Source organism: Oncorhynchus kisutch, linkage group LG5, assembly GCF_002021735.2.
Source record: "Oncorhynchus kisutch isolate 150728-3 linkage group LG5, Okis_V2, whole genome shotgun sequence".
NCBI lineage: Eukaryota > Metazoa > Chordata > Actinopteri > Salmoniformes > Salmonidae > Oncorhynchus > Oncorhynchus kisutch.
Genome location: NC_034178.2, coordinates 6,803,568 through 6,932,385, shown reverse-complemented (window position 1 = coordinate 6,932,385; position 128,818 = coordinate 6,803,568). Strand labels below are relative to the sequence as shown.

General features: G+C 44.0%; 8 protein-coding genes and 1 pseudogene across 10 annotated transcripts; 4 read left to right on the top strand and 5 right to left on the bottom strand.

Moving 5' to 3' along the window:
• Window positions 1–1,237: 1,237 nt before the first annotated feature.
• LOC109890585 (kelch-like protein 41b) lies at window positions 1,238–4,822 on the top strand. Its single transcript, XM_031824322.1, has 6 exons — window positions 1,238–2,532; window positions 2,748–2,905; window positions 3,032–3,139; window positions 3,586–3,771; window positions 3,954–4,100; window positions 4,491–4,822. The coding sequence occupies exons 1-6, from the start codon at window positions 1,423–1,425 to the stop codon at window positions 4,600–4,602; spliced, it is 1,821 nt and encodes a 606-aa protein (XP_031680182.1). The 5' UTR covers window positions 1,238–1,422; the 3' UTR covers window positions 4,603–4,822.
• Window positions 4,823–8,866: 4,044 nt separating this feature from the next.
• Window positions 8,867–11,532, bottom strand: LOC109890405 (uncharacterized; annotated as a pseudogene).
• A 5,788-nt stretch (window positions 11,533–17,320) lies between these two features.
• LOC109890096 (kelch-like protein 41b) lies at window positions 17,321–18,661 on the top strand. The gene is made up of 3 exons (XM_020482045.2): window positions 17,321–17,515; window positions 17,698–17,844; window positions 18,235–18,661. Exons 1-3 carry the CDS (start codon window positions 17,346–17,348, stop codon window positions 18,344–18,346), a joined length of 429 nt encoding a protein of 142 aa, XP_020337634.1. The 5' UTR covers window positions 17,321–17,345; the 3' UTR covers window positions 18,347–18,661.
• A 2,355-nt stretch (window positions 18,662–21,016) lies between these two features.
• LOC109890095 (2-oxoglutarate receptor 1-like) lies at window positions 21,017–24,625 on the top strand. Of its 2 annotated transcripts, none has more exons than XM_020482043.2 (2): window positions 21,017–21,182; window positions 23,298–24,625. In XM_020482043.2, exon 2 carries the CDS (start codon window positions 23,324–23,326, stop codon window positions 24,362–24,364), a length of 1,041 nt encoding a protein of 346 aa, XP_020337632.1. In that variant the 5' UTR covers window positions 21,017–21,182; window positions 23,298–23,323; the 3' UTR covers window positions 24,365–24,625. The 2 variants fall into 2 exon arrangements, with proteins under 2 accessions (XP_020337632.1, XP_031680179.1); XM_031824319.1 differs by lacking the exon at window positions 21,017–21,182 and adding an exon at window positions 21,245–21,825 and having other exon boundaries at window positions 23,298–24,619.
• A 7,858-nt stretch (window positions 24,626–32,483) lies between these two features.
• Window positions 32,484–59,631, bottom strand: LOC109890404 (heparan-sulfate 6-O-sulfotransferase 3-B). Its single transcript, XM_031824318.1, has 2 exons — window positions 58,514–59,631; window positions 32,484–35,461 (listed from the first exon to the last, which is right to left on the bottom strand). Exons 1-2 carry the CDS (start codon window positions 59,080–59,082, stop codon window positions 34,690–34,692), a joined length of 1,341 nt encoding a protein of 446 aa, XP_031680178.1. The 5' UTR covers window positions 59,083–59,631; the 3' UTR covers window positions 32,484–34,689.
• A 19,414-nt stretch (window positions 59,632–79,045) lies between these two features.
• Window positions 79,046–95,458, top strand: LOC109890402 (zinc finger protein Dzip1-like). Of its 2 annotated transcripts, XM_031824316.1 has the most exons (18): window positions 79,046–79,320; window positions 80,712–81,314; window positions 83,838–83,922; window positions 84,448–84,584; window positions 84,687–84,833; window positions 84,958–85,083; window positions 85,170–85,232; window positions 85,397–85,525; window positions 85,824–85,872; window positions 86,312–86,362; window positions 86,608–86,667; window positions 87,050–87,207; window positions 87,431–87,635; window positions 93,516–93,651; window positions 93,873–94,258; window positions 94,442–94,569; window positions 94,715–94,877; window positions 94,968–95,458. In XM_031824316.1, the coding sequence occupies exons 2-18, from the start codon at window positions 80,856–80,858 to the stop codon at window positions 95,015–95,017; spliced, it is 2,532 nt and encodes an 843-aa protein (XP_031680176.1). In that variant the 5' UTR covers window positions 79,046–79,320; window positions 80,712–80,855; the 3' UTR covers window positions 95,018–95,458. The 2 variants fall into 2 exon arrangements, with proteins under 2 accessions (XP_031680176.1, XP_031680177.1); XM_031824317.1 differs by lacking the exon at window positions 86,608–86,667 and having other exon boundaries at window positions 79,047–79,320.
• LOC109890583 (claudin-10-like) lies at window positions 94,360–98,737 on the bottom strand. The gene is made up of 5 exons (XM_020482519.2): window positions 97,732–98,737; window positions 96,547–96,708; window positions 96,171–96,252; window positions 95,968–96,075; window positions 94,360–95,853 (listed from the first exon to the last, which is right to left on the bottom strand). The coding sequence occupies exons 1-5, from the start codon at window positions 97,961–97,963 to the stop codon at window positions 95,673–95,675; spliced, it is 765 nt and encodes a 254-aa protein (XP_020338108.1). The 5' UTR covers window positions 97,964–98,737; the 3' UTR covers window positions 94,360–95,672.
• A 249-nt stretch (window positions 98,738–98,986) lies between these two features.
• Window positions 98,987–103,121, bottom strand: LOC109890093 (claudin-10-like). The gene is made up of 5 exons (XM_020482042.2): window positions 102,388–103,121; window positions 101,923–102,084; window positions 101,770–101,851; window positions 101,539–101,649; window positions 98,987–100,975 (listed from the first exon to the last, which is right to left on the bottom strand). Exons 1-5 carry the CDS (start codon window positions 102,617–102,619, stop codon window positions 100,582–100,584), a joined length of 981 nt encoding a protein of 326 aa, XP_020337631.1. The 5' UTR covers window positions 102,620–103,121; the 3' UTR covers window positions 98,987–100,581.
• A 1,758-nt stretch (window positions 103,122–104,879) lies between these two features.
• LOC109890092 (claudin-10-like) lies at window positions 104,880–107,892 on the bottom strand. The gene is made up of 5 exons (XM_031823873.1): window positions 107,407–107,892; window positions 106,669–106,830; window positions 106,506–106,587; window positions 106,276–106,374; window positions 104,880–105,740 (listed from the first exon to the last, which is right to left on the bottom strand). Exons 1-5 carry the CDS (start codon window positions 107,624–107,626, stop codon window positions 105,584–105,586), a joined length of 720 nt encoding a protein of 239 aa, XP_031679733.1. The 5' UTR covers window positions 107,627–107,892; the 3' UTR covers window positions 104,880–105,583.
• Between the last annotated feature and the right edge of the window lie 20,926 nt (window positions 107,893–128,818).

The following is a 128,818-nucleotide window of genomic DNA, read 5'->3' as shown; positions in this document are numbered from 1 at the left end:
GAATCCGTCAGTGGTTCTCAATTCTCTCATCAGGGACCCCCAGCCGTTCCAGTGGTAGCTCACTTGATAACGCCTATAGAACTGTAGCAATATAATATGTGCAGATGTTGCAAATTCAATCAAGTTTGACAGAGATCACACTTACATGGTCAGAAGAAATGGTCATAGTTAAAATGACAATCTATTTGATTGAGAGCCTGTAATGAGATGTCAACCATTTCTGGAACTTGTCCTAGTAATATGGATGGTGTCTGTCTACAAATGTATCATGCTCCGAGAAAATTACTTTTCATAGAGAGTAAATAAACGTCTGTGAGTTCAACTGAACCACTTAATATTTTCATCAATACTAACAAGATGAATGTACTTTGAAAGTATTCTCTAAATCCCACTTTCTATGGACTTAGGAACCTCTTCCTGTAGCCACAGCAATCCATAGGGATCCATTTCTAATATTGGCGAGGTGACACTAGTCTGTGCACTACACTATATTTATATTACGTGTGAGACACTCCACTCCTGTCCAAATGGTCTATATTTAGTGTCCACACTGCCACCCAACTCCAAACACTTTGACTTATAATTAAGCTAAGTTTACCTGCTATATATTTTATCTGTAGTCACCTGAGTTTTACAGAGATTAAAGCCTACTCTGATAGTACAGTGTAATTCAGGACAAAGTGGCTATTTTCAGGGCTTGAAGTTGAAGGCCTCGCCCCCTGTCAGCAGTCCTAGAACAATGAAGGGGAAAATGAGGAGTGTTGATAGGTGGAGAGGCCAGCTGCTGCAGCTCAACCATCCTCAACTTTTCTCAACCTTCCTCAGTAGAATCCAAGCCTTGTCAGTCTTAGGGCTAAATTCATGCAAAATGACAGTACAATGTATTTTGTACAGTAGCATAGGGACATATCCAAGAATCCACTTTAAAAAGTTTAATTGAGAGGCATTACTGTATGGCTGTTTGGAAATGAAGGAATGAAAGAACATGTAACATCCTTTGAAATTATTTAAAGCTACTGAGATACAGGGTGGAGCCAGTGGTCAAAACAACCAATATTGGGTTATTAACCATTAGCATTGACAGCATTATCCCTCTTTAGCCACTACTAAACCAATGACAGTGTTGAGGCTGAATCATGGTAGTGGACTATAGCCCGGAACACCCCAGTTGCTTCTTTCAGTCTGTGACAGCTGTATGAGTCGGTCTCCGCATTCAGATTTGGCAGTGCTGAGATTCCTACCGACTGAGGCAGGCAGGCAGGCAGCTATATTTAGAGGGGAAAGGATTAAATTGCAGTAGGCAGTGGGGGATTCAGGCTGGGAACCTTTTCTCTGCTCAGCCTTTTCTAGCCTGGACTGGGTGCCAAGAGGACCTGTGGCCACCATTTCTTCCCCTCTGCAAGCCACCGATTTCCCAACACCATGGACCCCAAAGCCATGAAGGAGGAGCTGCGCCTCTTCCAGAGCACCTTGCTCCAGGATGGCCTCAAGGAGCTGCTGAACGAAAACAAGTTTGTGGACTGCACTCTGAAAGTGGGCGATCGGAGCTTCCCCTGCCATAAACTCATCATGGCTGCCTGCAGCCCATACTTCAGAGAGATCTTCTTCTCCAAGGACAGCAAGGAGGTGGAGGCCTACAAGGAGGTGGTTCTGGACGATGTCAATCCCGCCATCTTGGACATGATCATCACGTATCTGTACTCGGCCGAGATTGACCTCACCGACGAAAATGTGCAGGACATATTTGCCGTAGCCAATCGTTTCCAGATTCCTTCAGTCTTCACCGTGTGTGTTAACTATCTTCAGAAGAAGCTCTCCGTGGCCAACTGTCTGGCAATCTTCAGGATGGGTCTGGTCCTCAACGTGCCCAGGTTGGCGGTGTCCGCCCGTGACTACATCGCAGACCGCTTCGATATCCTCTCTAAAGACGAGGAGTTCCTCCAGCTGGCCGCTCATGAACTGTTCGCTGTCATCGGTGGCGACTCGCTCAATGTGGAGAAGGAGGAGATGGTGTTTGAAGCCCTCATGAAATGGGTCCGTAACGACAAAGACAAACGTGTCCAGGTACTGGGTGACGCCTTTGAGTGCATCCGCTTCCGCCTCATGCCCGAGAAATACTTCCACGACAAAGTGGAGACAGACGAGATCATCAAGGCCGACCCGGAACTTCTGAAGAAGGTCCAGATTATCAAAGACGCATTCCAGGGGAAGCTCCCAGAGAAGAAGGACAAGGTAGCTGGGGATAAGGGGGCGGATGGCGAGGGTGGCGAGGCAGAGGACGTTTTCCCAGGTTTCCTGAACGATAACCGTCGCCACGGCATGTACGTCCGCGACCTGATCCTGATGATCAATGACACGGCAGCGGTAGCGTACGACGTCAACGAGAACGAGTGTTTCCTGGCGGCCATGTCGGAACAGATCCCCCGGAACCACGTCAGCCTGGCGTCACAGAAGAACCAGCTCTACCTCATCGGAGGACTGTTTGTGGACGAGGAGGACAAGGACGCTCCCCTACAGTGCTACTTCTATCAGGTAACCAATTATTGTTCATTTAGAGTTTGGCTCACTTCTTTCGATGGTTTCAAATCTTCTATTGGTAATATTTGCCTTTCAGAATCTACGTTAGCTCCCTAAGTTACATCGACAAAGTCTGTTTGATGTTAGAATAAACTGTTTTTATTCAGAACACTTATTCGTAATAGATGAGTGCAGTCATTCATTCATTCATTCAACCCTGTGTATTTCAGTTGGACACTCTTGCAGCTGACTGGGTAGCTCTGCCCCCCATGCCTTCCCCTAGAGCTCTTTTCAACATGGGAGAGTGTGAGAACCTGCTGTTCGCTATTGCTGGAAAAGACCTCCAAAGCAACGAGTGTTTGGACTCTGTGATGTGCTATGATGTCCAGTGAGTGGAATAGCATTCATATGACTCATTCACTCAGTACAGTAGAAAGATATAGGACTTCTCAGCGCTTCTCTCTACCATTTGAAGTGTTTTTTGACCCTCCTGTTTTGTAATGGCTTTCCCCAGGAAGATGAAGTGGAGTGAGACCAAAAAGCTTCCCCTGAAGATCCACGGCCATTCTGTGGTCTCCCATAAGGGCCTGGTGTACTGCATTGGAGGAAAGACTGATGACAAGTATGTATGTATGTATGTGTGTATGTGTGTGTGTGTGTGGTCTTGTTCTTCTATCCTCGTTGGGACCTGAATTCCACATGAGGATAGTAAAACAAGGAAAATTCATGGGAAAAGTCAAAGGCTATTTTAAGCTTAGGGAATATGTTTAGGGTTTGGGATACAATTAGGGTTAGGTTAGGGAAAATAGGATTTTGAATGAAAATCAATTTTAGGTCGCGACGATGATAGAAAATCAAGTGTGTGTGTGTGTTGACTCCATTCCAGCCATTACTATGAGTCGTCCTCCCCTCAACAGCCTCCACTGCATGTGAGCACGTATTGTAATACATGTTGACTGATTTATTAAATCCAAACCGTAACTGCAAATCCATCACAGTCTTTCTATACTGTTGCCAGAAGGACATTTCCTGAGATCTGACAACCCTGTCTATCATTCTCCCGCGCAGCAAAGCCCTGAACAAGATGTTTGTATACAACCACAAGCAGTCAGAGTGGAGGGAGCTGGCTGCCATGAAGACAGCCAGAGCCATGTTCGGAGCTGTCGTTTACAACGGAAAGATTGTGGTGGCCGGTGGAGTCAACGAGGAAGGCCTCACTGCTGCATCTGAAGTCTACGACTTTGGAACAAACAAGTATGTAGCAATTTCTTTGGTAATAAATCAGTTTAAGAACTTGTTACACCTTTTAATATCATTCACCATAACAATACCATTTGCTGTTTCTGGATGGTAAACGTTATTAGTCATCTTGAGTCAGGATGGCCTTAATTATAAAGAGTCCCCCTGATGCTATCCCTAATGACCTTCTTTCACAGATGGGAGACGTTCACAGACTTTCCCCAGGAGAGGAGCTCAGTGAACCTGCTGAGCAGTGAGGGGGCCCTGTACGCTGTGGGGGGCTTCACCATCATCCAGAATGACAACAAGGAGGTGGTCCCCGCAGAGGTCACAGATGTTTGGCAGTAAGTCCCCTCTTTTAACGTTATTATGTCATCAACCAGGATTTGAACCAAGGTCTTCTTCATAAATACAACAGGACTGTGTTAGCCCATTATGCTAAAGCCTAGGCAGTAACTCTGTGAGCTAACACAAGTTCACCTTGTTCAGCCCTGTTTGATGTGGGTTTGTTATTTTAGATGGCTTGCATTTCCATTCCTGTGGACAAAGAAGTAGAACATATTCATCTTAGTTCAATTATAATAATTTGTTATATAAATGTATGATAATAAATAAAAGTAAAAATAAATGAAAAAATAAATGAGAGCGCCCTACTTGGTCAGTGGTACTGTACAAACAATCAACGACGTCTTGGTTTGTTCCTCATCACTGTATCTTCCTTTTCCCTGTGTTAGGTACGAGGAGGACAAGAAGGAATGGAGCGGGATGCTGAGGGAGATGCGTTACGCCGCTGGCTCCTCCTGCGTATCCATGCGCCTCAATGCTGCCAAGATGCCCAAACTCTAGACCCTTGCTGCCCCGTCATATTTCCCCATGATGCCCTCTGTCTGCCTGGATTACCACCATCTTCTCTGGGTTGTCGTTCCATTTCAGTAATAGAGGGGGTGTCACCGTCACATGACAACACAAATGTGGACTCTTATTGGTTAATTGTGTCAATTTGTCTATTTATGATCTCTGGTGATTTTCTGTGCAATAAAAACAACATCTACTTTGCGTCAGTGAAGACCGCATCAGTATATAAGTTTCCCTCACTATAGAGTAACCCACAATGTGTATTTAGCTAGCTTTTTTGTAAAATAAACATTTGTTCAAAAACTACTGTTATGGTTGATTTGAATTTGGAGTAAGTTAAGTTTAGTTTCAACATCTGTCTGTCCATAGCACACATGTTTTACTAGAACTAGATTCAGGTCGAGATATGGTAAATAAGGGAATTAAATATAGGTGTGAGCCGTTTGGTATAGTAAAAACTAACGGGGTAAACACCAACTCATTGGCCGGTTTAAACAACTGTCCTGCATTATGCATACACAATGTACACCACAGTATGTGTCATACCAACACTGTAGATCCCAGTAGATTTCCACAGTAGATTTGACATGCACTAGGTTAATCTCCGCAACCAAAAGTACCCTATTGTCTTAGCTTAATAGAAAATGTCGCAAGTAAAAGTGAAAGTCACCCAGTAAAATACTCATTGAGAAAAAGTCTAAAAGTATTTGGTTTTAAATATACTTCCATATCAAAAGTGTAAATCATTTCAAATTCCTTATATTATGCAAACCAGATGGTACAATCCTCTTTCTTATTTATTTACAGATAGCCAGTGGCACTCCAAATCATTTACAAACAATGCATTTCTGTTTCGTGAGTCCGCCAGATCAGAGGCAGTAGAGATGACCAGGGATGTTCTCTTGATAAGTGCGTGAATTGGACCATTTTCCTGTCATGCTAAGCATTCAAAATGTAATGAGTAATTTGGGGTGTCAGGGAAAATATATGCAGTAAAAAGTATATAATTTTATTTTGGAATGCAGTGAAGTAAAAGTTGTCAACAATATAAAAAGTAAAGTACAGATAACCCCAAAAACGACTTAAGAAAAAATACTTTAAAGTACTACTCAAGTACTTTACACCCATGGTAACCGAGAAATGGAAATCTCTATGTTACGTAGTCTGTCCTAGAGATTAAATGTAGGTGAATATTAGACCACAACTCTAGAAACAAATTCCACATTCACCACAAAGAATATTAGGAGCATATGTTGTACTATTGTAAATGTGGGCATTTTCACTAGATCGTAACTTCCTCTAGATACCCTTTACATTCATGATTTGAACTTGCACTGTAACATTACTAAATACTTATAACCACCACAGCTTTTGACTGTTTTCACCGGCATCCATTTCTAGTTCACAAATGTCTGTCATCAACATGTATCAAGCATATCAACCTGCAGGTTGATGCCAAATGCAGGACATGTGACACTAAACCACTAGCACTGAGGGGGAATAATGTCGCTCAATGTACTCCAAGTTATTCCTCCCTTTATTTAACTGCTGCACAGGAATGATGTACTGTACCCATAGTGAAGAGGAAGTAGTACTGTACTTCCCGTATATTTTCAATAGTTTCATGTCAATTACAGCTGAAATGGGATGTGAATTATTTTTTCAGAAGGGATCTATGCAGAAGTCAATGAGGTAAGGCCCAACAAAGGCACAGTGCGTGACATGCTTGTGTTTTCCCGTAGTGGGGCCCGGACAGTGCTGTAGGAGGTTAATGTAGCTGAAAGGAGGGACTAGAGGTGGCTGATGTATAAGAGAGAGGAGGAGGAGGAAAGTCTCAGACAGGATATCGATGACTGAGGGAACAGCACTGACTGACTGATTGTAAGTTGCCATATCACTGTGTCTCTAGCCTTGTTTATACCTGGTGCTAACATGCGTCTTCTTTTCTGATCTTATCCATATTCTGAATGTGCCCACATTGTTAACGTTGCATCTACACACGGTATGTGTCTCATATCCTTCCACTGTGTCTGCATTGTGACCAGATTCGATGGTGCCTCCCAGTATGCAGATTATTTGACAATAAGATGTATTTATTTATTTTAAGACATGGTGTTACCTGTCAATGATTTTAGAGACCAGTATAGTGATCATTTAAATTATTTGACCATCCAGATCGGTTTATACTCGAATGATAATATCCAAATACACTGGGTCCCTGACTACCTCCGGACAGATCACAATGCGTATTTCAATTGTCCACACCTGTCTAAAAATGTGGGCACAATCCAAATGTGGACAAGACCAGGACAAAGGACGCATGTTAGAACTAGGTATAAATGGGGCTTATGACTCAATGTGTATAGTACAAAGAAATTCTAAGGAGGACTTTTTTTATTCTAGTCTGGCATTGATCATACTTACTAGGTGGCTGCACATGTTACAGTATTTTCTGAAAGAAAGAATACATGAAGTGCAGAGTAAAAAAGTAAGGAACAAGATGAGAAGGAATAATCAGACCTGAGGTGTAAACTTTGCACTGGCATGGTGTGGATTTTTTGTTTGTGTAGGCTGCCAGACAAACCTGAGACTGTCTCACACCTTTTGTGATAATGGGAGCAGAGGGAAGTAGAAAGGGTACTTTTCCATGAGTATTTTTATGTTAGTAGAATAATTTTTGAATTTGAAATTGTTAGAGGCTAGTGTTGAAAAATTGAGGGTAAGTGACTGTATTAGAAATAGTAGTAGTAGTAGTAGTAGTATCAGTATCAGTAGTAGAGGCAGTAGTAGTATCATTAGCAGTAGCAGTAGTAATAGCAGTAGTAGAGGCAGTAGTAGTATCATTAGCAGTAGCAGTAGTAATAGCAGTAGTAGAGGCAGCAGTAGTATCAGTAGCATTAGTAATAGCAGTAGAGGCAGTAGTAGTATCAGTAGCAATAGCAGTAGTAGCAGTAGCGGCAGAAGTAGTAGCAGCAGTAGTACTAGCAGTAGAATTAGTAGCAGTAGCAGTAGAATTAGTAGCAGCAGTAGTAGTAGCAACAACAGCAGTAGCATTAGCAGTAGCAGTAGCATTAGTAGCAGTAGCAGCAGCAGTAGTAGTAGCAGCATTAGTAGTAGTAGCAGCAGCATTAGTAGTAGTAGCAGCAGTAGCAGCAGCAGCAGTAGCATAAATAGTAATAGTAGTTGTAGCATTAGTAGTAGCCGTAGCAGCATTAGTAGTAGTAGTAGTAGCAGAAGTAGCAGTAGCAGCAGTAACATTAGTAGTAGTAGCAGTAGCAGGAATAGTAATAGTAATAGCAGGAATAGTAATAGCAGTAGCAGTAGCAGCAGGAATAGCAGTAGTTGCAGGAATAGTAATAGTAATAGCAGGAGCAGTAGCAGCAGCAGCATTAGCAGCAGGAATAGTAATAGCAGTAGCAGTAATAGTAATAGTAATAGCAGTAGCAGCAGCAGTAGCAGGAATAGTAATAATAGCAGAATAATAATAATTCAAGGAATATTACTCAGAAATGTGAGGACTACGGATCGTATCCATTTAATAGTAATCAGATGTATTACAGTTACACAATAGGAGTTTAATTAGAAAATGGTACATACCAGAAATCTTCACGATAAAAATACAAAATAAGTCTTAACGGCATAGAAAATTCACTACTATGACATACAAATGTACATCAGGAGATCGGTTTACCAATGACTCCATGATCAACATTTAAACCCATCTTTTACTCTCCCAAGAGTGGCAAATCCCAGTATATCCCATCATCTAATTACCGTCACTTTGCATTGCCCAAAACAATAACAACAATAGGTATGAAACTCAACACCCATTCTCTAATCTAATCACCACAGCTCAACACTGTATGATAAGAGCACACCCCTGTGTCGCTCCTTTAACTATCTGCCGTCCGACCAACAGAGTTGGTAGCACTTATAGTACAATAACATGTATCATAATTCATAGCTCTTTGTGAACTCTTGAAACAATGCAAACATGATAATGTAATTCATACAGTAACATTAATTTCATAGATTCAAGTTTAATTGGTCTTTACCTCTCCTGGCTTCAGTGACCCTAGGACTTCTGTGGGAATGTCTCTTCATTGAGATTGCCACAGATAAGGTGTTTTTGACCCGTGCGGTAGTCCACAGATGGTCTGTCATTCAAACAATGCCATAAATCGTGATTGAGTCTTCACACTGGGCTCCGGGCCAGCAAGTCGCTAGACGCTTCATCACTGACCTTCATCATCGTTCACATTATTTTACTCTCTCTATTTTCGACTACAATAATCCCCTGTTTGGCACCTCTGGGTTGGGAAAGAACCAGAGGTGCCATAGCGAAAGAAGTTGAAGTGGTCTTTCGAAGAGAGGTGTTCCAATGTCTGCAATAGCAACACTGTACTAAAGTTATAGTTACCACAAGCTGGCTTGCCAAGACGCACGGGCGGTACACCCAGTCCCACCACGTGTATGCGTATATGGCTGAGGCAAGGGAGGCACTGGTCAGGATAGTTGCGGTCTTCTTGGCCAGGTTGACTATGACCTGGGAGTGAGGAAGATGGTAGCTGGAATCCTGCAGAAGCTCCTGAACCATGGCCATAGACTCCATCAGAGACCTGGTGCTCATCTCATAGGTATCCTCCCACCAGGGTGAAATATCAGTGTTCATGGGTACCCTGCCTAGAATATTCAGCTCTCCTATTGTGAAATCTTCAGTCACTTCCAAGCAGAACGTGTGGTTAGCTGGACACGTCAATAAATAATTACAGTAATCTCGCTTATCACACGCCACTGGGTATGAGACACTAGGATAGCGTGCAATGATCATACGCTCATCAGTACAGTATCGTTAAAAGTTATAGATTGCAATGTATGTCAGAAGGTGAGTGTAGCTGGTGCATGAAGTCAGGCGCAGGATAGCAAAATGAGTGAGCAACGTACTTTACTCAAAAAATAAGGCACAAGGTAAAACAAATACATTTGACCAATAACCAACGGTAAATATTACGCACGGGTGAACACAGCACCCTTCGAAAAACCAGCCATCATGAACCGAACAGAACATAGAAATAATCATGCACGACAAACATGGGGGAAACAGGGTTAAATACATGAACATGGAATTGGATAATGAAAACCAGATGTGTAGAAAATAAAGACAAAACCAATGGAAAATGAAAGATGGATCAGCAATGGCTAGAAGACCGGTGACGTCGACCGCCGAATGCCGCCTGAACAAAGAGAGGGCCCGACCTCGGCGGAAGTCGTGACAATGTATTACAGGTGCAAATTACATAACTTGAAGTCTCAGGACAACAAGACCAAGTTGTTACCAACGTATTGGTACCATTCACAAAAGAATAGCCAGCAAAGTGATCACATTTTATGATTTGGTCTTTAATGACCACCCACAAAGGGTGGAGCTCGAGTTGGAAATGTTTGGTCCGGAAAAATAAAAGGGAAAGTTAAATGAAAACAAATACAGCCAAAATATCCTCTACAATTGTACATCACAGCAGCTAACAGTTCTGCATATAGAATATTCTGAATATTGTCTGACTTGAACCATTTCTCTAGTTCAAGTGAAACAATAAGGTTATTCAGCGCATGGCGTGGTGCCTTACCCAGGCAGAGATCCAATATCTCCTGCCGTGCAGCTTTGAACAAGTCCTGTGTGTAAGTTCTATAAGTTATGTGTTCCACAGTGTGGGTTTTGACAAAAACCATGCGACTAAGCGTCAATAATGTCTCAGCTTCTGACTTGATGGCCTTGATGATACTATCAACACCAAGCGTCAGGTGCTGAAAACCAGTAACTACTTGATTTGAAATCCATGCCGTATATTGTCATTGTTTAGCCAGCTGATATGTCTTAGACATGGAGATTCCAGCCCAAAGAGGCCAGTCAAAGCTGTGATTAAGTCTACCCTTGTAACCTGAAATCAAATCCTCAATACGTGTCTTCAACCATGTGTGTTCTACCATTACTGCTACAATGAACCTGGAATACTGCCAGAATATTAGATATGTTGTAGAACACATGAACCGTAACTAGACTAGTATCATGCAAGAGGGTTGTGTTAATGTTTCTTTTAACAGGACCAACTTTAAGGACTGGATATGGTTATGGACACTGTGTTGGATTGTGGTAACCGCATGTAGCACAGGAGGTTGGTGGCACCTTAATTGGGGAGGACGGGCACTTGGTAATGGCTGGAGCGGAATGAGTGGAAAGGTCTCAACATCAAACATGGTTTCCATGTGTTTTGTGCCATTCCATTAGCTCCGTTCCAGACATCATGAGTCGTCCTCCCCTCAGCAGCCTCCACTGACATGTAGTAAAGTTAAAACAATACTTGGTTGACCATGAACAACTCTTTACATTTGTCCAGGCTGTGACATTAGCAGCACACGAACCAACACAGTACATACCCTCCCTGCAGTTTTGTCCAGACGAATGGCCTGGGTCTGCAGAGGTCACCTATAGGAAAAGACTGATTATACAATAACAATGTGCTGATGTGTCCTGTTATGACGTGCATCATGCTTGCACCTATATGTGGCAGGAAGCAGATTCGTCATGTGGTAATACTTCTTGGGATTCATTGTTATAAACAGAATAAAGTGTGTTCAGTATGCCTATGGGTGAATTTGGTTTATTCAATAACTGGAAACAGATTGTTATTTTGTGTTGGAAACAAATGCCAAGATTAAACTTATCTATGTGAATGAACAGAAAGTCGTTGTCTATGCAGGCGGGAAGATGGCTGGATCCTATGTTACAGCAGATCTGTGTGGCACAATTTGGTCCTGAGATAACCACAGAGGGCCATGTATCTATCTGTTCCTGTTACTCCTATGGATAAAGTGGAATCTGGTTGTTTGTGTATGGCCCACTATGCTTCCATACCAGAGCATGGTTAAGTTCTACTCACTGTCCGAACTAAATGTAGGTTGGTCCCATCACTCTCCTGGCCTCTGTTGTCCAGGGGACAACTACCACAAGCCTGTTCAGACAGAAATAGAAAAAAAACACAGATTTGAAGCAGTTTGGAACCCCGCAGAGAAGATTGATCTGGTTAGCCAACACACGTGCTGTCGTGTGCACAGATGTGTTCCTTGTGGGGATGCAACCTTGCAGGTTGAAGGGGGACGATATAGTCGATCTGCAAAGACTCCCAGGTACCCCTCGGTGGGTCTGACCTGGCGAGCCTTGTATGACCAGGCCACCCCTGGTTAACAGAAGCACACACCAAGCACGTCTTATTTTTTTATTTTTTTTATTTCACCTTTATTTAACCAGGTAGGCTAGTTGAGAACAAGTTCTCATTTGCAACTGCGACCTGGCCAAGATAAAGCATAGCAGTGTGAGCATACAACAAAGAGTTACACATGGAGTAAACAATTAACAAGTCAATAACACAGTAGAAAACGAAGGGGGGGTCTATATACAATGTGTGCAAAAGGCATGAGGAGGTAGGCAAATAATTACAATTTTGCAGATTAACACTGGAGTGATAAAAGATCAGATGGTCATGTACAGGTAGAGATATTGGTGTGCAGAAGAGCAGAAAAGTAAATAAATAAAAACAGTATGGGGATGAGGTAGGTGAAAAGGGTGGGCTATTTACCAATAGACTATGTACAGCTGCAGCGATCGGTTAGCTGCTCAGATAGCTGATGTTTGAAGTTGGTGAGGGAGATAAAAGTCTCCAACTTCAGCGATTTTTGCAATTCGTTCCAGTCACAGGCAGCAGAGTACTGGAACGAAAGGCGGCCAAATGAGGTGTTGGCTTTAGGGATGATCAGTGAGATACACCTGCTGGAGCGCGTGCTACGGATGGGTGTTGCCATCGTGACCAGTGAGCTGAGATAAGGCGGAGCTTTACCTAGCATAGACTTGTAGATGACCTGGAGCCAGTGGGTCTGGCGACGAATATGTAGCGAGGGCCAGCCGACTAGAGCATACAAGTCGCAGTGGTGGGTAGTATAAGGTGCTTTAGTGACAAAACGGATGGCACTGTGATAGACTGCATCCAGTTTGCTGAGTAGAGTGTTGGAAGCCATTTTGTAGATGACATCGCCGAAGTCGAGGATCGGTAGGATAGTCAGTTTTACTAGGGTAAGCTTGGCGGCTTGAGTGAAGGAGGCTTTGTTGTGGAATAGAAAGCCGACTCTTGATTTGATTTTCGATTGGAGATGTTTGATATGAGTCTGGAAGGAGAGTTTGCAGTCTAGCCAGACACCTAGGTACTTATAGACGTCCACATATTCTAGGTCGGAACCATCCAGGGTGGTGATGCTAGTCGGGCATGCAGGTGCAGGCAGCGACCGGTTGAAAAGCATGCATTTGGTTTTACTAGCGTTTAAGAGCAGTTGGAGGCCACGGAAGGAGTGTTGTATGGCATTGAAGCTTGTTTGGAGGTTAGATAGCACAGTGTCCAAAGACGGGCCGAAAGTATATAGAATGGTGTCGTCTGCGTAGAGGTGGATCAGGGAATCGCCCGCAGCAAGAGCAACATCATTGATATACACAGAGAAAAGAGTCGGCCCGAGAATTGAACCCTGTGGCACCCCCATAGAGACTGCCAGAGGACCGGACAGCATGCCCTCCGATTTGACACACTGAACTCTGTCTGCAAAGTAATTGGTGAACCAGGCAAGGCAGTCATCCGAAAAACCGAGGCTACTGAGTCTGCCGATAAGAATATGGTGATTGACAGAGTCGAAAGCCTTGGCAAGGTCGATGAAGACGGCTGCACAGTACTGTCTTTTATCGATGGCGGTTATGATGTCGTTTAGTACCTTGAGTGTGGCTGAGGTGCACCCATGACCGGCTCGGAAACCAGATTGCACAGCGGAGAAGGTACGGTGGGATTCGAGATGGTCAGTGACCTGTTTGTTGACTTGGCTTTCGAAGACCTTAGATAGGCAGGGCAGGATGGATATAGGTCTGTAACAGTTTGGGTCCAGGGTGTCTCCCCCTTTGAAGAGGGGGATGACTGCGGCAGCTTTCCAATCCTTGGGGATCTCAGACGAGATGAAAGAGAGGTTGAACAGGCTGGTAATAGGGGTTGCGACAATGGTGGCAGATAGTTTCAGAAATAGAGGGTCCAGATTGTCAAGCCCAGCTGATTTGTACGGGTCCAGGTTTTGCAGCTCTTTCAGAACATCTGCTATCTGGATTTGGGTAAAGGAGAACCTGGAGAGGCTTGGGCGAGGAGCTGCGGGGGGGGCGGAGCTGTTGGCCGAGGTTGAAGTAGCCAGGCGGAAGGCATGGCCAGCCGTTGAGAAATGCTTATTGAAGTTTTCGATAATCATGGATTTATCAGTGGTGACCGTGTTACCTAGCCTCAGTGCAGTGGGCAGCTGGGAGGAGGTGCTCTTGTTCTCCATGGACTTCACAATGTCCCAGAACTTTTTGGAGTTGGAGCTACAGGATGCAAACTTCTGCCTGAAGAAGCTGGCCTTAGCTTTCCTGACTGACTGCGTGTATTGGTTCCGGACTTCCCTGAACAGTTGCATATCACGGGGACTACATTAGCGGTCCACATTAGCAACCAAACCCGGCCACCAATAGAACTGCTTCACGAGTTGAGCTGTTTTAGAGGAAACAGGAGAATGCAGGATCGGACCAAGATGCAGCGTGGTAAGTGCTCATGGCGATTTATTAAAAACGACCTTAACACTGAAATACAAAACAATGAACAATGTGATGAAAACGAAAAACTGAAACAGTACCGTGTGGTGACAAACACTCACACGGAAACAAACACCCACAAACCAACAGTGAAACCCAGGCTACCCAAGTACCCAGAGACAACAAAAACCAACATAGAAAAACATACATAGACTGCCCACCCCAACTCACGCACTGACCATACCAAATAAAGACAAAAGGAAATAAAGGTCAGAACGTGACAGTACCCCCCCCACCTAAAGGTGCGGACTCCGGCCGCAAAACCTGAACCTATAGGGGAGGGCCTGGGTGGGTGTCTGTCCTTGGTGGCGGCTCTGGCGCGGGACGTGGACTCCACCATAGTTTTAGTGCGCCTCTTAGCCCGCCTCCGTGGCCTCTTTAGAGCGGCGACCCTCGCCGCCGACCTTGGACTGGGGACCCACGCCACGGGTCCCGAATGGACGAGAGACTCAGTCACTGCCGGACGGACGAGAGACTCTAGCAGCTCAGGACAGACTGGAGACTCTAGCAGCTCAGGACAGGAGGTAGGCTCTGGCAGCGCTGGACAGGCAGGAGCACCTGTAGGCAGAAGACGGAGAGACAGCCTGGTGCAGGGGGCTGCCACCGGAGGGCTGGTGCGTGGAGGTGGCACTGGATAGACCGTACCGTGCAGGCGCACTGGAGCTCTTGAGCACTGAGCCTGCCCAACCTTACCTGGTTGAATGCTCCCGGTAGCCAGGCCAGTGCGTCGTGGTGGAATAGCCCGCACTGGGCTTTGCTGGTGAACCGGGGACACCATGCGTAAGGCTGGTGCCATGTATGCCGGCCCGAGGAGACGCACTGGAGACCAGATGCATAAAGCCGGCTTCATGGCACCTGGCTCGATGCCCGCTCTAGCCCGGAGATAAGAGGAGCTGGAATGTACCGCACTGGGTTATGCACACGCACTGGGGAGACTGTGAGCTCCACCACATAACACCGTGCCTGCCCGGTCCCTCTATGTGGTAAACCTCATATTGTCCCCGGCCAATATGACTTTATATGTACTGTATAGTCTAATTGATATTGCCATATCACTTTATTATAAATAAATGTTTAACAATCCAATATCCATCTCAGAGCTCAGTGGGTATTTAATGCATTGTTCTGGCATGACTTGAGAGAAACAAGAACATGATATTTGTCCCAGGACCAGAAACATGTCAATATGATTCAGACACCAAATGTTTTCACTTCTATACCCAGTGTTGGCACTCTTTCAGGTATGTGTTTCTCACGTACTTAGCGCAAGCAAAAATGAAATTAGAGTCTAGGAACAAGGAACAGGTTGGCTAGGGACGAAAAGGAGTGGCTGGGCAGAAAGATTTCCTGCTGTTAAGTGACGTCTGTTTTACATCTTACATTATGGAGAATCAGAGAACCACTTCCTAAAAAGGACACTGATTTTATTTATTTGTTATTTTACCAGGTAAGTTGACTGAGAACACATTCTCATTTGCAGCAACGACCTGGGGAATGGTTACAGGGGAGAGGATGGGGAAGAATGAGCCAATTGTAAACTGGGGATTATTAGGTGACCGTGATGGTTTGAGGGCCAGATAGGGAATTTAGCCAGGACACCAGGGTTAACACCTCTACTCTTACAATAAGTGCCATGGGATCTTTAATGACCTCATAGAGACAGGACACCCGTTTAACGTCCCATCCGAAAGACGGCACCCTATTTTTGGGATATTTTTTGAGACCAGAGGAAAGAGTGCCTCCTACTGGCCCTCCAACACCACTTCCAGCAGCATCTGGTCTCCCATCCAGGAACTGACCAGGACCAACCCTGCTTTGCTTCAGAAGCAAGCCAGCAGTGGTATGCAGGGTGGTATGCTGATAATCAACTTTATGATCCTGTTTTTCCTCTGAAGGCTATTTACTACAGTATAATACATTATTAATGCAATTTGATTTCAACTAATTTCAACATTTGATAGTTTTAAATAGCTAACAAACTAGTGTCAGATTAGTGGTGCTTAAATGTTAATTTGAGGCTGTACTACTTGAATCTCACATCAAAGGGTGGTAATATCCACTGTCCACCCTACCTTGTGGGAGCCCAGACCTCACTTCAGATTCAAAGCTGAAAGCAAGTATCTAACGCAAAGAAACCCTTGAGTGAACTCTCTGACAGTCAAAAAAGACCTCTGTATAGTATCTTGCTACCATAACACAGTGAGAACAATATAGAGGAGTGATAGGCTAGGATAGAAACTTGAATATTAATATAAATGAGTAGGCCTTTGCGTGTATCAAGTTTCTCCTGTCTCTAGCTGCCATTGATTGTTGGCTTTTTTTTTTGCTTTTTTCAATCTCTTCCTCTACCGTTCCAGTAAACATTGTTGGTTGAAAAGCTTCTTATTTAGGGAAGATAAGATTTTGAATGGAAATACATTTTAGGTCCCATCGACAATAGAAAATCAAGTGTGTGTGTGTGTGTGTGTGTGTGTGTGTGTGTGTGTGTGTGTGTGTGTGTGTGTGTGTGCGTGCGTGCGTGCGTCATGCTAAAGATATGGTGTGAGCTGCAGCTGTTTGTAGTCTATCATTCTAAGACCTGAGCATGTCAGACCATAGAGCTAGTGTAGAAGTCATTATTTTCATTATGGAACTACACATGTTTAAGTAAACAGTTATTCAAGCGTGACTGTAGTGAAAATCATGTTTTCTATGGGTTACATGTGAGCAGTGGAGGCTGCTGAAGGGAGGATGGCTCATAATGATGGCTGGAATGGAGTCAATGCAATGGTATCAAACACATGGAAAGCATGTCTTTGATGTGTTTGATACCATTCCATTGACTCCATTCCAGCCATTACTATGAGTCGTCCTCCCCTCAACAGCCTCCACTGCATGTGAGCCCGTATTGTAATACATGTTGACTGATTTATTAAATCCAAACCGTAACTGCAAATCCATCACAGTCTTTCTATACTGTTGCCAGAAGGACATTTCCTGAGATCTAACAACCCTGCCTATCATTCTCCCGCGCAGCAAAGCCCTGAACAAGATGTTTGTATACAACCACAAGCAGTCAGAGTGGAGGGAGCTGGCTGCCATGAAGACAGCCAGAGCCATGTTCGGAGCTGTCGTTTACAACGGAAAGATTGTGGTGGCCGGTGGAGTCAATGAGGAAGGACTCACTGCTGCATCTGAAGTCTACGACTTTGGAACAAACAAGTATGTAGCATTTTCTTTGGTGATAAATCAGTTTAAGAACTTGTTACACCTTTTAATATCATTCACCATAACAATACCATTTGCTGTTTCTGGATGGTAAACGTTATTAGTCATCTTGAGTCAGGATGGCCTTAATTATAAAGAGTCCCCCTGATGCTATCCCTAATGACCTTCTTTCACAGATGGGAGACGTTCACAGACTTTCCCCAGGAGAGGAGCTCAGTGAACCTGCTGAGCAGTGAGGGGGCCCTGTACGCTGTGGGGGGCTTCACCATCATCCAGAATGACAACAAGGAGGTGGTCCCCGCAGAGGTCACAGATGTTTGGCAGTAAGTCCCCTCTTTTAATGTTATTATGTCATCAACCAGGATATGAACCAAAGTCTTCTTCATAAATACAACAGGACTGTGTTAGCCCATTATGCTAAAGCCTAGGCAGTAACTCTGTGAGCTAACACAAGTTCACCTTGTTCAGCCCTGTTTGATGTGGGTTTGTTATTTTAGATGGCTTGCATTTCCATTCCTGCGGACAAAGAAGTAGAACTTATTCATCTTAGTTCAATTATAATAATTTGTTGTATAAATGTATGATAATAAATAAAAGTAAAAATAAATGAAAAAATAAATGAGAGCGCCCTACTTGGTCAGTGGTACTGTACAAACAATCAACGACGTCTTGGTTTGTTCCTCATCACTGTATCTTCCTTTTCCCTGTGTTAGGTACGAGGAGGACAAGAAGGAATGGAGCGGGATGCTGAGGGAGATGCGTTACGCCGCTGGCTCCTCCTGCGTATCCATGCGCCTCAATGCTGCCAAGATGCCCAAACTCTAGACCCTTGCTGCCCCGTCATATTTCCCCATGATGCCCTCTGTCTGTCTGGATTACCACCATCTTCTCTGGGTTGTCGTTCCATTTCAGTAATAGAGGGGGTGTCACCGTCACATGACAACTCAAATGTGGACTCTAATTGGTTGAATGTGTCGAGAGTTTCTTTTTGTCTATTTATGATCTCAGGTGATTTTCGGTAAAATATAAACAACATCTACTTTGCGTCAGTGAAGACCGCATCAGTATATTAGTTTCCCTCACTATAGAGTAACCCACAATGTGTATTTAGCTAGCTTTTTTGTAAAATAAACATTTGTTAAAACACTCCTGTCATGGTTGATTTGAATTTGGTAACAGTAACAGTAGTCACCATTTTTCATGGCTAGTTTAGTTTAAGGATTAACCTCTTTTTTTCCATTTTCGTATAAAATGACATACCCAAATTTACCTTCATGTAGCTCAGGCCCTGAAGCAAGGATTTGCATATTCTTGGTACCATTTGAAAGGAAACACGTTGCAGTTTATGGAAATGTGAAAGGTATGTAGTAGAATATAACACAATAGTTCTGGTAAAATATAATACCATCAATTTTGAAATGCAAGAGAAAGGCCATAATGTATTATTCCAGCCCAGGTGCAATTTAGATTTTGGCAACTAGATGGCAGCAGTGTATGTTCAAAGTTTTAGACTGATCCAAAGAACCATTGCACAAAATGTTGTATCAAGACTGCCCAAATGTGCCTAATTTGATTATTAATAACTTTTCATGTTCAAAATTGTGCGGTCTCCTCAAACAATAGCATGGTATTATTTCACTGTAATAGCTATTGTAAATTGGACAGTGCAGTTAGATTAACAAGAATTTAAGCTTTCTGCCAATATCAGATATGTCTATGTCCCAGGAAATGTTCTGGTTACTTACAACCTCATGCTAATCACATTAGCCTATGTTAGCTCATCCGTCCCGTGGAAGGGACACCGATCCCGATTAAATATTTGTCTGCGAATAGCACGCATGTTATACTAGATTCAAGTCTAAGATATGGTAAATAAGGAAAATAAATATAGGTGTGAGCCGGTTCGTAAAGTAAAAACAAACAGGTTAAACATCAACTCATTGGCAGGTTTAACCAACTGTCCTGCATTATGCATACACAACGTACACCACAGTATGTGTCATACCAACACTGTAGGTCCCTAAAGATTTCCACAGTAGGTTTGACGTACAGGAGGTTGATCTCCGTTACCCACAGTGGTGGAAAAAGTACCCTATTGTCATACCTTAGTAAAATTATAAATCACTTCAAATTCCTTATATTAGGCAAACCAGATGGTACAATCCTTTTTCTTTACAGATAGCCAGTGGCACTCTCCAAAACGCAGAAATAATTTGCAAACAATGCATTTCTGTTTCTTGAGTCCGCCAGATCAGAGGCAGGAGGGATGGCCAGGGATGTTCTCGTGATAAGTGCGTAAATTCGACCATTTTCCTGTCCTGCAAAGCATTCAAAATGTAATGAGTAATTTTGGGTGTGTAAAAAGTGTATTATTTTCTTTAGGAATGCAGTGAAGTAAAAGTTATCAAAAATATAAATAGTAATGTTCAGATACCCCCAAAAACTACTTAAGTAGTACTTTAAAGTATTTTTACTTAAGTACTTTACACCCCTGGTGACTCCGAACTAGAAATCTCTATGTTACCTAGCCTGTCCTAGAGATGAAATAAAGGTGAATATTAGACCACAACTCTAGAAACAAATTCCACATTCACCACAAAGAATATTAGGAGCATATGTTGTACTATTGTAAATGTGGGCATTTTCACTAGATCGTAACTTCCTCTAGATACCCTTTACATTCATGATTTGAACTTGCACTGTAACATTACTAAATACTTATAACCACCACAGCTTTTGACTGTTTTCACCGGCATCCATTTCTAGTTCACTAATGTCTGTCATCAACATGTATCAAGCATTTCAACCTGCAGGCTGATGCCAAATGCAGGACATGTGACATCATAATGCAGTACAGTGACACTAAGCCACTAAACCTGTAACGATTTTCATTGGTGGAAGAAGGAGTAGACCAAAGCGCAGAGTGGTACGTGTTCATGATGCCTTTAATAAACTGAACACTAAATACAAACGAACAAAAGAATAAAGGAAAACCGAAACAGTCCTGTATGGGGAAAACACTGAAACGGAAAATAATCACCCACAACTCAAAATGGGAAAACAGGCTACCTAAGTATGGCTCTCAATCAGAGACTACGATAGACACCATCCTCTGATTGAGAACCATACCAGGCCAAACACGTAGAAAAAGAAAACCTAGACCTACAACATAGAATACCCACCCACATCACACCCTGACCAAACTAAAAATAGAAACATACAAAGCAATCTACTGTCAGGGCGTGACAAAACCACTAGAACTGAGGGGGAATAACGCAGCTCGATGTACTCCACGCTATTTCTCCCTTTATTTAACTGCTGCACAGGAATGATGTACTGTACCCATAGTGAAGAGGAAGTATTATTGTCCTTCTCCTAGATTTTCAATAGTTTCATGTCAAATACAGCTGAAATAGGATCTGAATTCTTTGTGAATAAGGGTTCTATGCAGAAGCCAATGAGGTAAGGCCCAACAAAGGCACAGTGCGTGACATGCTTGTGTTTTCCCGTAGTGGGGCCCAGACAGTGCTGTAGGAGGTTTAAATGGAGCTGAAAGGAGGGACTAGAGGTGGCTGATGTATAAGAGAGAGGAGGAGGAGGAAAGTCTCAGACAGGATATCGATGACTGAGGGAACAGCACTGACTGACTGACTGACTGACAGTAAGTTGCCATATTACTAACTGTGTCTCTAGCCTTGTTTATACCTGGTGCTAACATGCGTCTTTTTTTCTGATCTTATCCATATTCTGAATGTGCCCAAATTGTTAACGTTGCATCTACACACGGTATTAAAATGTGTCTTCTATCCTTCCACTGTGTCTGCATTGTGACCAGATTTGATGGTGCCTCCCAGTATACAGATTATTTGACACATTTTTAAAAAAAAATGTATTTATTTATTTTAAGACATGGTGTTACCTGTAAATGATTTTAGAGACCGGTATAGTGATGATTTAAATTATTTGACCATCCAGGTTGGTTTGTACTTGATTGATAATATCCAAATACTCTGGGTCCCTGACTACCTCCGGAGGTGGTCAGGAAGATCTGATCATGATCAGATCACAATGCGTCTTTTAATCGTCTAAAAATGTGGGCACAATCAGAATATGGACAAGACCAGGACAAAGGACGCATGTTAGAACCAGGTATAAACGGGGCTTCTGACTCAATGTGTATAGTACAAAGAAACTCTAAGGATGATTTTTTTTATTCTAGTCTAGCGTTGATCATACTTACTAGGTGGCTGCACATGTTACAGTATTTTCTGAAAGAAAGGATACATGAAGTGCTGAGTAAAAATGTAAGTAACAAGATGAGAAGGAATAATCAGACCTGAGATGTAAACTTTGCTCTGGCATGGTGTGGATTTTTTTGTTTGTGCAAGCTGCCTGATAAACCTGAGACTGTCTGACACCTTTTGTGATAATGAGACCAGAGGGAACTAGAAATAATCATTTTGAATTAGTATTAGTAGAATCAGTTTTAAAGTTGAAATTGTTAGAGGCTAGTGTTGAAAAGGTGAGGGTAAGTGACTGTTTTAGAAGTAGTAGTAGTAGCAGTAGTAGTAGCAGCAGTAGCAGTACTAGTAGTAGTAGCAGTAGTAGCAGCAGAAGCAGTATTAGTAGTAGTAATAGTAGTAGTAATAGTGTTGACTGTGGTAGAAGTAGGCCTAAAAGCAGTGATAGTTACTGTTGGTGGGTTCTACAGTCCTGGATAGTTTCAGCAAAATTGTAAGTGTGTCTTGAATTCTAAATAAGTCACAGACAGTGTCACCAGCAAAGCACCCCCACACCATCACACCTCCTCCTCCATGCTTCACGGTGGGAACAATATATGCGGAGATCATCCGTTCACCTATTCTGCGTCTCACAAAGACAAAAAAATACATCTCAAATTTGGAGTCATCAGACCAAAGGACAGATTTCCACTGGTCTAATGTCCATTGCTCGTGTTTCTTTGCCCAAGCAAGTCTATTCTTCTTATTGGTGTCCTTTTTGTAGTGTTTTTTTGCAGATATTTGACCATGAAATCCTGATTCACCTCTGAACAGTTGAAGTTGAGATGTGTCTGTTACTTGAACTCTTTGAAGCATTTATTTGGGCTGCAATTTCTGAGGCTGGTAACTAATGAACTTATCCTCTGTAGCAGAGGCAACTCTGGGTCTTCCTTTCCTGTGGAGGTCCTCATGAGAGCCAGTTTCATCATAGTGCTTGATGGTTTTTGCGACTGCACTTGAAGAAAATTTTCCGATTGAATGACCTTCATTTCTTAAAGTAATGATGGACTGTCATTTCTCTTTGCCTTTTTGAGGTGTTCTTGACATTAACTTGTACTCAGTCTTTTGCCAAATAGGGCTATCTTCTGTTAACCACCTCTACCTTGTCACACACAACTGTTTGGCTCAAACGCATTAAGAGGGAAAGAAATACCACAAATGAACTTTTAATAAGGCACACCTGAAATGCAATCCAGGTGACTACCTCATGAAGCTAGTTGAGAGAATGCCAAGAGTGTGCAAAGCTGTCATCATGGCAAAGTGTGGCTAATTTGAAGAATCTGAATTATACAATTTATTTTGATTTGTTTAACACTTTTTGGTTACTACATGATTCCATGTGTTTTTTAATAGTGTTGATGTCTTCACTATTATTCTACAATGTAGAAAATAGTAACATAAAGAAAAACCCTTGAATGAGTAGGTGTATCCAAACTTTTGACTTGTATTGTATATAATTATATAACTGTTTGTCTCTACTTGGGTTCCTCTTCTAGGCCTATAACAACACTCACAGCACGTCATGTCTAGTGCCACCTACAGCGGGAACAAATCCGACGATAACTGTACCAATGTGGACACCCTGATGAAACGCTACTACCTGCCCGTCATGTACAGCGTCATTTTCGTTGTGGGGCTGCTGGGTAACGTCACCTCCATCGCCATCTACCTGATCAAGCTACGACCCTGGAAGTCCAGCAGTATCATCATGTTCAACCTGGCGTTGACGGATCTTCTGTATGTTCTGAGTCTGCCTTTCATGGTCTACTACTACACCAACGGTGAATCCTGGACCCTGGGCGACTTCATGTGTCGCTTTCTGCGTTTCGGGTTCCACTTTAACCTATATGGTAGTATACTGTTTCTCACCTGTTTGGCTGTGTTTCGATATGTCGTGGCGGCGCATCCTCTGAGGGCGGCGCAGGTGCAGCAGAAGAGGTGGGGTATCTTGGCGTGCGCTGTGGTCTGGGCCATAGCCGTGGCAGAGATCGTTCCCATGCTCACCATGATCACCATGGAGACTAAAAACAACAAGACCCAGTGTTTGGACTTTGCTAGCGGCGACCCGGCTGTCCTGTGGTGGTACGGCTGGCTGCTGACCGTGCTGGGCTACCTGCTGCCCCTGGTGGTGGTGGTGGTGTGTTACGCCGGTGTGGTCCGTGAACTAGCCAAGGGGCCCCACACCCACAACCCTTGCCGCGTACGGGCACGCCGCCTCAACGTACTGATCCTGGTGGTGTTCGTGGTATGCTTCCTGCCATACCACGTCTTGAGGATCCTAAGAGTAGACACCAGGATGAAGCCTGAGTCATCATGTATGATGGTGCACTGGGTCCACACCGCTTATATCGTGTCCAGGCCCATAGCGGGGCTCAACACCTTCTTTAACCTGGCTCTGTACACCTTGGCCGGGGACAAGTTCCAGCAGGCCTTCCTCAGTGTGTTCCCCTGGGGTTCCTGGTGGACCAAGTTCAGGACTCACCTCAAACTCAGCCTGGCTGTCGTCAGTAAGCCCAGTAACACAGCTTCAGCCAAAAGGCCAGCAGCCATGGATATGGCATGAAATATAGTACAGTGTTCTGTTTAATTCTGTGTGGACATTACTATCATGGCAATATATTTTCCTTCAATATTGTATATACTGTACTGTGATCCTGTAAATAGAAAACCTTTTATCAGATTTTATTATACGCCAATATGAGGTTTACAGCATGTGGTTTCTATAAATATATTAGATACTTGTAAAGAGTGACTTTATATGTACTGTATAGTCTAATTGATATTGCCATATCACTTTATTATAAATAAATGTTTAACAATCCAATATCCATCTCAGAGCTCAGTGGGTATTTAATGCATTGTTCTGGCATGACTTGAGAGAAACAAGAACATGATATTTGTCCCAGGACCAGAAACTTGTCAATATGATTCAGACACCAAATATTTTCACTTCTATACCCAGTGTTGGCACTCTTTCAGGTATGTGTTTCTCACGTACTTAGCGCAAGCAAAAATGAAATTAGAGTCTAGGAACAAGGAACAGGTTGGCTAGGGACGAAAAGGAGTGGCTGGGCAGAAAGATTTCCTGCTGTTAAGTGACGTCTGTTTTACATCTTACATTATGGAGAATCACAGAGCCACTTCCTAAAAAGGACACTGATAATCAACTCTATGATCCTGCTTTTACTCTGAAGGCTATTTACTATAATATATTATTCATCCAATTTGATTTCAACTAATTTCAACACTTGATAGTTTTAAATAGCTAACAAACTAGTGTCAGATTAGTGGTGCTTAAATGTTAATTTGAGGCTGTACTATTTGAATCCCACATCAAAGGGTGGTAATATCCACTGTCCACCCTACCTTGTGGGAGCCCAGACCTCACTTCAGATTCAAAGCTGAAAGCAAGTATCTAACGCAAAGAAACCCTTGAGTGAACTCTCTGACAGTCAAAAAAGACCTCTGTATAGTATCTTGCTACCATAACACAGTGAGAACAATATAGAGGAGTGATAGGCTAGGATAGAAACTTGAATATGAATATAAATGAGTAGGCCTTTGCGTGTAACAAGTTTCTCCTGTCTCTAGCTGCCATTGATTGCCGGCTGTTGTTTCTTGTCAAATTTTCAATCTCTTCCTCTACCGTTCCAGTAAACATTGTTGAGAAGTTCCTCTGATGAATAGCCCATGTCATTAGAAGCCGTGTTTAATGCATTTGAACCTTTCGAGAATGTACAGGTGTATTCCAACAGGAGCATGTGGTCTCCTATCATAGTATCTACTGTCATTCAGAGGTGTTCAGATGTACAGATTAGTGCTGTGTTGCACACTGACTGCGAACCAGGAAGTAACTGTCTCTGTCTGGTAAACCCTCTCCTGTCTGGTAAACCTGGCTCTTCCTTCCTCCACACCTCCCTCTCTATCTGTATAATTTCATGTTTCTCGATTAACCACTTGTCTTTCTATTAGCACACGCCCTTCCCATATAAGTCAACTGGAATGTAAGTTGACAAAGCCACTGTTTTAGAGGTGTCTCTACAGGCCACAGCTACCTTTCTATTTAAAATATATATATATAATTCCCAAACATCAATTCTACATTATATGTTGAATATGACATAAGTGTACTGAGTATAAGGACTCCATGTGGTTCAGGGCTGTCTTCATTTCAATGTATATTTAAGGTAAATTAGTCAACCCGAACAACCGGAATGGCCCATTTCAATCAACAGTGAGAGATCTTCTTCAGAAATGAGGAGTGATTGGATTGTTTGTTCTTTAGAAATGATGTCACCAAACGATTCTACTGAGTGCCATATGTTATATCCTTTTATGCGTCACTGTAACGAGTGCGCCGAGAGTCGGGAAGCAAGTACAGGGAGTGAGTGAGTGTTGTAATAAATAAACAAACCACAAACAACGCACTGACACGAAACAGAGTCAATAACACCTGAGGAAAGAACCAAGGGGAGTGACAGATATAGGGAAGATAATCAAGGAGGTGATGGAGTCCAGGTGAGTGTCATGAGGCGCTGGTGTGCTTGACGATGGTGACAGTTGTGCGGGATAATCAGCAGCCTGATGACCCAGAGACTGGAGAGGGAGTATACGTGACAGTCACTAACCATTTCACAGTGCTCGCTCATGTTAATGATTCTAAAAGTAAAAGAGCTCCTCTGGTTAGAACAAGTGCCATTTGGGGAAGCGGGGGACTTGACACTGAGGTTAATTTTGGTCTGAATTCTTGCAACAATGGATTTCTACTGGGATCATACTGCTTTTCAAAAAAAGCTTCACATCCTAAGTGTTATTCACAGTAGTGCATGGTATTAGTTATGGAGAAAAACAACTTATCTCACTGTTGCTGGGTTCCCTTGATAAGAAATAATGATGGTTGTACAATTATGGGAGTAAGACCACACAGACTTCCTCCTCCTCCTCCTCTTCCTCCCCTCCCCTCCCTCCTCCTCCTCCATACATACAGTTGAAGTCAGAAGTTTACATACACCTTAGCCAAATACATTTAAACTCAGTTTTCACAATTCCCGACATTTAATCCTAGTAAAAATTCCCTGTCTAAGGTCAGTTAGGACCACCACTGTCACGTCCTGACCTTAGTTCCTTTTTAATGTCTCTATTTTAGTTTAGTCAGGGCGTGAGTTGGGGTGGGCATTCTATGTGTTGTTCTATGTTTTTGTATTTCTGTGTTTGGCCTGGTATGGCTCCCAATCAGAGGCAGCTGTTTATCGTTGTTTATGGATTGAGAACCATACTTAGGCAGCCTGTTTTCCCACTATGGGTTGTGGGTAGTTGTTTTCTGTTTTGTGTGTCTTCACCGTACAGAACTGTTTAGATTTTTGTTGTTTCACGTTTGTTATTTTGTGTTCAATTGTAATAAATTTAACATGAACACGTACCACTCTGCATTTTGGTCCGATCTATCCTACTCCTCCTCAGAAGACGAGGAAAACCGTTACAGAACTACCCACCACCAAAAAAGGACCAAGCAGCGTGGTAACCAGGAGCAGAGGATTCTGGACTCCTGGACTTGGGAGGAGATACTGGAAGGCACAGGCTGGGGAATATCGCCTCCCCAAGGAAGATCTGGAGGCAGCGAGAGCTGAGTGGCGGCGATATGAGGTAAGGCAGCGCAACAGGCACGAGAGGCAGCCCCAAATACTTTTTTGGGGTGGCACACGGGGAGATTGGCGGAGTCAGGCGATAGACCTGAGCCAACTCCCCGTGCATACCGGAAGAAGCGCAGTACTGATCAGGCACCGTGTTATGCGGTAAAGCGCACTGTGTCGCCAGTACGCGCTCATAGCCTGGTACGCTATAGGTCAGCCCCCCGCAAGTGCCATGCGAGAGTGGGCATCCAGCCAGGGCGTATTGTGCCGGCTCAGCGTGTTTGGTCTCCGGTATGCCGTTTCGGCCCAGGGTATCCTGCGCCGGCTCTGTGTGCTGTGTCTCCGGGATGCTGGGAGGGTGCAGTGTGCAGTGTGCCCTATGCCTGCCCTCCGCCCATGCCAGGCGAATGTGGGCATTGAGCCTAAGGGAGAGGTGCGAGTGGTATGCACCAGATCTCCAGTGCTCCACCACAGCCCGGTTCAACCTGTGCCTGCACTCTGGAGGGTCCGGGCTAAAATGGTCATCCAGCCTGGAGGAGTGGTGCCAGGGCTGCGCACCAGAGCTCCAGTGCTCCCCCACAGCCCGGTCCATCTGGTGCCTCCTCCCCGCACCAGGCCTCCTGTAGGTCTCCCCAGCCTGGTGGGTCCTGTGGCAGTCCCACACACCAGGCTGTCTCTCCGTCTCCTCCCTCCAGGTTCTCCCGCCTGTCCGGCGCTGCCGGAGTCTCCCGCCTGTCCGACGCTGCCGGAGTCTCCCGTCCATTCGGGGCCCGCTGCAAGGGTCCCCAGTCTGAGGTCTGCGGCGAAGGTCACTGCTCCTAAGGCGTCACCTAAGAGGGCCAAGTCTAAGGTGGAGTGGGGTCCACGTCCCGCGCCAGAGCCGCCACCGCGGACAGATGCCCACCCAGACCCTCCCCTATGGGTTTATTTTGGGTAGTTGTTTTGTGTGTCTTCACCTTGTGTGTCTTCACCTTACAAAACTGTTGTTTCACGTTGTAATAAATGAAACATGGACACGCACCACGCTGCATTTTGGTCTGATCTATCCTACTCCTCCTCAGAAAAGTAGGAAAACCATTACAACCACTTTATTTTAAGAATGTGAAATGTCAGAATAATAGTAGAGAAGGATTTACTTCAGCTTTTATTTCTTTCATCACATTCCCAGTGGGTCAGAAGTTTACATATACTTATTTGGTAGCATTGCCTTTAAATTGTTTAACTTGGGTCAAACGTTTCGGGTAGCCTTCCACAAGCTTCCTACAATAAGTTGGGTGAATTTTGGCCCATTCCTCCTGACAGAGCTGGTGTAACTGAGTCAGGTTTGTAGGCCTCCTTGCTCGCACACACTTTTTCCGTTCTGCCCACACATTTTCTATGGGATTGAGGTCAGGGATTTGTGATGGCCACTCCAATACCTTGACTTTGTTGTCCTTAAGCCATTTTGCCATAACTTTGGAAGTATGCATGGGTTCATTGTCCATTTTGAAGACCCATTAGCGACCAAGCTTTAACTTCCTGAATGATGTCTTGAGGTGTTGCTTCAATATATCTACATAATTTTCCCTTCCTCATGCTGCCATCTATTTTGTGAAGTGCACCAGTCCCTCCTGTAGCAAAGCACCCCCACAACATGATGCTACCACCACCGTGCTTCACAGTTGGGATGGTATTCTTCGGCTTGCAAGCCTCCCCCTTTGTCCTCCAAACATAACACTGGTCATTATGGCCAAACAGTTCTATTTTTGTTTCATCAGACCAGAGGACATTTCTCCAAAAAGTACGATCTTTGTCCCCATATACGGTTACAAACTGTCGTCTGGCTTTTTTATGGCAGTTTTGGAGCAGTGGCTTCTTCCTTGCTGAACGGCCTTTCAGGTTATGTCGATATAGGACTCGTTTTACTCTGGATATAGATACTCTTGTACCTGTTTCCTCCACCATCTTCACAAGGTCCTTTGTTGTTGTTCTGGGATTCATTTGCACTTTTTGCACCAAAGTACGTTCATCTCTAGGAGACAGAACGTGTCTCCTTCCTGAGCAGTATGACAGCTGCGTGGTCCCATGGTGTTTATACTTTCGTACTATTGTTTGTACAGATGAACACGGTACCTTCAGGCATTTTGAAATTGCTCCCAAGGATGAACCAGTGTTTTGGAGGTCTGCAATTATTTTCGAGGTCTTGGCTGATTTCTTTTGATTTTCCCATGATGTCAAGCAAAGAGGCACTGAGTTTGAAGGTCGGCCTTGAAATTCATCAAAAGCTTCTGAAGCCATGACATCATTTTCTGGAATTTTCCAATCTGTTTAAAGGCACAGTCAACTTAGCGTATGTAAACTTCTGACCCACTGGAATTGTGATACAGTGAATTATAAGTGAAATAATCTGTCTGTAAACATTTGTTGAAACAATTACTTGCATCATGCACAAAGTAGGTGTCCTAACCGACTTGCCAAAACTATAGTTTGTTAACAAGAAATTTGTAGAGTGGTTGAAAAATGGCTTTTAATGACTCCAACCTAAGTGTATGTAAAACTCAGACTTCCAACTGTAGATAACTGGTTCTGTTCTCTCTTCATCACATCATACCAGCCTCTCTGGTGTGTAGAAATCCCCAGGGTGACTATGTACCCAGATGAAGGAGAACGGCATTCAGACAGCCTACTCTTTATTGTGCTGCGTTGGAGTCAAGCTCAATGGCACTTTAAACACTTCATTTCACCCTGAACTGCCTGTAACCAAAACTAATGGCTAACAGCTGCTCTACACCACCATGACGTAAGAAGGCTCTAATTGGTTCAGACAGCCAGCCTATTGTGCCCCCCCCCCCCCGGTGTTTATTTCTAACATCTTAAACAGAGTTCCATCACACAGTGTGTGAGTGTGTCTACGTGTTTGTGTGAGTGTGTGTGTGTCTACGTGTGTGTGTGAGTGTTTGTGTGTGAGTGTGTGTCTACGTGTGTGTGTGAGTGTTTGTGTGTGTGTCTACGTGTGTGTGAGTGTTTGTGTTTGTGTGAGTGTTTGTGTGTGTCTACGTGTGTGTCTACGTGTGTGTGTGAGTGTTTGTGTGAGTGTTTGTGTGTGTGTGAGTGTTTGTGTGTGTGTGAGTGTTTGTGTGAGTGTTTGTGTGAGTGTTTGTGTGTGTGTCTACATGTGTGTGTGTGAGTGTTTGTGTGTGTGTCTACATGTGTGTGTGTGAGTGTTTGTGTGAGTGTTTGTGTGAGTGTTTGTGTGTGTGTGAGTGTTTGTGTGTGTGTGAGTGTTTGTGTGAGTGTTTGTGTGAGTGTTTGTGTGAGTGTTTGTGTGTGTGTGAGTGTTTGTGTGTGTGTGAGTGTTTGTGTGTGTGAGTGTTTGTGTGTGTGTGAGTGTTTGTGTGAGTGTTTGTGTGTGTGTGAGTGTTTGTGTGAGTGTTTGTGTGAGTGTTTGTGTGAGTGTTTGTGTGTGTGTGAGTGTTTGTGTGTGTGTGTGTGAGTGTTTGTGTGAGTGTTTGTGTGTGTGTGAGTGTTTGTGTGAGTGTTTACGTGTTTGTGTGAGTGTTTGTGTGAGTGTTTGTGTGTGTGTCTACATGTGTGTGTGTGAGTGTTTGTGTGTGTGTCTACATGTGTGTGTGTGAGTGTTTGTGTGTGTGTGAGTGTTTGTGTGAGTGTTTGTGTGAGTGTTTGTGTGTGTGTGTGTCTACATGTGTGTGTGTGAGTGTTTGTGTGTGTGTCTACATGTGTGTGTGTGAGTGTTTGTGTGAGTGTTTGTGTGAGTGTTTGTGTGTGTGTGAGTGTTTGTGTGTGTGTGAGTGTTTGTGTGAGTGTTTGTGTGAGTGTTTGTGTGAGTGTTTGTGTGTGTGTGAGTGTTTGTGTGTGTGTGAGTGTTTGTGTGTGTGAGTGTTTGTGTGTGTGTGAGTGTTTGTGTGAGTGTTTGTGTGTGTGTGAGTGTTTGTGTGAGTGTTTGTGTGAGTGTTTGTGTGAGTGTTTGTGTGTGTGTGAGTGTTTGTGTGTGTGTGTGTGAGTGTTTGTGTGAGTGTTTGTGTGTGTGTGAGTGTTTGTGTGAGTGTTTACGTGTTTGTGTGAGTGTTTGTGTGAGTGTTTGTGTGTGTGTCTACATGTGTGTGTGTGAGTGTTTGTGTGTGTGTCTACATGTGTGTGTGTGAGTGTTTGTGTGTGTGTCTACATGTGTGTGTGTGAGTGTTTGTGTGTGTGTCTACATGTGTGTGTGTGAGTGTTTGTGTGTGTGTTTGTGTGTGAGCGTTTGTGGATTTGACAGGGAAGGCGTGCGAAGAGAACTGGATGTCATCAAGACTTCTCTTTGTCATGAATAACACAATGTGAACGGAAGCAGAAAAAAGGACAGATTTTGGAAAGCTTGGAAATCAGTGGTATGCTGCGTACATTTAATGAACAGCTTTCCTACAGGTGAACGTCTTGAATACCATCATACTGTACATACTAACTCATAGTTGGAAAGCAAACTTACAAGGTAAACTAATACAAGTCCTGTCCTAAATAACCAAAGTATGGGAGGGTGGTTAATGAATCCTTTATTGTGTTAGTTACTATCGTATCTTACTTTAGATATCATGAGCAAGTCCTAGGTTGCAAAGCTACTGCTAATTCACCAAAGTTACTGGAATTTTCAGTAATTTTGGTAATAAAAATGTAATCTTTGGTAACTTTGGTCATTTACTCAAATAACTTAAAAAATATATATTCATATATGTATACATTTTTTATATCTGTGTCCATATTGTCCATGACTTTCTAGTGTATAGACCATATCGTTCAAGAGGAAATAGCCTAATTAATGAAAAAAAGCATCTAATCAAGAATGCCATTATTTTAATTTAACTCTGCAACTCTTCCAACTATTGACTTTTTTCACAACTGCTACCAGTTTGATGCCAAAACAGTTACAACAAAGACATAAAAGTGTGTAAAAAAATATAAAGGTGTTTTATGCTGAAACCCTCATATTAAACACCAATGGTATTCACTAAGTTGATGGTTTATATTTGGATAATATTTTACAGGTTTTTCAATTTTTTATTTTAAAATCTTATGTGATTATTTTATACATTTTACATGTGATAAGGCCACATAGAGGGCCATATATAATTACAGACACCTGTGATAAACTGAAGTACCCAAAATGACCTGTAGATGTCATCTGATAAAATACAACAACAAAAAAGCTACCAAAATTCTGGTAGTTTACTGGTAAACTTTGAAAGTTTCCAGTATTATACAGTACTGTGCAAACGTTTTAGGCAGGTGTGAAAAATTCTGTAAAGTAAGAACGCTTTCAAAAATAGACATGTTAATAGATTATATTTATCAATTAACAAAAATGCAAAGTGAGTGAACAGAAGAAAAATCTACATCAAATCAATATTTGGTGTGACCACCCTTTGCCTTCAAAACAGCATCAATTCCTCTAGGTACATTTGCACACAGTTTGAAGGAGCTCAGCAGGTAGTTGGCCCAAACATCTTGGAGAACTAACCACAGTTCTTCTGTGGATTTAGGCAGCCTCAGGTGCTACTCTCTTCATGTAATCCCAGACAGACTCGATGATGTTGAGATCAGGGCTCTGTGGAGGCCATACCATCACTTCCATGACTCATTGTTCTTCTTTACGTTGAAGATAGTTCTTAATGACTTTCACAGTATGTTTGGGGTCGTTGTCATGCTGTAGAATACATTTCGGGCCAATCAGATGCCTCCCTGATGGTATTGCATGATAGATAAGTATCTGCATGTACTTCTCAGCATTGAGGAGACCATTAATTCTGACCCAATCCCCAACTCCATTTGCAGAAATGCAGCCCCAAACCTCCACCATGCTTCACTATTGCCTGCAGACACACATTTGTGAACCGCTCTCAGCACTTCGGTGAACAAACTGCCTTCTGCTACAGCCAAATATTTCACATTTTGACTCATCAGTCCAGAGCACCTGCTGCCATTTTTCTGTACCCCAGTTCCTGTGTTTTCGTGCTTAGTTGAGTCGCTTGGCCTTGTTTCCACGTCGGAGGTATGGCTTTTATTTTAATTTAAAAAATGTAGCCTCTTTTTCTCCCCAATTTCGTGGTATCCAATTGTTAGTAGCTACTATCTTATCTCATCAACTCCCGTATGGGCTCGACGAAGGTCGAAAGTCATGCGTCCTCCGATACACAACCCAACCAAGTCGCAGTGCTTCTTAACACAGCGCGCATCCAACCCGGAAGCCAGCCGCACCAATGTGTCGGAGGAAACACTGTGCACCTGGCGACCTTGGTTAGCGCGCACTGCGCCCGGCCCGCCACAGGAGTCGCTGGTGCGCGATGAGACAAGGACATCCCTGCCGGCCAAACCCTCCCTATCAAGGACGACGCTAGGCCAATTGTGCGTCGCCCCACGGACCTCCCGGTCGCGGCCGGTTGCGACAGAGCCTGGGCGCGAACCCAGAGTCTCTGGTGGCACCCGGGAGGCCTGGAGGTATGGCTTTTTGACAACAAGTCTTCCAGGAAGGGCACTTCTGAGCATACATCTAGGGACAGTAGATGGGTGTACCAGTGTCCCTCTGTTTTCAGCCAATTCTGATTGTGAAGGGAGGCATGATGTGTCTTTCATCTGCTGCAGTAAGTTTCCTTGGCCGACCACTGAATCTACGGTCCTCAACATTGTCCGTTTCTTTGTGCTTCTTCAAAAAACATCTGGAAACCCCTGTCTGCCTTGATATTTCTGCCTGGGAGAGACCTTGTTGATGCAGTATAACTACCTTGTGTCTTGTTGCTGGGCTCAGTCTTTCCATGGTGTATGACTTTTGACAGTAAACTGTCTTCAGCAACCTCACCGTGTTAGCTTACCTGCCTAAAACGTTTGCACAGTACTGCACCCTCCCTTTGCAACCCGAAGCGAACCACATTACTTTTCAAGAATCCTGAGGCGCTCATTTTATTTACGTACAGTCCCATGGAGATTCTGATAAAATCTTGTAGAATGTCCATTTGACACCGTAGAGTTGCTCAGCAACTTTGAAGAACAGACAAGCATTAGAAAATGAACACACACAATAAACTCTGCATGAGAGGAGAAACAAAAGTTTACCACATCATAATACATAGTAATAATAAATAATAAATAACATCCATCTGAAAGATTAAGACACCATTGGGCAGCCCAAGGCAGAGAGAGAGAGAGGGAGCAGGCAGAGAGAGAGAGAGAGAGAGAGAGAGAGAGAGAGAAACTGACAGGAAGTACTAGTCCTTACATGGGTGTTACGGCCTCACCATCTCACCACCTGGCTGCTGTAGTCCTCTGTGGTGGCTACACCTCCCACCTCCTCCCCTTCCACCCCCTCTATCTCCCTCTCCTCCTCCTCCCTCCTGGCTTTGGAGATAGAGGCTGTGTGCTGGTGTAGCCGCTGCCTCTCCTCCTGCCTCTCCTGCCTCCTCCTCAGCCTCTGCTCCTGGTGCTGTGTCTGGCGGCTGTACTGGTACCTCCGGAGGAACAGCTCCTTGGCGTACTCGTACAGCTCCACGTCCAGGGCGTTGAGCCCCTCGATGCGCCGCCGCAGAGCCCCCTCCCCCACCCCCACGCTGGCCGCCCGCGTGCTGTTGATCTGCGTGAAAGCCTGGATGAAGCGCAGGCCGAACGTCCGCTCAAACAGGTACTGCGTCTTGCGCTGGAACTCGGTCAGGCCGTAGAAGGCCATGTTGCGGAGGTTGTTCTTGGCACTGGCTAGTAGGACGCGGCCGCGCTCCCGTTCGGCGCCGGCGGTGAAGGTGGAGACGTTGTAGCAGCCCACCAGGCTGAGGTCGGCCAGCATGCGGACCTGCCGGTTGTTGGCCAGGTTGGAAGGGCAGTCCATGAAGTTGGTCAGCGTGACCCCGGTCCAGTCGTCGCCACTGTAGCAGGCGGGCAGTTCGTCCTGGGTGGGAGAGCGGCCGTCACACATGTGCAGGGCGGTCTTCCAGGTGGCACCACGCTGCACGTGCTTCCACTCGCTCAGGTAGCGGGAGACAGGGTCCCTTAGCATGGTGATGTAGTAGAAGTTCCTGCAGCAGCAAAGACAGAAAGAGACATTAGTTTCAATACTTGCTTCCTTTCCATGTCTCCTTATCTTTTTTTCCTCCGTGCTCTCCAATCTGTAATGACAGCACTGGGAAGTGGGAGAAGTGGGAGAGTTAGAGAGAGTGAGACTGGCACACGTCTTTCACTTTCCCTCCCTCTATCTAACACTCACTGATGAGCTAGAGGGTGGCAATGAGCTATAATTATTTGACCATGTGAGAGAGAAAAAAAGGTGGAAATGGGGCGATGAAAAGAATGAAGAAAATATAATATTTCTCACATTTAAAAATAGCCAGCACTAGAACTCTGATAACGCTCTCTCTAAACAGTGATCCTAATGAGCTGAGAGCACAGTGGGCTATCTCATTTTTAATACGGAATAAGAGATATTTCTCATCTTATTGCTAGGCCTCCCTAGCTCCTGAATATTCATGCCTTGGTACCTTCCTTTCACTACATAACAAATAGCTACATTTAAGAAGCCGTTTTCATTGCGCTCTACTGTACTTTTTCGGGAAGATTATCAATTTATCGAACATCCAATCCCTAGAGGATTTCTCATAAATAAAAAAAGGGAATATAGGCTAAAGATGAGCGTGTAGTCAGAGAGATCCCCTTCTATGTATATAGAATCACTTCTTCTAACACAGATCAACTCGCATTGCAGTATTTTCTACATGAGTTTTCTACATAGTCAAATAAAGTAAGGGAACCGTTTTGGGCACTGGGATAAAAATAGTAGCACCCCCCCTTGACAGGTAGTGACGGGAGTTTGAGAATTGAAAGCTGCAGCTACATGGAGTCAGACTGTGTCAAACATAGAGCGCTGCTTGTTTCCACTTAGAGATCCCTAACGGCGAGCTGCTAGAGGTTTATGAGGAGCGGGTAGGAAAAGAGTAGACTGTCAGAGGAGACGGAGCTTCACGAAGCATTCACTTGTACGTTCTGATGAAGAAGGAACAGACACTTTATAAGATAGATGCCATAGTCAACACTGAATTGCTAACATTTTGCCGGAAAGGAAACTTGAGTTGCTTAACATTTTGACTGATCAGAAACTAAATTGCTTGAACAGGATTTTCTCAACGGTGAGCAATGGCGTTGAGTAGTCAGAGTATGTCTGATGTCGTCTCTATTCTGATGAACAAATATTGATTTCTACCAAACCTCTTAGGGGTAATTGAGAAAAGTGAAATGTCAGTCTGCACCACTGAAGTGGTAATAATGGCTCTGTGACTGTCATTTAAAGAACCATCTGACTGTTGACCTTTTGGTGCAGGGGACACACACACACCACCCTCAAAGGTAATTAGGAGATTATTTGTCAGGTGGCAGACTACCATCGACCGAGATTTTAATGTGTCAGCAGAAATAGATCCTAAAAAAGTTTTCTCTCATGATACACACGTGCGAGCGTGCGCGCACACGCACACACAGAGACTCACACACATGCACACACACATGCACACACACGCTCCAAGCCGTAATGGATATCCGACCACGGCACAGGCTGTAAATGTATTAAACTGGCAGCTTTGATACACTGAGAGTGTGGGGAGAGATGGACACACACACCCAGAGCTGTACAGAGAGATGGACACACACACCCAGAGCTGTACAGCGAGATGGACACACTCCCACAGCTGTACAGAGAGGTGGACACACACTCCCAGAGCTGTACAGAGAGATGGACACACACTCCCAGAGCTGTACAGAGAGATGGACACACACTCCCAGAGCTGTACAGAGAGATGGACACATTCCCACAGCTGTACAGAGAGATGGACACACTCCCACAGCTGTACAGAGAGATGGACACACACTCCCAGAGCTGTACAGAGAGATGGACACACACTCCCAGAGCTGTACAGAGAGCTGGACACACACTCCCACAGCTGTACAGAGAGATGGACACACTCCCACAGCTGCTGCCTACACAGTGTTTCAGGGAAGAGGGCATTTTAGACCTCCAGTACCTACAGATGTAGGACCTTTATTTGATCACCCTTTTGTTGCTGAGCATTTTCCTTCACCGCAGGAATGATATGCATGAATTCACTGAAAACCCACAGCTCTATTAAGAGTATATTACTTTTCATGTTCTACATTTTGACCAGCTAATAGCCTAACCACTGTTCAAGTGACATTATTGACTAAATGTTCAAATCCTGTTGCTGCAGAATTATTTTGCTGTGACAATATTATTTATTTAACGAGGTAAGTCAATTAAGAACAAATTCTTATTTACAATGACGGCCTAGGAACAGTGGGTTAACTGCCTTGTTCAGGGACAGAGTTTTAACTTGTCAGCTCGGGGATTCAATCTAGGAACCTTTCGTTTACTGGCTCAGCGCTCTGACCATTAGGCTACCTGGTTAGAGGCCCAATTAAGATCCTACATCTGGGCCGCTAACCACAGGACAGGCCCATCAATACGTCTCCACACAATCCAGACATTCTAGCTCCATCCTCCTATTCTTCCATGGTGACCTATTGACATGAATGGGCGAATGTCAAAGCACTCCGATTACTCGTCTGTGTCTGTTTGTGTGTGTGCGTGCGTGCTTGTGTGCGTACGTGTGTGTGTGTGTGTGTTCGAGCGACAGAGTGGTTGGGAAGGTCAGGGCATCAATCAACAGTTAATAGAGTCCGTCATCAAACAATGGAGTGTTCAGCTTTATCTTACTGTGCAAAACAACAGTGCACACGCACATTGTTTCAACATGCACACGTTTGGCATGTAATTGACCTGGGACAACATCATATTCTGTAACAGGATGGATGTTGACTTACAGACTGGCTACACTCCATGCATTTACATATATACTGAACCAAAATATAAATGCAACATGTAAAGTGTTGGTTCCATGTTTCATGAGCTGAAATAAAAGATCTCAGACATTTTCCATATGCACAAAAAGCTTATTTCTCTCACATTTTGTGCACAAATTTGTTTACATCCCGGTTAGTAAGCATTTCTCCTTTGCCAAGATAATCCATCGACCTGACAGGTGTGGCATATCAATAAGCTGATTAAACAGCATGATCATTACACAGGTGTACCTTGTGCTGGGGACAATAAAAGGCCACTCTAAAATGTGCAGTTTTGTCACACAACACAATGCCACAAATGTCTCAAGTTTTGCAGGAGTGTGCAATTGGCATGCTGACTGCAGGAATGTCCACCAGAGCTGTTGTCAGAGAATTGAATGATAATTTCTCCACCATAAGCCACCTCCAATGTCATTTTAGAGAATTTGGCAGTACATCCAACCAGCTTCACAACCGCAGACCACGGGTAACCACGCCAGCCCAGGACCTCCACATCCGGCTTCTTCACCTGTGGGATCATCTGAGACCAGCCCCCCGGACAGCTGATAAAACAATGCCCTTCTGATAGGCTGGGCCTGGCTCCCCAGTGGGTGGTCATGTGAAATCCACAGATTAGGGCCTAATGAATTTATTTCAATTGACTGATTTCCTTATATGAACTGTAAATTGTTGCATGTTGCGTTTATATTTTTAGTTCATTATACTAGTTTCATTTCTACAGCACAGAAAGAACTCCAGTCACTTGAAGCTGACCAGAGCCTGAGGGCTTGTTTTACTGTGTTAGTGCCAGTCATCTATAAAATGGGATGAAATCTAAATAAAACAAGCTGTGAAACTGTACTCCAAACTATTTAACACCACATCGTATATACTCTGTGTGCTTATACATATATTACGATCCCTTATAAATGACACTCAAACAATGCTTAGGGTCCATCATATTTTTCAGCATTTCATAATTTATATAAATAATTTTTTGATCACAGAATATCTGGTGGGTTTATGTCAAATGGTTTGTATATTTGTGTATGTAAATGTATATAAAGTGTAATATCGGGATGCAAACTCAAAATGTAATCCATTTCAACTCTATAACTGACATGGTACATGTGTCTTCTATTTTCGAAGCACATAACCATGTGTGTATAATTTAGTTTCAAAGAAGATTTGTTTAAGACTACCAAGAAACACTCTGTGTGGGACCCTTGTTCAGCCCACTGCAGTAAAAGGTTAAATGCTGCAGGTACATGGACAGATCTAGCTTACCATCCTCAAACCGGTACTTTATCCCTGACCTTAGATGACCGTCTACACTACAACTCCCTCCCACTGTTTCAACAGCTGTAGCGGGTTGCTACTCCTCTAATGAATATGTGTGAATTCTACTGGGTTTCCATAATGGAATGAGACAGCTCGGATTCTATTAGCGTGGCTGGAGGACTGATCCTGTCTGATGACTTCATTGAGAAACAAACTACTATTCGCACAGAGCTCAATCAGACAGGTGCAGGTAAATACACTTGATTGATTGATTGATTGATTGAAATGAGCCCAGCTCTTCTCTGTGTTGCACTCAAAAAATCCCTGTGTAACTTCAATTCAAGTTGTGTTACAACAAGGAATATGAACATGTAGTGTAAGAACCCGAAATAACTTAATATTCATAACCACGAAGTCACTCATATTTATTGAGATAAAAGAGCAAACCAAGCAATATAGGGAAAGTAAGTAAATGAGCAACAACGTAATTCACTACTACATAATCATTTTCATTCAGAAGAACACCCCTCCTCATCTTCTGGCATGGTCAATGCAATGGTTGTGTCTAAAATGGCACCCTATTCCATGTAGTGCACTTATTTTGACAAAAGTAGTGAATTGTTATAGGAAATAGGGTGCCATTTCAGATGCATCTGACCCAGTGGCAGAGAGGCCTCTATCCACCCTAATAAGATGAGTGCCACTCAATCATTCATAACTGACCATTTCAACAGTGCATAGGAGCACTCTGGACAAGCAATCAATACTGCCCTGCCAGGACTCCCAGTGTCTGTCTGATGGATGGTTGAATAAAGATAATTGGTCAAATACTTTCTTTTTTTAACTAAATGGGTGAAGTTGGCTTATGGCATTTAACACGGCTGGAGTTGTATCCACTGGCCTTCAGTAAGCTATACAGTGTCTGCTGACCTTTTAGACATAGTTCTCTGGTTTAGAAATGTCTGAGGGGAACAGAGGGTGTTATGGGTACACGGACCCATGGTAGTCGGGAAGATACTTGGACACAAACTCTTATGATAAAAAATAATAAAACTCTAAGAAAACAGTATGCTGCTATATCAGACAAAGCACTCAATGACTAATTAAATGAATGGACGGGACACTTAAAACAGGAGCAATAGGATTTGAAACACCTTGTATTGCCATAGACCTAGAATTCTATTTCTATGTCTATGCCCCTCTTATGGCCTGATCTCCAAGTCTCCTTCATCTGCAGTGCAGACAGCCTCTCATTGATTTCCCGGAGTGTGTGGGGCGAACTTGACGCTATTGCTGTCTCCCCCTTGCCTCCCCTCACCTTCCCCTCGCTTGCTTAGGCTTTAAAGGAACTCACGCCGTAGAGGAAATGTGGAACATGGGATCAATATTAGCCAAGACAATTCTCATTCATTACTATTAAGGACACACACTGGCTTGATGAGGTGGAATTGAGTCACCTCCTGGAAAATGGCTCAAATCAAATACAATTTTATTTGTCACATGCTTCATAAACAACAGGTGTAGACTGACAGTGAAATACTTACTTACAGGCCCTTCCCAACAAAGGAGAGATCATTTTTTAACAATAAAAAAGAACAACAAGAGGAATAAATACACAATGTTGATGCACAGGGGAAAATTAGGTAGATATGTACATATAGGTAGGGGTAAAGTGACTAGGCAACAGGATTGATAGTAGCAGCAGTGTATGTAATGAGTCAAAAGAGGTGGTACAAAAAGGGACAATGTAGATAGTGCGGGTAGCTATTTGGGTAACTATTTAACGGTCTTATGGCTTGGGGTTAAAAGCTATTCAGGGTCCTGCTGGTTCCAGACTTCATGCACTGGTACTACTTGACGTGCGGTAGCAGAGAGAACAGTCTATGACTTGGGTGGCTGGAGTCTTTGACAATGTTTAGGGCCTTTCTCTGGCACCACCTGGTATAGAGGTCCTGGATGGCAGGGAGCTTGGCCCAGTATGCACTTCCCTCTGTAGTGCTTTGTGGTCTGATGCCAAGCAGTTGCCATACCAAGCGGTGATGCAGTTAGCCTGGAGCTAGCCTGGAGCTAGGCCCATCTCTGGGCTAGCCAAAGAAATCCATCAGATAATTCCCGGGCTTCAATACCTCTTTTGCCAATTAGCCTGGATCCTTTGCTGCCAACACGGAGAAACGCCGATCCATCTCGACTGGTCTACTGACGTAACCGTCCCAGGGGGTTCTGTCCCGAAGCAAGCACCAGTTAGCCTGGAGCTAGCCTCAAGCTAGGCCCATCTCCCGACTTAGCCGAAGAAATCCATCAGATAATTCCTGGGCTTCACTCACTGGATCCTATGATCACTCGGCTACACATGCCTCTCCCTAATGTCAATATGCCTTGTCTATTGCTGTTTTGGTTAGTAATTTTAGTCTATTTCACTGTAGAGCCTCCAGCCCTGCTCAATATGCCTTAGCTAGCCCTTATGTTCCACCCCCCACACATGCGGTGACCTCACCTGGCTTAAATGGTGCCTCTAGAAACAAAACCTCTCTCATCGTCACTCAATGCCTAGGTTTACCTCACTGTACTCACATCCTACCATACCCTTACATTATGCCTTGAATCTATTCTTCCGCACCCAGAAACCTGTTCCTTTTACTCTCTTTTCCGAACGTACTAGACGACCAGTTCTTTTAGCCTTAAGCGGTACTCTTATCCTGCTCCTCTGTTCCTAAGGTGATGTAGTGGTTAACACAGGCCCTGTAGCCCCCAGCATTACTCCCATTCCCCAGGCGCTCTCATTTGTTGACTTCTGTAACCGTAAAAGCATTGGTTTCATGCATGTTAACATTAGAAGCCTCCTCCCTAAGTTTGTTTAATTCACTGCTTTAGCACACTCCGCCAAAAAGGAAGGCAACCAAAAATCATGAAAATTCCATCCCTAACTATAACATTTTCCATCAAGATAGAACTGCCAAAGGGGGCGGAGCTGCAATCTACTGCAGAAATCTGTCAAACTATTCAGGTCTGTGCCCAAACAATTCGAGCTTCTACTTTTCCAGGAACACTTCCACCTTTCCAGGAACACTTCTCTCTCTCTCTCTCCACTTGTTATAGACCCCCCTCAACCCCCAGCTGTGCCCTGGACACCATATGTGAATTGATCGCCCCCCATCTATCTTCAGAGATCGTACTGTTAGGTGACACAAACTGGGACATGCTTATCACCCCGGACGTCCTACAATCTAAGCTAGATGCCCTCAATCTCACACAAATTATCAAGGAACCTACCAGGTACAACCCTAAATCCGTAACCATGGGAACCCTCTTAGATATCATCCTTACCAACTTGCCCTCTAAATACACCTCTGCTGTCTTCAAGCAGGCTCTCAGCGATCACTGCCTCATTACCTGCATGCGTCATGGGTCCGCGGTCAAACGACCACCCCTCATCACTGTCAAACACTCCCTAAAACACTTCAGCGAACAGGCCTTTCTAATCGACCTGGCTCAGGTATCCTGGAAGGATATTGACCTCATCCCGTCAGTAGAGGATGCCTGGTTGCTCGTCAAAAGTGCCTTCCTCTCCATCTTAAATAAGCATGACCCATTCAAGAATTGTAGAGCTAAGAACAGATATAGCCCTTGGTTCACCCCAGACTTGACAGCCCTTGACCAGCACAAAAACATCCTGTGGCGTTCTGCATTAGCATAAAATAGCCCCTGCGATATGCAACTTTTCAGGGAAGTCAGGAACTAATATACTCAGGACGGTTCTGACCTAGAATATGTGGACAGCTACAAATACCTAGGTGTCTGGTTAGACTGTAAACTCTCCTTCCAGACTCACATTAATCATCTCCAATCCAAAATTAAATCTAGAATCAGCTTCCTATTTCGCAACAAAGCCTCCTTCACTTATGCCGCCAAACATACCCTCATAAAACTGACTATCCTACCGAACCTTGACTTTGGCGTTATTAACAAAATAGCCCCCAATATTCTACTCAGCAAACTGGATGTAGTCTATCACAGTGCCATCCTTTTTATCACCAAAGCCCCATATACTACCTACCACTGCGACCTGTATGCTCTCATTGGCTGGCCTTCACTACATATCCATCGCCAAACCCACTGGCTCCAGGTCATCTATAAGTCTTTGCTAGGTAAAACCCTGCCTTATCTCAGCTCACTAGTCACCATAGCAACACCCACCCGTAGCACGCGCTCCAGCAGGTATACTGCACTGGTCATCCCCAAAGACAACACTTACTTTGGCCGTCTTTCCTTCCAGTTCTCTGCTGCCAATAACTGGAACGAATTGCAAAAATCTCTGAAGCTGGAGTATTATATCTCCCTCTCTAAATTTAAGCTGCTAGTGAGTCCTCAATGTAGGTCTCCATAGCCTAAAGAGAGTACAGTCGTCCCCGGGGCGGAGTGGTGCATGGGAAAAGATCATTCCCATAGTCAAATGGTTGGTGCGGCAGCAGCGAAGTGGCCCGGGCCTTACTGAACACCTCCTGGAGGTCCTGGTACTCCACGGGAATGGAGGAGAGGTCTGGGGCAACTTCCGAGGCCCCAGGAAGACGTCCCGGGGCAGGCTGCGCTGACTTCAGAGGGGCTGTACCCCAGAACCTGAGACCATCCTACCCACCTCATGCCTGGCGACAGCACCCAGCTGGGGAATAGAAAAGCAGGTTTGGGAGGCACAGCGTTCCCAGCCAAACCGGATGTTCGTTCCTGACCCAGTCCGCTCGACGGTCCTGGAGTGGGCCCACTCCTCCAGGCTTGCCTGCCACCTGGGCTCCCAGCGGACCCTGGCTTATTGTGCAACAATGCTTTTGGTGGCCTACCATGGTTCCTGACGTCTCCGCATTTGTCGCCGCGTGCATGGTCTGTGCACTGAATAAGACTCCTCGGCAAGCTCTAGCTGGTTTCCTCCAACCTCTGCCTGTCCCTCTCCGTCCCTGGTTCCACTTCTCCCTAGACTTTGACATGGGTCTCCCCGTGTCTGATGGCAACACCGCCATCCTGACCCTTGTGGATCGGTTTTCCAAAGCCGCATACTTCATTCCTCTCCCCAAGCTACCCTCTGCCAAGGAGACGGCCCAGCTCATGGTGCAGCATGTCAGCATGTCCGGATCCATAGACTGCACATTGACATGGTCTGCGACCTGGGTCCTCAATTCTCGTCCCGGATCTGGAAGGCATTCTGCACCTTCATTTTGGGTCGTCGGCCAGCCTGTCCTCCGGGTTCCACCCCCAGTCCAAAGGCCAGTCGATGTGAGCCAACCAAGACCTAGAGACTACTCTGCGCTGCCTGGTCTCCGCCAACCCCACCACCTGGAGCCAGCAGCTTGTGTGGGTCGAATACGCCCACAACACCTTTCCCTGCTCTGCCATGGGTCTATCACCTTTTGAGAGTTCCCTGGGGTATCAGCCCGCTCTTCCCTGAGCAGGAAGAAGAGGTCGTCATACCTTCTGCCCAGATGTTTGTCCGCCGCTATCGTCGTACCTGGAGGAGAACCCGGTCGGCCGTTCTCAAGACCACCTCCAGGTATCGACGACAAGCGGATTGCCACCAGACCCCGGCTCCTGTACCCTTCGCATACATCCCACCTTTCATGTGTCCAGAGTTAAACCAATGTCTCACAGCCCTTTGTCTCCTGTTTCCGCCACCTGGCACCCAGGTGGGGGGGGGGGGGTACTGTCACACCCTGATCTGTTTCACCTGTCTTTGTGCTTGTCTCTCCCTCCAGGTGTCACCCATCTTCCCCATTATCCCCTTTGTATTTATACCTGTGTTCTTTGTTTGTCTGTTGCCAGTTTATTTTGTTTGTGAAACCTACCCGCATTTGTTCCCCTGCTCCTGCCTGTTTCTTGCTCCTGTTTTCTAATTCTTCCCGGGTTTTCACCATTCTGTCTGCCCTGACCCTGAGACTGTCTGCCGTTCTGTACCTTACACCACCTTACTGGATTATTGACCCCTGCCTGTCCTGACCCTGAGACTGCCTGCTCTTCTGGACCCTTTACCATAAATTATTACCCTCTCTGGATTATTGACCCCTTCCTGCCTTTGACCTGTCGTTTGCCTGCCCCTGTATTATAAATAAACTTTTGTTTCTTCGAAACTGTCTGCATCTGGGTCATAACTGAAACGTGATAGATCAGTACAATAAAATAAGTACAAAATGGAAAGGAAACAGATTGTTTGTCATCTGTAGTCCCATGAAATCTGCCAAAACAAGCTCAATAACTCATGTACACACTCCTGCATGTACACACTCCTATTAAATATGTATTCACCTGTATTGTGGATAAGGCTACATGTTGATTTACCCAGTTTTTCAACAGAGATTTACCATTCAAATAAATTATTACCATTATGTAATTAGATTGGATTGGTAAACAAAAAAAATTCTAATTGATTCATTAATGTCTAATTGATTCATTAATGTATACATGACTGTCTCTGAAATATGTGATGTAAAAAGAAAGCGCTCAAAAGATGCCCAACAATTTAACAGAGCAGTAGCTGAGTTTATCTGTCTGGATGAGGTGCCATTCTGTGGCATTGGCACAGAATGGCACCTCATGCCTTATTTTTTGCTGTGGTGTCGTTTTGGAATTGTTTTGGTATTGAGTGTCGTGATGGTATTGAGTATTGTGATACGAAGTCTGGTATTGAAGTCAAAATGCTGGTATCGTGACAACACTAGTTGTATGGAGCTGGAGGTTTCGGACCGTTGACCGTCGCAGGAAGGTTACGGACTGTGGACCGTCGTTGGAGGTTCCAGACTGTGGGCCGTCGTTGGAGGTTCCGGACTGTGAAATGTCGCCGGAAGCTATGGACTGTGAATCGTCGCCGGAAGCTCTGGATTGTGAACCATCGCCTGAAGCTCTGGATTGGGGACCGTCGCCTGAAGCTCTGGACTGGGAAAGCGCACTAGAAGCCTGATGCGTGGGGCTGGCACAGGTGGCACCGGACTGGTGGCAGGCACCTCAGGGCGAGTGCGAGGAGCAGGCACAGGACGCACCGGACTGGGAAGGCGCACTGGAGGCCTAGTACGTAGAGCCGGCACAGGTGGTGCCAGACTGGTGACACGCACTTCGGGCGAGTGCGAGGAGCAGGCACAGGACGTACCGGACTGGGAAGGCGCACTTGAGGGAGAGTGTGAGGAGCAGACACAGGACGTACCAGACTGGGGACACACACTTCAGGGAGAGTGCGAGGAGCAGGCACAGGAATTACCAGACTGGGGACACGCACTTCAGGGAGAGTGCGAGGAGGAGACACATGACGTACCGGACTGGAGAGGTGCACTTGAGGCCAGAAGTGTGGAACCGGCACAGGTTGCACCAGGCTGCTAACCGGATCCTCTGGTCAGATATTGAGCAGAACACACTTGCACAACATCTCTCTCATCTCACTCTCTCCCAACTTTGTCATTGCCTCCCTGACAGTCTCTTGCTCTTCCCTCTGCTCAGCCGCAAGCTCCATGTGTCCCCCCCAAATAAAAACTTGGTGTTGTCCTTAGGCGTTATGTAGCCGCGAACCCTTTCGTCGTCACTGTCCTCCATAATCTCCTTCCATCTGTCGCCAAGGAAGGGTTTCGCATCTCCCCATCACTTCTTCCCATGTCACCGCCTGGTACGGCAACTGCTCCGCCCACAACCGTAAGGCTCTCCAGAGGGTAGTGAGGTCTGCACAACGCATCACCGGGGGCAAACTACCTGCCCTCCAGGACACCTACACCACCCGATGTCACAGGAAGGCCATAAAGATCATCAAGGACAACAACCACCCGAGCCACTGCCTGTTCACCCCGCTATCAATCCAGAAGGCGAGGTCAGTACAGGTGCATCAAAGTAGGGACCGAGAGACTGAAAAACAGCTTCTATCTCAAGGCCATCAGAGTGTTAAACAGCCACCACTAACATTGAGTGGCTGCTGCCAACATACTGACTCAACTCCAGCCACTTTAATAATGGAAAAATTGATGGAAAAAAAATTATTATCACTAGCCACTTTAAACAATGCTACTTAATATAATGTTTACATACCCTACATTACTCATCTCATATGTATATACTGTACTCTATACCATCTACTGCATCTTGCCATCTTTATGTAATACATGTATCAACAGCCACTTTAAACAATGCCACTTTTATATGTTTACATACCCTACATTACTCATCTCTTGCCTACGCCGTTCTGTACCATCACTCATTCATATATTTTTATGTACATATTCTTTATCCCTTTACACTTGTGTGTATAACGTAACTGTTGTGAAATTGTTAGGTTAGATTACTCGTTGGTTATTACTGCATTGTCGGAACTAGAAGCACAAGCATTTCACTACACTTGCATTAACATCTGCTAACCATGTGTATGTGACAAATAAAATTTGATTTGATTTGATCCCCAATTAGAGACACAATAGCCAGCTGCCTCTAATTGGGAACCATACTAAACACCAACATAGAAAAACTAAACTAGAACCCCACATAGAAAATAATAACTAGAATACCCCCCAGTCACGCCCTGACCTACTATACCATAGAAAAACAAAGGCTCTCTATGGTCAGGGCGTGACACTAGTTCAGTGTTGCTTGCCTCAAAGCGAACATAGAAGACATTTAGCTCATCTGGTATGCTCACGTCACTGGGCAGTTGGTTTACCTTTTTAATCAGTGATAGTTAAACTCAACCTGCCACATCCAACGAGCGTCAGAGCCGGCATAGTAGGATTCGATCTTAGTCCTGTATTGACGCTTCGCTTATTTGATGGCTTGTCGGAGATAGTATCCGAATTGCTTATAAGCTTCCAGATTAGAGTCCTGCTCCTTGAAAGTGGCAGCTCTAGCCTTTAACTCAGTGTGGATGTTGCTTGTAATCCATGGGTTCTGGTTGGGATATGTACGCACGGTCACTGTGGGGACAATCTTGTTGATACACTTATCTATGAAGCCAGTGACCAATGTGATAAACTCCTCAATGTTATTAGATGAACATATTCCAGTCTGTGCTAGCGGAACAGTCCTATAGCTTAGCATCCGCTTCATCGAACCACTTCCGTATTGAGCGCATCACTGGTACTTCATGTTGAATTTTTGCTTGTAAGCAGGAATCAGGAGGATAGAGTTTTGGTCCGACTTGCCAAAGGGAGGGTGGGGGAGAGCCTTGTATGAGTTTAGGTGTGTGGAGTAAAGGTGACATTGAGTTTTGTTGCATTTAGTTGTACAGGTGATATGCTGGTAAAAATGCAGTAAAACTCATTTCCGTTTCCCTGCATTAAAATCACCAGCCATGAGAAGCATTGCAGTATGTACTGTCTGTACATGTTCCTGTTTGCTTATGGCCCTATACAGCTCATTGAGTGCAGTCTTAGTGCCAGCATCGGATTGTGTTGGAAAATAGATATAGAAAAATATAGATGAAAACTCTTGGTAAATAGTATAGTCTGCAGATTATCATGAGGTATTCTAACTCAGGCAAACAAAAACTTGAGACTTCCTTAACATTAAGCATTAACATTAAGCACCAGCTGTTGTTACCTAAGAGACATTTTGTCCTACCTGAGGCTGCCGACCGGTCTTGACGATGCATGGAAAAACCAGCGAGATGTACAGTGCATTCGGAATGTATTCAGACCCCTTGACTTTTTCCACATTTTGTTACGTTACAGCCTTATTCAAAAATGTATTAAATAGTCCCCCCCCCCCCCATTAATGTACACACAATACCCCATAATGACAAAGCAAAAACAAGTTCTTAGACATTTTTGCAAATGTATAAAAAAACGGAAATATGACATTTAAATATGTATTAGGAAAGGAAAGGGAAAGGGGGATACCTAGCCAGTTGTACAACTGAATGTATTCAACTGAATGTGTCTTCCGCATTTAAGCCCTGTGAATCAGAGAGGTGTGGACCCTTTACTCAGTACTTTGTTGAAGCACCTTTGGCAGTGATTACAGCCTTGAGTCTTCTTGGGTATGACGCTACATGCTTGGCACACCTGTATCTGGGGAGATTCTTCCATTCTTCTCTGCAGATCCTCTCAAGTTCTGTCAGGTTGGATGGGGAGCGTTGCTGCACAGCTATTTTCAGGTCTCTCCAGAGATGTTCGATTGGGTTCAAGTCCGGGCTCTGGCTGGGCCACTCAAGGACATTCAGAGACTTGTCCCAACTAGTCTCCCAGTCCCTGCCACTGAAAACAATCCCCACAGCATGATGCTGCCACCACCATGCTTCACCGAAGGGATGGTACCAGGTTTCCTCCAGATGTGACACTTGGCACTCAGGCCAAAGAGTTCAATCTTGGTGTCATCAGTCCAGAGAATCTTGTTTATCGTGGTCTGAGAGTCCTTTAGATGCCTTTTGTCAAACTCCAAGCGGGCTGTTCTGTGCCTTTTCCTGAGGAATGGCTTCCGCTTGGCCACTCAACCATAAAGGCCTGTAATATTTTATGGAGAAACATAGAATATTACAGTTCTTCAGTTTGTTCTCTAGTGATTGTATGTTCGCCAACAGAACAGAGGGTAGAGGCGGTTTATTTGCTCATCAGCATAACCTTGTCAGGATGGTGGCTCTTCTGCCTTTCCTGGGCTGACGCTTCCTCTTTTTGAGTCCCGGGGATTAGCGCCTGGTCTGGAGTAAGCAGCAAGTCCAGAGCTGTCGAATCATTGAAGTATAAATTGTCATCCAAATCAAGGTTAGTGGTCGCTGTTCTGTCCGGAAGCTGTTTTCGTTCATAGTAAATTATGGCGAACACGTTATGTACAAAGAAGTTACGATCAGCGTAACAATACACTCAAAAAGCAGAATTGGTCCGGGGCCCGTAAAATGGCTGTTATACACTTCAGCACCATCTCTTACTCTTCTGCTGTGTTGACTGTTTTAAGTCTGTGCACGAAGTCCCCCCCCCCCCATAGGAAGTTTGGCCAAACTGAGTCTACTGTCTGTGATTCCAATCCAATGAGGTGAATAAGTCCATCAGACATTTCAATAAATCACGGTTGTCTGACCTGGTACTTGTGTACTAGCGTTCCTACCCTACCCTTGCTTCCGCCATATTGTGTGATACTGATAGATAAGAGGTTTGAAAGTTGTGGATGTTTCTACTTCACACTGAGGCTAGGGTGTTGATGATTCTTGGGGAGTGTACCACACAACCAGTGCAAATCCAATTCAAAGGTGTCACTAACACCACACTGAAGCAACATTCACCCACATAGGCTACACGAGGCGTACCATTTTCTATCATACTCTTTCATCTTCACAATAACCCAATCGGTTGTCCTATTCCCAAACTTAACACCCTCAAACACTCTCCGACACCCCTTTCTGGTGTGTGAATTAGCTTCCCTGCAGGAGACAGAGGGTGTGAGTTTGTGACCTCCTGCTCCCCGGCCACCCTGCAGGAGGTGGAATTTCCTGCTGGGAATGGAGGTTGTGTCCTTGAACCGTGCAGTGTTGTGTTTGTATCAAGCACGTTGGGATTGGTAGAGGCAGCAGGCCAACGGTGCTAGACAAGAAATAGAAAGATAGTGAGAGATGCAATTTAAAAATAAAAAAATGATTTAACTAGGCAAATCAGTTAAGAAAATAATGCTTATTTACAATGACAGCCTTCCCCAGCCAACTGTGCACCTCCCTAAGGGACAGCATCAGCCAAACAAGTGGTGTTAAGTAATCACAGCATCTCTAAAGGAAAGATATCTAGTCATGGCTAGATATGATGCAGCCTGGTTTTGAACCAGGGACTGCTGTGATGTCACTAGCACTGAGATGCAATGTCTTAGACCACTGCGCCACTCGGGAGCCAAAAATAAAGACATATCAGAGCTAACCACTAACTAAATGATCACTAACTGGCAATTAAACATTCACCATAAACCATTAACCAACCAACCACTGGTATGTTACTATACTTAGTGGCAGATTCATTCAATACTTACTGTAGGGGCCTGAAAGATTGTCAAAACAGGGAACTGAACATAACAAATCACGCCTAAACATTTCTTTCCCGAATATTAGAATGTCAGTATGGGAGTTATATTAGTGTGGGAAACGATCAGATGGGAGTTGGATCATCAGTGTGTCCATTGAGCCAGAGCCACGTGGAGCTGTGTGACTACTGCCAACAGCCAGACTGTGGGAGATATCCTACCCAGTCTGGTCTAGAGATCTACTTAATGAATCCTCACTGAGAGAGAGAGAGAGAGAGAGAGAGAGAGAGAGACACAACGACAAAACAAAGAGCTGGAGCTCTGCATTATAAACCCTCGCTGCACCACATGGTCTCAGAAAAATACAAACAGAGGGTGAGAGGGAGAAGTGACAAAAAAGAGGCAGGGAATGATATGGTAAGATAAAAAGAGCATAGATACTACATATACAAAGCCCCTTCTTAGAGACTGCAGGGAGGACAACTCCACAGGAGTTGAAAGACCTGCGAGAGCTGTCTGTAGAGTAAGCTCAGATCCTAGAAATAGATTTAAACTAATTCCAGTTCTATGGGTCAGACTGACCTCTTGTCCATTCACACTCTCAGCACTGTCTCCGGCCCGTACAGCCAAGTGTGGGAGTGGCCAGACCCATTCACTCTAGTGTGTGATTGATTTTGTTAAATGACTGATTGCTGCTCAAGCCAGTTCCAGGATATTAAGGTGTTGTTGGGGTAATTAACTTGTAATGACTAGCGCTCAGAGATCATCATGGTCAGGTAAAAAAAAAATGGAACTAGCCCCAATTATGACAACTGAGCTCACTAAGTCCTCACTGAGAACGTTTGATACAGAGCATCAAGTAATGTCAGAGCTCACACTGGGCAGAATGGGACTGTTACTGTATGTCTCTCAGTGGGTGAGTCCCAAATGTCATCCTATTCCCTAAAGGTCACTAGTTTTAACCAGGGCACTATGGGCCCTGGTCAAAAGTGGTGCACTATATAATGATTAGAGATACATTTGGGACAGAACCACTGTTTCTCTTCCTGGATGTATATGACTGTCACCATGTATTAGGGACCAATCAGATCACTTCTGCACTCTCTCCTGTTCGACGGCGTCTGTTCGACGGCGTGTATAGTCTCTCTCCGCAGATGAAGAGTGAATGCTGATGCAACACTCATTTAAAGCAGGGAAAGATGCTACGCGCTAGCCAAGCATGAACAGCTGTGTGTGAAATGTTTTTTTCCTTTAGAGATGCTGTGATGACTTAACACCACTTGTTTGGCTGATGCTGTTGGATTAAATAGAGTCGTGCATATTAATTGAGCAATTAGTTGATGTGACTGAACAGATCACTTCCTCTACTGGAGTTCTCTGCCAGTTGTTACATGAGGTGATAATAGAATACCTTCCTACAGTGCTCGCACGTGCACACACACACAGGCACATACCCACACATGCCCACGTGCCAACACACACACACACACACACACACACACACAGTACAACGTGCAGTCCATTACAAGACCACGGGAGAATAGGCAGAGAAGGAATGTTACTCGATACGGCACAGATCCATTTCAGATTGAGTAGACAAAAAGAGAGAGCGAGAGAGGGGGGGGGGGGCTAACTGTGGTTCTCTGATGGTCTCATATCTGGGATGCTATTTCGGGAGCTACAGGAAAGCCCTAGGGATACTGGTGTAGAGACAGTGGAATAAAATGAGAGATTTACTGGGTAGATCTTGGGTTGAGAGAGAGAGAGAGAGAGAGAGAGAGAGAGAGAGGGGGGGGGGGGGGGTGAGAGAAGGAGGGCGAGGGTGAGAGGGCGGGGGAGAGGGACGGTGGGTGGGGGGGGGGGGGGACACCAAAGAATAATGGACTCTCCAGTGAATTACTTGGACCACAATGTATTTCAGCCTTCACTTTCCCCCCAGCACAAAGCAGCGCATATTTCACAATTGACAGAAACCTGCTTTTGTTGCAAAGATTTGAACATTTCCTAAAGATAAACTATACAAGTCAGGAGCACAGCAGCCTGTCATCATTGTAGTTAGCATGTCACCTTTCTCTTTAACACAGTTATCAGAAAGACCATGTACTGCTTATGGAACTACATACAGTAATACATGGAACCACAGCATAGGCCTACAGACACAGATGGCCAAACAGGTAATGATGCAATCACATGTCACTCATGAGCATGTCCTGATTGTTTCTCAGAAAATAACTTGGCATGGCGACATGAAAACAGTCAAGTTATGTCTCTATTTCAAATGACCTTATATTAGAGAAATTCAGAGTCAGACAAAAGTATTTTGAAATTCTTTGACACAGCCAATGGCATGCTACTACTCTAATACTCAAATCTGGAGTGTTAGTATTTACAGTAGCTTTGAGGTATTAGTCATGAATTGATCTTGACATGTTAATCTTAGCAGTTGTTTTCTTCTAAATAAGTCACTTCAAATCCTCTGGGTTGTCTTGGGTGAGCTACACGCAGCATTCGCCTCACACACACACACAGACACACAGACACACACACACACACATACACGTACACACACAGAGACACACAAACACACACACACACACACACACACACACACACACACACACACACACACACACACACACACACACATACACGTACACACACAGACACACAAACACACACACAAACACACACACACACACACACACACACATACACGTACACACACACAGACACACAAACACACACACAAACACACACACATACACACACACAGACACACAGACACACACACACAGAGACACACACACACACACAGACACACACACACACACACACACACACACATACACACAGACACACACACACACACACACACATACACACAGACACACACACACACACAGCTGTTACTGTAATACCACTCACACAGATTCTCTGTCGTGAATCCTGTGCACTCAAAACACTTCTCGATAAGACAGAAAAAGAGAGGGGAAAGACACAAGTAGAAACAGGCTTGTATCCGGGGCTTTAGTGACGTGCTATATGCACGTGAAGAGCGACAGGTTTGTGTATAAATCGGGATCTGCTCCTTAATCTGCCTCCAGATGATAAAACAATGTAATCTCTAATCTCCTGTAAAGGAGTGTGGAGATTACTACTATCCTCTGAATGCCTCGGCAGAATACACGATATTACGTTACAATGGAACATGTTACGTTCTGATTAGGGACTGATACATTTTTGGAATATGATCCAAACCAACGACACATTCGTTTTTTTGAGAGACTTCCCAGGCAATTGCTGGGAGAAGGTGTTGCTGACACAAGACTTTATTAAGGCATATGATCAATTGACCAACTTCTATGGGAAATAATAACTGAATGGACCTTTGGTCTAGTTCAGGGTTTCCCAAACTCGGTCCTGGGGCCCCCCCTGGGTGCAGGTTTTGGTTTTTGCTCCAGCACTACACAGCTGATTCAAATAACCAACTCTTCATCAAGCTTTGACTATTTGAATCAGCTGTGTCGTGCTAGAGCAAAACCCCAAACGTACACCCCTGGGAGGCCCCAGGACTGAGTTTGGGAAGCCCTGGTCCAGTTAATTCCAGGTCTATAGAAACTACACCGAGGGAACACACTAATGACAGAATTACCTTATACCAATTTGGCTAATTAAGGTCGGAAATCATACCTCTCTCTCTCTCCTGCCTTCTGTGAAGAAGAAAAGGGTAAATGAGTGTCAGAACCGGGATGCTGTGTCTAATGATGTGTGAAGAGCATGCTCCGAGCTCTGTGTGCATGTGTGTGTGCGTGCTTGTGTGCGTGCGTGCGTGTGGTTGATCTACACAGTGTCTGGAACACACACACACCTCGGAGTGTGAGACATCTGCTGTACATGAATACACCTGGGCTACACCTCCACTGATAATCACCTTCTGATAATATATTATCCGTTTTATTTCATTTTATTGACATGTTCTTATTCATTTTGGTCCTATCTGATGTGACTTCCTTGTTATATGTGTGTGTGAAATGGGTTGTGACAGTCATGTGAAATTCACTGTAAATACAGTTAGAAATTCGATCTACCCTCTGAACTGACTGTGAGAGGAGCTTACATAAAACAGCCTTCTCTTCAGATGGGAATCTTGAGCTGAGGGATTTTACGGATGAGAAATTGACTTAAGTGCAGGACAAGATTAATGTCAGAAATTTGCCACCAGATGGGTTTTTTCTCATTTTCTCATGGTGTGCTTTGGGTCCCAGTGCCAGTGAAACATGGAGGAGGAAGACAACGCTGAATCATCAGTGTACTGGATTTTGTGCACAAAACCCATATTATTAGACTACTAGACTGCTGTGGGTCCTGGGTAGGATGTTTTATCTCTCCTCCTATAAAACAAAGCAAAATGTTAATAATATATTTGTCTATTCTAGTAGTGGTGTCTCTTTGTGGAAGAAACACATTAGCCAATGTTCACAGGCTCTGAGTAAAAGCCGTGTCCGTCAACCTCAGGGTTTGACTTTCATTTTCAATGAATTGAAGAAGAAAAAAACTGTCAAAGATAATGGTCAGTTTTCCAGTTCATAGCCGGTGATTCAATGCCATTCGAATTTGATGGTTCTGAGATGGAATTGACCCCAGAACAGGTAATTATGTTATCTTCTACTTGGGTGAGACAGTGAGGTTTGCCTCCTCTCTCTCTCTCTCTCTCTCTCTCTCTCTCTCTCTCTCTCTATCTCTCTCTCTCTCTCTCTCTCTCTCTCTCTCTCTCTCTCTCTCTCTCTCTCTCTCTCTCTCTCTCTTTCCTACCATTGCAGCTGACCGTGCAAGAGCAGAAGTGACAAATGAGGCAGGTTCTAAGGTTGGAGCAGTGTGTTGCTGTTGTGAGGAGCACGCCATGCTGGACTCTGTGGCACGGTGCTCTTACTAGTAATTGGCAGTAACCTCACATGACTCACTGATGGGGTTGGTCAAGTGAAGGTAAATTATGTGGAAAGTAGGACAGAAGTCAAGGAGGGAGGGAGGGAGGGAGGGAGGGAGGGAGGGAGGGAGGGAGGGAGGGAGGGAGGGAGGGAGGGAGGGAGGGAGGGAGGGAGGGAGGGAGGGAGGGAGGGAGGGAGGGAGGGAGGGAGGGAGGGAGGGAGGGAGGGAGGGAGGGAGGGAGGGAGGGAGGGAGGGAGGGAGGGAGGGATTTTAGCATTAGTGCAGAGCCTAATCCTGATCATGTTGGTTAGGAACAGGAGATACATCCACATTCACCCACGGTGGGCATTCCAATGAAAGTAGTCTGATGTGACAGGATCTGCTGGATTGGATGTGACCTTTCATGCGTTAGCCTGACTGAAGCGTCCCATGCTCTGGAGTTGCATGGGGACTGCCTGGAAATGCCAACGCTGTCAGAGCTCTGGCACCAGCCCTGACACAGCCTCGACCAGGGGAGACCAGATGATGGGGTGTCTGTGAGTTGACCCGAGGGCAACAATAGACAGATGGCAGCTTTGGCTCCACTAAAGACCAACATGTCCACATAGATGCTCCATACTAGCCTATAGGCACGGAGACTCTCAGAGTGACAACCTCTCAATTTCCAATGTCAAGGCCCAGTGCAGTTAAAAACATGTTTTTCATGTGTTTTATATATTTCCCCACTATGAGTTTGAAATAATACTGTAAAATTGTGAAAATGATGATAGTGCCCTTTATAGTAAGAGCTGTTTGAAAAGGCCGCCTGAAATTTCAGTCTGTTTTGGTGGGATGGAATTTTGGCTTGCCTGGCTTGCCTAGACCAATAAGAAAGAAAGTTCCAAACCTCTCTGCCAATAACAGCTTGTTTTCAGTTTCCCCCTCCCCACTCAGATGACACCCAGACAGTCTTAGCAAATATCTTTGTTGAGAAATTGCTCTTTGCTGACAAGCTATTTTTGTTTATATTTTACCATTTATATTTTTTCTTAAATGAAGGTAATTAATTGCTACCCAGAAATGAGTTGATATTGAGATTAAAATGACTGCATTGGAACTTTAACAAACCAGTGCCATGGTTCTGGTCTGACCGTTTGATCCGTTTCATTTCCATGCTTATTCTTCCTCTACAAGCAGATCGTATTTCTGGAATACTTACCTGCATTGTACCAGATTTACTGTTTCAGGTTTTACTATCTCAGTCTATATGGTCTTTTATAACACCCTCATAATCATTGATTATCTTTGAACTCTTGATACCAATAAAAACCATGAGGATGATCTACAGTACTCTACTTGTATTATCCCCATGGTTACAGTACATCCTAAATCTACAGTAAGAAGTATGGGATCAGGACCAACAAGAGGACAAATGCACCAACAAAAATACAAGAAGATTAAATGATTGTAATGTCATGCAGAACCCAAAAAGTAAAAAAGGAACAAGTTTTTTCCCCCAATGTTTTAACTTGAAGTGTTTCAGCCTTTCTACCCCAGAATGGAATAACCCTGACATAGATGCAGTTTATACGGTGTTTATAATGTGTTTATAGCCATGTATAAAGGCGTCATGTACAGTAAGTGGCCCTCTGTGAGGATAACTATTGCCTGTTAAAGCCTTCAGAAAAGAGCAAATTCATTTTCAACGGGAACATGAGTGCAAGGGGGGGAATTTTTCACATCTTTAGTCAAGCTCCTTGCCTTCTATGTTTTTTATCAAGCTTTTAGCTCTATTCAAAAGAGAGGCTAATCATAGTCTTTTAATACAAACCATAACGATTTTAATCAGTGTTCATGCTGAATTGGAACAAAAGCCTGCCCACTGCAGCCCCTGAGAATCAGGGTTTTCCACCCGTTGCATGCTATTGTTCCTGTTATAGAAATGTAGTATAAGCTACATTATTCTTTCACACCTATCTGATCACTGAATTTAATTCTGTCAATGTACACTTGCACCTCACACTGTTTCTCCTGGCCGCAAACAGTTTAGGGTCTACTGATTAGGTACAGGAGCAAGAATCAAATTGAGACCCCCTTACCGTCCGTTCCTCTGAGCATCCTTCTTGCTTTTCTTGTTCATCACTGCAGGCACGCAGTTAGTGAGCTCGGTCCAGTCCGCATGGAGACCACAACTCCAGCCAGTAGAGAACCTGGAGAAAAGCCAGGACTCCGCTTTGCCCGGGCGGTGACAGGTACATTTCTTCTGTCCGGGCATACAATCACAGGGCTGTTCGAGGTGAATGTTTCGGACAAGGTGTCGTCCGAAAGTAGTCCCACCGGTTTTCTGGATGTGGAGGAACACTATAACGTCATCTCCTTTGATGTTGAAATCCACGTGTCGCTCAAGGTCTCGGTCAGTAAAATTGAATTTAGACTGCATTTTTGAGGAACCCTCCTCGTCCAGCCCATCTTGGTACGCGTAAATGTCGTCCCCCGAGTGATATTGGCGGAACATTCCACTCAACTTGTCCCCAGTTAGAAAGCGACAAGAGTTACTGCCGGCGGAACAAATGTACTGATAGCCTATCATCAAGAAGACCACGGCCAGTATCGGAATCAAAATGAGTTTGTTGGATTTATCCTCCATTGTGCGTGGTGAAATAGTCATGCCATTGATATAAGCGGTAACATAAAGTCTCCAGCCAAACCAAATGCTCTAACTCCTCGTGCACCCTGCTTCATCGCAGCCTAGATGGTTACAGTTGTCAAACTTGATGTCTCTTTTGGAGCGATGTACATCTCTCTAGACAGGCAGCCTATTTATTTCCAGCAGCAAAATGTAATAATAAACTGTTCCCAACGCTGTGCCAATGTATCGTCTTCTATTGTCAGAAGCAAGGGAGACATTTGTGAAATTGGAAAAGGAGACGTAGCCTATCCGGGGTAGTCTATCTCACGAGCGCGCAGCTGATTCAGCATCTTCTTCTTCGACAACGGCTCTGTCCGGAGGCGGCGACTGCAAGCTCGCATAAATGTATCACGCTGTCTTTAGTAGCATAACCACCAGGCGCACACGCACTACCCATGCATCTCTCTATAGCCTAACCAGTCCACTGTTCATTTGAAACCTTTGCGTCACCGCGACAATGTTTTTAAATAATAATTGTGTGTCGCTTAAGGCCGGCTCTTCAAGTCAGCATCTCACAACAATTGTTCTTCTGTGCGCAGGGCAATAAATTGAAAACGGAGGATAGAGAACCCTCTGCATATGAACCAATGATTTATTATCACTTGCTGCAAAATCAACCAATCCATGAACATAGCCTACGTGAAATACCCATTGGCCACCATACCAATGTTCGCAGTAAAACATTACTTTTTAAGCCAATCCAAACAGGGGATACTTGATTATGCCTACAGACCTACACCGGCCATCCCCATTAATGGAAATCAAATTCCTTCGCGGGCAGCTTGCAAAGGAGTTTCTGATGTCAAACTTCTGGTTCATCAAATTTCCAATAGTAACTGCATTACTTTTATACAAATGTCGTATGTCTTCTTGGTTTTAAAGTGAGCCCTGTGCTGACCTGAACGGTCTATACTAGGCTATATCGTTTCAGAACCTTGGACAGGTCCAATAGCGACAGATAGTACCTAGATTATAGGAAAGCAAAGCACCTTTGTAACCAGTACATTAGTGTGTGTATGTGTGTCAAATCAAATGTTATTGGTCACAAACACATATTTAGCAGATGTTATTGCGGGTGTAGCAAATTGCTTGTGTTCCTAGATCCAACAGTGCAGTAATATCTAACAATTCACAACAATATACACAAATCTAAAGTAAAAGAATGGAGTTAAGAAATATATAAATATTAGGATGAGCAATGTTGCATGGCATTGACTAGAATACAGCAGAATAGAATACAGTATATACATATGAAATGAGTAAAGCAGCAGGTAAACATTATTAACGTGACTAGTGTTCCATTATTAAAGTCACTGGTGATTCCATATCTATGTACATAGGGCAGCAGCCTCTAAGGTGCAGGGTTGAGTAACCGGGTGGTACCGGCTAGTGATGGCTACTTAACAGTCTGATGGCCTTGAGATAGAAGCTGTTTTTCAGTCTCTCGGTCCCAGCTGTGATGCACCTGTACTGACCTCGCCTTCTGGATGGTAGCGGGTCTAAGGGTCTAAGGTGTCAGTTAAGGTAGAGGTAATATGATCCTTAACTAGCCTCTCAAAGCACTTCATGATGACAGAAGTGAGTGCTACGGGGCGATAGTCATTTAGTTCAGTTACCTTTGCTTTCTTGGGTACAGGAACAATGGTGGACATCTTGAAGCAAGTGAGGCAGCAGACTGGGATAGGGAGATTGAATATGTCCGTAAACACTCCAGCCAGCTGGTCTGCACATGCTCTGAGGACCCGGCTAGGGATGCCGTCTGGGCCGGCAGCCTTGTGTGTGTGTGTGTGCGTGTGCATGCGAGTGCAAGTGCATGTGTGTAATCATTTGCTGAGGATTTTCATTGCAATGCACCTCCAACATTACTGCCTTTTCCAAAATTACACCATAACCTGCATGGCCTTGCAGGACAGTGTGCATGAATATAGTCTACTCTCATGCTGTTCTCAATCTGTATCATAAAGACTGTAAGTGCTTCCACTAAGCTTTTTAACAAATGCATGTTTCTTAAGCTTTTATATAGTTCTCATGCTTTTGTTGAGATTTGCCTGAAACCCCCACCATCAAAGGCTTTTATAAAGATGAGGTGAAACACTTTAGTATTCCATGGTCTTTTTGCCGTGACTGCTCCAGCACATGGCTCCTGCCCTGTCCTGTTCTGCGGTAACATAATCACAGCTTTGATCAGCATCGGAAAATGTGACATTGTGGTTTGTGTCACTGCAGCCAGGAGAACAAAGCCATAAGCTGTGAGTGTTAGAGCTTCAGTGGTGAGAGACTGTGGATAATACAGCAGAAGTTGTGTTGTGGAAAGGGATGAAGACAACAGCTGTGTCCTCAAGCTTTCCACTGTCAAGGGACCACACGCAGTTGAATAAGTTCAAACATAACACCGTAAAAAAAACTATACAGATAAGTTCTCACCATTTTCCTCTCCTCGTTGGTTGAACATGATCCCACTTGCCAAACTGTTTGATGGTCACACGGACACCTTTGAAAAGATGTTTGGTAGTTGGAGCCATTCCCAATACTACAATCATTGATTACAGCCATAAGATTGAGCTAATGTACATTACTCAATAAGGTTGGGGTCTTATTATTCAATTGAATCCAGAATAAAAAATTCCAGTCCTGGTGACTGTAAACATCAACATCAGCCGTCCCGGCCAACAAATGTTGGTTCTCAGAATCGTTACGGGAATGTTCTGTGCTAGCTGGCTACCCCCTTGGCACCAGTCCCAGTTAGTGAGGTGTGGTAAAGAGTCTTGTAATCCTGTGGCTGTGATGTTTATAGGGCCTGAGACTCAGACAAGCAGGCAGCGGTATGAGGAACAACCCCTCAGAGTGCAGACTCAGCACCTCACCGCTGATATACAGCCCCGACGGGCACAGGTGACTACAGGAAATTAGATATTTTTTTATACGTAACTTTTTTTGAAACATTCCCTGGAGTCCTGAGATGTGAGGACAGATCATGTGACTGTTTGCGTTCATGCTCTGTGTACGTGTTGTATTTCTGTCCTAGAACTGGATCACATTGAAGGGGTACATAACATGTCCTCTCAGTTTCAATAGGTATGAGTAGTTCTGGTTGAAGAGGTCCAAGAGAAATCCTCATTGGAGAGCTGAGATGGCCCTCCAAATCAATACACTTTCTGGACAGGAAGTGACATCTAACTCCATAGGTGCATGAATCACATACTGTGCCATTCGCCTTGACTGCATATGACTGACTGTGTGTGTGTGTGTGTGTGTGTGTGTGTGTGTGTGTGTGTGTGTGTGTGAGTGTGTGTCCAACACATAAATGAGTTAGATAGAAGCCCTTGCTTCTGTAGAGACCCACTGCCCTGTGGAGCTCCAGTGCCAAGCTTCCGCCCCCCACTGTCCCCCATGGTCCAACTACACAATGGTAAAGCTCCCATGTCTTCCTCTTGGGCCTGTATAAAAGCCTTCTCGCTCATGCTCTGCCCACCAAGGTTACCATGGCAGCTATGATTGCTCTGTGTGCCAGGAGGGCCATTACCCACTTTCCTGTCCAAACAGGAAATATACAGAACCTGTCTCCATGATTTGGAAGGTTATTGGGGCATTGGAGGAGGACTGTTGGGTTCCGACAGGAGTCTGTCACCTCAGCCTACCAGCGCTTTGCCATCGGGCCAGTGCTGGAGGAGGAAGTACTCACCGCTGCAACATCCCAGGGTAAGGCCTCTCTACCTCTCTGCAGAGGAAAAATCACAGGTGAAAAGGCCCACAAGTAAATGCTGTCCTACCTGTCTACTTAAAGCTAGAATTAAACTAGTTGAAACACATGTACTGGCAGCTTTGACATACTGTATGGTGCAATCCATGGACGCACAAGCATCAGAATCCTTCCTGTGAATTAATGCATCCATGTTTTTTTTACCTCAAAATATGATAATTACAAGTGCTGCTGTGTGAGATAAAGAGCTTAGATGTGTCATCAAGTGTTTCCGACGGTGTTTTACCTCCCTCTCTGTCTCCTGCTGTTGATTTCACAGGAGTGATCCAGTGCTGGGGTGTCCTCTCTGCAGGCAGTCTCCTCTCTGCAGACAGTCTCCTCTCTGCAGGCAGTCTCCTCTCTGCAGACAGTCTCCTCTCTGTAGGCAGTCTCCTCTCTGCAGACAGTCTCCTCTCTGCAGACAGTCTCCTCTCTGCAGGCAGTCTCCTCTCTGCAGGCAGTCTCCTCCCTGCAGGCAGTCTCCTCTCTGCAGACAGTCTCCTCTCTGCAGGCAGTCTCCTCTCTGCAGACAGTCTCCTCTCTGCAGGCAGTCTCCTCTCTGCAGACAGTCTCCTCTCTGCAGGCAGTCTCCTCTCTGCAGGTAGTCTCCTCTCTGCAGGCAGTCTCCTCTCTGCAGACAGTCTCCTCTCTGCAGACAGTCACCTCTCTGCAGGCAGTCTCCTCTCTGCAGACAGTCTCCTCTCTGCAGACAGTCTCCTCTCTGCAGACAGTCTCCTCTCTGCAGGCAGTCTCCTCTCTGCAGGCAGTCTCCTCCCTGCAGGCAGTCTCCTCTCTGCAGGAAGTCTCCTCTCTGCAGGCAGTCTCCTCCCTGCAGGCAGTCTCCTCTCTGCAGGCAGTCTCCTCTCTGCACGCAGTCTCCTCTCTGCAGGCAGTCTCCTCCCTGCAGGCAGTCTCCTCTCTGAAGGCAGTCTCCTCTCTGTAGACAGTCTCCTCTCTGCAGGCAGTCTCCTCTCTGCAGGCAGTCTCCTCTCTGCAGGCATCTCCTCACTTCAGGCAGTCTCCTCCCTGCAGGCAGTCTCCTCTCTGCAGGCAGTCTCCTCTCTGCAGGCAGTCTCCTCTCTGCAGACAGTCTCCTCTCTGCAGGCAGTCTCCTCTCTGCAGGCATCTCCTCACTTCAGGCAGTCTCCTCCCTGCAGGCAGTCTCCTCCCTGTAGACAGTCTCCTCTCTGCAGGCAGTCTCCTCTCTGCAGGCATCTCCTCACTTCAGGCAGTCTCCTCCCTGCAGGCAGTCTCCTCTCTGCAGGCAGTCTCCTCTCTGCAGGCAGTCTCCTCTCTGCAGACAGTCTCCTCTCTGCAGGCAGTCTCCTCTCTGCAGGCATCTCCTCACTTCAGGAAGTCTCCTCCCTGCAGGCAGTCTCCTCTCTGTAGACAGTCTCCTCTCTGCAGGCAGTCTCCTCTCTGCAGGCAGTCTCCTCTCTGCAGGCATCTCCTCACTTCAGGCAGTCTCCTCCCTGCAGGCAGTCTCCTCTCTGCAGGCAGTCTCCTCTCTGCAGGCAGTCTCCTCCCTGCAGGCAGTCTCCTCTCTGCAGGCAGTCTCCTCCCTGCAGGCAGTCTCCTCTCTGCAGGCAGTCTCCTCTCTGCAGGCATCTCCTCACTTCAGGCAGTCTCCTCCCTGCAGGCAGTCTCCTCTCTGCAGGCAGTCTCCTCTCTGCAGGCAGTCTCCTCCCTGCAGGCAGTCTCCTCTCTGCAGGCAGTCTCCTCTCTGCAGGCAGTCTCCTCCCTGCAGGCAGTCTCCTCTCTGCAGACAGTCTCCTCTCTGCAGGCAGTCTCCTCTCTGCAGGCAGTCTCCTCCCTGCAGGCAGTCTCCTCTCTGCAGGCATTCTCTGGGCAGAGGGGAAATGATCCATTGCAGCAAGAGCCATTGTAGTAATTCCTTGACTGTGAGGTGCTGTTACATTGATTGAGCTATGGACATAATTGAAGGAGATGAAAGATTTCAAGAAGAAAATAAAAACAGTGTGAAAAAATAAAGTGTGAAAAAACTCAACCACATACACAAGTGATTATAATCATATTCTTTAGAATTTCAGCCATGTACTGTATATTACTGTATATGTCACAATTCAAAGGATCCATTTAAAGTGGGTCAAAAGTGTGAAGCTGTGAGAGTGAATTCTCAGGTGTCCTTTTTCCTTGGCCCTGATAGAATTCTTTAAAAGATATGTCAGTGTTCATTAGAAATCGTGCTATAGTTGTGTAATGGATGCACTGAAAAGAAGGTCTCAAGTCAAACCATAGATGACTCAGTAATGGGTGAATTGGGTATACATAAAAGTATTTTGGATTAGCATAGGATTCCGATAGATGTGTATAGCAGAGCTGGGTTCAAATACTTTTTTAAATCTTTCAAATATAAATATTTGAGTCTGTCTGGAGTGCCAAATGGCTGGGTTTGCAGTTTTGGGCTTTGAAATGATTTCAAATAGTATTTGAACCCAGGTCTGGTAAATAGGAAGGATGCATAGACGGGTTGGTTGTTTAGCAACAAAACCGACACATGTGCAACTAACTATGGGGAAAAACAGTCAGGCTTAGATTGTTGACAATATGTAAACTATATTTTGTCTCCAATGTTTATTGAAAACAAATACATTTTCACAATGCGCACTTTCTCTTCAATACTTCGTTCCAGTTGTTGGTTCGCTAGCTAGCACATTTTTGCCATAGAATTGACATGAAATCAGTCAAAACAGGTCAAAACAAGACATGTTATGAAGAACAAGACGAAACCATCTGAAATTAGTCACTTACAATTGATTCCCTGCATGGCAGTTTCTTGTCATGCTGGCTAGCAATCAGGTAACAATCAGCTAACAATCAGCTAACAATCAGCTAACCCATCTATAGGGAAGGACATTCATGGGATGCAGAATAGGATAGAGACTAGACTCACTGGCCTTTCTTGGTAATGGTAGGGCTAAATACCTTGATCTGTGTGTGTGTGTGTGTGTGTGTGTGTGTGTGTGTGTGTGTGTGTGTGTGTGTGTGTGTGTGTGTGTGTGTGTGTGTGTGTGTGTGTGTGTGTGTGTGTGTGTGTGTGTGTGTGTGTGTGTGCGTGTGCGTGTGTGCGTGCGTGTGTGTTCGCGCGTGCGTGCGTGTGTGCATGGGTGCATGCGTGGGTTCCCAAGGAGGAAGTGGGAGCTGTGCCACCCTGGCACCAGACTAGCCCTCACCAGCCAATGTATTACTCCACCACTAAAGACCAGGGCCGACATTCAATCATTCCATAGTGCTTCAAATCTCAATATAATCTCAAAATATGTATTTATATGTTGTTAAAGTCATATCCCAACTACAGTATATATAAAAACAAAATGTGTATTTGTCTGAAATTATTTTCTGTTGTTTTTCCCAAGGCAGTATGTGAAAGAATGTCAATGAATCATGGTGGAATTCATGCAGTAATATGTGTGGGTATTCAGGACTTTAACAAGCAACTTGGGGAAGAAAACAAGGTGAACAGCCTGTGGATCCAGTCTGAATCACAGAAAGTCATTATCTACTGAAAACACCTTCCCCAGAGGAGGAGCAAGGAGGCTTCAAACGGATATCTTAACATTAGAATGCAGTCACATTGCACAAAACTAGGAGAATTGCACTGGGAAATCTGTGAAAGCTTGACATGCCTGGGCTGCTTAGGTAAGTGCATTGGACAACTGTACATCAAAGCCTCAAAATATTCAGTGAGCAGAGCAGAAATGGTAAGAAAAATATACTAATGGATTAGTCATCTCCCTCTGGCCGTAAATATAGTGAATCTCATCTTGGCACATTCCATAAGGCAGCCAACAGGGAATCTTTTATAGTACATTCCCTGAGTGACATGTTCCACAGTGACATGGTATGCGTCCCAAAAAGCACCCTATTACCCATATAGTGCATTACCTTTGAGCAGGGTCCATAGGGCTCTGGTTAAAAGTAAGGCACTTTTAGGGAACATGGTGCCATTTGGGATGCAGAATGGTGAGAGCTGACAGAAATAGAAAATAGAGAATGTTGTGTATCACGTTGTGTAAATGATTGGAGACAGGCGCAGGAATTTGTAATAGGGGGGTTTAATACTCCACCAAAATATACAACATGCCATGAAAATGTATGGGGACGAAGCCCAAAGCAAACATGTATACAAAAACACAGGGATGTAACCCAAACCAAAGAGCGAGGTAAAACCTCTAATAAATACACGGGACGAGATCCGTAATAACGAGATCCGTAATAACGAGTACCCAATACACGCAGCACGAAATCCGAAACAACAAAGCACAGGTACTCATAAGACCAACAGACATGGGAACAATAACCCACAAGACAGTGGTGAACAGAGAGTACATATATACAATTACTAATCAGTAATTGTAATCAGGTGTGCGTAATGAGACAGTTCAGCGACACCTAGAAGGCCGGTGACGTAGACCTCCGGAACTGGTACACGGAATGAGCAGCAGTACCGGTGGAATCCGTGACAATGTGTCCTCAAAACCCCTTAGTAGAATATATTGTTGGTTAGCAGAAACAAAACATCAAAACAAACATTTGTTGACCTTTAAATTATTAATGAAGCCAATTACAGTACCAGTCAAAAGTTTGGACACACCTACTCATTCCAGGGTTTTTCTTTATTTTACAATTTTCTACATTATAGAATAATAGCAAAGACATCAAACTATGAAATAACACACATGGAAATAACACACAGCTCAAATAAGCAAAGAGAAACAACAGTCCATCATTACTTTAAGACATGAAGGCCAGTCAATCAGGAAATGTAATGAACTTTGAAAGTTTCTTCAAGTGCAGTAACAAAAACCATCAAGCACTATGATGAAACTAGCTCTCATGAGGACTTCCACAGGAAAGGAAGACCCAGAGTTACCTCTGCTGCAGAGGATAAGTTCATTAGAGTTACCAGCCTCAGAAATTGCAGCCCAAATAAATGCTTCACAAAGTTCAAGTAACAGACACATCTCAACATCAACTGTTCAGAGGAGACTGTGTGAATCAAGCCTTCATGGTCAAATTGCTGCAAAGAGACCACTTCTAAAGGACACCAATAAGAAGAAGAGACTTGCCTGGGCCAAGAAATAAAAGCAATGTACATTAGACCGGTAGAAATCTGTCCTTTGGTCTGATGGGTCCAAATGTTCGATTTTTGGTTCCAACCGCATGTGTTTCTGAGACACAGAGTGGGCGAACAGATGATCTCCGCATGTGTGGTTCCCACCGTGAAGCATGGAGGAGGAGCTGTGATTATGTGGGTGCTTTGCTGGTGACACTGTCAGTGATCAATGTATAATTCAAGGCACACTAAACCAGCATGGCTACCACAGCATTCTGCAGCGATACACCATCCCATCTGGTTTGCGCTTAGTGGCGCTATCATTTGTTTTTCAAAAGGACAATGACCCAACACACCTGCAGGCTGTGTAAGGGCTATTTGACCAAGAAGGAGAGTGATGGAGTGCTGCATCAGATGACCTGGCCTCCACAATCACCTGACCTCAACCCAATCGAGATGGTTTGTGATGAGTTGGACCGCAGAGTGAAGGAAAAGTAGCTAACAAGTGCTCAGCATATGTAGAAACTCCTTCAAGACTGTTGGAAAAACATTCCAGGTGAAGCTGGTTGAGAGAATGCCAAGAGTGTGCAAAGCTGTCATCAAGGCAAAGCGGGGCTACTTTGAAAAATGTCAAATAATACATATATTTGAATTTGTTGAACACTTATTTGGTTATTACATGGTTCCATATGTGTTATTTCATAGTTTTGATGTCTTCTATTATTCTACAATGTAGAAAATAGTACAAATAAAGAAACCCTTGAATGTGTAGGTGTGTCCAAACTTTTGACTGGTACTGTATATCAACATAAAGGAACACCATTTTAAATAACAGTGTAAGGATTCTTTCAACAAGCAGCAGTTGGAATGATGAAAAGAATGATGCAGCTAGTGCTCTATTTTTCAAGAGCAGTGCTTCAAAAGTACACCTGAAGTAGATGTAGGATACGTTCCAAATGGCATCCTATCTCCCTATGTAGTGCACTCTATTGGGCATGGGGTCCCATTTGGGACAGAGCAGTATATTAACCTTGTTCAGCTATATATATCTGTTATTATGTTTGCGATTGTGAGTCATGAAGATCAGTGAAATCTCATCCGGCCCGAATGTGTGGACAGTTTCAAATCCATTTGTATTGCAGTAGTATCTGAAAGGGCCGAAGCAGCATTAATATGCTATGTAAGAAGATTGTTCTGTGATGATGACCTTTCGCTAAGCACTAAGCCTTGGAAGATAATGTTTGATAAAAACAAGAGAATGTGTAGAGAAAGCTTAATATGTGAACTCCAAATAGGCCAGAGGACAGGTTTTTGCTATCTCCGTGGTCACAGAGCTACCAGCCCATTTGGCATTTAAACACTTGTCTGTGATAACATCCTCTTCTTTTCTTTTCCCCCTGGCCTCTAGAGAAAATCTCTGAGCCTTTCTAAATGTCAAGTTAAGTGCTTCTCTTGTCCTGGCTTGACAGGAATGAGATCCCTTCTCAGAATTGGAAGAGAATCAGGCTGAGAGTTGCCAGGAGTCTATGTCGGATATCGCCCTTTCAGATCTACACCCTTTATTGTCTTTCAACCCGTCAAATTAAGATAGCTACTGATGCTCTCCACCTGCACACTCAGATAGAGAACTCCAGTATTTCAATTGAATAGAAAGTGGAGCCATAACCGATGTATTTGCTAACATTCCTAACAAGGTACATCGATATGCACTATGATCTCTGTTAATATATGTCGATGTCAACTTCCCATCTCCCTATTGGATAGCAACAGCCAGTACTCAAACACTTCCCCTCTTGCCATACTTGACTCACTGCAGTTGTGTGAACTCTCTACCTCCAACACCAGAGTGATACTGTACAGACTTTACACAGTGAGTTACGTAGAGAGACTGGAAGTCTGAAAGCGTTGCATCACAGAAGTCAAGAAGACACCCAAACATATTGATTTAAAAGCTGTATAAGTGAATATTCCGGGAAGACAAGCGGGGAGGAGCCATTTAGAAATGACTACTGCTTATAAGTGACGTGTTATAATGAGATGATGACTTTTTTGTGTGCTGGAGCCAGGCCAAAGGGAGCGAAACACAGCTTGATGTGATGTCACATGACATAAAGCACATGGATCTATCGTCATTAAGAAGACGTGCCCCATCCCAGATTTACAACTAGTGAACACAGGGCTGTAAGCAGCAACCTTGAGATGCATATTGCACTGATAACCATCATCAGAACCGGTGAGTGCTACTCACTAACATACAAATGATACTATTCAGTGTAGCACTATCTTGGAAGATGGTGAGAAGTTCTCATGTCTCACAGTTCCTCCATGAGTGTCGGAGTGGGCCAATAACTGAAAAGTTGCTACTTCACTTGCTCGAATCACCGAGTTGATTAGGTGAAAAAAAGCGGTCGATTTGCCCCTGAGCAAGGCACTTAACCCTCATTTCTCCAGGGTCGCTGTCAATAATGGCTGATCCCTGACCGAGGGTTTCTCAGGGGGAGTGGGATATCCAAAAATCACATTTCCAATTCACACCACACACTTATACAGGTTACACGCTTGTACATATATACAAATATAAGCACCCCCTATCTGACCTTTGGTTTGATGACCTGTGATATAGAACCAGGTTGGAGATGCGTGAAAACAATAAGACCTTTCACCATCCAGGAAAAAATAGAAGAAGAAGCAGACATTTTTTGACTGGTACAACTTGCAGACTTGTTTACGTGTTGCTGTGCATTTTGTTGCCAACCTTACTTTGCTACAGTTTTTACTTTTTAATTACATTTATATTTTTAGTTTTTCCCTCACTCAACATTTTTTCATACAACTTTTTCACTCCGGACGTTTTATCTGGACATGGTTCGTCAGGACCTTCAACAGCCGAAGCTAAGTAGTAACATTAACATGATGCCTTCTAATTGCAGTACCTGTACTCATACTATACAGGAGAACGATCGCCTTACGGCGAGGATAGCTGTGCAGCAAGCCCAGCTTCAGATGCAATCGTTAGGCAAGGGTAATTTCAGTATAGGAAAGGATGAAACCGCGTCTGTGCCACCATTAAGTACAGATAGTAATGTTAGTACAAATCCCCTCGCAACTTTCCGGCCTACTTTCTCATGGCTTCTGGACAGAAATGCTGTAGGAATGCTCAACCGGTGTCGCTCATTCAGCCAACAGAAAATTTCAACCGGTTTTCCCCATTAAGCAGCAAGTGGGAGTCTGAGGTCGAGCCTTCTCTGGTCTACTCCTCCCGTTACGGGGTCTGAGACGCCGAAGCTTCCCACCATTAGCTATGACAAATTGAAAACCCTAGTCATTGGCGACTCCATTACCCGTAGTATTAGACTAATTAGATAATTGTCCCTCTTTCTGGGACTCACCCACAAACAGGACCAAGCCTGACCTGTTGAGGAGTGATGGATTCCATCCTAGCTGGAGGGGTGCCCTCATCTTATCTACCAACATAGACAGGGCTCTAACTCCTCTAGCTCCACAATGAAATAGGGTGCAGGCCAGGCAGCAGGCTGTTAGCCAGCCTGCCAGCTTAGTGGAGTCTGCCACTAGCACAGTCAGTGTTGTCAGCTCAGCTATCCCCATTGAGACCTTGTCTGTACCTTGACCTAGGTTGTGCAAAACTAAACATGGCGGTGTTCGCCTTAGCAATCTCACTAGAAAAAAGACCTCCTCCATTCCTGCCATTATTGAAAGGATACCTCACATCTCAAAATAGGGCTTCTTAATGTTAGATCCCTCACTTCAAAGGCAGTTATAGTCAATGAACTAATCACTGATCATAATCTTGATGTGATTGGCCTGACTGAAACATGGCTTAAGCCTGATGAATTTACTGTGTTAAATGAGGCCTCTCCTCCTGGTTACGCTAAAGACCATATCCCCCAAGCATCCCGCAAAGGCGGAGGTGTTGCTAACATTTACAATAACAAATTTCAATTTACAAACCCCCCCCCGACATTTTCATCTTTTGAGCTTCTAGTCATGAAATCTATGCAGCCTACTCAATCACTTTTTATAGCTACTGTTTGCAGGCCTCCTGGGCCGTATACCGCATTCCTCACTGAGTTCCCTGAATTCCTATCGGACCTATTATAGCAGATAATATTCAAATTTTTTGTGATTTCAATATTCACATGGAAAAGTCCACAGACCCACTCCAAAAGGCTTTCAAAGCCATCATCAACTCAGTGGATTTTGTCCAACATGCCTCTGGACCTACTCACTGTCACAGTCATACTCTGGACCTAGTTTTGTCCCATGGAATAAATGTTGTGGATCTTAAAGTTTTTCCTCATAATCCTGGACTGTCGGACCACCATTTTATTACATTTGCAATCGCAACAAATAATCTGCTCAGACCCCAACCAAGGAGCATCAAAAGTCGTGCTATAAATTCTCAGACAACCCAAAGATTCCTTGATGCCCTTCCAGACTCCCTTTGCCTACCCAAGGATGTCAGAGGACAAAAATCAGTTAACCACCTAACCGAGGAACTCAATTTAAACTTGTGCAATACCCTAGATGCAGTTGCACTCCTAAAAACAAAACAAAATCTGTCATAAGAAACTAGCTCCCTGGTATACAGAAAATACCAGAGCTCTGAAGCAAGCTTCCAGAAAATTGGACGGAAATGGCACCACACCAAACTGGAAGTCTTCTGACTAGCTTGGAAAGACAGTACCGTGCAGTATCGAAGAGCCCTCACTGCTGCTCGATCATCCTATTTTTCCAACTTAATTGAGGAAAATAAGAACAATCCGAAATGTCTTTTTGATGCTGTTGCAAAGCAGCATTCCCCAAGAGAGGATGGCTTTCACTTCAGCAGTAATAAATTCATGAACTTCTTTGAGTAAAAGATCATGATCATTAGAAAGCTCATTTAAATCTGCGTATTCCGCCAAAGCTCAGTTGTCCTGAGTCTGCACAACTCCGCCAGGACCTAGGATCAAGAGAGACACTCAAGTGTTTTAGTACTATATCTCTTGACAAAATCATGAAAATAATCATGGCCTCTAAACCTTCAAGCTGCATACTGGACGCTATTCCAACTTAACTACTGAAAGAGCTGCTTCCTGTGCTTGGCCATCCTTTGTTGAACATAATAAATGGCCCTGTATCCACCGGATGCGTACCAAACTCACTAAAAGTGGTAATAAAGCCTCTCTTGAAAAAGCCAAACCTTGACCCAGAAAATATAAAAAACTATTGGCCTATATCGAATCTTCCATTCATCTAAAAAATTTGAGAAACAGCTGTTGCACAGCAACTCACTGCCTTCCTGAAGACAAACAATGCATACGAAATGCATCAGTCTGGTTTTAGACCCCATCATAGCACTGAGACTGCACTTGTTAAGGTGGTAAATGACCTTTTAATGGCGTCAGACCGAGGCTCTGCATCTGTCCTCGTGCTCCTAGACCTTAGTGCTGCTTTTGATACCATCGATCACCACATTCTTTTGGAGAGATTGGAAACCCAAATTGGTCTACACGGACAAGTTCTGGCCTGGTTTAGATCTTATCTGTCGGAAAGATATCAGTTTGTCTCTGTGAATGGTTTGTCCTCTGACAAATCAACTGTACATTTCGGTGTTCCTCGAGGATCCGTTTTAGGACCACTATTGTATTCACTATATATTTTACCTCTTGGGGATGTCATTCGAAAACATAATGTTAACTTTCACTGCCATGCGGATGACACACAGCTGTACATTTCAATGAAACATGGTGAAACCTCAAAATTGCCCTCGCTAGAAGCCTGTGTTTCAGACATAAGGAAGTGGATGGCTGCAAACTTTCTACTTTTAAACTCAGACAAAACAGAGATGCTTGTTGTAGGTCCCTAGAAACAAAGAGATCTTCTGTTGAATCTGACAATTAATCTTGATGGTTGTACAGTCGCCTCAAATAAAACTGTGAAGGATCTCGGCGTTACTCTGGACCCTGATCTCTCTTTTGACGGACATATCAAGACTGTTTCAAGGACAGCTTTTTTCCATCTAGGTAACATTGCAAAAATCAGCAACTTTCTGTCCAAAAATGATGCAGAAAAATGTATCCATGTTTTTGTTACTTCTAGGTTAGACTACTGCAGTGCTCTACTTTCCGGCTACCCAGATAAAGCACTAAATAAACTTCAGTTAGTGCTAAATACGGCTGCTAGAATCGTGACTAGAACCCAAAAATGTGATCATATAACTCCAGTGCTAGCCTCCCTACACTGGCTTCCTGTTAAGGCAAGGGCTGATTTCAAGGTTTTACTGCTAACCTACAAAGCATTACACGGGCATGCTCCTACCTATCTTTCCGATTTGGTCCTGCCGTACATACCTACACGTACACTACGGTCACAAGACGCAAGCCTCCTAATTGTCCCTAGAATTTCTAAGCAAACAGCTGGAGGCAGGGCTTTCTCCTATAGAGCTCCATTTTTATGGAATGGTCTGCATACCCATGTGAGAGACGCAGTCTCAACCTTTAAGTCTTTACTGAAGACTCATCTCTTCAGTAGGTCATATGATTGAGTGTAGTCTGGCCCAGGAGTGTGAAGGTGAATGGAAAGGCTCTGGAGCAACGAACCGCCCTTGCTGTCTCTGCCTAGCCGGTTCCCCTCTCTCTACTGGGATTCTCTGCCTCTAAGGGGCTGAGTCACTGGCTTACTGGTGCTCTTCCATGCCGTTCCTAGGAGGGGTGCGTCACTTGGGTGGGTTGAGTCACTGACGTGATCTTCCTGTCTGGGTTGGTGCCTCCCCCCTTGGGTTGTGCTGTGGTGGAGATCTTTGTGGGCTATACTCGCCTTGTCTCAGGATGGTAAGTTGGTGGTTGAAGATATCCCTCTAGTGTTGTGGCGGCTGTGCTTTGGCAAAGTGGGTGAGGTTATATCCTACCTGTTTGGCCCTGTCCGGGGGTATCATCGGATGGGCCACAGTGTCTCCTGACCCCTCCTGTCTCAGCCTCCAGTATTTATGCTGCAGTAGTTTATGTGTCGGGGGGCTAGGGTCAGTCCAGTCTCTTGACAACAAGGTTGATGAAAACCAGAGAGACATCAGAGACTGTAACGTTCTTTGCTTCACCGAAACATGGCTCACTCGAGAGACTCTATCGGAGTCGGTGCAGCCAGCTGGTTTCTTCACACATCGCGCCGACAGAAACAACCATCTTTCTGGTAAGAAGAGGGGCGGGGGGGAATGCCTTATGATTAACGAGACGTGGTGTGATCATAACAACATACAGGAACTCAAGTCCATCAGTTCACCTGACTTAGAATTCCTCACAATCAAATGTCGACCGCATTATCTACCAAGGGAAGTCTCTTCGGTTATAATCACAGCCGTATATATTCCCCCCCAAGCAGACACATTAATGGCCCTGAAGAAACTTTATTTGACTCTATGCAAACTGGAAACCACATATTCTGAGGCTGCATTCATTGTAGCTGGGGATTTTAACAAGGCTAATCTGAAAACAAGACTCCCTAAATTGTATCAGCATATCGATTGTGCAACCAGGGCTGGTAAAACCCTGGATCATTGTTATTCTAACTTCCGCGACGCATATAAGGCCCTCCTCTTTAAGAAAAGCTGACCATGACTCCATTTTGTTGCTCCCAGCCTACAGACAGAAACTAAAACAAGAAGCTCCCGTGCTCAGGTCTGTTCAACGCTGGTCTGACCAATCTGATTCCACGCTTCAAGACTGCTTCGATCACGTGGATTGGGATATGTTCCGCATTGCTTCCAACAGCAACATTGACAAATACGCTGAGCGAGTTCATTAGAAAGTGCATTGACGATGTCGTGGTAGTGGTAGGCTTGATTACCAACAACGACGAGAGGGCCTACAGGGAGGAGGTGAGGGCCCTCGGAGTGTGGTGTCAGGAAAATAACCTCACACTCAATGTCAACAAATCAAAGGAGATGATTGTGGATGTCAGGAAACAGCAGAGGGAGCACCCCCTTATCCACATCGACGGGACAGTAGTGGAGAGGGTAGTAAGTTTTAAGAGTCTCGGCGTACACATCACGGACAAACTGAATTGGTCCACCCACACAGACAGAGTCGTGAAGAAGGCGCAGCTGCGCCTCTTCAACCTCAGGAGGCTGAAGAAATTTGGCTTGTCACCAAAAGCACTCTCAAACTTCTACAGATGCACAATCGAGAGCATCCTGTCGGGCTGTATCACCACCTGGTACGGCAACTGCTCCGCCCACAACCGTAAGGCTCTCCAGAGGGTAGTGAAGTCTGCACAACGCATCACCGGGGGCAAACTACCTGCACTCCAGGACACCTACACCACCCGATGTCACAGGAAGGCCATAAAGATCATCAAGGACAACAACCACCCGAGCCACTGCCTGTTCACCCCGCTATCCCCCATAAGGCGAGGTCAGTACAGGTTCATCAAAGCAGGGACCGAGAGACTGAAAAACAGCTTCTATCTCAAGGCCATCAGACTGTTAAATAGCCACCACTAACATTGAGTGGCTGCTGCCAACACACTGACTCAACTCCAGCCACTTTAATAATGGAAATTGATGGAAATTGATGTAAAAATATATCACTACTTTATCACTACTACTCCAGCCACTTTAATGCTACTGCTACTTAATAATGTTTACATACCCTACAATACTCATCTCATATGTACATGTATATACTGTATATCTTCTACTGCATCTTTATGTAATACATGTATCACTAGCCACTTTAAACTATGCCACTTTGTTTACATACCCTACATTACTCATCTCATATGTATATACTGTACTCGATACCATCTACTGCATCTTGCCTATGCCGTTCTGTACCATCACTCATTCATATATCTTTATGTACATATCCTTTATCTCTTTACACTTGTGTGTATAAGGTAGTAGTTTTGGAATTGTTAGGTTAGATTACTCGTTGGTTATTACTGCATTGTCGGACCAAGAAGCACAAGCATTTCGCTACACTCGCATTAACATCTGCTAACCATGTGTATGTGACAAATAAAATTTGATTTCATTTGAGTCTGTTATATCTGGAGTACTTCTCCTGTCTTATCCGGTGTCCTGTGTGAATTTAAGTATGCTCTCTTTAATTCTCTCTTTCTCTCTTTCTTTCTTTCTCTCTCTCGGAGGACCTGAGCCCTAGCACCATGCCTCAGGACTACCTGGCATGATGACTCCTTGCTGTCCCCAGTCCACCTGGCTGTGCTGCTGCTCCAGTTTCAACTGTTCTGCCTGCGGCTATGGAACCTTGACCTGTTCACCGGACGTGCTACCTGTCCCAGACCTGCTGTTTTCAACTCTCTAGAGACAGCAGGAGCGGTAAAGATACTCTTAATGATTGGCTATGAAAAGCCAACTGACATTTACTCCTGAGGTGCTGACTTATTGCACCCTCGACAACTACTGTGATTATTATTATTTAACCATGCTGGTCATTTATGAACATTTGAACATCTTGGCCATGTTCTGTTATAATCTCCACCCGGCACAGCCAGAAGAGGACTGGCCACCCCTCATAGTCTGGTTCCTCTCTATGTTTCTTCCTAGGTTTTGGCCTTTCTAGGGAGTTTTTTCTAGCCACCATGCTTCTACACCTGCATTGCTTGCTGTTTGGGGTTTTAGGCTGGGTTTCTGTACAGCACTTTGAGATATCAGCTGATGTAAGAAGGGCTATATAAATAAATGTGATTTGATTTTAGAGCACTAAAGCACAGTCCTAGTCCACATGCAGCATACAGGTACCTCTCCCTGACTCTTACCTCTTATTTCTTTTGAGATTCTTGGTAATCTCTCTACTTCTAACTCCTTCTCTCTCACACTTTTAGAGCCTTCTTCGCCCTAGCTCCAGCAACAAATCAAGTACAACCTGTGAACACAGAGTCCTCGGTTCCCAGTGAACTTAGCAACATGTGTTTGTGGGTAGACAATAAAAGGATCCGTGGGTTGCCTCTGTCCTCGTCACTATTTCCTTTCATGTTCTCTTCCTACGAGGCCGAGTCACCTCGCTACACTGTATCTAAACACTCCTCGGCTCGCCTGTCAAAAATAGACAACAAAGTGGCTTGGATGAAAGGAAAAGGACCATTTCTATAGAATGTTCAGCTCTGAGATACTGCACAATTGTTATACCGCGTTCACTAGGCTCCAGATATGGAGAAAAGTGGAGGATAAGATGCATAGTGACGACAGTGTAGCAACTCAATTGTCTTGCAATTTTCCTTGTCACTCAGCTTGATAGTTGCTGAAGTGGCTCTGATGGTTTCACCTTCCAAAGGGCCCCAGACATCACCAATATCGACCTTTGGAGTAAGCATCTAATGGGCCTGTGGTCAGGCGCCTTTGGGTGAAACGTGGACCTCTACACATCATCTTCAACATGTTGTCCTTTTGCTGAACTGTGGGATGCTTCATTGGGATGCCACACCACACCAGCATGGGCTTCCTGCCTGCTCCTGGAAAAGCCCCTGAGAGAAAAGTCTCTGTCTGTCTGTCTGCCTGGGGCTATCCTGTCTGTCTGTCTGAAATAAATCCTCTATGTATCAGGACCTCTATCTGCTGCTGGTGGTGCAGTCTGGGGACTGACCAGGGAAATGTACCACGATCCACTGCTCACATAGCGCCTACTGTCAGTCTACCACAGCAGCGGGACTCCGACAGCAGGTTCAGCACTAGATGATCTGTTAAATGAACAATGTAATGTTCACTGTGTGTGTGTGCGTGTGCTGACCGGCACGATGCACACCATAGTGTCTTTCTGTCTCTTTTAACAAGGAGATGCTGTGTTCTCTCCCTGCCCCCACAGCTGTTTGGCCTGACTGCCCTCAACTAAAACAGCTGACATGTTTCCCAGCTGACATGCCAGTGATGGATAATCATAAACATTTTTATAAAGGACCTACTACTGACATCTTCTGGCAGAACAAGGCACACATCTCTGTGGGGAAGTTCATAATCTACACCACAAGGGGAAGTCCTTCAGCCACTAAAATCCACTTAAAAATGAACACCACTTTGAGCGCTGTCCTTTGCGCTGTTGCTTTTCTTGCCTATAAAAACAACGACTGTGGCTAAAAAGTAACGGCCAACAGCCAACAAAAGCACTGTAGCTCTAAATGTGTACATGGTATATGCAATTGCGTATTCAGGGGATAATAGACTAACACACACATTTGTAAATCCCCCTTTCCTAAATCTCAGCAGTTTGAGTTCCTTTATTCCCCTCCACCCTCTTTGGAGAGGGGACACGGGATGAGCAGAGCTTTTGGAATGTGTGCAGCAGCTGCTACGTCACCGCGGTCTCTCCAGTCTCACTCCATCCGAAGATCTCAGTAAAGCCCGAGTCCCGTGGAAAAACTGTTTTTATGGACTTTAAAAACGTTGCAGACGGTAAGTTTGAGTTCTAACTAAAACTTAGAGTTCGATCAGAATGTTATTTATTTTATGAGATACACTCAAAAGGCACATACAATGAAGTCCATGTTCAATAAATGAGTTTGCTGCTAAATTAAATGTCCGTTATCCAATTTAGCTAGCTAGCGAGCCGACGTTAGTAACTAACAGACTAAACTCCACTCTTCCTTCACCATGGAGTGGAGTTTAGTCCGCTACCTAGCTAGGGGTGTTTTTTGAGTGTGAGCTAGCTAACTTACTGTTTGCTATTTTGTTCATGTCTACAAAATAAACGTTACTTAGCTAGCTAAATAGCAAGTTACTACGCTATTAACTAATATAGCCTAGTTACATTTATAGCTAGGTAACGTTAGCTAACTAACGTTTAAAAAAATCGAAACTTTTTCTGTTCTTTTGTTGGGCTCAACTTGTCCCAACTTGACCTCTTTTGAGGCACAGTGCCCGTAATTTGAGATGGGCAACCAGAATTGGGTGATGCTGCAGAAATAAAAAGTGTTTTTTGGCTACAAATGATCTAGTTCGATGAGAATAGCTGCGTGATTTTGTTTATATGATTTGGTAATAGCGATCAAGCAATGTCATGCATGTTGAGAGCTTGACACTTCACTTCACTCAATTGGTTTTGTGGCTTTTAATGCACAAATAGAAAAAAGACGGAAGTTTAAGCATTTTTGTTGCAGATGTTAGCCAGCCAGATATCACGTGGGTAGAATAACAGAACATTAATTAAAAATGGTCATATGTTATTACTGCAGTCTCAGTGGCTTCAAAAAAACATTGAATACGTCCAGCTTGCGAGGATGCTGTTGATGCTGCAGTCTCGTGCATTGTGGAATCATTTAGGATTGATTAGGTGCAATATTTTGATTACGGGCTCCCTGGGGAGACACGTTAAGTGGGACGCACTGTTCTGTCTCCATGGTGATCGAGAGGATGCCCTGCCTCGGTGTCGCGGCAGACAGCTGAAGGGAGCGTGCGCCAATAGGAAACGACTACTCGTTTTCTATGTTCAATCTCATAAAGTCTCATGAAATCCACGATGGTAAGGACAACACGGTATCAACTCGACATCAGCAGAACTGGGTAGATTACCATCGAATACGAATGTAATGCTTAGCATTTTTTGTGTCATCTCCTATGGTTCATTCAGGTGCTGAATAGTGGAATCCTTTCTTTTTTACTTCCATATTCTCTACTCTGTGTTCATGCTGCTGTTGTATTGCTGTGATCCCTGCAGAGGGTTTGTTTCTCCCTGACCTTGATTGATATGCTGCATTTCTAATCTGTAACACACAATCTCTCCGTTGTTGTCTGTCACAAATTAAATCCAAAATAATAACCTAGTATAAATGTCTTGTTTTTTCCAGCCATTTTCCAATAACGTCTATTACCCATACCAGCCAGAGACCCAAGGGACCCACTCATCAGCTGGGATCCCCTCCCCCCTAAACTCCCCCCTGAGCCAGCCCTCCTCCAGCAGCCGGTGTCCTCCAGCACCACCTCCACCAGCCATGTCTGCCTCCACATCCACCACCATCCCGCCCTTCAAATTCCGTCCGCGACGCGAGAGCGTTGACTGGCGCCGGATCAGTGCGGTGGACGTGGACCTGGTGGCCAGCGAGCTGGACTTCCAGACCCTGCAGGAGCACATCACAGGGGTGACCTTCTGCAACGTGGAGGGGGAGCGTTGTGTCCGCTGCCAGAGCCCCGTGGACCCAGCGCTGCTCAAGCTCTTCCGCCTGGCCCAGCTGACAGTGGAGTACCTGCTGCACTCCCAGGAGTATTTGACCCTGAGCCTGGGGGCGGCCGAGGAGAGGCTGCAGTCCCAGGCCCGCGAGCACCAGCAGCTCCTGGCCCAGCAGCAGAAGCAGGCGGACCAGGCCAAGGTACTGAAGACGGAGCTGAAGCAGAGGAAGAAAATCATTGCCCTCAACCAGCAGGCTATGATCAACATGACCAATTGCCATAAGGTACTGAACACCTCCTCACGCTGCCACTTCTTCTCAGTGTCTGTTTCTATGTCTATTGTACAACAGTTATTCCCACCTTCCTCCTGGGTCCTCCTCTTAGCCATTGTTCCCCAGGCGGTATTCAGAGCTACTTTAGTTTTGTTCAATTATAATTGTCAGAGGAGTGAGAATGCTAACAGGAGGTTCATCTTTGTACATATCTACCTCAATTACCTCGTACCCCTGTGTATGTAGCCAAGTTATCATTACTCAATGTGTATTTATTCATCGTGCTATTATTTGTTAATTAATTATAATTGTTATAATTGTTATTGTTTTTCTCTCTGCATTGTTGGGAAGTGCCCGTAAGTAAGCATTTCACTGTTAGTCTACTGTTGTTTACGACGCATGTGACAAATCAAATTTGATTTGGTTTAAATAAATTATACCATTTAAATCAGAGACATAGTATTGGAAATAGGTTCACCTCGTCCCGTAGCTGTAATGTGGCCACTTTATAAGGATTGGTAGACGTAATCATTATCAGCCTTGTTTTGGGACCTAAACAATAGGATTGTGTTCTGAGCAGATGGTGTCAGCTGGGGATAATTAGACCTACTTCTTTTAATCCACTTACAAAGGGTGGCAAGAGACGGAACCAAAATGACTGAACCACCTCCCCCACCCTCATTCATGTTTCCATAATGACGTTGGTCTCGAGTCAACGTGACGTTTTGATGTTCTATTTTCTACACCAGAAATGTATGCATTTATTGAAAAGATGTAGAATAGAAGGATCCTTATATTTTTAAAGGGCATTGCTGTTGAATAGGGCCCAGCTGTTGCCAAGGCAACACCTAGTGTTTCATATGACTGAGCATTGTTGCTAGGTGAGAGTGTAACAAGCACGTTGATAACCGAGGTGTCTGTACAGCTCAATTATTGATGTGCCACCATGCACCCAAAAATAGACCTAGATGGGTTGATTGTTTCACACTGGTACTCAAATATATTGCGTCAAGCTACATTTTACAGATACAGAAACTTCAACAGATATACAGAATGCACAGTGTATTTGATACACAGCATCTAGCCTAATTGTCTGCAAAGCACAGAAATGTCGCCTAAATTCTAGTGCGTTATCATTCAAGAAACGTCCTGCCTATTTCAGCCTGTGTGTTGTCAATGCAATCTAGAAAATGAACGTTTAAGTCGGCTTTTTTATTGCCATCAGGTGTCTGTACAGCTCAATTATTGATGTGCCACCATGCACCCAAAAATAGACCTAGATGGGTTGATTGTTTCACACTGGTACTCAAATATATTGCGTCAAGCTACATTTTACAGATACAGAAACTTCAACAGATATACAGAATGCACAGTGTATTTGATACACAGCATCTAGCCTAATTGTCTGCAAAGCACAGAAATGTCGCCTAAATTCTAGTGCGTTATCATTCAAGAAACGTCCTGCCTATTTCAGCCTGTGTGTTGTCAATGCAATCTAGAAAATGAACGTTTAAGTCGGCTTTTTTATTGCCATCTTGCACTTCAAGACACGGCAAACGGATGCCAACAGATACACAACCGCCTTGATTCTATCAATGACCAAACCTAATTCAATTTCACTGGCGATTTCCACAGTTATTCCAGAGCAGCAATGTAATTACAGCACACAACAACAAGGGTCTCTGTTGTAGAAACCACCACTTCCCCTGCAGCATGGTAGAGCACCAGCACGCAGCGCAACAAGGTATCGGTGGCAGTGCGGTTCAGTTTGAATGAAGGCACAAACAGGCTGTGTTGGGTGTCGGGCGTTAAATGTGTCGTGTGATGTGGTTGCTCCAGCGTTTAATCTGCCCCGTCTGTCACTCCTCCTGTGAGCTGGAGCGAGGTGACGCCAGGCATCCGGGGGGAATCACGTCACTCATGCTATGTTGATCTGTCTGCCAGGAAACAGTCCCTAAAGCTTAATGGTAGATAGTATAGTCGCTATGTTGATCTGTCTCCCAGGAAACAGTCATTAAAGCCTAATGGTAGATGGCATAGTCGCTATGTTGATCTGTCTCCCCGGAAACAGTCATTAAAGCTTAATGGTAGATGGCATAGTCGCTATGTTGATCTGTCTCCCCGGAAACAGTCATTAAAGCTTAATGGTAGATGGCATAGTCGCTATGTTGATCTGTCTCCCCGGAAACAGTCATTAAAGCTTAATGGTAGATGGCATAGTCGCTATGTTGATCTGTCTCCCAAGAAACAGTCATTAAAGCTTAATGGTAGATGGCATAGTCGCTATGTTGATCTGTCTCCCCGGAAACAGTCATTAAAGCTTAATGGTAGATGGCATAGTCGCGGCTTGAGCTTTGGGTTCAGATGTATTCATTTTTTACACACAGCCCAAGTTGCCTATTACGAAATTGGCTTTACATTTGATCTATAAGTGAAGGTAGCAAACAACATGTATTCAGACCATTGATTCATTGCAATCTTTGCATGGGAATATACTGTTGATGTATAATTCTGTTTCCTTTTCTTTTCCTTTAGTGTCAACATTGTGATAAAGCCTTCATGAATTCCTCCTTTCTCCAGAATCATATGCAACGTCGCCATGCAGACGAGTACGACAGCCGTAAGTCAAGAGAGCTTTAAAAGGTTTGATCATCAGTTTAGAGCGAACGGTAGGGAAAGTAACCGTCAGTCAGGTAAGAAGGGCGGCAGGGTAGCCTAGTGGTTAGAGTGGTGGACTAGCAACCGGAAGGCTGCAAGTTCAAAACTCCCGAGCTGGCAAGTCTGTCGTTCTGCCCCTGAACAGGCAGTTAACCCACTGTTCCTAGGCCGTCATTGAAGATAAGAATTTGTTCTTAACTGACTTGCCTAAAGGATAAAAAAAAAAGTTTGCTGCAGCCAACCAACCCATCTCGCTGACAGTCCCATAGGGAGTCCCACTGGTATGAGTGTCCCCAAGTGCACCACAGTGTTCCTACAATGCTGGAAAACCAGTTCCTATGACATCCCGCTCTAGTTTGCAGCAGCAGTAGACATGTCCCACACAGTCTAGCAGAAAGAGAGAGGTGTATCTTTGAGCCCGGGCCCTAAAACACTAGTTAGTCTAACTTTTTCTTCATTAGTATGTCTCTGTTATTGTTTCTCTCAGAGTTAAGGACAGGCAACCAGAGGGAAGTGAAGAGCATTGCAGATGAGGAGGAGATCAGTCGGCTGAAAGGGCAGCTGAGTTACATCACATCTGAGCTGGAGTCACAGAGGCAAGCCCTCTTGGCCAAAGCCTCTCAGGTGGGACAATAAGAACCGTGCTTGTTTCCATGGCATTGATCAGTTTGCACTTGCGTATTTGTTTAGAGCTTTTGACCATTTTCATTATCTTTTCATCTGTAGGAAAGAGACCAGCAGTCCATGCACCAGGATTTGATGAGAAAGTTAGAGAGATGGAAGGAAGAAGAACACAGGAAGATAGAGGAGATGAGAGACGGTTTCCGGAGGGAGATCGAGATGCTTCACAATAGGAACGCTCTTCTTCAACAAGTTAGTCCATTTGGGAAAGCACTGACTTTCATGGTTCTGTGTCCAGTTCAAACTGATGTGTTGGGGATTTGGTTCTGTAAGTCAGGGAGGTTTTTGTTTGCATTATTTGATGTGATCTGTACAGAAAGTGGATCTCAAGATGACCACTCCTGAGAGGAGGCCCAGTCCTGCTCCCCAGCAGACTGACCAAGACATGGATGAAAAAAACAATGTTGTGGTCCAGAAGATGGATCAGAAACACAAGAAACTGGTAAGCAGCTAAGCAGTACTTCTTTTCTTGAAATATTTCAAGTTGTGATAACAACAAAAAAAGATCAACTATTTATTTTGTTACAGGAAGAAAGGTTTACATCAAAAATAGAAAAAATGAAGGCTAACCATGAGAGCGAGAAGAATAAGGTAAGATGTGGATGACACATCTGTGAAGATTTCATGAAGAATACTGGTTAAAAGAACTACTTGTGAGTTCTGTTGAATAGTTAATGTTCAGCGGAGAGCCTTGAAAGAGGCAGCCATCGCAGTGGGATCTCTAACGTCTACGTCTGTCCTATGTCTCCTCTCAGTGGCAGGATCAGTTTAGCAGGTTGGAGTCGTCTGTGGTGGAGTGGCAGCAGCAGAGCCAGAGGCAGAAGGAGGAGAGTGACCAGCGGCTTCAGGAGCGGGACCTAATCATCTTCTCTCAGCGAGAGCAGGTCAGTTCCCTCACCACCACCCCCTGGCGACCCGGCCACCGGGGCAGCTGGGAATATCCGGAAACAGGGCGCCTACTTGGCCCTCATACAGGAAATCCTGGATTGATGGGGCCAGATGGACGTGTCATGTTTTTACATGCTTATATAGTGTAGTCATCAGGGCCACTCTGACTTCATAAGCATGTTAAGAAGTTAAATTAAATTAGATCACACCCTTGGGGTTCAACAGCTTTGAATACAAAACATAAAAATATATATAATTAAGAAATGTAGCTAATTGTACTTCTTCTTTTCACAGATAAAGCATATGTCCTCAAATCTACCTACTAAAGTAGTTGAAGTTCCAGGTATGCATACTTTTTCTTTGACTTTATTTTTTGTATTACTTTGTTTATATTTGTTAAATTTGGATATTAGCTTGAATCTGGATGTTAGCTTGAATCTGGATATTAGCTTGAATCTGGATATTGGCTTGAATCTGGATGTTAGCTTGAATTTGGATGTTAGCTTGAATTTGGATATTAGCTTGAATCTGGATATTGGCTTGAATCTGGATGTTAGCTTGAATTTGGATATTAGCTTGAATCTGGATATTAGCTTGAATCTGGATATTGGCTTGAATCTGGATATTAGCTTGAATCTGGATATTGGCTTGAATCTGGATGTTAGCTTGAATTTGGATGTTAGCTTGAATTTGGATATTAGCTTGAATTTGGATATTAGCGGTTTGTAGTTCTGTAAAGAACCTGTTATTGCTGACAATTCCTCCTACTTTGTATGTTTCAGTGATCATAACAGCCCCAGCACCAGAGCCTAAACCAAAGAGAGTAGTGAAGGGTAGGTAATTAGCAGGAGATTCCCAACAATATGTTGTTCAGTCAATCTAGACATCTGCGTCCTTTTGCTCAGAGAAAAGGTATGCAAGCACGTAACATGACTGTTCTGTCAGCGATCTCTCCCCGTTGATCAGACCTCCCAACGAGACACCATTAAAGATCAATGTTATTGTACCCTCTACCTCAGTTCCTTCCTCCTAATTCCCGCTCTTGTCTGACCTCTGACCTCCTGTGTTGTCCAATCAGAGCAGCCTCCCTCTGCTCGTAAACTGGATCCTATAGAGGAGCTGTCTGAGGAGGACAAAGGTAACACAGTCTAGATGACAGCAGCGCCTGTCTGTCTGCTCCATGCATGCTCTCTGCACGGAGGTGTGAGTCGGTCTGTGATGCCTGCCATGAGCATTTGTGAAGTCGAGTCATTCAAAGCCACATTGGCCCAAAAAAGCAGCAAGATGTTCTCCTCTTCTGCCCATCCCTCTCCAGAATCCTGTGGCTGTTAACTACAGCTATCTATGGCACAGGTCCTTTGTAGATGGAAGAAAATGAATAGGCACCTCTCTCTCTCTCAAATCATTTTCATGCTTGCCCAGCCTGTCCTCTGAAACTACAAACTACTACCGTGTAATTTTGAGTGTGTTATCAAGTGTATGTGTGTAACTGTACTGTACCTGTCTGGTGCTTGTCATAGACTCGTCCAGCGTGTCTGAGAAGAAGCCAGTTGTTATAATGAAGCAGGCGTCTTCGGTGACCAGTGTCCTGAGGAAGAACCCCGACATCAAGAGGGAGCTACGTCCCGCCCTGGAGCAGGCACTCCTAGAGAAGCTTGAGTCCCTGGGAGTCAAACCGGTATGTACTGTACCTTCATGAGTACAAATACACAATGGAATCTTTAAAATCACACTCTGTGGAAGATCTAAGCCATTAAAGAGTCAGCCTGACCGATACACCATCAAAAACATACAACAAATTGACTTCACTAATAGATTTGAGGGATCATTTGTCTCCCCAGTAAAGATAATCCTTATGATAGTTAAGCGTCTTCCGTTTTCTAATCTACACAACTCTGTAGGGTCTGAGGGGACTCGGAGGCAGCGAGTACAGTGATCTCATGGCTAAGGTGCGCTCGGAGAGAGAGAGTACGGCGAGGGACATTCCGGACTACTGGCGTCACCGTGAGGATGTGGCTCACACATTGCGTCTGAGACTGAAGGACAAGAGGACGGGGAGTGACTCTGCCCCCGAGCAGCGGGTCAAACCAAAACAACCCACTCATGGTACATGTATTTGTATTTATTATGGATCCCCCATTAGCTGCTGCCAAGGCAGCTATTCTTCCTGAGGCCTGGCAAAGTAAAGGCAGTTATACAGTTTTAAAAACATTACAATACAATCATTATGTAAGTCACAACACACTAAGTGTGTGCCCTCAGGCCCATACACCACTACCACACATCTACAATGCAAAATCCATGTGTACGTGTGTGTATAGTGCGTATGTTATCATGTGTGTGTATGCAAGTGTCTGCCTATGTTTGTGTTACTTCACAGTCCCCACTGTTCCATAAGGTGTATTTTTACCTGCTTTTTAAATCTGATTCTATTGCTTGCATCAGTTACCTGATGTGGAATAGAGTTCCATGTAGTCATGGCTCTATGTGGTACTGTGCGCCTCCCATAGCCTGTTCTTGATTTGGGGACTGTGAAGAGACCTCTGGTGGCATGTCTTGTGGAGTATGCATGCGTGTCCGAGCTGTGTGCTAATATTTTAAACAGACAGCTCGGTACCTTCAGCATGTCAACACCTCTTACAAAGAAGTAATGATGTAGTCAAGTAATGATGTAGTCAATCTCTCTTCCACTTTGAGCCATGAGAGATTGACATGCATGTCATTAATGTTGGCTCTCTGTGTACTTTTAAGGGCCAGCCGTGCTGCCCTGTTCTGAGCCAACTGCAATTTTACCAAGTCCCTCTTTGTAGCACCTGACCACATGACTAAACAGTAGTCCAGGTGTGACAAAACCAGGGCCTGTAGTAGAGGTCAACCGATTAATCGAAATGGCCGATTAATTAGGGCCGTTTTCATAACAATCGGAAATCGGTCTGTTTGGACACCGTCATGTGAAAAGGAACCACCAGCTTTCATATGTTCTCATGTTCTGAGCAAAGAACTTAAACGTTAGCTTTTTTACATGGCACATATTGCACTTTTACTTCTCCAACACTTTGCATTATTTAAACCAAATTGAACATGTTTCATTATTTATTTGAGGCTAAATGGATTTTTATTGATGTATTATATTAAGTTAAAATAAGTGTTAATTCAGTATTGTTGTAATTGTCATTATTACAAATAAATGTACAAAATTGGCCAACTAATCGGCATAAGCTTTTTTTGGTCCTCCAATAATCGGTATTGGCGTTGAAAAATCATAATCGGTTGACCTCTAGCCTGTAGGACCTGCCTTGTTGATAGTGTTGTTAACCTCTCTGGGATCGTTCGGGACGCTAGCGTCCCACCTCGCCAACAGCCAGTGAAATTGCAGAGCGCCAAATTCAAAACAACAGAAATCTCATAATTAAAATTCCTCAACCATACAAGTATTTAACACCATTTTAAAGATACACTTCTCGTTAATCCAACCACATTGTCCGATTTCAAAAAGGCTTTTCGGTGAAAGCAGAACATATCATTATGTTAGGTCAGCAACTAGTCACCGAAAGCATTCAGCCATTTTCCAACCAAAGAGAGGTGTCACAAAAAGCAGAAATATAGATCAAATTAATCACTAACCTTTGACGATCTTCATCAGATGACCCTCCCAGGACTCAATGTTACACAATACATGTATGTTTTGTTCGATCAAGTTCGTATTTATATCCAAAAACCTCAGTTTACAATGGCGCCATGTTCAGAAAAGCCTCCAAAATATCAGAAGAAATTGCAGAGCCACATCAAATAACAGAAATACTCATCATAAACTTTGATGAAAGATACATGTTTTACATAGAATTAAAGATAAACTTGTTCTTAATGCAACCGCTGTGTCAGATTTCAAAAAAGCTTTACTGCAAAAGCAGAATATTCAATCATCTGAGAACAGCTTTCAGCCACAAAAGCAAGCCATACAGTTACCCGCCAAATTGTGGAGTCAACAAAAATAATAAATAGCATTATAAATCTTCACTTACCTTTGCTGATCTTCGTTGGAATGCACTCCCAGGACTCCCACTTCCACAATAAATGTTTGTTTTGTTTGATTACGTCCATATTTATGTCCAAATACCTCCGTTTTGTTCGCGCGTTTAGTTCACTATTCCAAAGGCATAATGCGTGACCACAAAATCCAGACGAAAAGTCAAGAGTTCCATTACAGTTTATAGAAACATGTCAAACGATGTTTACAATCAATCCTTAGGGTCTTTTTATAATGAATCTTCAATAATATTCCAACCGGACAATAGCATATTCATTACAGAGGAAAAAGAAGGAACGGCGCGCCCTCGTGACCACGCAGTAAACAACTGATTGGCCACAGCCTAGTTCACTAGTTGAAACAGCTCTTATTCTTATAAAGTCTTATAAAGACTGTTGACATCTGCTGGAAGCCTTGGGAAGTGCAATCTGGCCGCTATAGACACAACATATTGGATAGGCAATCACTTAAATGAAACTACAAACCTCAGATTTCCCACTTCCTGGTTGGATTTGTCTCAGGTGTTCGCCTGCCATATGAGTTATGTTATACTCACAGACATCATTCAAACAGTTTTAGAAACTTCAGAGTGTTTTCTATCCAATACTACTAATAATATGCATATATTAGCATATGGGACAGAGTAGAAGGCAGTTTACTCTGGGCACCTTATTCATCCAAGCTACTCAATACTGCCCCCCTGTCACCAAGAAGTTAAGAAGGCAGAGTAGCGCTTTATTATGGACAAACTTCTCCCCATCTTAGCTACTGTTGTTTCAATATGTTTTTAACCATGACAGTTTACTGTTCAGTATTACTCCAAGCAGTTTAGTCACCTCAACATGCTCAATTTCCACATTATTCATTACGAGATGTAGTTGAGGTTTAGGGTTTAGTGAATGATTTGTCCCAAATACATGCTTTTAGTCCTAAATATTTCAAAAACTAACTTATTCCTTTCTACCCATTCTGAAACTAACTGCAGCTCTTTGTTAAGTGTTACAGTCATTTCAGTCTCTGTAGTAGCTGACGTGTATAGTGTTGAGTCATCCGCATACATAGACACACTGGCCTTACTCAAAGCCAGTGGCATGTCGTTAGTAAAGATTGAAAAAAGCAAGGGTCCTAAACAGCTACCCTGGGGAATTCCTGCTTCTACCTGGATTATGTTGGAGAGGCTTCAATTAAATAAAACTCTCTGTGTTCTGTTAGACAAGTAACTCTTTATCCACATTATAGCAGGGGGAGCAAAGCCATAACACATATGTTTTTCCAGCAGCAGACTATGATCGATAATGTCAGAAGCTACACTGAAGTCTAACAAGACAGCCTCCCACAATCATTTTATAATTCATTTCTCTCAGCCAATCATCAGCCATTTGTGTAAGTGCTGTGCTTGTTGAGTGTCCTTCCCAATATGCGTGCTGAATGTCTGTAGTCAATTTGTTTACTGTGAAATAGCATTATATCTGGTCAAACACAATTTTTTCCAGAAGTTTAGTAGGGGTTGGTAACAGGCTGATTGGCTGGCTATTTTAGCCAGTAAAGGGGGCTTTACTATTCTTGGGTAGCGGAATAGCTTTAGATTCCCTCCAGGCCTGAGGGCACACACTTTCTAGTCTTAAATTGAAGGTGTGGCGAAATCGTCTGCTATTATCCTCAGTAATTTTCAATCCAGATTGTCAGACCCTGGTGGCTTGTTTTTTTTTCACCTCTTCCACACTGACTCTACGGAATTCAAAAGTACAGTTCTTATCTTTTATAATTTGGTCTGATATACTTGGATGTGGCATGTCAACCTGAAGTTTGCTTGTCTTGCCAATGAAAAGGTAATTAAAGTAGTTGGCAATATCAGTGGGTTTTGTGATAAATGAGCCATCTGATTCAATGAATGATGGTGCAGAGTTGGCTTTTTTACCCAAAATGTAATTTAAGGTGCTCCAAAGCTTTTTACTATCATTCTTTATATCACTTCTTTGTTTCATTGTATAGTTTATTTGTATTTTTATTTAGCTTAGTCACATTTAGTTTAGTTCTTCATTTGCAGTAAGTTTGCCAGTCAGTTGGGCTGCCAGACTTTATTTGCCATACCTTTTGCCTCATCCCTCTCAACCATACAATTTTTCAATTCCTCATCAATCCAAGGGGATTTAACAGTTTTTAAAGTCATTTTCATAATGGGTGCGTGCTTATTAGTAACTGGAATAAGCAATTTACATAAATGTGTCAAGTGCAGCGTCTGGTTGCTCCACATTACACACCACAGACCAGGAAATATTATTTACATCATCAACATAGGAATCACTACAGAACGTATTGTATGACCTCTTATACACTATATTAGGCCCAGCCTTTGGAACTTTGGTTTTCCTAGATATGGATATTATATTGTGATCACTACATCCTATGGATTTGGATACTGCTTTAAAGCACAATTCTGCAGCATTAGTAAAGATGTGATCAATACATGTTGATGATTTCATTCCTGTGCTGTTTGTAAATATCCTGGTAGGTTGACTGACAACCTGAACCAGGTTGCAGGCACTGGTTACAGTTTGAAGTTTGTTCCTGAGTGGGCAGTTTGATGAGAGCCAGTCAATATTTAAATCACCCAGGAAATATACTTCTCTGTTGATATCACATACATTGTCAAGCATTTCACAGATATTATCCAGATACTGACTGTTAGCACTTGGTGTTCTATGGCATGTGGGGAGTATGAGGACTTAGAACTTTTAACTCATTCAAGAATGTTCATGGGGTTTTTGCTGAGGGGTTCATGTTTCATCTCATGGGTCGATTCCATTCTCTTGTGATAGTTTGCTAGCATGCTGCTGGTGACATTAATCACGTCCCCCTTAATCAATGTAACATTTAAGCCTCAACTTCTTGACGCTAGCCATCCCTGTCACTGGATCATTTTCGTCAGCAACCGCATAGCGCAACAGTCAAATAATATTACAAAAAAATATTCATATTCATAAAATCACAAGTGCAATATTGCAAAGCACAGCTTTGCCTTTTGTTAATCCACCTGTCGTCTCAGATTTTGAAATTATGCTTTACAGCGAAAGCAATCCAAGCATTTGTGTAAGTTTATCGATGCCTAACATAGCATTATGTACATTTAGCATCAGGAAGCTTGGTCAAAATCAGAAAAGCAATCAAATGAACCGTTTACCTTTGATGATCTTCGGATGTTTTCACTCACGAGACTCCCAGTTACACAACAAATGTTCCTTTTGTTCCATAAAGATTATTTTTATGTCCAAAATAGCCCCGTTTGTTTGTCGCGTTATGTTCAGAAATCCACAGGAAAGAGCGGTCACGACAACGCAGACGGAAATTCCAAATAGTCTACATAACATCCACAGAAACATGTCAAACGTTTTTAATCATTCCTCAGGTAGTTTTTAAAATATATATTCGATAATATATCAACCGAGTGTGTAGGTTTTTCAATAACAGCGGGAGGAACAATGGCTGCTTTACTCTGTAGCGCAAAAACTCACTCTGAGAGCCCCCACCTATCCACTTACGCAATGTGATCTTTCATGCTCCTTTTTCAAAATAAAAGCCTGAAACTATGTCTAAAGACTGTTGACACCTTAGGGAAGCCAGAGAAAAAAGAATCTGGTTGATATCCCTTTAAATGGAGGATAGGCATGCAAAGGAACAGAAGGGTTTCAAAATAAGAGGCACTTCCTGATTGGATTTTCCTCAGTGTTTCGCCTGCAATATCAGTTCTGTTATACTCACAGATAATATTTTGACAGTTTTGGAAACTAATCTGTCAATTATATGCATCTGGTCCTGAGAAAAATAGTGCCCCCTAGCTTCAAGAGGTTAAGCTGCTCCCAACAGGAGTCATGTCCGTCACCGTTGTAACCTACTTAGGACTCGAGACGTCTTCAAATGAACTAATCAGCTGATTGTTGTTATTCTGTCCCTCCTGAAAGTGACCCAGGCCAGACAACGGTCCAGAAGCCTTTCCTCCAAGGTGACACAAGTGATTTCAGGACCACCAGCAGCGCCTGCCAAACAGCCTGCCCCTCGAACCCTTACCAGTACCCTGCCCAAGACCTCCACTCCCAAGTACGTACCGAGTCAGAATCTCCTGCTTTTTGTCTCACGCCAGAGACTACCTCGCCACTGGCTTCATTTATGTGGTATCAGAAGTATGAGTACATAGTCTGTTGCATTGAGAAGGATAACATAGAAAGTGAGTTGTCTTACAAGCTGTGTCTTATTACCTTATATGGGAGTGATTGATTGTATGTTCATTTCAAATGATGACATTGCCTTTGGCCTCGTAGGACCCCTCCCTTCAGCTCTGACGACAAGTCAACAGAGGAGGAGGACTCTGAAGAAGAGAAGCCACCTCAGAAATCCAGGCAGGAGCAGAGAGTCCCTCATCACAGAGTGTCCCAGCCCAAACCAACACAACCCAAGACCACCCCCCATCACAAACTCACCCAGTCCAAACCGGTCCAGGCCAGATCTGGCCAGCCCAGGACCACCCAAGCTCAGCCATATAAACCCCAGCAGCCCAGAAGCGCTGCGGTCAACACAACCAAGATGGGGGTCAACGTAGTAGAGAGTGAGGGAGAGTGGACAGAGGGGAGTGAGTTGGAGGAGATCGACCAACAACAGCTCCAGAACTACAAAGACCAGAATGGGAACGTACAGAAGACTACAAACAGTAAGAGGGACTTTTGTTGTTTTTACTGCTATGATTTACTCCTTTGTGTGGTATTAAGTGCTAATTTCAGATAACAACAAACACATCCCAAGTCTACAGCCTTTTCTTTTTTAGTTGTGTGTTTATTGAAAACTGTTACCCATAGGTTTTTATGCGTTGTGCTGACCATAGTTGTCTTTCCAGATAACCTGGTCAAGGACTTGACTAAGAGCCTGGAGCAGCAGCTTGCAGACCGAGGACCAAAGAAGCCGCTAGGGGGAGTGAGCTTCTTACCAGAGAGGAAAAACAAAGACGTTGTACGGGAACTCAAGGTGAGAAATCCTCTCTCGTCTCCTCTCTGTTGTGTTATCATCAACTCAGAGTAACATAAGACACAGAGAACAAACAACATTTGCTGACGTCAGAAGTTTCCCATATACTAATCGTGTTCATCTGGACTGTTATGTGGCGTTTCAGTATACAAACGATGATGATGAGGATGACTGGGATATCTCCTCGTTGGATGACCTATCGGTCCCCGCCCCCGTGGGCAAGCCCACCGCCCCCGTGAGGAAGAGCCTGGACTCAGACAGCACTACCAGTGTCAGGGGAACATCCACCGGGAAGGGACAGAAAACAGGTCAGTCTCACTGACTCTCACAGACCCGGCCCCCTTCAGGTCCCTTTATCCTTCACCTTCAGCCTCTGATGATGTTTATCAATTCCCCAGGTTTGAATGAAGCAGGAACCGGCAGCGACTGGAGTGACAATGATATATAGTCCTATGGAGGTGATACAGTTCTACAATAATAAAACTCAATATGACGCCCATAGGAATTCTTTGGAAGGCAAATGTACTTCTACATTATTTACCGATACTGTTAGAATTACAGTTGCATGTAGAAGAGACTTAACGAAGAGATCCTCTCTGTTCAGGACACAGTGTATCTCTAGAGATATACACCTATGACAGTGGTAGCCATCTGTCTTGTGGCAGTTTTCAGTGTTTTTATTTTATATACAGATGATATATTAGCTATAGTGAATTGTCAACTTAGAGGTTTTATGAAATGTGATATTGCACTTCATGTGAGGTACCTGTATGATTTGTGTCAAAACAATTTACAAGACATTTGTGATTCCCATGAAAGAAAAGAAAATGTGTTTTTTATCTAAAATATTTATACATGCTAGCAATAAATATTTTCTTTTTGTATCAAATGGAATCATTCATCCCTTTCCTTGATGTCAATTCAGTTCACAAAAGGAACACAGTTATATGTTAGTAAAACAGTCATACATAAGGTATCTACAAGGTGTAGGTGGCGAGACAGTTACCAAATCAAATTGATTCAGTTCTCACAATGTTTTCATGGTAACTAACGACCAATGATATGAAGCAGTGTATTTCCTGCGGTACAGGAGCTACTGCAGCTCAAACAAAATCGTCCCTGCTATATGTCCCAGTGGTCCTTGTTGTCCTGATCTTTCTGCCACCTCTGCTCCCTTGGACCAATTGTGGCATTGGAGTCACTCTGGAAGAGTTTGGCATCATGTATGTGCGTCTGGTCCGAGCTGTGGCATAGGAGTTAGGTCTGCGGGGCCTTTTCTTTGATCTGGAAGACGGAGCAAGAGAACTGAGATGATGTTACACATTCGACACAAAATATATTCCTCTGATGCCATCTATTGTCTTTCGAGTGAAGCAGGAATTTTGTGGATTGTATTACGTTGAGCGTAGACCCTCCTTTCCAGAGAAGAAACTGAGTACGAAACCTCCGGTGATGAGCAAGATCGAGCCTCCCCAGCCAATAAAAACCGCTGCTCCGATTTCAAATCTGAAGAGAAAAAATTAGAACGCATATACTGTATACTTAACTAGCCTTGAAACCAATGTTGTTTCCGCAGTCTCATTGAAAAAAAATCCACTCACTTCTGTGCCTTGAAATTGGGATCCACAAACTCTGATCTTACTTTGTTTCCCCACCAGGAGTACACGATCAGGCCAGCAAATCCTAGGAGGAAAACAGCTATTATTATAATATTCAACTAGGCAAGTTAAGTTAAGAACAAATTCTTATTTACAGTGACGGCCTAACCCAGACAACACTGGGGCAATTGTGCACCGCCCTATAGGACTCCCAATCACAGCCACTTGATACAGCCTGGAATCAAACCAGGCTCTGTAGTGACGCCTCTAGCACTGAGATGCAGTGCCTGAGACCGCTGCACCACTCGGGACCGCTGCGCCACTCCGGACCGCTGCGCCACTTCGGTTACTAATCAGGTACTCCATAAACATATCTTACCAGACGCCAGATAGGTGATTCCCCCGGCGAAGGTGACCCGTGCGTTGGCGAGCTCTGACCCTCCAATCTTGGTGCACTTCATCCCTATCAGTGTGAGGACTCCAGCGAAGAACCCAAGGATCACAGAACAGATGGACAGAGCCCTTACTGAGTGGAGGAACACTGATGCAGAGAGTAGAACACTCAGTTAAACAGGAAGCCAAAGTACAGGACTACAGTTAAGTATTATACACTGAGTATACTAAACATTAGGAACAACTTCCTAATATTGAGTTGTACCAACCCACTTTTGCCCTCAGAACAGGTTCAATTCATCAGAGTATGGACTCTGCACAGTACTACAAGTCCCGTGTGGCTCAATTGGTAGAGCATGGCACTTGCAAAACCAGGGTTATGGGTTCAATTCATATGGAGGACCAGTATGGCAATGCTTGCACTCACTACTGTAAGTTGCTCTGGATAAGAGTGTCTAGATATGATATGTGCCAATAGCCTTCCACAGGGATGCTGGTCCATGGTGACTCCAATGCTTCCCAAAATTGTGTTAAGTTGGCTAGATTTCCTTTTTCATTCTTGATGCACACAGGAAGCTGTTGAGTGTGAAAAAGCCAGCAGCATTGCAGTTCTTGACACAAGCTGGTGCACCTACTACCATACTCTGTCAAAAGGCATTTAAGGCTTTTGTCTTGCCCAATCACCCACTGAATGACACACATACACAATCCATGTTTTAATTGTCTCAAGGCTTAAAAATAATTATTTAAGCTTTCTCCTCTTCCTCTACACCGATTGAAGTGGATTTAGCAAGTGACATCAATAAGGGATGATAGCTTTCATCTCGATTCACCTGATCAATCTATGTCATGGAAAGAGCAGGTGTTTTTAATGTTTTGTACACTCCGTTTATATTGGAGTTTGTGGATTCCACTCTATGGTATCGCTGGTTCCGTCTGCAAAATGTTGATCATGATATTCATACTTCTGCTCTGCCCCATTATCTGCCTTTAATGTAGTACTATATAAGAGCATCTGCTGAATGACAATGAACTGCACTGAAGATCGAGATAACCCTCCAAGTTAAGTTGTAAGCGTCACTATCCCATCATGTATCATCAGATGTACGGTGTCCATATTAGGACAGAATCACACATCCATGGAAGTTGTGACAAGCTGACCGGAACATACCTGGTAGTCCCAGCATGGAGGGGTACTCTTTGCAGTCGGACACCCCCGTTGAGTCTGATACACAGTCCTTCCAGAGGTTAGAGAAGTAGTTGCCGGTGGTGAGCACCACGCTGCCCACTTCAGACCAGGTCCAGTACTCTATAGCCAGGGTGGAGCTCACCAGAATCCAGCCAGCCAGACATGACACAAAGCAGCCTATCTCCATGTACATCATCACCGTCCTGTGCTTCATGATGATGGTGATAAGGAAGATGCTCTCCTTGAGCTTGGCAGTGGTTCCTAAAAAAAAAAGCTATGTTTAGGAAGAGGATTAACCAGAGAGATGAGTAGAGTGAACAAAGCTGGAGTGAAGTTCCAGAGTTGCTCAGGATCTTCGGTCTGTGGAAGTCAAGGTGCAGCCAGGCACTTGCATTGTTATGTCACTGATGCCTCCCAGTCAAACCAGCATTGTGGACGTTTGGCTTATCTCACATGGTTTTGCTCCGTAAGCAAACGTCTCTTTTCCCACGATCCAGGGGGAGATAGTGTCAGGGATTGGGAGTGGTGAAACTGTTTCCCGCTCTCCCTCCCCTCGTATGGGGGTTTGACTAGGTCTCTCTCTCATAGCCCTTTATCTCAAATCACAGTGGATGAACTGCTCCCTCCGAGCTAAGGTCACAAGATACTGGTGCATGTAACTGATTCATGTCAATATTCTCTGGACGAATTGATAATGATCTATGTAATATAGCCTATAGAGTAGAGCTGAGGACAGTATCCTAAGGTAGATCTTTATTGGACAATTTGTTTTGCCACAAGAATTAAAATAGCATTTTAAAATGAAAAATATGCTAATACACACGGAACAGCTACATACAAAAACACTTCATTCCCACTGCAACATGCACATGCCACACAATCACAACCAGTCACTGTAGACTCCTGGCTCCTGTGACTGTTTGGATTGGCTGTTTTCTCCAGTTGAGAATTCTCTGGTGAGGGGCACCATGGGAAATCTGGAGGAAGGGGCCAATTCCACCCTGCTAGAGAAATTATATTAAGCGAATTAAGATATATTCAGAAAATATGCACTCAACATTTACGCATATCGCATTGTAGACTGATAACTGAAAATACACCATTCATTTATTTATTTTAATTTTATTTCACCTTTATTTAACCAGGTAGGCCAGTTGAGAACAAGTTCTCATTCACAACTACGACCTGGCCAAGATAAAGCAAAACACAGAGATGGGATAAGACATGGGATAAACAAACGTACAGTCAATAACACAATAGAAAAATCTATATACAGTGTGTGCAAATATAATAAGATTAGGGAGGTAAGTCAATACTTAGAGAAGCATGCTTATGTGGTGTTGTATGTAAATTAGGCATGTATGCTTATTGTCGCTTATACTGTACTGTACATTTAACCCTTTTGAATGGGCTACTGTGAATATAGTGGCAGAGAACAGAATGGGTCCTAATATGATGAGGAAGCCTCTCACTAGGCCAAGCCAAAGAGCAGATCCAATATTATACCTGAGTAGGGAAAATGTAGGCAAAAAACAGCTTGGCATTCCCATACAGTTTTAGAGAAATAATCATATTAGCAGACACTGCACCCATAAGACTCCTGATTATTCCACACAGAGATACCAGATACGAGACGAGAGATTCTAGTACTCAAACCATGTTTCACCGTCCACAGAAGTCCACACAGTTGACTACAGTGGCGGAGTCCTCAGAGCAGTCCTTCCACAGGCTGGACCAGCGCCCGACCTGGGCCACCCTCCAGTAGTCGATATCCAGGGTGCAGGCCACAATCACCCAGTCCAGCATGGACACCTCGAGGCCCAGGATCTGAACCAACCTCCTCCACATTCCTCTGTCTGGACAGGTGGAGAGGATCGCTCACAGGGACTACCGAGGGTAAGTTACTGGATCTATTGCAATGTTACTGATTTCATCCAATCTAGTCACGGAATTCACAAAAATGCATCCAATAAAAATTATTCCATATTCACTTAGCACAAGATTGGAGCGTCGGTCTGTCAGCTGTGCGGCATATCACTCATGGTTTAAATAGGAAACAGTGTCCGGGCAGAATAGAGTGGCAACACCAAAAACAGAGACTGTTTACAGGCAGCCTCCCTGACTGCTTTGGCAGGTATGACTGTGCTGACAATATTAGAAAAGTAACATCTAAAAGAGTTGGTGATTATTTCTATATCTTAAAATATACTGATTTTGATTAGACTACAGTTGAATCATTTGAAAAGGGAGAACAACAACAACACGGAGTCAGAGAACTTGACGAAAGGCAGAAAAGTCCTGCTTGAATGACATTATCAATAGCAATACAATGAATGTGATGAAGCAGTTCAGTTGATGAAAGTGAAACATTCCCAGGAAACAGGCCATTGGATACAGAGACTTTCCCCCACATACAGAATCACAATTGGATCATTATTGGGCTGTCAAATGATTCAAACATTTAATTGAGTTAATCAAAGGATTTGTTGTGATTCAAATTCAGAATTTGCTCGAATTGAGTTGTCCAAAGTAACAGCAAATCAGGTAAATTGACAAAGCACACTTAATTGAACCTCATTGTCAACTTGTTTTGACATTGAATTGTTGTTTTTAGCTGTATAAATTATGTATTTTGGATGTTTTCACTATATTTTAAAAGATAAGAGACCATGTGATTAATCGCAATTCAAACACATTAGTTCACTAAAATTCAAAAAAGTTAACTTGAGTTAACGGATGAACTCTGACAGCACTAATCATCATATACAGTATATACAATTGTTACTTCAGTTCGGTCCAGTCACAATCACACATAGTATGAACAGAACCAGATCATATGTAGGAGTTTTGGATAAACGGTTCTCTCTCGCTCCTTCTTGACCCACTGGATAAAGAGGACACTGTACTACTACTGTCTCTGCTCACCTCGGAGTGCACTGACCCATGAGACCTCGATGGACGACCAGACGTCAAAGACCCACTGCCAAATTTCGAGGACTGCCTGGAGTTCGAGGACCGTCCAGACCGCTCTAATTTGGACGCGTGACCGGATTGACCAGACCTTGAGGAGATGGCAGACACATCTGAGCCTGCAGATTTTGAAGAAATCTTAGATGCAGATGAAACCTTGATCTTTGAGGTGATCTTGGATACTGGGGACTGTACTGTGGTGGACTTGGCCTGGTCCCTCTCAACCTCGGGAAGTTCAGGGACGACTATAGTTTCGCTGGGAGAGATAACATACAAAATGAGAAAGAACAAATCAATGACAAGTGTTATGAATAAATTAATAACTATTCCATGATGAAAATTTGTGGAAAATAGCCAGGAGGAGATGGCCACCATTTTACGGTCTCCTGACCAATTGTGCTGGACATACTACCTGACCAACCAGTGCTCCCGCACATTGGCTAACCGGGCTATCTGCATTGTGTACCACCTCCTGCCAACCCCTCTTTTTACGCTTCTGCTACTCTCTGTTCATCATATATGCATAGTCACTTTAACTATACCTACATGTACATACTACCTCAATAAGCCTGACTAACCGGTGTCTGTATGTAGCCTTGCTACTCTTATTTTCAAATGTATTTTTACTGTTGTTTTATTTCTTTACTTACCTACACACACACACACACACACACACACACACACACACACACACCTTTTTTTTTTAACTATTGGTTAGAGCCTGTAAGTAAGCATTTCACTGTAAGGTCTACACCTGTTGTATTTGGCGCACGTGACAAACTTTGATTTGATGATGAGGCTGGTTATGCTTGTACTCACCTCTCGTCCTCACAGAGCAGTTTGCACACAGAGACCAAGTAGAACCAACCCCCTGTCATATGGAAAGCTGATCCCACCCAGCCAAGAAACAGAGGAGTCCCCAGGTCAAACCTGTGTTAGTGTTTGTGTGTGAGAGAGAGAGAGAGAGAGAGAGAGAGAGAGAGAGAGAGAGAGAATCAATCAATATTATCTTGTAACTGAATGGAAAAACCTGCATCCAGGTCAACTTACTTTAATCCGTCAAAATAGGGGTTGAAGTATTCCCCGGAGACGTATTTTGCGTAGACAGCATATCCTGGCGCAGCCAGAATGCCTGCATAAGACGAAGTGAGTCAGTCAGCTACTCTCAATCTGCTACAGTGTGCATCTACCAGGTGATTTTACCACTGATGATGTGACAGACTCCTCCAGTGAAGAGCTTCCTGTGCTTCGCCTTGTCCTTGCCCCCGAGGAAGGTGCACTCCATCCCATTGAGACTGAGTACGAACCCCAGCATCCCCACAGAGAGAGCACCCATCAGCAGGCCCCTCACAATCTGGATGTGGTCTGGTTGATTAGAACACAACCAAACGCAAGGTCACATTTTACACTACAGTAGGCTTTATAACTTCAGTGGAATACCCAATGTCACTGTACTGAAACAGTCTAAACTCAAAGAAGTTTGCTTAAAAGATAGAGTACAGTAATAGTCACATATGAACAGAATTAGTTTTAAACCCTATTTTGGGGGGGGTAAATGAGCTTAACAGACTGTCTTCAGATGTGTCCTCTTGTTGATATACAACTTCATACCCACCACAGAAATAGAATTAGAACACTATATATGATGCATGTCTCTACGGTACTTACTGTCCACGGACCAGAGCACAGGGAAGTCTTGGCAGTTGGTGACAGAAGTGGAGTCGGTAAAGTAGGCCTTCCACAGGTTAGACCAGTACCAGGCCACCTTGATGACAGGCGAGCCACCCATGCCCCCTATGGGCGTGACCTTCCAGCCCTCCATGGCCATGGTGCATGCCACAAAGATCCAGCCCAGCACTGTCATCAGGAAGCCCCAGATCTGCATCACACGGATTTTCATCCTGATACTCTGGTGTGTGGAGTCAGTCTATTTGCTCTATATCTAGATAACCCTCACGTTGTCTTATTACGACCGTCGCTGGTTGCGTCTCTTTTCTCAAGATCTGACTTATTGGCGATTCCTTTTTCTCTTGTCTATACGATGGTGTGTCTCCTTGGTGGAGCCACCGTCCAGTGGAGCCCAAGTCTCCTGCTGTGCTGTGATAGGGAAGAAACCTGCTCATCCCTAACAGCTTGGTAGCAGGGCTCAGTATGACTAAGGAGACAGTCATATTTGTTGCTCTACCTGGTCGTCACTTATCCCATACTGCATGAGGGTGGCTATGGGTCTGTTGCTGCTCAGGTTTGAAGAACCTTGTTTGGGTGCTGAAAATGTTGACCTAAGCGTTTATCTCACGTTTCAGAAACCTCCCATCTCTATGTCCCAAGCTGATTCCTTGCGTTTTGAATTATTTGACCTATTCTGATCAAATGTATTCAAAGGAGATAAACATGACCTAGTACAGCCCAAAGGCTATGGCAAAACTTGACCTCATCTCAAGATGATTATTATTTTAAATACAGTGCTGGTCTGACCTTAACTAGTTCAATAAGAACTCATTACCTGAGGAATTACAACTTCAGAGTCCGCTGAAGCGCTTCCATTGTCCGTTGACATTGCCTCGGGCTGCGGTGGGTTATTAGCTAGGTGTGCCGCCTGCTTTACTTATATAATTAAAACATAACGTCTTTGACCTCATATAATTATGCTTAAATCCACGGCTCTCTCTGATGGTATTAGTTGCATGGGGAGTGATGGATTTTCTTGTGGTGAGTGAAGATGAGAAGGGTCTTCTTTGTACCGAGTCCCTCGGCTTATCGGCAAAGTAGATGGGACATTGGAATGGACCCACTGTTGTGATGCATGGACCTATATGGTGGTAATTCATGCTTTTCATTAATGATGGGCTAATAATGGAGAAAGAACAAAAGAGTGGTTGTGTTCGCTGGCAGGGCCTCACGTTAATTATGGGTTATAAAGCACAAATACCTGCTGCAGAATAACCTACCATGAGAATTTAAGAAATATTAAGTAAGATTCCATCCAAAGATGCATACACAGAACGTTGTTTGAGTTTCTATCTGTCAATAGTTTGACTCATCGTCCTCTAAATAAAGTATAGGTATACTGCTCTCTGGTGGTGTCTTGTTGAAATTGCAGCCAAACTGTACCTCAACCACAGTCCAAATCACACTCAACTTGTGTGTTTTGTACGGAACAGTACTTGATTCTTTTGTATGTTTAGAAGTATTGTCCATAATGGATTTTCTGTCAATTTGGCATAAATAAACTGCTTTTTGGGGCAAGGATTCTGCTGGTGGCCTTGTTTGAATTTAGAATCTGATGTAACAAAATAGACATGAATTAGGGATGCTTGGGATTCATGTGATGATTCATTCTGATGCTTCAATCCATACAAATGAGGAATCTTAGACTTATTGCATGCAATAAAACTGTATATTTTTTAAATGGTGAATTCATCTCTGGATTCATTCTGAAAAATATGGACATCAAAATGTGAAATCACTCACCATTATTGATTTTGTCTAGATGTCTGGCTATCATCCTAACTTAGTAGTGTAGTCAGAGTAGGTCCTCTGACCAACCAGAGCTGTGGGACACCCGACACTTGTTTACGGATACACAGGACTGGAGCAGGGAGCACGGGGCGGCTACCAGCTGTAGCTCCATGCCAGCTGGTGAGAGTCCCCCGGCTCGGAGGGCCAAGAGGATTCACGTAACAGGGTTAAGGTTTCAATTGATCAGAAGGTTGGATAGATGGCAGGCGGTGGAGGAAACTTCCGATTCCCATATCCGAGTCTGAACAGAGATCAACTGGGGCAGGACTGCTGTTGACTGGTAACTCTGTGATCAGTCGAGACAACGGAACGTAGGGGGCCATCTTTCAGTGTGAGGTATATTGCAAAAATACAACAACTTGACATTTCTTGAGAGCACACAATGTTCTCTATTGACTCTTTCTTCGGCTAGTCTTCACTTGTGGTCTGCTAAAGAGTGACAGCATACAGCAGACGGGCATTGACTCCACAGTTGAGTTCCGGAGGTAGTTGTCATGAGACACTCATACAGAGGTCCATGTCAAAGTGTTAAATCCCCCAATTAAAAAGTCTACTCATTCAATCCCCCTTTCCTTTATACTGACTTAATGTTCTTTCACCAGATCATTCAGAGAAAATTATCACTGAATTCCTTGTATGCAAAAAAAAAACATTTATTGACATTGCCACTGATTACAACATATTGGGAGACGTACAGGAATTAACCAATTGAGTAATGTTTCTAGATGACCTCAAACAGACACATATTCCTGATATTTGTTCTTGAGGCATATCTAATGAACAACAATGGATTTGGAAGAGCACACGTTCATTTGTCCCTTCAAGGTGACCCGGGAGTTCATACTGTGATCCTAGCCAAACCGAATTTCCTGCCCTGTGAAGAAAACAAGCTTATCTGACTTCTTTTGTTTATCGCCCGTTGACAGAAGAGGCCTATTACCTAATGTGGTTTTAGAGAGGAGCCAACAGCTTGTCTATTTCCTCTTGCTGATTTCAGGGCTTATCTCCCCCAGCATTGTTTGTGCCACAGGGGGTGACATTGTTCAAGTCAGTTATACAGCAGAGGCACAGAGACAGCAAGGAGTCTCCTTTGGCAGAGAAGATATCAAAAACCATGCTCCATGAACAGTGCATTGGAAAGAAGTGTGATATTAAGGAAAATAAAAGCAGGTAGCCTACATCACATCCTTAGGTAATGTAATCACACAGGACTCCGTCTCAATAAGGAATTGGGGTTCTGGTTGAAGAGGTATGAAAAGGTGACCTCAACAAGCTTAGCCCAAGGGTCAAACAGTCCACGGTCACCTCATATGACCATATGGCAATGCCAGTGTTCCGTCCGTTGTCACACATAGGCGTTCTTTCCAAACTGCCTTGAGTGTTCTGCTGGGTCTCGGGGGTCTGTGGAAACTGGCGATTTGTAGAAACTGTTGGCAGACTTGCCGGGTTTGTGACGCTTGGTTACCATAGACGTACCAACACTGTAGGAGCACTCTGCTCGACTAGAGGAAAACACAAAGGGTTACTCCTTTGAGATATACATTGTCCTCATTCCATTTCCATGGTAAAAAAAACAGTTCTAGTTCAGAAGACAGAAGTCTCCGGATCTAGGCCAATTCATCCCACCCCATACACTAGTTCCCTAGGCCCCCTAGCCAAGGTGACTTTCACATAAATACGTTGACACTATACACAAAGAAAACATTCAGTCATCAACATACAGTGCATGTCCTTATACTGTTGTCACTATGAGACAAGATGTTGACAGTGATCCCTGGAAATCCCAGTACTTAAACAACTTCATTACAGTCCATAGTAAACTGCTTCATTAACTTACTGAATGACAAGCTTTACGGTCCGTCTACTCTATTATAGATAACTTTCCATTTCTGTGTCTCAGTCAACATGATGTTGAGATACGTACCGTACTTACAGATTACATAACACACTGAGTAAATGGAAGGGGGGGGGAAACACGTCTGTCAAAGCAATCATTTTCTGTAATTGATCATCGTTTAATTAAGTGTACAAACTTACCTGAAGCCCTCTGACAAGGAGAGGCAGAATATGAGTCCTCCTGAAATGCAGAGCACCGAGCCAGACCAGCCGATGAAGAGCGCTGCGCCCAGCTCAAACCTGGCAACGAGAGGACGGGCATAGCCGGCAAAGCCAGTGACCAGTTAGTAAATACATGTGCTCACTGCATTTCATTTGTCGACATGCAGTGCAGTAGGACATTAAGTAGCACAGTTAAGCTGAACACTTACTTTTGAGCAAAAAAGAGTGGGTCAAAGAACTCTGATGTGATCCTGTGTGCGTACAGGGAGCATGCAGTCAAGGAGCAAAGCCCTGCAGAGAAAACAGAGGACTCAGCTCTGGTCTAAATAGCAAGGAGTAGTTCAACAAGCACACAATATAATGAATATTCACCATTGAGTATGAAGTGAAGGCCTGAAAGGCCTGTTAGTCTGGCCTTGGTGCTCTCTGAGCCTCCGATCCTGGTACACTTCATTCCCATCAGGGCCAGGGTGGCTCCAAAGAACCCCAGGCACACAGACGCAATCATCAGGCCCCGACAAACTTGGATATACACTGGGTGGGTGGGTGGGTGTGGGTGTGGGTGTGAGGGAGAGAGAGATAAAGAGACAAACACAGAGTTATCTCACACTTGTAAAAGTGCTCTGACTTTCTCAGTTTTCCTCTCATTGCCACTTTAAAAGCATTGTATCCTCAAATGGCAGCTTGAACACCCGGTTCAAATGTGTCTCTGGCCTCTGGTAGTGTATCTTTTAGAGGCTCTTGGGCTTAATCCAACAAACCGATAGGGTTATCAAATTCCAAATACCACTTTTTTCAGAGCCAGCCATTCATCCCAGGAGACGGATGCTCAGGATGTAACACATCTGTGATTAGGTCAAAGAAATCACACACACACACACACACACACACACACACACACACACACACACACACACACACACACACACACACACACACACACACACACACACACACACACATATATATATCCATTACAGTCACAAACAGACACACGCATGCACACACACAAACACATATGCAAACACAAAAATACACATAATCGCATACAATTACAATGACAATACAACATCACAGCAAAAATAGCAACCAGCTAAAGTTTGGACTGACCATCCAGAGCCAGCATGGAGGGGAAATCTTTACAGTTGGACACTCCTGTGGAATCCGTGACGCAGGTCTTCCACAGGTTGGACCAGAAGGTCGCCGTGGTGATGACCGTCCCATCCACGGAGGACACCTTCCAGTAGTCAGTAGGCAAAGTGGAACAGACCAGGATCCATCCAGATATGTTCAGGATGAAGGCAACGATCTCCGTGGCCATGTTGCTCATCCTCCTCAGTCCTGTCCTGTCTGTTGTAGAGCTGGGTCAGGTAAGCTGGTAAACAGCAATTGTGGCAGATGAGACTGTATACTGTGGAGGACAGTGGATGGAGAGCAGAGCAGAGAGGCAGTCCAGGATGAATGGTTAGGAGGTGAAGTGTGTCAGTGGTTAAGATGTCGTAGCCTGGTTTATGTTCAACAGGGAGGGCTCTGTGTTCAAGACTCTGCACCTCTACCTGTGGACCAATCCCAAGGATACACATCACTCACTGACACACACACACACACACACACACACATACACTGAGACACATGCACACACATACACACACTGAGACACATACACACACACAAACACACCGAGACACACACACACAGTGAGTCAAACACACACACACAGACACATACTCTCTCTCTTTCACACACACATACCCATCCACCCAGTCACACACACACACACACATCACTCCACAGTTGTCATTTGAGGGAGAGGGGGGGGGGGGTCAGTGAGTGGATCAGTAGGAGATGGGGCTAATTGAAAGGATTTGAAATGTTTGCTGGTGGACAGGAAACAGAGCTAAGACACTGACATGTGTATGACAGAAAATTGACAATAAGCAACTGGTCTGCATGTAGATAGACAGAGGAAGTCCGTTGTTCACTCGTTGCATCGGTTAGTTTTACATAGTTTCTTTACAATTATGCTAGTTGAAATTATACAATTCATTGATTTGATTATAAAATGTCCTGCTATAAATGTTTCATACCAATCTTATAAATGTTGCAGTTATCTGGTGTTCGGTAGACCTATCTGTTGACTCATAGCCCCACCCAGTGGAGAGAAGATATAAATATTAATGCAACCACGTGATGGTGTCCTGAGCCATGATGCGAAAACCTCAATCGGGGCGTTTCCTCTCTCTGTTTTATCTGAAAACATCCAGATCAAACAAACACAAGATTGGTGACTATTCACTGCTTTATTTCCTTCACATCAGTGCAGATGGAAGGAAAGTAGTTGTTTCTGTATGTTGAAAATGAGGTGGAAGTTGGTATGTCATGTTTGTTTATTTTTGCTGTAGAAATGGACATTCCTGTGGATAGGGGGTGTTTGGCTGTCAGAAATGAAACAAGGGCTTCCCATTGAAGGAGGGAGGTCGAGAGAGAGAGAGAGAGAGAGAGAGAGAGAGAGAGAGAGAGAGAGAGAGAGAGAGAGAGAGAGAGAGAGAGAGAGAGAGAGAGAGAGAGAGAGAGAGAGAGAGAGAGAGAGAGAGAGAGAGAGAGAGAGAGAGAGAGAGAGAGAGAGAGAGAGAGAGAGAGAGAGAGAGAGAGAGAGAGAGAGAGCGAGATCACACATATTGTCCTTAGTTTCCTGTTATTGTGGATGTGTTTTCCTGTGGCTGGTTACATATTGACCAGAAACTGTAAGTCCAGTTTTACATTAAAGACCAAAGAATGTATTATAGGGAACTGAATGAATAGCTACGGGGCAATTCCACTGTAACAGAATGACTGAGGCTCTAATGCACAAGGACTACATTGAACAATTTCCACATCAGATTTGACAAAAACACATTTGCTCGAAGAACAGTGCAGATGTAAAGTTTGGTAACAGAATGATGGTAAAATCTCCCTCTCTTTTTTATGTGACCACATTTTCCAAAAACTCTGTTAGATGTCTGCAGAAAGAATGTCAGTTTTTGATTTCCTTTTGGTTATTGAATTACAGTAAGTGTAGTCACCACTGTTAAATCTACGATAATCGATCATTTAAATAAGCATTTTTCTACGGCTGGCCATGCTTTCCACCTGTCTACCCCTACCCAGGGCAACAGCTCAGCACCCCCTGCAGCAACTTGTCCTAGTCCCCCCCGCTTCTTCTTCACCCAAATCCAGACAGCTGATGTCCAGACAGCTGATATTCTGAAAGAGCTGCAAAATCTGGATCCCTACAAATCAGCTGGGCTAGACAATCTGGACCCTCTCTTTCTAGAATGATCCACTGCATTTGTTGCAACCCCTGTTACTAGCCTGTTCAACCTCTCTTTTGTATCATCTGAGATCCCCAATGATTGGAAAGCTGCCACAGTCATCCCCCTGTTTAAAAAAAACTAAAGTATTTTTAATAACAGCCTAGGAGCAGTGGGGTAACTGCCTTGTTCAGGGGCAGAACAACAGATTTGCACCTTGTCAGCTCAGGGATTTGATCTTGCAACCTTCCTGTTACTAGTCCAATGTTCTAACCACTAGGCTACACTGCCACCCCCTCTTCATAGGGGGAGACACTCTATACCCAAACTGTTATAGACATATATCTATCCTGCCCTGCCTTTCTAAAATCTTCAAAAGCCAAGTTAACAAACAGATCACCGACCATTTTGAATCCCACCGTACCTTCTCCACTATGCAATCTGGTTTCCGAGTTGGTCATGGGTGCTACCTCAGCCACGCTTAAGGTCCTAAACGATATCATAACAAGCCATCGATAAAAGACTGTACTGTGCAGCCATCTTCATCGACCTGGCCAAGGCTTTTGACTCTGTCAATCACCGCATTCCTATCGGCAGACTCAATAGCCTTGGTTTCTCAAATGACTTCCCCGCCTGGTTCACCAACTACTTCTCAGATAGAGTTCAGTGTGTCAAATCGGAGGGCCTGTTGTCCGGACCTCTGGCAGTCTCTATGGGGGTACCACAGGGTTAAATTCAGGCCGACTCTTTTCTCTGTATATATCAACGATGTCGCTCTTGCTGCTGGTGATTCTCTGATCCACCTCTACGCAGACGACACCATTCTGTATACATCTGGCCCTTCCTTGGACACTGTGTTAACAAACCTCCAAACGAGCTTCAATGCCATACAACTCTCCTTCTCCTTCCTTCATTTAGTAAAACTAAATGCATGCTATTCAACTGATCGCTGCCTGCACCTGCCCGCCCGTCCAGCGTCACTACTCTGGACGGTTCTGACTTAGAATATGTGGACAACTACAAATACCTAGGTGTCTGGTTAGACTGTAAACTCTCCTTCCAGACTCACATTAAGCATCTCCAATACAAAATTAAATCTAGAATCAGCTTCCTATTTTGCAAAAAAGCCTCCTTCACTCCTGCTGCCAAACATACCCTCGTAAAACTGACCATCCTACCGATCCTTGACTTCACCGATGTAATTTGCAAAATAGCCTCAAACACTCTACTCAGCAAACTGGATTTAGTCTATCACAGTGCCATCCATTTTGTCACCAAAACCCCATATACTACCCACCACGGCGCCCTGTATGCTCTCGTTGGCTGGCCCTCACTACATATTCATCGCCAAACCCACTGGCTCCAGGTCATCTATAAGTCTTTGCTAGGTAAAGCCTCGCCTTATCTCAGCTCACTGGTCACCATAGCAGCACCCACTCATAGCACACGCTCCAGCAGGTATATTTCACTGGTCATCCCCAAAGCCAACACTTACTTTGGCCGCCTTTCCTTCCAGTTCTCTGCTGCCAATGACTGGAACGAATTGCAAAAATCACTGAAGCTGGAGTCTTATATCTCCCTCTCTAACTTAAAGCATCAGCTGTTGGAGCAGCTTACCTGTACACAGCCAATCTGTAAGTAGCCCACTCAACCACCTCATCCCCATATTGTTATTTATCCTCTTGCTCTTTTGCACCCCAGTATCTCTACTTGCACATCATCATCTGCACATATATCCCTATCATCATTTCAGCGCACATCGTTACAGAATAACACCTCACCTAAGGGAAGCATCAGGGAGTGTTTTTTACATTGTATTTTTATGTCAGGGTAATGACATTGGGTCCGGGAACTGCTACAGTGTCACGCCCTGGTCAAAGTATTTTGTGTTTATCTTTATGTATTTGGTCAGGCCAGGGTGTGGCATGGGGTTTTTGTAATTGTGGTGTGTTTGTCTTGGGGTTTTGGTGGTGGTATTGGGATTGTTGCTAGTAGGGTTATCTAGCAAAGTCTATGGCTGTCTGGAGTGGTTCTCAATTAGAGGCAGGTGTTTATCGTTGTCTCTGATTGGGAAGCATATTTAGGCAGCCATATTCTTTGAGTTTGTCGTGGGTGATTGTCCTTAGTGTCCTATGTGTACTTTCGGTTAGTTTGCACTAGATAGGCTGTTTCGGTTTCATTTCTTGTTTGTGTAGTGTTTGTGTAGTGTTTGTGTAGTGTTTGTGTAGTGTTTGTGTAGTGTTTGTGTAGTGTTTGTGTAGTGTTTGTGTAGTGTTTGTGTAGTGTTTGTGTAGTGTTTGTGTAGTGTTTGTGTAGTGTTCGTGTTTCTTTGTTTAATTAAACATGAATCTCAATCGACACGCTGCGTTTTGGTCCGATCCTTGTTCTACCTCTTCGTCAGAGGAGGATATAGAAGAAAACCGTAACATACAGGCTCTCATGCCTCAGCCGGATCACCAGGCTCCCCTGCCTCAGCCGGCTTGTCGGGATTTCATGCCTTAGTCGGATCGCCAGGTTCCCCGCCCTACCCGGATCGCCAGGCTCCCCTGCCTCAACCGATCTGTCAGGTTCCCGCACCACAGCTCTTGAACCGCAATTGTTAAATTGACTCAGAAATGTTGTTAGGGCAATTCAATTAAAGGCACTGCATTTTCCTCTGAACAGTCACTATTGTGGGCTAATTTCCCTCTTTGTGTCAGTAATTAGAGCCAGTCAAACAGAATAAAAAATTTAAGCTGAAATTTAAATGTGAGTAAAACCTGTGAAGAGTGAGTCCGTCTCTCAAGAAAATCATTTACAATAATCTATTACAGAGGGTGATGCATTGACCTTGTGCACCTCTATAAACAAGGGGAGGTGAGGATGCGGTGTGTGAGATAATAAGATAACAAGATAATCTGATTTTTAATAGTGTGATCCTACGGTTGACAGAATGCCACTTCACTTTCCTACCATTAGTATACTGTGTTGTAGACATTACAAAGGTCAGTGAAATTCCATTGAGGTCACACTTTCTATTTAGGGGTCCAAAGGCACAGGTTATGGATAGATGGTGTGTGTGTGTGTGAGTGTGAGTGTGAGAGAGAGAGAATACCTCACCCAGAGTATGTGAGCAGAGTTGAGCGGTCAGAAAATCGCAAAAAATAATAATCCAAATTCACTCCATTAATTAAAATCCCTATTTAACCAACACCCATCCATTTTTGTGACTACCTGGACCTATCATTTGGTTTTGAAGTATTGAAACAAAACCATATGATTTGAATGAAAAGTATTATAATAAACATGAAAGGGTGATTGTAAGAAGTGCTCGTCATTTCAAATAGATGCCATATTAAACATCATATAAACGCTAAATAGGTCAGTAGACAGACAGGGACTCTAAGAAGGAACGGATTTGAATTATTTCAATTATTTCAAGGCTATAGCCTACAAAGAATTACATCGTGAAGCATTTGCGAGTGCGACACACTATTAGACTCAGTCTAAAGTGCCTTTGAATTGATATTTAGATACACCAGTTTGGCCAGAGTCTGTGGCTTCAGGCTCATGCGATGGTGCCTGGAGAGCAGGCCAACAGCGGAGAATATCTTCTCACCATGCTTGCAGAGCCACTGGAGATGCCAAAAACCCTTTTGGCCACTCTGGCCAGTCTGAGCAGGAATGCAGAGTTGTTTTTCTTCTTCTATAGGTAGGCCTAAAGGTTTTTAGACAAAATAACCCAAGCAAAATGGAGAACTCCTTGAAAGTTGGAATATGCCAGGCCTATTGATCCAAAATCAACTAGGGCAGGGCCTATTGATCCAAAATCAACTAGGGCCTATTGATCCAAAATCAACTAGGGCCTATTGATCCAAAATCAACTAGGGCCTATTGATCCAAAATCAACTAGGGCCTATTGATCCAAAATCAACTAGGGCCTATTGATCCAAAATCAACTAGGGCCTATTGATCCAAAATCAACTAGGGCCTATTGATCCAAAATCAACTAGGGCCTATTGATCCAAAATCAACTAGGGCCTATTGATCCAAAATCAACTAGGGCCTATTGATCCAAAATCAACTAGGGCCTATTGATCCAAAATCAACTAGGGCCTATTGATCCAAAATCAACTAGGGCCTATTGATCCAAAATCAACTAGGGCCTATTGATCCAAAATCAACTAGGGCCTATTGATCCAAAATCAACTAGGGCCTATTGATCCAAAATCAACTAGGGCCTATTGATCCAAAATCAACTAGGGCCTATTGATCCAAAATCAACTAGGGCCTATTGTATCAACTAGGGCCTATTGATCCAAAATCAACTAGGGCCTATTGTATCAACTAGGGCCTATTGATCCAAAATCAACTAGGGCCTATTGATCCAAAATCAACTAGGGCCTATTGTATCAACTAGGGCCTATTGTATCAACTAGGGCCTATTGATCCAAAATCAACTAGGGCCTATTGATCCAAAATCAACTAGGGCCTATTGATCCAAAATCAACTAGGGCCTATTGTATCAACTAGGGCCTATTGTATCAACTAGGGCCTATTGTATCAACTAGGGCCTATTGTATCAACTAGGGCCTATTGTATCAACTAGGGCCTGTTGTATCAACTAGGGCCTATTGAAAAATGAAGGAAAATTTTAAGAGATCAGGTTTTTTGTTTAGAAATACTTGCTACAATGCTACAATGACACACTTAATTAGCTGTGGTGTTGTTGAACCATGATGTCAATGGGATCTGGGAACAATTGAACCACCCAACTTTCTATCAGAAATTGTCACGTGACCCCACACCACTGTTCAAAGAGGAGATTCACTGCAAGCTGAAGTCTCTTGTGGAAATTCGAGACATTATGCAAAAATAATGTGAATTCATGAAAGTAGATCTAATCAGGAGCGTTATTCATGCCTCACCAAAAATCCACAAACGATTGGATAAGCCACCAGGGAGACCTATTGTGCCCTCATTTGGTTCCTTGACTGGAAATATTTCTGCTTTTGTAGATTTCATTCTATAACCCAGTGTGCTGTCACTCTGCATATGTACATGATTCTATGGACATGATTAACACCCTTAAGACAATGCACAATATCAATGGGGCTGCAGGGTAGCCTAGTGGTCGCACTAATAACCGGAAGGTTGCAAGTTCATACCCCCGAGCTGACAAGGTACAAATCTGTCGTTCTGCCCCTGAACAGGCAGTTAACCCACTGTTCCTAGGCCGTCATTGGAAATAAGAATGTGTTCTTAACTGACTTGCCGAGTTAAATAAATTTAAATGGGGAGATGCTTATGGCTTGCTTTGATGTTGAATCCCTGTATACTAATATCCCCCTCCAGAGAGGCCTAGAAGCCATGGCACACTGTCTTTGATTGAGAGGGGGGGGGGTTAGCTCGGATCTGGACAGGAATTCCCTGTTACTCAGAGACAGCTTCCACCCCACACCCCTAAAAAAAGAGCCTCCCCCATTAGTCAATACAGTTGCATATGCAGCATTTGTTGTGTTCAAGTGTTCTGTTGTCCTGTTGCTTCCATTTCTCAATAAAGTATTATGTTTATCCTTATTAACCACTGATTCCTCATCTGGTCTCTTCTCTGCACCTGGGTCCAACCTCACCACGTCACAGCAAGCTTCTGCCCAAACATGGACCCAGCAGAGATCACCCAGATCAAGGATGTTGTAACCCACCAAGGGTTACTGATGGGGCGGCAGCAAGAACAACTCTCCCAAATACTCTCCCAACTCTCCGGGCACTTACCAACTCACTCCAACCACAGTCCAACCTCAACCCAAGAGGAGCCAATGTCCAAGTTTCATCGCCCAGAGCTACAGGAATCGCCGTAGCTCCTCCAGGGAACCTGCACCAGGAACCCAAGATCCCAGCCCCCGAGCGGTGTGACGGCCACCCAGGAGGATGCAAGGGGTTCCTCACTCAGTGTTCTCTGGTGTTCAAGCTACAGTCCTCCTAGTTCAACACCGGGGCAATAATCTATTATTGAGAAGAGAATTGTATTGTTTTCACCGTTGGTGCACCATGTCTCCTAGAGGTCTGAACCAAAAGTTTGATATCAGACCATTTCTTCCATGAATATGTGACTTTGATTTGTCATGCCTTCTGTCATGGTTCCACCTGTCACCAGAGGGTGGCAGAGACCGTCCTAGAGATATTAAAAGAGGTGTGTGCCTTGTGTGCTTGTTTTCTGAGAGAGGGATTTATTATGATAATAATTTTTAAAAATCTGTAGTGTTTGTAGTTTTTCCCCCCCACGTTACCTACTTAGTCATTTTGTAAATATATTTTCTGGACCAATGTACCAATCTCATTGTAGGCCGTCATTGCAAGTAAGAATTTGTTCTTAACTGACTTGCCTAGTTAATGTTGAAATTGACATTATTAGAGATACATATTGTTTTTTCACCCAACATGCATCATGTCCGCAAAGGTAATGTGAGGTGAAATGTGCATATTTTGGGATGTGATTATTTTTTTTTTTTACCTGATGAAGATCCGTTTCGATCAAAACATTGTCAAAGAGGTGAATTGGAGGCTTTAAGTGTGTTGGCCTTCTTAATTAACTACCCACTTCCTTCCTTCCTTTTATCATGTGCAAGTAGTAAATAGACCATGCTTTTGGGATAGGTGTTTTTTCAGATTCCACAATGATTCTTTAGTTATGGACACTACATCACCTCACTTGCTCTTGGTCCTCATCTTTGTAAGTCACCTTGATTATTATTATTTTTTGGCCGCACAGTTGTCCCAGCGTCATCTGGGTTTGTTCTTAACTGACTTATCTCCATGACAGTAGCTATAGCAACAGGTTTCTTTGTTGTTCTTTTGTCATTTAGCACACACACTTATCCAGAGCGACCTACAGTAGTGAGTGGATACATTTTCACAGAGAGAAACATACAAGGAATCTGATTCCGTTTAATAACTATCTGACCTGTTTGAGTTGTTGGCCAATAGCGTACTTTAAAAGTGAACGTCCAATCAGATGACCAGACCTACAGAATGTGAACACAACACCTCTATTTCCCAGAGGTATGTGGGTGAGAACAATGCAGATAAGGCAGAATTCCTGAGAAAGACCATTAAGATAAGATTTTCCCAACCCCTCTGAAAGAGATTGGCGCAGAGGGTGCCACACGGGAGCAGTTGATGTGGGGTGTCTTGCTCAAGATCACAACAGGAGGCAATGGCGTTGATACAAGTAACCTTCCCAGCTCACTTCCCACAAGATTTTTACTGTCAGATCCAGGATTCAAATTTGCAACTTTCCAGTTGCTGGCTCACCTCTGTCCCCGCTAGGAAACACGCCTCCCTAAAATAACTAAATAACCTCGAGTACAGTTGAGTCATTTCGAGGGCTGTGCCAGCCTGAGGTTTCTGTTTTGAGTTACTAGCTCCTCTGAACAGTCACTATTGTGGGCTAATTTCTCTCTTTGTGTCAGTAACTAGAGCCAGTCAAGTAGAATAATAAAGGAAACCAGCACATAAGGTTCAGCTTCATTCAGAAAAGTGTCAAATAAAAACTCGTGTCAAAATAATCTCTTTTAATAGTGTGATTCTACAGTTGAGAGAATGCAACTTCAAATCAAATTGTATTCGTCATATGTGCCGAATACAACCGGTGTAGACCTTACAGTAAAATGCTTACTTACGAGCCCCTAACTAGTGCAGTTTAAAAAATATATAAGAATAAGAGAAAAGTACCAAGTAATTAAAGAGCAGCAGTAAAAAATAAAATATATATATATACAGGTTAGATGAGGTAGTATGTACATGTAGGTAGAGTTATTAAAGTGACTATGCATAGATGACAACAGAGCGTGGCAGTGGTGTGGGGAGGGGAGGGGTGTGGGGGGAATGCTAAAAGTCTGGGTAGCCATTTGACTAGATGTTCAGGAGTCTTATGGCTTGGGGGTAGAAGCTGTTTAGAAGCCTCTTGAACCTAGAGAGAACAATCTATGACTATGGTGGCTGGAGTCTTCGACCATTTTTAGGGCCTTCCTCTGACACCGCTTAGTATAGAGGTCCTGATGGCAGGAAGCTTGGCCCCAGTGATGTACTGGACCGTTCACACTTCCCTCTGTTGTGCCTTGCGGTCTGAGGCCGAGCAGTTGCCATACCAGGCAGTGATGCAACCAGTCAGGATGATACAGCTGTAGAACCTTTTGAGGTTCTGAGGACCCATGACAAACCTTTTCAGTCTCCTGAGGGGGAATAGGTTTTGTCGTGCCCTCTTCACGACTGTCTTGGTGTGCTTGGACCATGTTAGTTTGTTGGTGATGTGGACACCAAGTAACTTGAAGCTCTCGGCCTGCTCCACTGCAGCCCCGTCGATGAGAATGGGGGCGTGCTCAGTCCTCTTTTCCCTGTTGTCCACAATCATCTCCTTTGTCTTGAACACGTTTAGGGAGAGGTTGTTGTCCTGGCACCAGCGGATGGCCAGGGGTCCAGAACATAATTACAAATCATTTGCAGACTGCAAATTGACCACAAGAAGCGCAAACTGATATAATATTTGATGGCAGGTAGCAGTTAAGAGTGTTGGGTCACTGGTTCAAATCCCTGAGCTGACTAGGTGAAAAATCTGTTGGTGTGCCCTTGAGCAAGGAACTTTACCCTCGTAGCTCTGGATAAGAGCATCTGCAAAAACACAATCACACCTATACTTTCCATGACATAGACTGACCAGGTGAAAGCTATGATCTCTTATTGATATCACTTCCTATATCTACTTCAATCAGTGTAGATGAAGGGGAGGAGACAGCTTAAAGAAGGATTTTTAAGCTTTGAGACAATTGGGGCATGTGTGTGCCATTCAGAGGGTGAATGGGCAGGACAAAAGATTTAAGTGCCTTTGAACGAGGGATGGTAGTAGGTGCCAGGAACTGTAACGCTGCTCAGTTTTTCACGCTAAACAGTTTCCTGTATGTACTAAGTACGGTTCACCACCCAGAGGACATCCAGCCAACTTGACAACTGTGGGAAGCATTGGAGTCAACATGGGCCAGCTTGTAGAGTCCATGCCCTGACAAATTGAGGCTGTTCTAAGGGCGCATGTCTCTCTATTATGCGTGGGAATACTTTGGAACATAAAGAAAGAACCATAAAAAGGGTTCTATATAGCCCCAAAAAGGAGAACCCTATATAGAATATTTTTTAATGGTTCCTTATAGAACTGTAGGAAAGGGTTCTTTATAGCACCATGCAGGTTCCATTTAGAACCATATGAGCATGGTTCTTTATAGCATTGGGCGAAGTCTCTCCATCGTGAACCTCCGAAAGACTTCAGACACTCGGGCAAGGACACCAATCACAAGCCACTGGCAAAAGAAAATGGTTTGTATTCCCTCAAGTTTTTGTGTAATATGTATAGCTAGCATTGACATGAAAAACGAACACACAGAATAACACACTACAGGTCAATATTTAGATACATTTTGTTGGATTTCCAGTCAATGACAAGTTCTTCTGGTTACAGCAAAAATACCTGGAGTTGGTTACAAGTGGTCCGAGAAGCAGAAGAGGCCAAATTCAATTGAAGGTAAGTCGCAGGCTATGCCAGCCTCGCATGGTAGGCTACTTGTACAATTGCCAATGATCCAGGTACCTCTCAGAATGCAAGTCCCCGTCACGGTCACCATCCAGGTACCTCTCAGAATGCAAGTCCCCGTCACGGTCACCATCCAGGTTCCTCTCCGAATGCAAGTCCTCGTCACGGTCACCATCCAGGTACCTCTCAGAATGCAAGTCCTCGTCACGGTCACCATCCAGGTTCCTCTCAGAATGCAAGTCCCCGTCACGGTCACCATCCAGGTTCCTCTCAGAATGCAAGTCCCCGTCACGGTCACCATCCAGGTTCCTCTCAGAATGCAAGTCCCCGTCAAGGTCACCATCCAGGTTCCTCTCAGAATGCAGGTCCTCGTCACGGTCACCATCCAGGTTCCTCTCAGAATGCAAGTCCCCGTCACGGTCACTGTCCACGTTCCTCTCAGAATGTAAGCCCCCTCGTGGTCACCATCCAGGTACCTCTCAGAATGCAAGTCCTCGTCACGGTCACTGTCCACGTTCCTCTCAGAATGTAAGCCCCCTCGTGGTCACCATCCAGGTTCCTCTCAGAATGCAAGTCCCCGTCACGGTCACCATCCAGGTTCCTCTCAGAATGCAAGTCCCCGTCACGGTCACCATCCAGGTTCCTCTCAGAATGCAAGTCCTCGTCATGGTCACCATCCAGGTACCTTTCAGAATGCAAGTCCCCGTCACGGTCACCATCCAGGTTCCTCTCAGAATGAAAGTCCTCGTCACGGTCACCATCCAGGTACCTCTCAGAATGCAAGTCCCCGTCACGGTCACCATCCAGGTTCCTCTCAGAATGCAAGTCCCCGTCACGGTCACCATCCAGGTTCCTCTCAGAATGCAAGTCCCCGTCACGGTCACCATCCAGGTTCCTCTCAGAATGCAAGTCCTCGTCACGGTCACCATCCAGGTTCCTCTCAGAATGCAAGTCCCCGTCACGGTCACCATCCAGGTTCCTCTCAGAATGCAAGTCCCCGTCACGGTCACCATCCACGTTCCTCTCAGAATGTAAGCCCCCTCGTGGTCACCATCCAGGTACCTCTCAGAATGCAAGTCCCCGTCACGGTCACCATCCAGGTTCCTCTCAGAATGTAAGTCCTCGTCACGGTCACTGTCCATGTTCCTCTCAGAATGTAAGTCCTCGTCACGGTCACCATCCAGGTACCTCTCAGAATGTAAGTCCTCGTCACGGTCACCATCCAGGTACCTCTCAGAATGCAAGTCCCCGTCACGGTCACCATCCAGGTTCCTCTCCGAATGCAAGTCCTCGTCACGGTCACCATCCAGGTACCTCTCAGAATGCAAGTCCCCGTCACGGTCACCATCCAGGTTCCTCTCAGAATGCAAGTCCCCGTCACGGTCACCATCCAGGTTCCTCTCAGAATGCAAGTCCTCGTCACGGTCACCATCCAGGTTCCTCTCAGAATGCAAGTCCCCGTCACGGTCACCATCCAGGTTCCTCTCAGAATGCAGGTCCTCGTCACGGTCACCATCCAGGTTCCTCTCAGAATGCAAGTCCCCGTCACGGTCACCATCCAGGTTCCTCTCAGAATGCAAGTCCTCGTCATGGTCACCATCCAGGTACCTTTCAGAATGCAAGTCCCCGTCACGGTCACCATCCAGGTTCCTCTCAGAATGCAAGTCCTCGTCACGGTCACCATCCAGGTACCTCTCAGAATGCAAGTCCCCGTCACGGTCACCATCCAGGTTCCTCTCAGAATGCAAGTCCCCGTCACGGTCACCATCCAGGTTCCTCTCAGAATGCAAGTCCCCGTCACGGTCACCATCCAGGTTCCTCTCAGAATGCAAGTCCTCGTCACGGTCACCATCCAGGTTCCTCTCAGAATGCAAGTCCCCGTCACGGTCACTGTCCACGTTCCTCTCAGAATGTAAGCCCCCTCGTGGTCACCATCCAGGTACCTCTCAGAATGCAAGTCCTCGTCACGGTCACTGTCCACGTTCTTCTCAGAATGCAAGTCCCCGTCACGGTCACCATCCAGGTTCCTCTCAGAATGCAAGTCCCCGTCACGGTCACCATCCAGGTTCCTCTCAGAATGCAAGTCCTCGTCACGGTCACCATCCAGGTTCCTCTCAGAATGCAAGTCCCCGTCACGGTCACTGTCCACGTTCCTCTCAGAATGCAAGTCCCCGTCACGGTCACTGTCCACGTTCCTCTCAGAATGCAAGTCCCCGTCACGGTCACTGTCCACGTTCCTCTCAGAATGTAAGCCCCCTCGTGGTCACCATTCATCCTCCAGCCAGGGGAGAAGAGTTAAGCCAACAGCCAGGCACCATAGCTCTCCCATGGATGAATGGAACAAGCGGTGGTCAGGAGAGACGTGATTCGTAAGCATATCAGTCGGCCATGACAGGATACACCAGACAGAACAGTAGTTGATGTCAACCTGCAAAGACAATACTTTTCCCTCAAACCTGACATCGTGCCTATGCTGTTTTTAAATGATTTTTTTAAAACTTGAAACCCTACATATTTAGGCTACATTATGCAGTTTACTTTTCTACATCTTTTCATCTGTTTTTAAATGAACAAACGTCTGATTTCTCTCCCTAATTAATAGGTTTGGTTAGCTGTGGTTGAAGCAGTCAGAAGTGTGTATTATATAGTATGTACATGTGTTATTGTTACTCTGGAAACCTAAGGGTGATTGGTGTTTGGTTACCTGTATTCCTATAGTATTGTTTGCCTACATTGTTAGGACACCATCATAGTGATGGTATTGGACATTGTTTGTTTACAGTGGGTTTTTTTTTTTACTATTTATTTTGCAACCAGAACCACAACTTAAGGGAAGAAACCCGACAACTTTTATTTTGTATTTTTAATAGGTAATTTTTTAACACTGGTGGTAAAGTGGATAAATGTATCATGGATATTGACATTAAATGATGTTTGAAAGCCATTATGTCGCTTTGTTTGATGTGATTTCTTGCACTGGTTTATAGTTTTGTGGCCATAGATGATGTTTGGGGTATTGAGGAATGTATGTAGTTTACAGGTCACTGGTTTTATACTACATCTTAAATTTGTCAATCCCATGTTTTGTTTATAATATCTGCTCATTTTTGTACGTTTTGATGCTGTATTGTTTAATTGTTTATGTACACCACTGTTTACTGTATTGTTTAATTGTTTATGTACACCACTGTTTACTGTATTGTTTCATTGTTTATGTACACCACTGTTTACTGTATTGTTTAATTGTTTATGTACACCACTGTTTACTGTATTGTTTAATTGTTTATGTACACCACTGTTTACTGTATTGTTTAATTGTTTATGTACACCACTGTTTACTGTATTGTTTAATTGTTTATGTACACCACTGTTTACTGTATTGTTTCATTGTTTATGTACACCACTGTTTACTGTATTGTTTAATTGTTTATGTACACCACTGTTTACTGTATTGTTTAATTGTTTATGTACACCACTGTTTACTGTATTGTTTAATTGTTTATGTACACCACTGTTTACTGTATTGTTTAATTGTTTATGTACACCACTGTTTACTGTATTGTTTAATTGTTTATGTACACCACTGTTTACTGTATTGTTTAATTGTTTATGTACACCACTGTTTACTGTATTGTTTAATTGTTTATGTACACCACTGTTTACTGTATTGTTTAATTGTTTATGTACACCACTGTTTACTGTATTGTTTAATTGTTTATGTACACCACTGTTTACTGTATTGTTTAATTGTTTATGTACACCACTGTTTACTGTATTGTTTAATTGTTTATGTACACCACTGTTTACTGTATTGTTTCATTGTTTATGTACACCACTGTTTACTGTATTGTTTCATTGTTTATGTACACCACTGTTTACTGTATTGTTTCATTGTTTATGTACACCACTGTTTACTGTATTGTTATGGCACTGAAATAATATAAATATAGAAAATATGTTTTTGTTGATGCCTGTCTTCTCAGACTACACAACATCCAATGAAGGAAATCATTATTATTTACCCCCATCACCAGTCAAAGACCACAATTAAGTACAATATTAATGTTCCTTTCATTTCAGTCACTTGCTTGTGCAAGGCTTCTCCAATGTGTTGAGACTTAGGAGGAAAAAGCAACGCACACCTATTTAGGCAAGGTGCTGACTAGGGGAGTAGAACACTTGAAAATAAAGGAGAACTGCACTCTTAAGAGCTCAGATGCAAAAATGTAATGTTCAACGTTTTCGACAGACAAGCTGTCTTCATCAGGGTATAATCACAAACACTGCAGGGTGACTCGTTTATATAGTGTCAAAAGTCTGTAATCATGGCCAAGTATGGCCTAATATCATTGCTTAATTCTCAAATATTAAAATGACATACAAAGAACATGCAAAAAAACAAATGGATAGCATACGATCATAGATTGAATTTAGACTACAAACAATTACAATGGCAAAGTCACAATCACAAGAAGAAAAGTCACAATCACAAGAATGTCTTCAGATCAAAATCTAAATAGTACAAGATCACTGCTTACAAATGAGATTTGTAGATCTCATAGTGAGTTGAAAAGTCCTAATCTTACACACTTGAGGTCAGCATGTCTTGGACTCTTGTTTTCCTCAATGCAGGAGGAAATCTACTTAAAACTAGGTAAGTCAGATAAGAACAAGTTCTTATTTACAATGACAACTTACTGGGGAACAGTAGGTTAACTGCCTTGTTCAGAACAGATTTTTAACTTCTCAGCTTGGGGATTTGATCCAGCAACCTCTCGGTTACTGACCCAACTCGCGGCTACCTGCCGCCCCCTTATCTTCTCGGTAGGCTACAAGGTTATGTACATGGCTGACCTGGCCTGGGAGATTGGAGGGTTAAAATTCAACTAGTATTTGTTGGGGAAATTTCCAGCTCTTTGGTGATTTTCCAGTACCCATGTTGGAGAGTCTCCAGTCACCTGGTGATTTTCCAGTACCCATGTTGGAGTCTCCAGTCACCTGGTGATTTTCCAGTACCCATGTTGGAGAGTCTCCAGTCACCTGGTGATTTTCCAGTACCCATGTTGGAGAGTCCAGTCACCTGGTGATTTTCCAGTACCCATGTTGGAGAGTCCAGTCACCTGGTGATTTTCCAGTACCCATGTTGGAGAGTCCAGTCACCTGGTGATTTTCCAGTACCCATGTTGGAGAGTCCAGTCACCTGGTGATTTTCCAGTACCCATGTTGGAGAGTCTCCAGTCACCTGGTGACTTTCCAGTACCCATGTTGGAGAGTCCAGTCACCTGGTGATTTTCCAGTACCCATGTTGGAGTGTCTCCAGCCACCTGGTGATTTTCCAGTACCCATGTTGGAGAGTCTCCAGTCACCTGGTGATTTTCCAGTACCTATACTATTTCCTTTTGAGGTAGGAAGAAGAAGCAATATAAGGTTAAATATTAGATGTGTAAGCAGAATGAAGGTGGAAACCATGTGAATGTGCAGGAGTGGTCCAACATAGAGTTAACCATTAGACATGAAGAAACAGAACTAAGAGGTATCTATGTGAACATGCTAAGCTGAGCTAACATAGACCAGACTGTTTGGACTGACACATAGAATCTAGTCAAGGCTACTAGACAGGTACATGGGTTATTCATTTCCAAGTGACACAGACCTGAACTGGTGTGGGACAGGGACTGTACATCTTTACCAACCAATACAGGGGCCACAACAGGGGCCACAAGCTATGTATATGTAGTGGGAAGACATGGTTGTATTAATCAAAAGCTATTGGAAATGTACTTATAATGGGAACATATATACAGTATGTAATAAATGTATTATTCTTTATAGTAAACCGGTGGTGACGCCACCAATATAACCTAAACTGAGTCAGATGTGGGCGTAAACAAGCCAGAATTAAAGCAAAAAGATAATGGTGGCCCAAGGGGAGTTAATAATTTACATAGAAAGGAGGGAACATGTATGTAATCTACAAAAAGAAGAGTGTCATTATCTGGTGGAAATTTATAAATACTGATGTTTTGAACAAGAGAAGTCAGTTGTTCCATGGAATTCTGTTACTTTTGTAATAAAGCATTTTTGAATGTACAAGTTCCGGTATCTGAGAAATATTTAATTCAGTATTTCCACGACATATTCACGCAATCCATGAAAGAATTATGGAGTCATGTAATAGTAGCCTTTCTCCTCCACCCTCCTCCCTGTCCTCCCCTCTTACTCCATGGACAAGAAGACAGGTTCTCAGCCAGGGTTTATAATATCCCACTGTCCTCTGAATGGCTGTAAATGAGCTGTGTGTGTTTTGATCTCAGCAGGTGTCAGAGGAGAGGCGCTGGGCTGTGGAGGAAAGGGCCCTTCCCATTGTGTCTGTTGCATGGATTAGGAATATCGGGGAATAACAGTCTAAATACTGTATGTTATGCCCACCTCATGAGATAATATCCATAAAACATTTTAATTAACTAAATCAATTCAGAGAAAATTAAACATAGCCTGCAGCATGCAACATATTTATTAATATGTATACTACATACAGTGTACATTTTACACCCAATTTACCTAATTAATGCATCAGATTTGATTTGAATGTCTGTGCTGCCACGCGATAGTGTGTAGATATGTAGATGCGTTCTCGTCTGATGCTTTAACAGTTCTTTCGAGACGTCAGAATTACCTCCCGGCATGTCAAAAAGGGACCAATACTATGATCTTATCACGCTCCCTTTGGCTATATTCAAAGTAATCTTGTTTGGGTCTATGACCAATATCTGGAAAATAATTATCATTCTGCATCGTTTTAGAGCTTTTTTGTCGGTAGGGTGCTGTTTACTGGGTAACAGAACAATCTAGAGGAAAAAGAAACGCACACCTATTTAGGTGAGGTGCTGGCTAGCGGAGTAGAAAACTAGAAAATAAAGGAGAGCCACACACTCTAAGAGCTCAGATGCAAAAATGTAATGTCCAACGTTGCGACAGACACTCTGTCTTCATCAGGGTATAATCACAAACACTGCAGGGTGACTCATTTATATAGTGTCAAAAGACACACACGGGTGTCTGTAATCATGGCCAAGTATGGCCTAATATCATTGGTTAATTCTCAAATATTTAAAGGACATACAAAGAACAACATACAAAAAATAAATGGATAGCACACGATCATAGATTCAATTTAGTCTACATAAGCCTACAAACAATTACAATGGCAAAGTCACAATAATCCCAAGAATGTCTTCAAATCGGATGGGGCCACAGTGTCTCCTGACCCCTCCTGTCTCAGCCTCCAGTATTTATGCTGCAGTAGTTTATGTGTCGGGGGGCTGGGGTCAGTTTGTTATATCTGGAGTACTTCTCCTGTCCTATTCGGTGTCCTGTGTGAATCTAAGTGTGCGTTCTCTAATTCTCTCCTTCTCTCTTTCTTTCTCTCTCTCGGAGGACCTGAGCCCTAGGACCATGCCCCAGGACTACCTGACATGATGACTCCTTGCTGTCCCCAGTCCACCTGGCCATGCTGCTGTTCCAGTTTCAACTGACCTGAGCCCTAGGACCATGCCCCAGGACTACCTGACATGATGACTCCTTGCTGTCCCCAGTCTACCTGGCCATGCTGCTGCTCCAGTTTCAACTTCCACCTGACTGTGCTGCTGCTCTAGTTTCAACTGTTCTGCCTTATTATTATTCGACCATGCTGGTCATTTATGAACATTGAACATCTTGACCATGTTCTGTTATAATCTCCACCCGGCACAGCCAGAAGAGGACTGGCCACCCCACATAGCCTGGTTCCTCTCTAGGTTTCTTCCTAGGTATTGGCCTTTCTAGGGAGTTTTTCCTAGCCACTGTGCTTCTCCACCTGCATTGCTTGCTGTTTGGGGTTTTAGGCTGGGTTTCTGTACAGCACTTTGAGATATCAGCTGATGTACGAAGGGCTATATAAATAAATTTGATTTGATTTGATTTGATTTGAAATCAAAGTCTATGTTATGACCGAAGGGAACAAGGTATTGGAGTGGCCATCACAAAGCCCTGACCTCAACCCTATAGAACATTTGTGGGCAGAACTGGAAAAGCATGTGGAGCAAGGAGGCCTCCAAACTGACTCAGTTACACCAGCTCTGTCAGGAGGAATGGGCCAAAATTCACCTAACTTATTGTGGGAAGCTTGTGGAAGGCTACCCAAAAACTTTGACCCAAGTTAAACCATTTAAAGGCAATGCTACCAAATACTAATTGAGTGTATGTATACTTCTGACCCACTGGGAATGTGATGAAAGAAATAAAAGTTTAAATAAATCATTCTCTCTACTATTATTCTGACATTTCTCATTCGTAAAACAAAGTGGTGATCCTAACTGACCTAAGACAGGGAAATTATATACCAGGATTAAATGTCAGGAATTGTAAAAATAAAAAAATGTTTAAATGAGTTTAAATGTATTTGGCTAAGGTGTATGTAAACTTCTGACTTCAACTGTACATGTTTATATGTAATTATTCTTTAATTCCTTTCTAAGAGAAAAGGGCCTGGGGAATGATCTATGGTAAACCAACACCTCCATCAGTCTCTAAATCACCACCGTCAAGATGTGACTGGTTCAGGCATTGTCTCTTCCATGACGTATCTCCAGAGCCATCCAGGTTTCCTATGTTTTCTTTTCCATAATAGATCAACCTTCTTGCCTTTAGGGTCTTGGTCTAGGAGCCATGTTTTATTTATTTCTTCTTTAGAGTCTTCGGTGGTTAATCTCTCTTGAGGTTTCTTGTCACCCGTAGTGTTCACAGCTGTTGGGGATGAATGAAAATGAGTTAGGTAACATTCATAAATAAGATGTTTTATTTACATAATGATGCTTATGTGAGATATGTCATTAGGATGTCTTCCTTTGGATAATACTGTTGGCAGTTTGCAGTTATCCCTTCTCTGCTAGGGCTTAGTCACTAGGGGCCCAGAGAGGGGAGAGGTCAGGCTTGTCTTCATATGTCAATGTATCTGTTAAACCATGTGATGCTATGAAGAATATCAGAAGGGGAGGAGGACAGAATGGAGGCTTGTCATCTTATGGAAATGTGTCTGTAACTATTGTATGTCCCCTCTGAAGTTGCCCTTATCTTCATCTAGTATATAACCTAAGATTCTCACTGTCTCCGTGAGCTTGTCCAGGAGGGGGTGTATTTGAGATGGGTGCATCTAGAATTGACAAATGATATTTACAATTGAATGAGGTAATGGTTTGGTACTATGTTGTACCAAGAACGAGATAAGAACTTCGTTTAGGAGACCAAACTGAACGATCATTTATAGCTAATTCTATCTTTCAAGTTAAAGGTTCTTTGTGAACTGTTCCTGAGATCTGTGTTTTGTCATGTGAGTTGAGATGGGTGTGTCTTGGCTGTAAATGATACTAAGAACTGTTTTGTAAGGACTCTCAGAGAATTCATTTATAGACACTGAATTGATCTGAGAGTCAAAAAGGGCTATGGTGAAGCTCATATAATTAAAGATGGACTTTATAATATAACTCTGACTTGTGTGTGGTTTGCTCTCTCATTATTTGTAATGCAGGAAACTTCCACGACACAGCTCTTACTTAAAATGAGGCATACCTACCCCGAAAATTACTGTTTCATGTACACTCCCCCCAAACAGCAGATCCATAAGTTCACTGCAACA

Coding starts and splice junctions, on each gene's coding strand:
- LOC109890585 (XM_031824322.1), top strand. CDS start 1,423: ATGGACCCCAAAGCCATGAAGGAGGAGCTGCGCCTCTTCCAGAGCACC. Junction 2,533..2,747: donor TACAGTGCTACTTCTATCAG/GTAACCAATTAT, acceptor TGTGTATTTCAG/TTGGACACTCTTGCAGCTGA. Junction 2,906..3,031: donor GTGATGTGCTATGATGTCCA/GTGAGTGGAATA, acceptor GGCTTTCCCCAG/GAAGATGAAGTGGAGTGAGA.
- LOC109890096 (XM_020482045.2), top strand. CDS start 17,346: ATGTTTGTATACAACCACAAGCAGTCAGAGTGGAGGGAGCTGGCTGCC. Junction 17,516..17,697: donor TACGACTTTGGAACAAACAA/GTATGTAGCATT, acceptor CTTCTTTCACAG/ATGGGAGACGTTCACAGACT. Junction 17,845..18,234: donor GAGGTCACAGATGTTTGGCA/GTAAGTCCCCTC, acceptor TCCCTGTGTTAG/GTACGAGGAGGACAAGAAGG.
- LOC109890095 (XM_020482043.2), top strand. CDS start 23,324: ATGTCTAGTGCCACCTACAGCGGGAACAAATCCGACGATAACTGTACC.
- LOC109890404 (XM_031824318.1), bottom strand. CDS start 59,082: ATGACTATTTCACCACGCACAATGGAGGATAAATCCAACAAACTCATT. Junction 35,462..58,513: donor GATGCTCAGAGGAACGGACG/GTAAGGGGGTCT, acceptor TTGCTGCTGCAG/GAACTTCTACTACATCACCA.
- LOC109890402 (XM_031824316.1), top strand. CDS start 80,856: ATGTCTGCCTCCACATCCACCACCATCCCGCCCTTCAAATTCCGTCCG. Junction 85,873..86,311: donor TAAAGTAGTTGAAGTTCCAG/GTATGCATACTT, acceptor TGTATGTTTCAG/TGATCATAACAGCCCCAGCA. Junction 87,208..87,430: donor AGTCCCTGGGAGTCAAACCG/GTATGTACTGTA, acceptor ACAACTCTGTAG/GGTCTGAGGGGACTCGGAGG.
- LOC109890583 (XM_020482519.2), bottom strand. CDS start 97,963: ATGAAGCACAGGACGGTGATGATGTACATGGAGATAGGCTGCTTTGTG. Junction 96,709..97,731: donor CTCCATGCTGGGACTACCAG/GTATGTTCCGGT, acceptor TCTCTGCATCAG/TGTTCCTCCACTCAGTAAGG. Junction 96,253..96,546: donor AATCACCTATCTGGCGTCTG/GTAAGATATGTT, acceptor TTTTCCTCCTAG/GATTTGCTGGCCTGATCGTG.
- LOC109890093 (XM_020482042.2), bottom strand. CDS start 102,619: ATGAAAATCCGTGTGATGCAGATCTGGGGCTTCCTGATGACAGTGCTG. Junction 101,852..101,922: donor AGTCTGTCACATCATCAGTG/GTAAAATCACCT, acceptor CGTCTTATGCAG/GCATTCTGGCTGCGCCAGGA. Junction 100,976..101,538: donor CTGCTCTGTGAGGACGAGAG/GTGAGTACAAGC, acceptor TATCTCTCCCAG/CGAAACTATAGTCGTCCCTG.
- LOC109890092 (XM_031823873.1), bottom strand. CDS start 107,626: ATGAGCAACATGGCCACGGAGATCGTTGCCTTCATCCTGAACATATCT. Junction 106,588..106,668: donor CCTTCACTTCATACTCAATG/GTGAATATTCAT, acceptor TTTTCTCTGCAG/GGCTTTGCTCCTTGACTGCA. Junction 105,741..106,275: donor TCCTTGTCAGAGGGCTTCAG/GTAAGTTTGTAC, acceptor GTTTTCCTCTAG/TCGAGCAGAGTGCTCCTACA.